Source organism: Corticium candelabrum, chromosome 10 (assembly GCF_963422355.1).
Source record: "Corticium candelabrum chromosome 10, ooCorCand1.1, whole genome shotgun sequence".
Taxonomy (NCBI): Eukaryota; Metazoa; Porifera; class Homoscleromorpha; order Homosclerophorida; family Plakinidae; genus Corticium; species Corticium candelabrum.
In genome coordinates this window covers 3,595,606-3,717,501 of record NC_085094.1, presented here as the reverse complement: position 1 = coordinate 3,717,501, position 121,896 = coordinate 3,595,606, and the positions used below count along the sequence as shown (strand labels likewise).

The window sequence follows — 121,896 nt, the reverse complement described above, 5'->3', positions numbered from 1 at the left end:
CGACCGTGCAACAGTAAGAAATTGATAATTTCAAAGCCAGTTAAATCATTAACCTAATAGCCTCTAGCTACTACACTTAATAAAATCAATTTTTTGTTATTTTTAAATTAGACTGTCTATATGTGTATTATGCGCGTGCGCGTGCATTTCTGTGAAATATGCAGAATATGCGACGTAGTTAGCGCTTACTCTATTCTCTAGTTGATTGTCGAGTGAGTGGGTGGTCGTCATGGACCTGCACTGCTCCCTGTTGTGTTGCGCTGCGCGAAAGAAGAACTCGTACCTTGCAAGTTCCTCAGTCTGGATCGGGAAGAAGTTGCCCTAGTCTCGAAGAAAGGCGAACTCGATACGATGATAACAAAGCGTGTTACATCGATGGAAAATGCTACAAGCAACTCGAAAAAAGCCCCAACGGCTGCAATGTGAGCTTCACGTGATGAGAACTTATTGAAAGTTATAATTAAACTTTTTTATGTTATTTTTGATTTTGATTTTGATTTTAATATTATTTTTCTTTTCTTACTGTTTTGCTTAATTTACATTTTATTCTTTTATGTTAGTGTTTAGTTATTTTTACTTTTGTTTTAATTTTTTAATTTTTATATACTTCTGTATTTTTTCATTCTGTATTTTTCATTCTGTATTTTTTCCTTTCCTTTCTACTGTTTTACTTAATTTTATTTTATTATTTTTTATGTTGTTGTTTAGTTACTTATTTTATTTATATTATTTTTTATTTTTTGTTATTTTTTAATTTTTTGTTCCTTTTTTAAATGTTTTACTTAAAAAAATTAATTTATTTAATGTTTAGCCATTTTTATTTTTATTGTAATTGCTAATTCTTATTTTTATTCTTATTTTCAATTTTTATTTTTTATTTTTAATTTTATATTAAATTTTTGTTTATTTATGTATTTTATTTGTATTAACTAATTAATTTATTTATATTTATATTAACTAATTAATTTTACTGGTTAGCAATGCCAAAAGAGCTATTCAAGATATTGGTGGAAAAGGCTTTCCGTGGGAACATGCGACGACAGTAACAATTGCACGTCTAATGATACCTGTCAGTACGGATGTTGCGTCGGTAAACCATACAGATGCCTCTACTGCCAGAGGTGCAATGGCGACGGCACTTGCGGTCTTGCGTTTGGTTGCGTCACGTCGCCGTCTACGTGCGGTTGCCGCATCGGCAGTGACTGTTACCGCGACGGACAATTCAATCCGAACAACGGAGGGCAAATGTGCGATTTCAATAAGAGTGCCCAGCAATGGTCGAATGTGTCGGCAGAATATGACTATGACACTATCGTGTCGCCTACTTCTTATGATTGAGACGACTGCCGCGCTGTTGTCGTATGCCTATACATACCTAAAGTTTGATCGCGTTTGTTGTTTTTTGACTGTTCAGCACTATAATCAATCCTTCAGATATGACGTTTGAATTGGATTGTATATATGATGTTTGCTCTCTAGTGTACATGTGCTAGTGTGACCTTAGCTTATTGTTTGACATTGTTGACTGATTGTGGTAATTACAAATTGTGCTTTTGACTTTGTTTGCTGCAGTATAATATAAAATTTGTGTGTTTGGGCTTCCTGGACTCGATGGTTTACAAGCTTGCGTTCATCTCAACTATACAGGTTTCATAGCGACGGAACCGGAAGGGGGCCATGGGGCACAGTGCCCCACAAATTCTCGCCGGCAGCTATCTATCCATGTTGTATAGATAGCTATACATACATACATACATACATACATACATACATACATACATACATATATACATACATACATACATATACATATATACACATTGTATAGATAGCTATATATATATATATATATATATATATATATATATATATATATATATGTATGTATGTATGTATGTATGTATGTATGTATGTATGTATGTATGTATGTATGTATGTGTAGCTATCTATACAAGTGTGTGTGTGTGTGTGTGTGTGTGTGTGTGTGTGTGTGTGTGTGTGTGTGTGTGTGTGTGTGTGTGTGTGTGTGTGTGTGTGTGTGTGTGTGTGTGTGTGTGTGTGTGTGTGTGTGTGTGTGTGTGTGTGTGTGTGTGTGTGTGTGTGTGTGTGTGTGTGTGTGTGTGTGTGTGTGTGTGTGTGTTAAATATATACATATACACATATACATGATTAATTAATAATACATTTAGCCTTGTTGTGCAGAGCCTCTTAGTGTGCCCCTCAACCAAATCTAAGTCGCAACGCCAGTGGGTTTAGATAATGAGAAATTTTAATTTTAGAAGATTTTATATTTCCAGACATCTACAATGGAAATTTGCGTTGTTCTTGCATACCGACTACTATAGTTCGTAGCAATTAACGTGTATTGAGATGTTTCATAGCAAAGCTGTGTTGTAAGCCATTGCGTGCAGTCGTTGTTGCAGGTGACTATTTAATTACTTAATTAATAACCACGTAGACGAATTCAAATGTGTGTTTTCGGTTGTGTCAAAATTCATTTGTCACACACACACACACACACACACACACACACACACACACACCACGCACGCACGCACGCACGCACACACACCACACGCACGCACGCACACACACACACCACACGCACGCACGCACGCACGCACGCACACACACACACACACACACACACACACACACACACACACACCACACCACACCACGTGCACACAATGCACACTTGAGAACGGGTGTACACACAAGTAGACATAGCTAACTAAAGTGTACACTACATTAGCGCTGGGTCTGCATAAGTTTAGCCTAAAATTCTAGTCTACTGCAATATCTCGGAATGTCTCGATCCTGACCTGCCAACGGACAACCACGCATGCGTATTTGTACTGAATGACGCGAACACTTCACATTCGTGCGTGGCTTTCATTGACCTGCTCAAGTCAGTGGTACGCACTTTTGTTTTCTCAACCCTAAGAAAAACTGATCGAGTTCTGTTTTCAGGCGTCTGATGACGAAAATCTAGGTTGTTTCTTGCAATTGCCGACCAGCAACGTCTGTCGAGATCTTTCATAGCAGAGTGGTTCCTAAGACAGTGCGTGCAGCCACCGCAGCTGTGGCCGCAGGGCCACTCTAGCCAGGTGAAGCAATGAGATTGTTTCTACTGACGTTGTATAATAGGTAATTAAATAATCGAAGTGGCTAGAGAGCCGGTACCGGTCCCGCATGCGGAGGACTTGGAGTGTCGGTAATTTGCACGTGACCGATGATGTCATGCTAATTAGAAGCGACGAATGGCGGGAAGTCCGACTGATTCCGCATTCTTTTCTGTTGGGAAAAGATTGAACTTATTCGCCGACCTACAAGAGCGATTGTCGGTGTATGAGTCATAAACATATACAAAATTATGGAGAAGAGACTCGAGAAGTGTTGAGGCTGCCCGGAAGCGAATCAATCGTCCCCTTTCTGACGCAATTACATACTATGAGATGACGTATAGCTGCATTCACGGAGGCAAAAAATTCGCTGCCCGTGGAGAAGGAAAGCGGTCTACATCGTAAGTGCAGCTTGTGCGTTAGCAATTGTTTAGGAATCCAAGGACCTACACCTTTTCCATGGTGATGGGTCAAATTGTGGCCCCAGGCTAAAATACTGTACATACAGTAGTCTCAGATAAAAAGAACAAACGTAAAAAGAAACAGTAATTAACTACGCTCGGCAAATACTGTTATTATATATATAAATAGTTGATCAGTGAAATCTCTGATGTAGTGTTATATCTGCACAGTACTGTACTACACTATTGAAAATACATAAATATACCCAGTATACATCATTGCTGCTTTATCGTCTTCATTCTTTCTTCACACTTTCTAAAGACAAAAATGTCTTTCAATGAAGCATGTTCAAAATACAGCAAGGCACGGGCTGGGTAAAAATGCTAAGATTCTCTCATCTATTAGTTTGTATCAGGGTGGCAGCATAGATGCATTTGGATATTCTATATTCTACAATTCTTAAGCAAATTTGAAAATTACTACATTTAATATCAACTAGTCCACAGTAAAATTAATATCAACAATTGTTGGGGTACAATTTCAGACCATTGGTTGATTTGTTTTGTAAAATTCAACGGGTAACCTGAAACATATTTCTATATCATATTACATATTATTTTTGTAATTTTATACAACCACAATTCCTACATTTCAAAACATACCAAAAATTTCGTCATGCTGTTACTTCTGTGCTGAAGTGCAAAGAAACGTTACTTGTGAGTGTTGCCTGACTTGAGTTCAGTATGCAAGCCATAAAAGAGCAACAGGATTTCCCTAAGATGTAGGCTTTACAATCAATTCCATAACAAACCATAATGAAATATTCCTTGTACATACAGTACTAAAAATAACTTCAAAGGATAAGCAAACACACCAAACTGCACATAAGCTTAATTAATTGATACCAGAATTTTTTGCTAATGCAAATTTCTCAAATGTTATAACTTTAGTATTTGCACTCAAAACAGTTTTTCATTTAATTTTCCAATTACATTTTCATTGTGTTTTGTATTTTTTTCTTTGTGCTTTCCGTCAACAGGACTTTTAGGAAAGACTGCCCACCCTAAGAGCATCTGAAGATGGTCAATCACTAGTTGTGTGAAGATTTAAAGAGAGCCATAATCATGAAATATCAAGAGTAATAATAATTAATTCCTTGTACATGTACATGTACTGTACCAACACATACCGTATTATCTCTAACATAAACACGTCCTTAATTTTTCAAAGGGCCTGACAGATGTGACTTTATTAGAGACCAGACTGTGTCTTATGTAATTTCAATGTTGTTTAAAATCAGTAATTTCCCGGTACTCATCACTAGAAACATTTGTTGACAAGTACTTTCTTATTTTACGAGTGCTTCGATCAGAACGAGACTATCAAGCAAGCCTGTCTACTCTCAAAGTCCCTGTAACATACCATTCTATCACTTATGCAGCACCGATTAACTATATGAAGTATCTTACACCTTATGCCTACAGATTTGTTGCCTAACACATGGATATGAAGACAAAGGTACAGCTCGCAAATGATGGCAACCAACATTACCATGTTGCATACAACGATAGTTCAATAGTAGTCACCCCGCAACATGCCAGTGCATGACTTGGCAGTCAATGAGGTTGCCTTGTCTTCACATACTGGCAGCTCGATCTGATCTCGGATTGAACATGTTCACTGAAGAACTTTGTGACAGAAGATGGTCTTTAGATTACTACAAATCTAACCACAGAGCATTTTCACCTATTGCTCATCAAACCCCGTCTACAGCAACCATCGTTAGCTTTGAAACACCATCAAGAAAAGTACACTCTCAGGTGCGTTGTCAAAGTGATTCTCAACTGTTACATAAATTAGCACGTGTCCATGTTGTAGTTTGAAAAATTCCATCAGGCTTCAAAGATTGCTACCAAACTTGCTAGTTTAGCTTCAGAAGCATCAGGAGTCAATTTCACCAGCAGATTGAATGTGATGAAAGAGTTGGTTTCTGCTTGGGAAATGGACAAGAAGTGGAACTGATCAGTGGTAAGATTCTGCTAGCGTCCATGCATATATGCAAACACATCTTTAACATCATACAGCCATATTAATTCTTTTGTGCCAATAGATTCAACTGAAGGAGAGAAACATGATGAGGTCTTACAACTACTGCTTAATCTTGACAAACCTTTGACAGGTAATTGTCTGTCAGCATCTACGGATACCTGTGTATCTACATACTTACATACCTACCTACCTACCTACATACTCTTGTTGAAGATACATGTATGCGTTAGGGACACCAGCCCCTCAAAATCACCAGGGGATCAAACCCGAGTACTTCCGCTGACCTCTGCCTGAGTTGTTTCTAGGCAGACCTCCATGTATATTCCTAGGTGTGCACGCTGACTAACTGAAGTATTACTACATGTAGGAAAGATGCACTTACGGTTCCTCAATATGACCCAAGTCAATCCGCATGATGTCCATGCAAAGTCAATCATCGACCTTCATAATAGACGATATTCGGGGGCGGAGCTTCTAGAGCATGCGCAATCTCGAGGGTAACACGCACCTTTCGCCGATCTTGCTGTACACGAAGTCCACGTTTCTGGGTCTGCTTCTGAACCGTAGATCATCTTGCCGTTGACTAGGCTTTGTAAGTAAGTTCACTACTTACTATTTCGTGCATCTTGTGAGAGACTTTGCCTGCGTAGAGACGCGTACGAAGCCATTTCTTGAGTACGGCTTCTCGAGGGTAAGAGACTGCTGTTCAAGCTGAAGTCGTCTGATTCACATTCTGAACAGATGCACGTGGAGTGGAAAGACAGACTACTCATTGCTTAGTGATGGAAGTTTTGTCAGATGAAGATTTCGTGGTAGGGCAAAGATTTTGTAGTAGGGGAACCCATTCGGGGTAACCAAACGTGCTGCACTGTCACTGTCTGTGCGGCCGAAACTAGGACTACTTTTCCCCCATCTAGCAGACTACTTGAACTGTGGAACTGTGAAACTATGTATCTTGTCGAACTAGAGTCAGCAAAAGTTTGTCTAGCCTATGCAACTCTTCATGGAAGGCGGTGAGCTCATGAGCTTACACATCACTTGATGTGCCTTGGCCTGATTCTTTGTTTGCTATACAGAAAAATTGTCTTGGCTGCTTTCAGTCGAACTCCACACTGTATCAAGTACATTTCTCTACACAAAACTTGTGTAAGACTTGATTTTATCATGAGAATGCCTTTCCTTGCAACCCAGACTCTGCAGATGCAAGGTCTTGCTCGAGAACTCTAATCTTGTTTTGAAGTTCCACTATTTCATTTGCTTGCTGTTCAATTATTGGTCGTAAACCATCAGCTTCAGTGCCTCAGTGACATTTTTGACAACTAACATCTTCAATTTTGACATCACTACTATACACGTCTTGATCAACTGCAGATGAGGTAGAACAGCCTCTGCTTTCTGATTTAGACATTACAGCTATGGAATAGTGCGTATGTGTTGTGTTACTTTAGACATAACTGTTGCTGGGACTTGTAGACTGCAGACCTAATTGTAAACAGACTACAGAGTACGTGTACCGTACTCTGATCCGCGTCAGGGTACCTATCGAGTGCAGGTTATCACAGTAAGAACTTCGACTTGGCCAATCACATATATACAGAAGCAAGCTAGACTGCCCAGAAACAACGGGGAACGCCTACATGTCTGGTTACCCAAAATGGGTTCCCAGGTGGCATGATTTCACTCGCCAAAACTAATTCATCTCTAGGCAATGAGTAGTCTGTGCTTCCACTCCACGTGTATCTGTTCAGAATGTGAATCAGGCGCCTTCAGCTTGAACAGCAGTCTCTTACCCTCAAGAAGCCGTTTTCAAGAAATGGCTTCCTGCGCGTCTCTACGCAGGCAAAGTCTCTCACAAGATGCACGAAATGGTAAGTAGTGAACTTACTTACAAAGCCTAGTCAACGGCAAGATGATCTACGGTTCAGAAGCAGACCCGGAAACGTGGACTTCGTGTACAGCAAGATCGGCGAAAGGTGCGTGTTACCCTCGAGATTGCGCATGCTCTAGAAGCTCACCCCCCTGACTGACTGACTGACTGACAAAACTAATCATTACACACAAGCTTTTGTTACATACGAAACACTAAAGTTAAAAATATTATCCATGACAGTTCAAGTCCGTACAATCACAGCAAACTGACTGACTGACTGACAATAACTTGTTAGCCACAAACTTCTACGCACAGAACACTAAAAGTTCAAGTCAGTAGAAGCACGGTCTCAGCGCTGATGGACTCACTGATCGAATTGATGAGAGACTACTAGTACATTTTATTAATTCTTTTGTGCCAATAGATTCAACTGAAGGAGAGAAACATGACTACTGCTTAATCTTGATAAACCCTTGACATGTAATTGTCTAACAGATTTTACGCATACCTGTGTATCTACCTACCTACCTACCTACCTACCTACATCTACCTACCTACCTACCTACCTACCTACACCTACCTGCCTACCTACATCATAGTGGTTCACTGGTTTCAGTGGAGACACTTTTATGTAGCGGCTGCTTGCTCTCTATGGGAAGCAAGGCCTGAATTAGAGATGTGTGTAGTACAATGAAGCCTGAGAATATTACCAACAGACAATATTGTAAATATTGTACAACACTGATACATACATTTTTTCTTTGTATTATAGGAGTCTGTGCTACTCCACCAAAAACGTACAAAATTTACAACAAATCACTCTACTCACAAAACACTATGAAATCTAATCATGGTGTTACAGACTCCACCAATGGTACCCAAAACTTATAAACCAACAGTGTCTTATACACGCAGACATACATACATTTATACATACATGCATGCATGCATACGTATACACTTAGACCATGGTCACAAGACGTGCGACCAGTCACAAGTGCTTATTTAGATGGAGTATATGAAATATTGTACGGCAGGTGTGCAAGAAGTTCCGGTTAATATTGCACTCTCACTTATCATATACACATCACATAACCATTGTATAAATTACTTATTATATGATTAGCATGCTATATGGCTTTTAGTAGCAGCAGGGTTTTAGACCTTGATAACCATGCCCCTCAGGCTTTAAAAACCATATAGCATGCTAATTACACAATAACCTATACATACACACCATATTTCCTTGAATAATAGACTGTACTCGAATATAACTGAAGGATCAGATCAGTTTGAAATGATAGTAACCCATGTTTGAACAGTAACCCATGCCTTGGAGCCAAAGACTGGTATCCGACATTGTTCACACTCATTGTTTAGTTTGCCATTTGCCAAGAACTGTCTACGAAGAGAAAAAGAGATCTGAAAAATTGAATATTGTGAAGGAAGGTAGAGCATCATCTCTGAACAATGCGTGGCAACAAAATACAAAGTCGACAAACAGAACCTTCATCAGTGGATAAAAAGAAATTCAAATAAATCTACATAAAAATGAAAACAAATGAGTGGAAAAGGCATAATACCAGATGTTGAAAAATAGTAAAAAAAAGTGCTTGAATAGTCACCCATGGAGCTAATTAGGTTGAAATAATAGTAACCCACGTGTTAATATTTGAGGAAATATGGCACATACATGCATGAACACACACACACACACACACACACACACACACACACACACACACACACACACACACACACACACACACACACACACACACACACACACACACACACACACACACACACACACACACACACACACACACACACCACACACACACGCATGCACGCACGCACACACACACACACACACACACACACAACATATATACCCTTTAAACGTGTGCATACTTGTATACTGTACAGACAGACATACTGCACACATACCTACATGTATGCATTAACATATTACCTCTCTTGACACAGACAACAAACCACATTATTGTAAGAAAAACTAGGCTAATATGTTCCATACAATTATGTGTGTTGCAGCAGATGATCATTCACTAAAATCAGACAAAACAAACTTTGCAAAGAATAAAGCAGTATGTGCGTCTACTGAAAATATCATTGTTCAGGGTAAGTTCTCAAAACACTTCCCTTATTGTTGAATGCTAAGTAAAATTCATGCTGTTTAATACATTGTGTCCGCTGATGAATAGTTTTCTGTATTGACAGAGCCAAGAAGTGTTACAGTTAGTGAATCACAACCACTCTCTCATCCATCAGAAACTCTCTCATCCGAAGCAACTACCTCTAACTATGACAAACGAAATTTACAAAATCTCCAAAGTGAGTTTTAATCAGAGGCATTAATTGCATTGATTAGAATACTCTACTTACTTACAACCTCATTCAATTTAAGTGATCAGCATATCTGATAGTAGACTCTGTACCTAACAGTTTCACAAGCAACTAAATGCAAGCACCATGCCAGCTAGTTCTACACTAATTTTTAGGCACAACAATCAGCATATCAACAGACTGTATATGGAACTACCTACAGAGTAACTATTTAATCAAAAAATAGAATTAAATGACATGTTAGAAAAGATGATTAATTTTGGTGGTGTATGTGCAATGCCAACTTGACTTGTTAATTAAGCATTGCTAGCGTGGAGTTTTCAGTATCAGTGAAACTTGCATGCACGCGTTGTGAAAAAAGGGCTCAAAACCTGGGATACCTGCTAGCTTTGCCTGCATAATTAGATGTCCAAGGAGAATATTATATTCCTAGTTGCCTTCACACTACTGTTGAATTTGGCAATGCAATGAATTTGATCATACTGTTTCTTAAACAATGTACAGTACTCACAGAACAAATACCCTTACTCACTGTAACAATGTTACTGAATGACTCTTCTGCACATACCCCTGATGCACATAATCACTGAAATACTGTAATATCACTGCTAAGGATGAAAGGAAATCAAATAATACTGTTTCTACGTATTTTAATGCCTCCTATTCTTCAAAAACGTGGCCGTCCAAAAGGCCATGAATTGACTGTGATTAGTTTACCGGCTAAGAAGAAAGCAAAGTCAGGAAAAGTACAACCATTCATTAAGTTACACACATCATTGAAAGAAAGAGGTATTCACATGTCTATTTACTTGCTTATAATTAAGGCCTTGTTCACGAGGTGCTTTTGCATACTTTGCAGTCATGTTAGCATGGTTTGTTGATGACAATATAGCAGCTGCTGCACTACAAAATCGCAAGACGCTGATCGATGAATCAGACATCAAAGTTCAGCAAGAAAACATCTCTAATGCAGTCCTCGATGACAATGTTGACTTGCACATAATTCGAAACTTTTTCACCTATGATGCCTGGCTACTACTTACAGATGTTGTCAAGCAGAAACATAAACATTGCAGTTATGTTTGCCAAGTTTGCTTTCACAACTTGGATGAGGAAGCATCAATTTTGTGTGACTATTGCCTCTTGTGGTCCCACATGAGTTGTGTTGGTCTTAAAGAAAGACCCAAATCAAAGTGGTGGTTTTGCCAAAGCTGTCACAAGACTAGCAAATAAGATAAACTGGCTGTAGAGGCAACTGTTGCTATGTAAAATTAGAAACGTGTGTGTATTATGTGCAAGCTATGCAGTGTTGTTTGACTATATATTAAGAGCAAGATCTGGCAGAGCAGATGACAGAATCATGTAATGCTATTTTACCAGTATCTTTTTACTCTCTTCAAACCACAGTGACATAAGAACTAAAATGATAATCTACCTACCTATGTATGCACCTGCCTGCCTACCTAACTATATACCATATAGTTACGTATATAACCGGTTATTACTGCAATTTGAGAATCTAGACAAAAGTTTTAGCTGCGAATTAAATTTCTGCATTTCAACCAGGAAGACAGTTACTGGTACACACATGTACACATGCATGTACATGTGTCGCAACATGACTCCTGGGACTCGAAGATAAGCATAAATATTTGCAAATTCTATTTGTGCACTCCATAAATCTGATTTCTTCGCAGAATACGCAAGAATATCATGATCGCAGAAATAACCAGTTATACAGCACATGCATATAGGATACCTAACTAACTACAAATCTCTAAAGTAAAGTTCAACAACTACATAGCAATCAATTATTAACTAGCTAATAAAGCCAATATATTTAGCTTAGACAGTCAACACAGTCACTGATTAATTAATTAATTAATTAATTAGTACATTTATTACTACAATCACAGTCATACAACACAGCTTCCAACTCTGTCGCACCATGTGAAATACATTCCGAAACTTGTTCTTTGTATCCAAATTACGTGACACTCGGCTTCCGTAGTGACGCAATGAACACTTCAAAACTAGGTGCTCCTTCTATTGAAAACGACTAGACTAGCTATGCATGTTCAAGAACGCGTGCACGTACACTCCATCACCGCATCCATAACATAATACGAACGATAATGTCACAATGAACCCAGTACGCACGTTAGCAGGAATCCGGGAGTATGGGTCACGTGCAAATTACCGGCACTCCACCTCCGCATCCGGGGCCGGTACCGCCTCACTAGCCACTTCGTTAAATAATTGTAATATTAATTAGCTAATTTAGGGGCCGGTCATTATTAAGTGTCCGGGGGCTGGCAAATTTACTGTGGGGGCCACAAGTTTGAAATTCAGTGATTTGCAGAGGTCACTAAGCATTTGGGTCATCTTACGTTGGGAGGTCATAATTTTTAGGATTTTATTATTCACAACTGTCTGCCTGTTAATATTAATCAACTAATGATTTTTAGATATCTTCTGTGCCAATATCTATTTGGAACTTGGCTTGCCATGGTGTGCTACAGTTTATTGTATAGAGGTACTGTGTATGTATTGTTAGCATATTATGGTACGTAGACCTTGGGGTATCATTCCTCCTCTAGACTTGGGGTATCATCCCTCCTGTGTCTAAAGGTTTTATCGTAAAATAAACGGCATGAAGCATATACTTTTCACCAGTGATGCCCGCTGCTGTCTGACTATGGGCATAGGAACCATTGGCAAGGTAAATAATGTTTACATGATAGCTACTTGTTCATGAGAAGTCATAATTAGTTTCTATACTATTTGCTTCCAATCATGTATTTTTATTGTCCTCAATGGACAGTGGTAATTTTTGTGTCATCTATTGTTGCTGTGATTGTGCATGTCACATACCAGGTAGAAGTCAAGATCCTGGTTTACTAATTTTATGCAATTTTGCATCGGTTGTATTACTGAAATAGGTTTTATACAACACTGTAGCAATAAATAACAACAGCTGCAGCCCAGTTAAAACTTGACCATTTGATCATAGTTGTCTGTCTAATATCTAACACAGAAGAATGTGTGTGTGTGTGTGTGTGTGTGTGTGTGTGTGTGTGTGTGTGTGTGTGTTGTGTGTGTGTGTGCGTGTGCGTGTGTGTGTGTGTGTGTGTGTGTGTGTGTGTGTGTGTGTGTGTGTGTGTGTGTGTGTACATCATGCCCTCACAAGCGTCCTTTCAAACAAACTTCTTTTGTGCTGTTGCAGGACAGTGTACAAGCAGGAGACTGTCAATAGAGACGTCACAATATACAAGATTCAATGCAGAGACTGCAACAGTAAGGACGGTCAAGACAGCGAGACTGTGCGGTTCACCCCCAACTGTCGTGTATTCTAGTTGACTGTCGAGTCAGCCTGTGGACGGCTTGGAAATGCACAACCTGTTGCGCTAATATTAAAGTGGAAAGAACACACACCGTGACTGTTGCCAAGAACGGCAACGGTGCGAACCTGAAAGAGGCGTAGACAGTGTAGCATCTCAGTATAAATTGGATTTAATGTCAGGTTAATACTTTCTAAAAATGCGTCTCTAGGCGTGAACAGACATGCGCGTGGGTTCTACTTTCGACTACTAGTAATTGGAAAGAACGACCAGTGCATTAATTAACTAACGGTGAATGCAAAGAAACGGCGTAGACGTGCGAGACGTGCCAGTACTGCGACGGTTTCGGTTGTCCGACACACACAACACACATACACACACACACACACACACACACACACACACACACACACACACACACACACACACACACACACACACACACACACATACACGCACACACACGCATCCGCATCCAAGGAAAGTGCTACGTATACTGTACACGAACGACCCGAATCCGAACTCGCCGCAAAGCCAGGTAAGACGTCACAGCAATTAGTTAAAGCTCGACGTGGTGACGTTTGTGGTGCAAGTTGCGTGGGCACGCTCTAGACACGCGCGTGCCTAGCCGACTGCCAAGTATACTAGAAGCTTGCGACAGTAACAACGGTTGTAAGACGACCAAGGGCTGCGATTACCCGCGTGTGTACTGTACGCGCGTCGAATAGCTGCCACGTTTGCTACACCCGTTCCCTGCGAAGGCAGCAACATGGCGACGCGACCAACGCGAATGTCGAAACAGCCGCGACTTCAGAGGCAATTTGCAATTGGTCACGTGGGAATCTGTTACCACTTTATATATTTAGTATGGCTGGACTTTGTGCTAATTAGTTAGCTCGGGCAGAGAACGGGAAAAGACAGTCTAACCGGGGTTTGTGTTGTTTCCGCCCAATAATAATAGGGGTATACGCGGGAATTTGTGTAATTACGTCAATCTAACTCGAGCAAAGAACGGGCTAATTAGTTGGTGTATGTATATATGCATGCAGTCAACAGACCATAACTAGACATTCTTCACATAGTCTCGTGTAGCTATGCAGTGGATGGCACACATTCGTCTCGTTCATTGGATGCTGTTAGCGTCGACGTTGCTCGTTCTCATTCATTGCTCTCGTGCAGACGAGTACGGACAAGGAGGTTGTGGCGGGTGAGCTAGTGTAATACAGACTGACTGCTGAATTTGTCTCGATTTGTTGTACTGTACGTGTTAGGAGTCGCTATCGGTGCAGTGAACGTGTATCGACTTCTGTCCAAGCTTCCCGATACAAGCAAACGGCTTCTCGAGAGCACTACCGTTACAAGTGTGGATGGAATGGATGGGGTCGCTGCTCAGGCAGTAGGTAGGTTAACTGTATAATCAGAATCTCGTGCAGTACAAGCATTTACGCGCTTCAAAACCTCGTATCTTCTGGTGAGAAACTTAGGGAATCATGCATGAAGGAGCATGCAATTGCATGTTCGACCTTTCCTAGACTCTGTTGGTCGGAGACGGACACCGCATGTCTCTTGATTGTTGAACTTGAAGCATGACAAGTAAGACTTGGCACTTTGAGTTACGTAAAACTAACGGCAATTGGATTCTGTGCTTGTGGTCTTGGGAGCCGGGTGTCTATATATTGTCATGCCATGGGGCTCCACATAATTTTATTGGATCATGCCCTTTCCTTACTTTGTCGACGCGTGGTGTCCATAGATTCTTATCAGTGCAGGAAACTAAAATCCACTCAACTGCATAACATGGTGCTTCTGTAAACATTGTCACAATCCAAGTGCTAACAGGAGTTGTGTTACGGGTACCGTGAGTGGGAGGAGCAACGCCGGCTTTTGCGACGATTGACTCAATTCGTAATGACTGCATGGGTGGGGTGTGGTTTACCGGTAGTCTACGACAGAACGTTGCACCAGTCCGTGTGAGGTGATTAGAGATGGACAGATGTGTCGAGGTTACTAGTTATTCTTTCTACTGAGTTCTCGGTACCTCTCGAGTGTCAGGTCGCGTCACGACGTAGCTAAACGCAGTCAGAAATCGACTCGCTATGTGCTAGTGCTAACTTTCCATTCGCGCGCGACAAACATCAACACGCTGTAGCCTTCTCCTGAATCTCCATCTCTTGCGGTATTGATTGTATGCAACTGCACGCATCAGCTCGAACCCTTGCAGTCCTTTAATACTTACACGTACAGATACTCTAATAAAAGCGCGGGTGCCGGTGCACGTGCCCTATTTTGTATTCAACCTGATGATCTCTGTTCAGACATACTCTAGACAGCAATACAGTAACTTATCCGTTGTGACAAGATCGGTAATTCTGTTATCTCTATACTCTCTGTTCGCGTTGATTTTGCGCTTTGAAAATCTGTACTAACTTCTGCGCAATAGGGCGCTCAGTGACGATCTTGGTATCGTTAGAAACCGCAAGTTCCCGGATTTTCTGTAGTTAGAGTAACGACGGCGTATGTATTACACAGGCGGTATGATAAGGCTTTTGCGTATCAAGAGCCGTTAGGGTTCTTAACTCATTAAGTAGGTATGGTCTTACAACAAGAATGCTGCTAATAGAGGAAGTAGCCAATTAGCAAGGTCCGCTGCCTTGACACCAACTCACAGTTGCTGTTGTTTCACAACTAGTTGCTTGATATTTCTGACTCCTCTTCTCGTTCTGCTTTGTCTTGATAGCCTGCGACTTTCTCTACTGTTACCTAACATCTTTGTATTGTAATTTGACCTCTAGAATGTACAGTTAATGGGATATCACTTAACATCTGAGTGTGGTAAACAAATACAGCTGCATTATTAGTCAGTTTCGAGCGCAAAAGTCAACGCGAACAGAGAGTAGAGTTACTGTTTGGGCAGAAGTTGTACATTATACTAGTAATATACGTATACCTGTAACGTATTTCTGTTGCTATAGGACGAAATACGGAAGCAGCATTGAGTACTACACGAAACCGACGTACCGATACCGATGCCGACCGTGCAACAGTAAGAAATTGATAAATCAAGTTTGTATGTACAATATCTTCTCTCGCAATGGCCTAATTGCTTTACACAAATATCAATGCCAGTTAATTGAATTAATAGCCTATAGCTATCGCAATTGCTTTATAATAAAATCTATATTTTTGATATTAATGAACGGGTTTTATTCTCTAGTCGATTGTCGAGTAAACTCGTGGTCGTCGTGGACATGCGCTGCTCCCTGTTGCGCTGTGCTGAACGAAAGAAGAACTCGTAACGTGCAAGTTCCTCGATCTGGCTCGGGAAGAAGTTGCCCTAGCATCGCTGAAAGTCGAACTCGATACGACAACAACAGGGCGTGTTACATCGATGGGAGATGCTATAGGCAACTCGAAAAAAGCCGAAACGGCTGCAATGTGAGCTTCATGTGATCCAACCCTATTATGAGTTAAAACCCTAATTTTTAATTTCCTTTTTGTATTTTTTATATCTATTTATTAATTTTTTACTTTTATTTTATTATTTAAATTTCTTATTATTTATTTATTTTTATTTCTATTTGTCTATATTTCAATTTTTAATTTTTTTTATATTAACTAACTATTCAACGGCTGCAAAGTAAGCTTTAAAGCATCCATAAAATTTAAAAATTATTAATTAATTCTTTTTAGAAATGTAATAAAGGCGTAAACAGATACGCTTGGGAACGACTGTCCACTATCAATTGCAATGACAACACTCAGTGTACAAAGAACGACCAGTGCATTAACGGTAAATGCAAAGGAACGGCATATACGTGCGAGACGTGCCAGTACTGCGACGGTTCCGGTTGTCCGACACGCGTTGGTATGTGCTACATCCAAGGAAAGTGCTACAACCTTAACGAACCAAATCCGGACTCGCCGCAATGCCAGGTAAGACATCACAGCAAAGCTCGACGTGCGCCGTCGACAACGTCTTCTAATCCTAGATCTGCGAGCCCAATAAAGGCGAAAACCGGAGGTTCTACTCGTTGACCGGAAATGCGTGCGATGACAAGGACATCTGCACTAGAAGTGACAGTTGTAGTGCTGATGGTCTCTGCGTCGGCACGCCCTACACGTGCTTAACCGACTGCCAAGCTTGCGACGGCAACTATGGTTGTAAGACGACCAAGGGCTGCGTGACGGCAGGGAAGTGCGGTTGCAGCATCAACGGGCAATGCTACGTACATGGCGCGCCTAATCCAAACAACATGTGCCAGAAATGCAACATCTACAGCAATGCGAATGGATGGACCAACCTGGCCGACGGAGCGATTTGCGACGACGGCAACGCATGCACTCGTAAGGACAAATGTACGACCGGTGCATGTGGTGGGGACCCGTTCACGTGTCCTACAGATCCAACCTGCATAGAATCCAATGTCTGCAACGGAGATAGTTGCGATCTCGTGTATAGACCGGCAACGTATCTCTGCTATAAGAACAAGGATGCCTGCGACTGGCCGGATCAATATTGCACGGGCAGCACCGCGACGTGCCCACAGAACAATCTCAAAGGAGTAGACATAGCTAAGGGTACCGTGTCGATTCTGAGGTACAGCATCCCGACTGCAACAAAGTTAGTTTACAAAGCTGCCGAATCTGGAACATTTTACCTAATGATGACACAAAACAAGGGGGTAAGAGCCAAGTTGAGTGGCTTTACAGTGCCTTGCGGAGGTGTTTCCTTCTCTTGGGAGCTGGTGAAAGCAACAGATACCCAACCATCCGTCACAGGGGTGCTGAAGGCAAACTCGGAAAACAACGGGACGACAGAGATAGCGGTTGATAACCTAAACTTGGACAATGGTGGCGTATACAAAATTTTAGTGACCGCTCAGAATGTCCGTTCGGATACTCAACAGGTCGAGTCCCAACTTATTCTCGTCGATACAACGCCTCCGACGTTCTCCACGACAATTAACGACGGCAATGCCAAAGTAGATATACAATATCAGGCGGCTACGACGATACTGTCGGCCTATTGGAATCCCAACGGCTTTGCAGACCCGGAAAGCGGTAGAGACATGACCTCGTTCCAAATCGGAGCCGGTTTGAAAGCGTATGAGACGACTGTCGTCGGGTTCACGGCAAGCAAGGCCAACGAAGGTGTCCTCAACAATTTAAAGTTGCAACATAACACGCGATATTACATAACGGTGTCTATAGCAAATCGAGCCGGGCTAAGAGGTCAAGCCGCCTCAAATGGGGTCCTTGTCGATACCTCTCTTCCCATTGCAGGCACGGTCACAGTGTTGGATGACAAAAAAAGAGGGAAACTCGAATACCTGGCAGCTTGTGGTCGTCAGATTGAAGCTACTATTGTCAATTTTAAGGACGACGAGAGTGGCCTCGACTCTTTCCAATGGCTGCTCTGTAAGCACCCACTGACAAACCCACTTCAGCTGTCCTGTTCGCAACAAGGGTATGTCGAATTTGCCTGCTTTCCAGACAACAACTGCAATTTGAATGTGACTCATCCAGAAGACAGAATGATAGAAAACGGCTGTTTCATCAACGAATATTCATATCAACTCTATATCAGGGCAAGAAACCGAGCAGGATCCCTTATAGAAGAGCTCTCGAACAGATTTATTGTTGATAGAAAACCACCCATTGCAGGAGTAGTCAACGATGGGCTAACAGTGGACATTGATGATCAGTCGGATGATCAGACTTTAAGTGCCAATTGGCACGGATTTCGGGACGAGATTAGTAGCATTGACTCCTGCGAACTAGCAGCATTTGAAGAGTATGGAACGACAGATGAGAAGAAAGTTGTGGACTATGTCAAAGTCCAGGCATCTGGTCAATGGACATCAGATAAACTAAACTTGATCAACGGGAAGACATACTATATTAATGTCAAATGCCAAAACAAAGCGGGCCTAAGTAACGAAGTGACAACAGACGGCGTAGTTATTGAAGCTGTAACTTTGGGTAGACTCGTTGATTAGTAACAGGCTATACATCTACGCCCTCTATCTAGACAATATATACCTGTACGCTATAGTTACATATTTCAAAGTGATGAGTAAACTTTTATACGACAGCTGACACCACAGATGCACTCCAGTGATACACATATGCTTTATGACATTTGGGAGCTGTGGTAAAGTAGTGAGGCGGAAAAATTATTTGAAGGAACCATGGCCCAATTGGCCTCTGCAGTTCCTATGAATTAATATTGCTTCGTACTGGATGTAGCATGAGCGGGTATATCTAGAACAACAGCAAATTTTGCGTTTACTATAAAAGCTTGGTCTCGCTCTTGCATTGCCATGGTGGTCTAGTGCATTTGTCTCATGTTTCACCCTGGGGCTTTTAACTTTGTTGTCTCTCCTCCTCCCAGACAATCTTGGCGTGTATACGCATAAATGTAGTCAACAGATCATATGAAAAGGTGTGTATAAGGAGTCACCAGAACATAATGATAGCGAGGGTACCATGTGAAATGCTTGAGACCGCAAAGCTGCGACATGTTTTCGGTCACTCTTCTTGATTTGCAAGTGTTGATCGACTCTCACGTACGACGCGTGATCACTACCCACACACGCACGATCGAGCACGCAATCGCAACTCCATACTTTACCTAGTCTCCCAGCTATGCAGTCAACGGCACACACTCGTCTCGTTCATTGCTTGCTGTAACCTCGATGCTGCTCGTTCTGCATTGCTCTCATGCAGACGAGTACGGACAAGGAGGTCGTGGCGAGTAAGCTAGCGTAATACCAATCTGCCAGTGGAATGTGTTCAATTCCTTTTTTCTGTACTTTGATGTTGTGGTGTTAGGAGTCGTTATCGGTGTAGGGAACGCGTAGCCTGTTACGTCAAAGCTTCTCGATACAAGCAAACGTCCTATTGAGAGCATTACCGTTACAGTTGTGGACCATTCGAATGGGTCGCTGCACAGGCTACAGGTAGGCCATCACAACAGTAACTGCAACATCTTGCAAACTCTCTACCTTCTTGCGTATAGGAGTTCATGAAAGAAATACAGTTTCATATACATGTTTGCATATACATACATATCTATATCTAAAGGGTCAATCTGTTTGGACAAAAGTTGTACAGTCTAGGTATGCACCTGCAGCGTATTTCTGTTGCTATAGGACGAAATACAGAAGCACATCGAGTACTACACGAGAACTGCGTACTGATACCAATGCCGACCCTGCAACAGTAAGAAATTGATAATTTCAAAGCCAGTTAATTCATTAACCTAATAGCCTCTAGCTACTACAATTAATAAAATCAATTTTTTGTTATTTTTAAATTAGACTATCTATATATGTATTATGCGCGTGCGCGTGCATTTCTGTGAAATATGCAGAATATGCGACGTAGTTAGCGCTTACTCTATTCTCTAGTTGATTGTCGAGTGAGTGGGTGGTCGTCATGGACCTGCACTGCTCCCTGTTGTGTTGTGCTGCGCGAAAGAAGAACTCGTACCGTGCAAGTTCCTTAGTCTGGATCGGGAAGAAGTTGCCCTAGTCTCGAAGAAAGGCGAACTCGATGTGATGATAACAAAGCGTGTTACATCGATGGAAAATGCTACAAGCAACTCGAAAAAAGCCGCAACGGCTGCAATGTGAGCTTCATGTGATGAGAACTTATTGAAAGTTATAATTAAACTTTTTTATGTTATTTTTGATTTTGATTTTGATTTTAATATTATTTTTCTTTTGTTACTGTTTTGCTTAATTTATATTTTATTCTTTTATGTTAGTGTTTAGTTATTTTTACTTTTGTTTTAATTTTTTATTTTTTCATTCTGTATTTTTTCCTTTCTACTGTTTTACTTAATTTTATTTTATTATTTTTTATGTTATTGTTAAGTCACTTATTTTATTTATATATTTTTTTATTTTTTGTTATTTTTTAATTTTTTGTTTCTTTTTTAATGTTTTACTAATAAAATTAATTTTATTTAATGTTTAGCCATTTTTATTTTTATTGTAATTGCTAATTCTTATTTCTATTTTTATTTTTAATTTTTATTTTTAATTTTATATTATTTTATATTAAATTTTTGTTTATTTATGTATTTTATTTTGTATTAACTAATTAATTTATTTATATTTATATTAACTAATTAATTTTACTGGTTAGCAATGCCAAAAGAGCTATTCAAGATATTGGTGGAAAAGGCTTTCCGTGGGAACATGCGACGACAGTAACAATTGCACGTCTAATGATACCTGTCAGTACGGATGTTGCGTCGGTAAACCATACAGATGCCTCTACTGCCAGAGGTGCAATGGCGACGGCACTTGCGGTCTTGCGTTTGGTTGCGTCACGTCGCCGTCTACGTGCGGTTGCCGCATCGGCAGTGACTGTTACCGCGACGGACAATTCAATCCGAACAACGGAGGGCAAATGTGCGATTTCAATAAGAGTGCCCAGCAATGGTCGAATGTGTCGGCAGAATATGACTATGACACTATCGTGTCGCCTACTTCTTATGATTGAGACGACTGCCGCGCTGTTGTCGTATGCCTATACATACCTAAAGTTTGATCGCGTTTGTTGTTTTTTGACTGTTCAGCACTATAATCAATCCTTCAGATATGACGTTTGAATTGGATTGCATATATGATGTTTGCTCTCTAGTGTACATGTGCTAGTGTGACCTTAGCTTATTGTTTGACGTTGTTGACTTATTGTGGTAATTACAAATTGTGCTTTTGACTTTGTTTGCTGCAGTATAATATAAAATTTGTGTGTTTGGGCTTCCTGGACTCGATGGTTTACAAGCTTGCGTTCATCTCAACTATACAGGTTTCATAGCGACGGAACCGGAAGGGGGCCATGGGGCACAGTGCCCCACAAATTCTCGCCGGCAGCTATCTATCCATGTTGTATAGATAGCTATACATACATACATACATACATACATACATACATACATACATATATACATACATACATACATATACATATATACACATTGTATAGATAGCTATATATATATATATATATATATATATATATATATATATATATATATATATATATATATATATATATATGTATGTATGTATGTATGTATGTAAGTATGTATGTATGTATGTATGTATGTATGTATGTATGTGTAGCTATCTATACAAGTGTGTGTGTGTGTGTGTGTGTGTGTGTGTGTGTGTTTGTGTGTGTGTGTGTGTGTGTGTGTGTGTGTGTGTGTGTGTGTGTGTGTGTGTGTGTGTGTGTGTGTGTGTGTGTGTGTGTTAAATATATACATATACACATATACATGATTAATTAATAATACATTTAGCCTTGTTGTGCAGAGCCTCTTAGTGTGCCCCTCAACCAAATCTAAGTCGCAACGCCAGTGGGTTTAGATAATGAGAAATTTTAATTTTAGAAGATTTTATATTTCCAGACATCTACAATCGAAATTTGCGTTGTTCTTGCATACCGACTACTATAGTTCGTAGCAATTAACGTGTATTGAGATGTTTCATAGCAAAGCTGTGTTGTAAGCCATTGCGTGCAGTCGTTGTTGCAGGTGACTATTTAATTACTTAATTAATAACCACGTAGACGAATTCAAATGTGTGTTTTCGGTTGTGTCAAAATTCATTTGTCACACACACACACACACACACACACCACGCACGCACGCACGCACGCACACACACCACACGCACGCACGCACACACACACCACACGCACGCACGCACGCACGCACACACACACACACACACACACACACACACACACACACACACCACACCACACCACACCACGTGCACACAATGCACACTTGAGAACGGGTGTACACACAAGTAGACATAGCTAACTAAAGTGTACACTACATTAGCGCTGGGTCTGCATAAGTTTAGCCTAAAATTCTAGTCTACTGCAATATCTCGGAATGTCTCGATCCTGACCTGCCAACGGACAACCACGCATGCGTATTTGTACTGAATGACGCGAACACTTCACATTCGTGCGTGGCTTTCATTGACCTGCTCAAGTCAGTGGTACGCACTTTTGTTTTCTCAACCCTAAGAAAAACTGATCGAGTTCTGTTTTCAGGCGTCTGATGACGAAAATCTAGGTTGTTTCTTGCAATTGCCGACCAGCAACGTCTGTCGAGATCTTTCATAGCAGAGTGGTTCATAGGACAGTGCGTGCAGCCACCGCAGCTGTGGCCGCAGGGCCACTCTAGCCAGGTGAAGCAATGAGATTGTTTCTACTGACGTTGTATAATAGGTAATTAAATAATCGAAGTGGCTAGAGAGCCGGTACCGGTCCCGCATGCGGAGGACTTGGAGTGTCGGTAATTTGCACGTGACCGATGATGTCATGCTAATTAGAAGCGACGAATGGCGGGAAGTCCGACTGATTCCGCATTCTTTTCTGTTGGGAAAAGATTGAACTTATTCGCCGACCTACAAGAGCGATTGTCGGTGTATGAGTCATAAACATATACAAAATTATGGAGAAGAGACTCGAGAAGTGTTGAGGCTGCCCGGAAGCGAATCAATCGTCCCCTTTCTGACGCAATTACATACTACGAGATGACGTATAGCTGCATTCACGGAGGCAAAAAATTCGCTGCCCGTGGAGAAGGAAAGCGGTCTACATCGTAAGTGCAGCTTGTGCGTTAGCAATTGTTTAGGAATCCAAGGACCTACACCTTCCATGGTGATGGGTCAAATTGTGGCCCCAGGCTAAAATACTGTACATACAGTAGTCTCAGATAAAAAGAACAAACGTAAAAAGAAACAGTAATTAACTACGCTCGGCAAATACTGTTATTATATATATATAAATAGTTGATCAGTGAAACCTCTGATGTAGTGTTATATCTGCACAGTACTGTACTACACTATTGAAAATACATAAATAAACCCAGTATACATCATTGCTGCTTTATCGTCTTCATTCTTTCTTCACACTTTCTAAAGACAAAAATGTCTTTCAATGAAGCATGTTCAAAATACAGCAAGGCACGGGCTGGGTAAAAATGCTAAGATTCTCTCATCTATTAGTTTGTATCAGGGTGGCAGCATAGATGCATTTGGATATTCTATATTCTACAATTCTTAAGCAAATTTGAAAATTACTACATTTAATATCAACTAGTCCACAGTAAAATTAATATCAACAATTGTTGGGGTACAATTTCAGACCATTGGTTGATTTGTTTTGTAAAATTCAACGGGTAACCTGAAACATATTTCTATATCATATTACATATTATTTTTGTAATTTTATACAACCACAATTCCTACATTTCAAAACATACCAAAAATTTCGTCATGCTGTTACTTCTGTGCTGAAGTGCAAAGAAACGTTACTTGTGAGTGTTGCCTGACTTGAGTTCAGTATGCAAGCCATAAAAGAGCAACAGGATTTCCCTAAGATGTAGGCTTTACAATCAATTCCATAACAAACCATAATGAAATATTCCTTGTACATACAGTACTAAAAATAACTTCAAAGGATAAGCAAACACACCAAACTGCACATAAACTTAATTAATTGATACCAGAATTTTTTGCTAATGCAAATTTCTCAAATGTTATAACTTTAGTATTTGCACTCAACACAGTTTTTCATTTAATTTTCCAATTACATTTTCATTGTGTTTTGTATTTTTTTCTTTGTGCTTTCCGTCAACAGGACTTTTAGGAAAGACTGCTCACCCTAAGAGCATCTGAAGATGGTCAATCACTAGTTGTGTGAAGATTTAAAGAGAGCCATAATCATGAAATATCAAGAGTAATAATAATTAATTCCTTGTACATGTACATGTACTGTACCAACACATACCGTATTATCTCTAACATAAACACGTCCTTAATTTTTCAAAGGGCCTGACAGATGTGACTTTATTAGAGACCAGACTGTGTCTTATGTAATTTCAATGTTGTTTAAAATCAGTAATTTCCCGGTACTCATCACTAGAAACATTTGTTGACAAGTACTTTCTTATTTTACGAGTGCTTCGATCAGAACGAGACTATATCAAGCAAGCCTGTCTACTCTCAAAGTCCCTGTAACATACCATTCTATCACTTATGCAGCACCGATTAACTATATGAAGTATCTTACACCTTATGCCTACAGATTTGTTGCCTAACAGATGGATATGAAGACAAAGGTACAGCTCGCAAATGATGGCAACCAACATTACCATGTTGCATACAACGATAGTTCAATAGTAGTCACCCCGCAACATGCCAGTGCATGACTTGGCAGTCAATGAGGTTGCCTTGTCTTCACATACTGGCAGCTCGATCTGATCTCGGATTGAACATGTTCACTGAAGAACTTTGTGACAGAAGATGGTCTTTAGATTACTACAAATCTAACCACAGAGCATTTTCACCTATTGCTCATCAAAGCCCGTCTACAGCAACCATCGTTAGCTTTGAAACACCACCAAGAAAAGTACACTCTCAGGTGCGTTGTCAAAGTGATTCTCAACTGTTACATAAATTAGCACGTGTCCATGTTGTAGTTTGAAAAATTCCATCAGGCTTCAAAGATTGCTACCAAACTTGCTAGTTTAGCTTCAGAAGCATCAGGAGTCAATTTCACCAGCAGATTGAATGTGATGAAAGAGTTGGTTTCTGCTTGGGAAATGGACAAGAAGTGGAACTGATCAGTGGTAAGATTCTGCTAGCGTCCATGCATATATGCAAACATATCTTTAACATCATACAGCCATATTAATTCTTTTGTGCCAATAGATTCAACTGAAGGAGAGAAACATGATGAGGTCTTACAACTACTGCTTAATCTTGACAAACCTTTGACAGGTAATTGTCTGTCAGCATCTACGGATACCTGTGTATCTACATACTTACATACCTACCTACCTACCTACATACTCTTGTTGAAGATACATGTATGCGTTAGGGACACCAGCCCCTCAAAATCACCAGGGGATCAAACCCGAGTACTTCCGCTGACCTCTGCCTGAGTTGTTTTTAGGCAGACCTCCATGTATATTCCTAGGTGTGCACGCTGACTAACTGAAGTATTACTACATGTAGGAAAGATGCACTTACGGTTCCTCAATATGACCCAAGTCAATCCGCATGATGTCCATGCAAAGTCAATCATCGACCTTCATAATAGACGATATTCGGGGGCGGAGCTTCTAAGGAAGCGCAATCTCAAGGGTAACACGCACCTTTCGCCGATCTTGCTGTACACGAAGTCCACGTTTCTGGGTCTGCTTCTGAACCGTAGATCATCTTGCCGTTGACTAGGCTTTGTAAGTAAGTTCACTACTTACTATTTCGTGCATCTTGTGAGAGACTTTGCCAGCGTAGAGACGCGTACGAAGCCATTTCTTGAGTATGGCTTCTCGAGGGTAAGAGACTGCAGTTCAAGCTGAAGTCGTCTGATTCACATTCTGAACAGATGCACGTGGAGTGGAAAGACAGACTACTCATTGCTTAGTGATGGAAGTTTTGTCAGATGAAGATTTCGTGGTAGGGCAAAGATTTTGTAGTAGGGTAACCCATTCGGGGTAACCAAACGTGCTGCACTGTCACTGTCTGTGCGGCTGAAATTAGGACTACTTTTCCCCCATCTAGCAGACTACTTGAACTGTGGAACTGTGAAACTATGTATCTTGTCGAACTAGAGTCAGCAAAAGTTTGTCTAGCCTATGCAACTCTTCATGGAAGGCGGTGAGCTCATGAGCTTACACATCACTTGATGTGCCTTGGCCTGATTCTTTGTTTGCTATACAGAAAAATTGTCTTGGCTGCTTTCAGTCGAACTCCACACTGTATCAAGTACATTTCTCTACACAAAACCTGTGTAAGACTTGATTTTATCATGAGAATGCCTTTCCTTGCAACCCAGACTCTGCAGATGCAAGGTCTTGCTCAAGAACTCTAATCTTGTTTTGAAGTTCCACTATTTCATTTGCTTGCTGTTCAATTATTGGTCGTAAACCATCAGCTTCAGTGCCTCAGTGACATTTTTGACAAGTAACATCTTCAATTTTGACATCACTACTATACACGTCTTGATCAACTGCAGATGAGGTAGAACAGCCTCTGCTTTCTGATTTAGACATTACAGCTATGGAATAGTGCGTATGTGTTGTGTTACTTTAGACATAACTGTTGCTGGGACTTGTAGACTGCAGACCTAATTGTAAACAGACTACAGAGTACGTGTACCGTACTCTGATCCGCGTCAGGGTACCTATCGAGTGCAAGTTATCACAGTAAGAACTTCGACTTGGCCAATCACATATATACAGAAGCAAGCTAGACTGCCCAGAAACAACGGGGAACGCCTACATGTCTGGTTACCCAAAATGGGTTCCCAGGTGGCATGATTTCACTCGCCAAAACTAATTCATCTCTAGGCAATGAGTAATCTGTGCTTCCACTCCACGTGTATCTGTTCAGAATGTGAATCAGGCGCCTTCAGCTTGAACAGCAGTCTCTTACCCTCAAGAAGCCGTTTTCAAGAAATGGCTTCCTACGCGTCTCTACGCAGGCAAAGTCTCTCACAAGATGCACGAAATGGTAAGTAGTGAACTTACAAAGCCTAGTCAACGGCAAGATGATCTACGGTTCAGAAGCAGACCCGGAAACGTGGACTTCGTGTACAGCAAGATCGGCGAAAGGTGCGTGTTACCCTCGAGATTGCGCATGCTCTAGAAGCTCACCCCCCTGACTGACTGACTGACTGACAAAACTAATCATTACACACAAGCTTTTGTTACATACAAAACACTAAAGTTAAAAATATTATCCATGACAGTTCAAGTCCGTACAATCACAGCAAACTGACTGACTGACTGACAATAACTTGTTAGACACAAACTTCTACGCACAGAACACTAAAAGTTCAAGTCAGTAGAAGCACGGTCTCAGCGCTGATGGACTCACTGATCGAATTGATGAGAGACTACTAGTACATTTTATTAATTCTTTTGTGCCAATAGATTCAACTGAAGGAGAGAAACATGACTACTGCTTAATCTTGATAAACCCTTGACATGTAATTGTCTAACAGATTTTACGCATACCTGTGTATCTACCTACCTACCTACCTATCTACACCTACCTACCTACCTACCTACCTACCTACCTACCTACCTACCTACACCTACCTGCCTACCTACATCATAGTGGTTCAATGGTTTCAGTGGAGACACTTTTATGTAGTGGCTGCTTGCTCTCTATGGGAAGCAAGGCCTGAATTAGAGATAAGTGTAGTACAATGAAGCCTGAGAATATTACCAACAGACAATATTGTAAATATTGTACAACACTGATACATACATTTTTTCTTTGTATTATAGGAGTCTGTACGACTCCACCAAAAACGTACAAAATTTACAACAAATCACTCTACTCACAAAACACTATGAAATCTAATCATGGTGTTACAGACTCCACCAATGGTACCCAAAACTTATAAACCAACAGTGTCTTCACACGCAGACATACATACATTTATACATACATGCATGCATGCATACGTATACACTTATACCATGGTCACAAGACGTGCGACCAGTCACAAGTGCTTATTTAGATGGAGTATATGAAATATTGTACGGCAGGTGTGCAAGAAGTTCCGGTTAATATTGGACTCTCACTTATCATATACACATCACATAACCATTGTATAAATTACTTATTATATGATTAGCATGCTATATGGCTTTTAGTAGCAGCAGGGTTTTAGACCTTGATAACCATGCCCCTCAGGCTTTAAAAACCATATAGCATGCTAATTACACAATAACCTATACATACATACCATATTTCCTTGAATAATAAACTGTACTCGAATATAACTGAAGGATCAGATCAGTTTGAAATGATAGTAACCCATGTTTGAACAGTAACCCATGCCTTGGAGCCGAAGACTGGTATCCGACATTGTTCACACTCATTGTTTAGTTTGCCATTTGCCAAGAACTGTCTACGAAGAGAAAAAGAGATCTGAAAAATTGAATATTGTGAAGGAAGGTAGAGCATCATCTCTGAACAATGCGTGGCAACAAAATACAAAGTCGACAAACAGAACCTTCGTCAGTGGATAAAAAGAAATTCAAATAAATCTACATAAAAATGAAAACAAATGAGTGGAAAAGGCATAATACCAGATGTTGAAAAATAGTAAAAAAAGTGCTTGAATAGTCACCCATGGAGCTAATTAGGTTGAAATAATAGTAACCCACGTGTTAATATTTGAGGAAATATGGCACATACATGCATGAACACACACACACACACACACACACACACACACACACACACACACACACACACACACACACACACACACACACACACACACACACCACACACACACGCATGCACGCACGCACACACACACACACACACACACACACACACACACACACACACACAACATATATACCCTTTAAACGTGTGCATACTTGTATACTGTACAGACAGACATACTGCACACATACCTACATGTATGCATTAACATATTACCTCTCTTGACACAGACAACAAACCACATTATTGTAAGAAAAACTAGGCTAATATGTTCCATACAATTATGTGTGTTGCAGCAGATGATCATTCACTAAAATCAGACAAAACAAACTTTGCAAAGAATAAAGCAGTATGTGCGCCTACTGAAAATATCATTGTTCAGGGTAAGTTCTCAAAACACTTCCCTTATTGTTGAATGCTAAGTAAAATTCATGCTGTTTAATACATTGTGTCCGCTGATGAATAGTTTTCTGTATTGACAGAGCCAAGAAGTGTTACAGTTAGTGAATCACAACCACTCTCTCATCCATCAGAAACTCTCTCATCCGAAGCAACTACCTCTAACTATGACAAACGAAATTTACAAAATCTCCAAAGTGAGTTTTAATCAGAGGCATTAATTGCATTGATTAGAATACTCTACTTACTTACAACCTCATTCAATTTAAGTGATCAGCATATCTGATAGTAGACTCTGTACCTAACAGTTTCACAAGCAACTAAATGCAAGCACCATGCCAGCTAGTTCTACACTAAATTTTTAGGCACAACAATCAGCATATCAACAGACTGTATATGGAACTACCTACAGAGTAACTATTTAATCAAAAAATAGAATTAAATGACATGTTAGAAAAGATGATTAATTTTGGTGGTGTATGTGCAATGCCAACTTGACTTGTTAATTAAGCATTGCTAGCGTGGAGTTTTCAGTATCAGTGAAACTTGCATGCATGCGTTGTGAAAAAAGGGCTCAAAACCTGGGATACCTGCTAGCTTTGCCTGCATAATTAGATGTCCAAGGAGAATATTATATTCCTAGTTGCCTTCACGCTACTGTTGAATTTGTCAATGCAATGAATTTGATCATACTGTTCCTTAAACAATGTACAGTACTCACAGAACAAATACCCTTACTCACTGTAACAATGTTACTGAGTGACTCTTCTGCACATACCCCTGATGCACATAATCACTGAAATACTGTAATATCACTGCTAAGGATGAAAGGAAATCAAATAATACTGTTTCTACGTATTTTAATGCCTCCTATTCTTCAAAAACGTGGCCGTCCAAAAGGCCATGAATTGACTGTGATTAGTTTACCGGCTAAGAAGAAAGCAAAGTCAGGAAAAGTACAACCATTCATTAAGTTACACACATCATTGAAAGAAAGAGGTATTCACATGTCTATTTACTTGCTTATAATTAAGGCCTTGTTCACGAGGTGCTTTTGCATACTTTGCAGTCATGTTAGCATGGTTTGTTGATGACAATATAGCAGCTGCTGCACTACAAAATCGCAAGACGCTGATCGATGAATCAGACATCAAAGTTCAGCAAGGAAACATCTCTAATGCAGTCCTTGATGACAATGTTGACTTGCACATAATTCGAAACTTTTTCACCTATGATGCCTGGCTACTACTTACAGATGTTGTCAAGCAGAAACGTAAACATTGCAGTTATGTTTGCCAAGTTTGCTTTCACAACTTGGATGAGGAAGCATCAATTTTGTGTGACTATTGCCTCTTGTGGTCCCACATGAGTTGTGTTGGTCTTAAAGAAAGACCCAAATCAAAGTGGTGGTTTTGCCAAAGCTGTCACAAGACTAGCAAATAAGATAAACTGGCTGTAGAGGCAACTGTTGCTATGTAAAATTAGAAACGTGTGTGTATTATGTGCAAGCTATGCAGTGTTGTTTGACTATATATTAAGAGCAAGATCTGGCAGAGCAGATGACAGAATCATGTAATGCTATTTTACCAGTATCTTTTTACTCTCTTCAAACCACAGTGACATAAGAACTAAAATGATAATCTACCTACCTATGTATGCACCTGCCTACCTACCTAACTATATACCATATAGTTACGTATATAACCGGTTATTACTGCAATTTGAGAATCTAGACAAAAGTTTTAGCTGCGAATTAAATTTCTGCATTTCAACAAGGAAGACAGTTACTGGTACACACATGTACACATGCATGTACATGTGTCGCAACATGACTCCTGGGACTCGAAGATAAGCATAAATATTTGCAAATTCTATTTGTGCACTCCATAAATCTGATTTCTTCGCAGAATACGCAAGAATATCATGATCGCAGAAATAACCAGTTATACAGCACATGCATTTAGGATACCTAACTAACTACAAATCTCTAAAGTAAAGTTCAACAACTACATAGCAATCAATTATTAACTAGCTAATAAAACCAATATATTTAGCTTAGACAGTCAACACAGTCACTGATTAATTAATTAATTAATTAATTAGTACATTTATTACTACAATCACAGTCATACAACACAGCTTCCAACTCTGTCGCACCATGTGAAATACATTCCGAAACTTGTTCTTTGTATCCAAATTACGTGACACTCGGCTTCCGTAGTGACGCAATGAACACTTCAAAACTAGGTGCTCCTTCTATTGAAAACGACTAGACTAGCTATGCATGTTCAAGAACGCGTGCACGTACACTCCATCACCGCATCCATAACATAATACGAACGATAATGTCACAATGAACCCAGTACGCACGTTAGCAGGAATCCGGGAGTATGGGTCACGTGCAAATTACCGGCACTCCACCTCCGCATCCGGGGCCGGTACCGCCTCACTAGCCACTTCGTTAAATAATTGTAATATTAATTAGCTAATTTAGGGGCCGGTCATTATTAAGTGTCCGGGGGCTGGCAAATTTGCTGTGGGGGCCACAAGTTTGTAATTCAGTGATTTGCAGAGGTCACTAAGCATTTGGGTCATCTTACGTTGGGAGGTCATAATTTTTAGGATTTTGTTGTTCAGAACTGTCTGCCTGTTAATATTAATTAAATACTGATTTTTAGATATCTTCTGTGCCAATATCTATTTTGGAACTTGACTTGCCATGGTATGCTACAGTTTATTGTGTAGAGGTACTGTGTGTGTATTGTTAGTATATTATGGTACGTAGACCTGGGGTATCACCCCTCCTGTAGACTTGGGGTATCATCGCTTCTATGTCTAAAGGTTTTATTGTAAAAATAAACGGCATGAAGCATATACTTTTCACCAGTGATGCCCGCTGCTGTCTGACTATGGGCATTATAGGAACCATTGGCAAGGTAAATAATGTTTACATGATAGCTACTTGTTCATGAGAAGTCATAATTAGTTTCTATACTATTTGCTTCCAATCATGTATTTTTATTGTTCTCAATGGACAGTGGTAATTTTTGTGTCATCTATTGTTGCTGTGATTGTGCATGTCACATACCAGGTAGAAGTCAAGATCCTGGTTTACTAATTTTATGCAATTTTGCATCGGTTGTATTACTGAAATAGGTTTTATACAACACTGTAGCAATAAATAACAACAGCTGCAGCCCAGTTAAAACTTGACCATTTGATCATAGCGTGTCTGTCTAATATCTAACACAGAAGAATGTGTGTGTGTGTGTGTGTGTGTGTGTGTGTGTGTGTGTGTGTGTGTGTGTGTGTGTGTGTGTGTGTGTGTGTGTGTGTGTGTGTGTGTGTGTGTGTGTGTGTGTACATCATGCCCTCACAAGCGTCCTTTCAAACAAACTTCTTTTGCGCTGTTGCAGGACAGTGTACAAGCACGAGACTGTCAATAGAGACGTCACAATATACAAGATTCAATGCAGAGACTGCAACAGTAAGGACGGTCAAGACAACGAGACTGTGCGGTTCACCCCCAACTGTCGTGTATTCTAGTTGACTGTCGAGTCAGCCTGTGGACGGCTTGGAAATGCACAACCTGTTGCGCTAATATTAAAGTGGAAAGAACACACACCGTGACTGTTGCCAAGAACGGCAACGGTGCCAACCTGAAAGAGGCGTAGACAGTGTAGCATCTCAATATAAATTGGATTTAATGTCAGGTTAATACTTTCTAAAAATGCGTCTCTAGGCGTGAACAGACATGCGCGTGGGTTCTACTTTCGACTACTAGTAATTGGAAAGAACGACCAGTGCATTAATTAACTAACGGTGAATGCAAAGAAACGGCGTAGACGTGCGAGACGTGCCAGTACTGCGACGGTTTCGGTTGTCCGACACACACACACACACACACACACACACACACACACACACACACACACACACACACACACACACACACACACACACACACACACACATACACGCACACACACGCATCCGCATCCAAGGAAAGTGCTACGTATACTGTACACGAACGACCCGAATCCGAACTCGCCGCAAAGCCAGGTAAGACGTCACAGCAATTAGTTAAAGCTCGACGTGGTGACGTTTGTGGTGCAAGTTGCGTGGGCACGCTCTAGACACGCGCGTGCCTAGCCGACTGCCAAGTATACTAGAAGCTTGCGACAGTAACAACGGTTGTAAGACGACTAAGGGCTGCGATTACCCGCGTGTGTTCTGTACGCGCGTCGAATAGCTGCCACGTTCGCTACACCCGTTCCCTGCGAAGGCAGCAACATGGCGACGCGACCAACGCGAATGTCGAAACAGCCGCGACTTCAGAGGCAATTTGCAATTGGTCACGTGGGAATCTGTTATCACTTTATATATTTAGTATGGCTGGACTTTGTGCTAATTAGTTAGCTCGGGCAGAGAACGGGAAAAGACAGTCTAACTAACCGGGGTTTTGTGTTGTTTCCGCCCAATAATAATAGGGGTATACGCGGGAATTTGTGAAATTACGTCAATCTAACTCGAGCAAAGAACGGGCTAATTAGATGGTGTATGTATATATGCATGCAGTCAACAGACCATAACTAGACATTCTTCACTTATTCTCGTGTAGCTATGCAGTGGATGGCACACATTCGTTTCGTTCATTGGATGCTGTTAGCGTCGACGTTGCTCGTTCTCATGCATTGCTCTCGTGCAGACGAGTACGGACAAGGAGGTTGTGGCGGGTGAGCTAGTGTAATACAGACTGACTGCTGAATTTGTCTCGATTTGTTGTACTGTACGTGTTAGGAGTCGCTATCGGTGCAGAGAATGTGTGTCGACTTCTGTCCAAGATTCCCGATACAAGCAAACGGCTTATCGAGAGCACTACTATTACAAGTGTGGAGTGTTTGGATGGGGTCGCTGCACAGGCCGTAGGTAGGTTAACTGTATAATCAGAATCTCGTGCAGCACAAGCATTTACGCGCTTCAAAACCTCGTATCTTCTGGTGAGAAACTTAGGGAATCATGCATGAAGGAGCATGCAATTGCATGTTCGACCTTTCCTAGACTCTGTTGGTCGGAGACGGACACCGCATGTCTCTTGATTGTTGAACTTGAAGCATGACAAGTAAGACTTGGCACTTTGAGTTACGTAAAACTAACGGCAATTGGATTCTGTGCTTGTGGTCTTGGGAGCCGGGTGTCTATATATTGTCATGCCATGGGGCTCCACATAATTTTATTGGATCATGCCCTTTCCTTACTTTGTCGACGCGTGGTGTCCATAGATTCTTATCAGTGCAGGAAACTAAAATCCACTCAACTGCATAACATGGTGCTTCTGTAAACATTGTCACAATCCACGTGCTAACAGGAGTTGTGTTACGGGTACCGTGAGTGGGAGGAGCAACGCCGGCTTTTGCGACGATTGACTCAATTCGTAATGACTGCATGGGTGGGGTGTGGTTTACCGGTAGTCTACGACAGAACGTTGCACCAGTCCGTGTGAGGTGATTAGAGATGGACAGATGTGTCGAGGTTACTAGTTATTCTTTCTACTGAGTTCTCGGTACCTCTCGAGTGTCAGTTCGCGTCACGACGTAGCTAAACGCAGTCAGAAATCGACTCGCTATGTGCTAGTGCTAACTTTCCATTCGCGCGCGACAAACATCAACACGCGGTAGCCTTCTCCTGAATCTCCATCTCTTGCGGTATTGATTGTATGCAACTGCACGCATCAGCTCGAACCCTTCCAGTCCTTTAATACTTACACGTACAGATACTCTAATAAAAGCGCGGGTGCCGGTGCACGTGCCCTATTTTGTATTCAACCTGATGATCTCTGTTCAGACATACTCTAGACAGCAATACAGTAACTTATCCGTTGTGACAAGATCGGTAATTCTGTATCTATTACTGTTTGGGCAGAAGTTGTACATTATACTGGTAGTATACGTATACCTGTAACGTATTTCTGTTGCTATAGGACGAAATACAGAAGCAGCATTGAGTACTACACGAGAACGACGTACCGAAACCAATGCCGACCGTGCAACAGTAAGAAATTGATAATTAAGGTTGCATGTACAATATCTTCTCTCGCAATGGTCTAATTGCTTTACACAACTATCAGTGCCGGTTAATTAAATTAATAGCCGATACCTATTGCAATTGCTTCACAATAAAATCTATATTTTTGATATTAATGAACACGTTCTATTCTCTAGTCGATTGTCGAGTAAACTCGTGGTCGTCGTGGACATGCGCTGCTCCCTGTTGCGGTAAACTGCAAGAAAGAAGAACTCGTTACGTGCGAGTTCCTCGATCCGGCTCGGGAAGAAGTTGCCCTGGCTGCGATGATAGTCGAACTCGAGACGACGACAACAGGGCGTGTTACATCGAAGGGAGATGCTACAGGCAACTCGAAAAAAGCCCAAATGGCTGCAATGTGAGCTTCACGTGATCCAAACCTATTATGAGTTAAAATCCTAATTTTTTATTTTCCTTTTTGTATTTTTATATTAATTTTTAATTTTTTACTTTTATTTTATTATGTTAATTTTTTATTATTTCTTTATTTTTATTATATTTATATTTATATTAACTAATTAATTTTACTGGTTAGCAATGCCAAAAGGACTATTCAAGAAATTATTGGAAAAGGCTTTCCCAAGGAACATGCGACGACGGCAACAATTGCACGGCCAGTGATACCTGTCAGAACGGAATTTGCATCGGCAAACCGTACAGATGCCTCCACTGCCAGAGGTGCAATGGCGATGGCACTTGCGGTCTTGCGTTTGGTTGCCTCGCGTCACCATCTACGTGCGGTTGCCGCATTGGCAGTGACTGTTACCGCGACGGACAATTGAATCCGAACAACGGAGCGCAAATATGCAATTATACTGAGACTGCCCAGACATGGTCGAATGTGTCGGGAGGATATGACACTGTCGTGTTGCCTACTCTAATTTATTCTGATGATTGAGACGACTGCCGTTGTTGTCGTAAAAATAGCTCGATTTGTCTGTATAGTTCAAATTTGTTGTTTGACTGTTCAGCGCTGCATGATATAAAATCAATCATTTGACATTAGCTAATTCAATTCTTTTTTTATTAGATTGCACATATGATGTTTGCTCTAGTGTATAAATGATTAGTGTGACCTGATGTCATTTGTTTTGACGTTGCTGGCTGATTGTGAATTGTTGTGGCAATTACACTAGGGCAGGCGCGGATCCAGAATTTCTAAGCATTTGGTCACCACGAAAGGCTGAAGGGCTGGCTGCCTGGCTAACGGACCCACGCCCATTGGCCTACCCTATCCTCACCTAGCTGGGCCTTTATGAATTGTGTGTATTTGACTTTGTGTACTGCAGTAGTAATAGGGTCAGTACTCCATTTGTATAATTGGTAAGTTTGGGCTTGGTGATTGTGCATGTCCTGTAGGAGTCAAGATTTTCGTTTCCTAATTGGAATTTTTTTATGCAATTTTGCATCAGTTGCATTACTGAAATAGGTTTTATAGAACACTGTAGCAGTAAACCTATAATACATTTATATATATATATATATATATAGCTTGGTGATTATGTATAAAGTTAGCTCAATTTTGAAACTTTTGTCTAGCAAGAAAGTCTAGAAGCAACATTCATGAAAAAATGTATACATATAATAGCAACAGCTGCTAGCTCAGTTCAAAACTTTAGCGTTTGATCGTAGCATGTTTGCCCATTTTGTAGCACAGAAGAACGTGTGTGTGTGTGTGTGTGTGTGTGTGTGTGTGTGTGTGTGTGTGTGTGTGTGTGTGTGTGTGTGTGTGTGTGTGTGTGTGTCTGTGTGTGTGTGTGTGTGTGTGTGTGTGTGTGTGTGTGTGTGTGTGTGTGTGTGTGTGTGTGTGTGTGTGTGTGTGTGTGTGTGTGTGCAAATTGCTATCGTTGTTACAGGCAGCACCGAGATTCTTAAGATAGGCAGCTTAACATTGCATATGGCATTGCTCGTCCACACCATTCGTTGCATGAGACAGAACTGAGACAACGCACATCAGCATGCAGCTATACGCCTCATGCAATCTCGCGTGCACTCCTAGCAAGCTTAGCATCACGTGCGACGTCAAAGTGCTAGCTTAATCGGGCGAACATGAAACTTTGTTGTCTTCAAACTCTTTAATTGATCAGAATATTGCATGCATGCCCCTAGCACTCGAAAACGTAACAAAATGGCAACCTCTACAGCCTACGGACAGTTGTAGAAGAAAAAGTAATAGCAACTGATAATTCATTGCATCTCAATGATTTGTTTTTGACTGCATCGAGTCCGATAAACTATCTGTAATTCGGATAAATTTGCAAACTTCGTAGTTGACCTATAGGGCTTGCTAGAAATTTATGCGCAAGCGCAATAGAATACAGAATACTTTCAGAGGGCACGTGCACGCAGATCGTCACCATGTTTTCGACCTTGCCTAAGCAATACACAACTTTTGGGCTGATCCTCCTGGCGTCGGTGCTCATTTCTTTACGATCTGACGAATACGGGCAGGGAGGATGCGGCGGATGAGTACACTGATTGCGTCCAACACTGCAGCGCTTCATCCACCCTAAAACGTCTCTTTGCGTACATTACAGCAATCTTTCCAAGTGCAACTAAATCGTATCGTACACGGCGACAACTACAACGCAGAAAAAGAATGTACAGTACTCGACTATGCTGTTTAGGTGCGGGGACATCTGGAAATGGTTTTCTTGTGAAACGGAAAGGCATATAGGACAACGTCCTAGGTATCATGCATATGCATGCCCTCACACGCGTCCTTTCAAACAAACGTTCTTTGCGCTTTTGCAGGACAGTTTACAAGTACGAGACTGAGGTCACAAGGTACAGGATTTAATGCAGAGACTGCAACAGTAAGGACGGTCAGAACAACCGAGACCGTGCGGTTCACTCTCAATTGTCGTGTATTATAAGTTGACTGCCGATCGAGTCAGCCTGTGGACGGCTTGGAAATGCACAACCTGTTGCGCTGATATCAAAAAGGAAAGAAGATGAAAGTGTGACCGTTGCCAAGAACGGCAGTCGTGCGAACCTGAAAGAGACGATGGCAGTGTATGAAGACGACAGAGCAGTTTGATACCTGCCACTCGATATCTGCTCTCTCTGCACTAACGGTTGCAAAGTAGGCTTTGAAGTACAAACATAGGCATAATTATGGAGCCACCCTGAGCACGTGACTTAGATTAAAAAATTATTGGACTTTGTCAGACACTGCAATGCAAGTATATGCATCTACAGTGACAGCTGCACTTTTTAGTAAATTAAAACAAGTCATAATGGTAAGGTAAATTACTAATGTCTCTGATTATGCCATCCTCATATCTGAGATTGGAGGTGATGTGTGACCTGTTGAGATACACGACTACTCCTTGCATGCTGTCAGTTCAACCAGTAAATTTGAAAGTTAATAATCAAAATCGTTTTCAAAACTTCTAAAAAATAAAAGTACTTTGTTTATGTCAGAAGACATACTCAAATATTAAATAGAGGCTATACGTTTCAGTTTACTTGCATATTGTGAGTCTGCTCTTGTGACGTCACAATATAGACGCGGGTTGGACATGGTAATGCATGGCGGCAGTGTTTAGTCTGGTCATTTTCTTGATCTTTTTGTTGCTACGGGTTGTCAAAACGTCCAATCAGAACAATATAAATACCCAAATAGCATGATTTGATGTAGAATCAGCGGGTAGGCAGGTGTATTCACAAATCTTCAGTGTTCTGTTGATTTCCATGCCTCAGCTGATATGGGAGGTGGCTCCATAATTATGCCCATGTCTGTATCTAGTATAGAAGACGTCACAGAAAAGCTCGACGTGCATACGCCATCAACACAACAGCGTCTTCTCGTGATAGATATGCGAGCCCAATAAAACCAAAATTGTATCGATGTTCTACAAGTATGTTGACAACTGACGAGAAATGCTTGAGATGACAATGACATCTGCATTATTAGAGGCGACATTTGTGATGGTCTCTGCGCGTGGGCACGCTTTACACGCCTGCCTAGTAGCCGACTGCCAAGTATATAAGCTTGCGACAGCAACAACTGAGTAGACCGAGGACTGCGATTGCCCGCATGTGAACTGTACGCGCGTCGAATAGCTGCGCTACACTCGTTCCCTGCGACGGCAGCAACATGGCGACGCGGCCAACGCGAATGTCGAAACAGCTGCAACTCCAGACGCAATTTGCAATTGGTCACGTGGGCATCTGTGTTAATTACCGCTATATATGTATACCTTGTGTTAATTAATTAGCTTCGGCAAAGAACGGGGAAAACAGTCTAACCGTGGTTTAATTACGTCAATCTAACTCGAGCCAAAGAACGGGCTAATTAGATGGTGTATGTATATAAGCATGCAGTCAACAGACCATAACCATTCTTCACATAGACTCTTAGCTATAGCTAGGCAGTGAATGGCGCACACTCGTCTCGTTCATTGGATGCTGTTAGCATCGATGCTGCTCGTTCTCATGCATTGCTCTCGTGCAGACGAGTACGGACAAGGAGGTTGTGGCGGGTGAGCTAGTGTAATACCAGACTGCCTGCTGAATTTGTCTTGATTTGTTGTACTGTACGTGCTAGGAATCGCTATCGGTGCAGAGAACGTGTGTCCTACTCTGTCAAAGCTTCCCGATACAAGCAAACGGCCTATCGAGAGCAATACCATTACAAGTGCGGACTGTTTGGATGGGGTCGCTGCCCAGGCCGCACGTAGGTTAACTATATATTCACAATCTCGTGCAGCACAAGCATTTACGCGCTTCAAAATCTCGTATGTTCTGGTGAGAAACCTAGGGAATCATGCATGAAAGAGCATGCAGTTGCATGTTTGACCTTTCCTATACTCTGTTGGTCGGAGACAGACATCGTATGTCTCTTGATTGTTGAACTTGAAGAATGGCAAGTAAGACTTGGCACTTTGAGTTACGTAAAACTAACGACAATCGGATTCCGTGCTTGTGGTCTTGGGGGCTGGGTGTCTGTCATGCCATGGGCCTCCACATAATTTTATTGGATCATGTCCTTTCCTTACTCCGTCGACGCGTGGTGTCTATAGACTTCTATCAGTGCAGGGAACTAAAATCCTCTCAACTGCACAAACACGTCATAATCCACGTGCTAACAGGACTGTGTTACGGGTACCGTGAGTGGAAGGAGCTACGCCGGCTTTTGCGACGATTGACTCAAATCGTAATGACTGCATGGTGGGGTGTGGTTTACCGGTAGTCTACGACAGAATGTTGCACCAGTCTGCGTAAGCTGATTAGAGATGGATAGATGCGTTAAGGTTGCTAGTTATTCTTTCTACTGAGTTCTCAGTACCTCTTGAGTGTCAAGTCGCGTCACGACGTAGCTAGAGCGCAATCAGAAACCGATTTGCTCTGTGCTAGTGCTAAATTTCCATTCGCACGCGACAAACATCAACAAGCTGCAGCCTTCTCCTGAATCTCCATCTCTTGCGGTATTGATTATATGAAACTGCACGCATCAGCTCGAACCCTTCTAGTCCTTTAATTAATACTTACACATACAGATACTCTAGTAAAAGCGCGGTTGCCGGTGCACGTGCGCTATTTTGTATTCAACCTGATGATCTCTGTTATCTAAATACATACTATGTATAGCAATACAGTAACTTATCCATTGTGACAAGATCGGTAATTCTGTTATCTCTATACTCTCTGTTCGCGTTGACTTTGCGCTTTGAAAATCTGTACTAACTTTTGCGCAATAGGGCGCTCAGTGACGATCTTGGTATCGTTAGAAACCGCAAGTTCCCGGATTTTCTGTAGTTAGAGTAACGACGGCGTATGTATTACACAGGCGGTTTGATAAGGCTTTTGCGTATCAAGAGCCGTTAGGGTTCTTAACTCATTAAGTAGGTATGGTCTTACAACAAGAATGCTGCTAATAGAGGAAGTAGCCAATTAGCAAGGTCCGCTGCCTTGACACCAACTTACAGTTGCTGTTGTTTCACAACTAGTTGCTTGATATTTCTGACTCCTCTTCTCGTTCTGCTTTGTCTTGATAGCCTGCGACTTTCTCTACTGTTACCTAACATCTTTGTATTGTAATTTGACCTCTAGAATGTACAGTTAATGGGATATCACTTAACATCTGAGTGTGGTAAACAAATACAGCTGCATTATTAGTCAGTTTCGAGCGCAAAAGTTAACGCGAACAGAGAGTAGAGTTACTGTTTGGGCAGAAGTTGTACATTATACTAGTAGTATACGTATACCTGTAACGTATTTCTGTTGCTATAGGACGAAATACAGAAGCAGCATTGAGTACTACACGAAAACGACGTACCGATACCAATGCCGACCATGCAACAGTAAGAAATTGATAATTAAAGTTGCATGTACAATATCTTCTCTCGCAATGGTCTAATTGCTTTACACAAATATCAATGCCAGTTAATTGAATTAATAGCCTATAGCTATCGCAATCGCTTTCTAATAAAATCTATATTTTTGATATTAATGAACGGGTTTTATTCTCTAGTCGATTGTCGAGTAAACTCGTGGTCGTCGTGGACATGCGCTGCTCCCTGTTGCGCTGTGCTGAACGAAAGAAGAACTCGTAACGTGCAAGTTTCTCGATCTGGCTCGGGAAGAAGTTGCCCTAGCATCGCTGAAAGTCGAACTCGAGACGACGACAACAAGGCGTGTTACATTGATGGGAGATGCTACAGGCATCTCGAAAAAAGCCCAAACGGCTGCAATGTGAGCTTCACGTGATCCAAGCCTATTAAGAGTTAAAATCCTAATTTTTATTTTCCTTTTGTATTTTTTATATCAATTTTTTAATTTTGTACTTTTTATTATTTAATTTAAATTATTATTATTTATTTTTTTTGTTTGTCTATATTTCAGTTTTCAATTTTATTTTTATTTTTATATTAACTAACTAATTAATTTATATTTATATTATATTAACTAATTAATTTTACGGTTAGCAATGCCAAAAGGACTATTCAAGAAATTATTGGAAAAGACTTTCCGAAGGAACATGCGACGACGGCAACAATTGCACGGCTAATGATAAGTGTCAGTCCGGATGTTGTATCGGCAAACCATACAGATGCCTCCACTGCCAGAGGTGCAATGGCGATGGCACTTGCGGTCTTGCGTTTGGTTGCGTCACGTCACCGTCTACGTGCGGTTGCAGCATCGGCAACGACTGTTACCGTGACGGACAACTGAATCCGGACAACAGAGCTCAAATGTGCGATTATAATGAGAGTGCCCAGAAATGGTCGAATGTGTCAGCAGGATATGACACTGTCATTTTGCCTAATTTGTATTCTGAAGATTGAGACGACTGCCGTAGTTGTCGTGTATAGCTCGATCTGTCTGTATAGTTCAAATTTGTTGTTTGACTGTTCAGCACTGCATGATATAAAATCAATCATTTGACATTAGCTAATTCAATTCGTTCTGATTAGATTACACATACATGATATTTGCTCTAGTGTATACATGATTAGTGTAAACTGATGTTATTCGTTTTGACGTTGCTGGCTGATTGTGAAGTGTTGTGGCAATTACACTAGGGCAAGCGCGGATCCAGAATTTCTAAGCATCTGGTCAGTAAAGGCTGAAGGGCTGGCTGTCTGGCTAACGGACCCGCGCCCATTGGGCTACCCTATCCGCACCTAGCTGGGTCTTTAGGAATTGTGTGTATTTAACATTGTGCACTGCAGTAGTAATAGGGTCAGTACTCCATTTGTATAAATGGTAGGTTTGGGCTTGGTGATTACGCATGTCCTGTAGGAGTCAAAATCTTCGTTTCCTAATTGGAGAATTTTTTATACAAGTTTGCAACAGGTGCATTACTGAAATAGGTTTTATAGAACTCTGTAGCAGTAAACCTATAATACATTATATATATATATATATATATATATATATATATATATATATATATATATATATAGCTTGATGATTATGTATGAAGTTAGCTCAATTTCAATACTTCTGTTTAGCAAGAAAGTCTAAAGGCAACATTCATGAAAAGAATTGTGTACGTATAATAGCAACAGCTGCTAGCTCAGTTCAAAACTTTAGCATTTGATTGTAGCGTGTTTGCCCATTTTGTACAACAGAAGAACATTGTGTGTGTGTGTGTGTGTGTGTGTGTGTGTGTGTGTGTGTGTGTGTGTGTGTGTGTGTGTGTGTGTGTCTGTGTTTGTGTGTCTGTGTCTGTGTCTGTGTGTCTGTGTCTGTGTCTGTGTCTGTGTCTTTGTCTGTGTCTGTGTCTGTGTCTGTGTCTGTGTCTGTGTCTGTGTCTGTGTGTCTGTGTGGACCAAACAGCAGCTACTCTTACTACAGGCAGCACCGAGATCCTTGGAACAGTCTGACTGGCCAGCTTAACATTTCATGGCATCGCTCGTCCATGCCAAAGACAAAACTGAGACAACCCACATCACTATCACTATCTACGCCTCATGCAGTCTCGCTTGCACTCACAGCAAGCATCACGTGCGACTTCAAATTGATAGCTCGATCACGCAAACATGAGACTTTGTTGTCTTCAAACTCTTTCATTGATTGGAAAATTGCATTCACCTAGCCCTTGAAAACGCAACAAAATGACAACCTCTACACCCTACAGACAATTGTAAAAGAAAAAGGAATAGTGACTAATAAATTATTGCATCTCAATGATTTGTGTTTGACTGCATCGAGTCCAATAAGCTATGTGTAATTCGGATAACTTTGCAAACTTCGTCGTTGGCATAGTCCTTGCTAGAAATTTATGCGCAAGCGTAATAGAATACAGAGTACTTTCAGAGGGCATGCAGCTCGTCAGCACGTTTTCGACCTTGCTTACGCAATACACACCGTTTTGGCTGATTCTCGTGGCGTCGGTGCTCGTTTCTTCTCGAGCTGACGAATACGGACAGGGAGGATGCGGCGGGTGAGTACTCATTGCGTCCAAAACTGCAGCGGTTCATCCACCCCAAAACGTCTTTGCATAAATTACAGCAATTCCTTAAAGTGCAACCAAGTTGTATCGTACACGGCGACAACTACAACGCAGAAAAAGGTGTCTTACACAGAAAAGTACACGGATCGGTGCGGGGACATTTGGAAATGGTTTTCTTGTGAAAAAGAAAGGTATATGACTACGCCCTAAATACATCATGCCCTCACAAGCGTCCTTTCATACAAACGTTCTTTGCGCTCTTGCAGGATAAAGTACAAGTACGAGACTGTAAATAAAGACGTCACAAGGTACAGGATTCAATGCAGAGACTGCAACAGTAAGGACGGTCAGAACAACGAGACTGTGCGGTTCACTCAATTGTCGTGTATTTTAGTTGACTGCCGAGTCAGCCTGTGGACGGCTTGGAAATGCACAACCTGTTGCGCTGATATCAAAGAAGAAAGAACACGCACCGTGACCGTTGCTAAGAACGGCAACGGTGCGAACTGTCCGAGCCTAAAAGAGACGAGGACGGTCTATGACGACAACAGAGCTTGCTATATTTCGGGTACATGCTACAAAAATCTTGCCTTCTCTACCAACGGCTGCAAAGTAAGCTTTAAAGCATCCATAAAATTTAAAAATTGTTAATTAATTAATACTTTTTAGAAATGTAATAAAGGCGTAAACAGATACGCTTGGGAACTACTGTCCACTATCAATTGCAATGACAACACTCAGTGTACAAAGAACGACCGATGCATTAACGGTTTATGCAAAGGAACGACATATACGTGCGAGACATGCCATTACTGCGACGGTTCCGGTTGTCCAACACGCGTTGGTATGTGCTACATCCAAGGAACGTGCTACAACCTGAAGGACCCGAATCCGGCCTCGCCGCAATGCCAGGTAAGACGTCACAGCTAAGTTCGCCGTGCGCCCGTCGACATTGTCTTTTATTCTAGATCTGCGAGCCCAATAAAGGCCAAAACTGGAGGTTTTACTCGTTGACCGGAAATGCGTGCGATGACAAGGACATCTGGACTAGAGGTGACAGTTGTAGTGCTGATGGCCTCTGCGTCGGCACGCCCTACACGTGCTTACCCGACTGCCAAGCTTGCGACGGCAACAATGGTTGTAAGACGACCAGGGGTTGCGTGACGGCAGGGAAGTGCGGTTGCAGCATCAACGGACAATGCTACGTAGACGGCGCGCCTACTCCAAACATGTGCCAGAAATGCGACATCTACAGCAATGCAAATGGATGGACCAACCTGGCCGACGGAGCGATTTGCGACGACGGCAACGCATGCACTCGTAAAGACAAATGTACGACCGGTGCATGTGGCGGGGACCCGTTTACTTGTCCTGCAGATACTCCCTGCATAAAATCCAATGCCTGCAATGGAGATAGCTGCACCATCGTGTCTAGACCAAACACGTATCGCTGCTACAAGCAGCAAGATGCTTGCGACTGGCAGGATCAATATTGCACGGGCATGGCGACGTGCCCACAGAACAATCTCAAAGGAGTAGATATAGCTAAGGGTACCGTGTCGATTCTAAGGTACAGCATCCCGACTGCAACAAAGTTAGTTTACAAAGCTGCCGAATCTGGAACATTTTACCTAATGATGACACAAAACAAGGGGGTAAGAGCCAAGTTGAGTGGCTTTACAGTGCCTTGCGGAGGTGTTTCCTTCTCTTGGGAGCTGGTGAAAGCAACAGATACCCAACCATCCGTCACGGGAGTGCTGAAGGCAAACTCGGAAGACACCGGGACGACAGACATAACTGTTGCTAACCTAAACTTGGACAATGGTGGCGTATACAAAATTTTAGTGACTGCTCAGAATGTCCGTTCGGATACTCAACAGGTCGAGTCCCAACTTATTCTCGTCGATACGACACCTCCGACGTTCTCCGCGACAGTTAACGACGGCAATGCCAAAGTAAACATACAATATCAGGCGGTTACGACGACACTGTCGGCCTATTGGGATCCCAACGGCTTTGCAGACCCGGAAAGTGGTAGAGACATGACCTCGTTCCAAATCGGAGCTGGTTTGAAAGCGTATGAGACGACTGTCGCCGGGTTCACTGCAAGCAAGGCCAACGAAGGTGTCCTCAACAATTTAAAGTTGCAACACAACACGCGGTACTACATAACAGTGTCTATAGCGAATCGAGCTGGGCTAAGAGGTCAAGCGGCTTCAAATGGGGTCCTTGTTGATACCACTTCCCCAGTTTCAGGCACGGTCACAGTGTTGGATGACAAAAAAGGAGGGAAACTCGTATACCTAGCAGCTTGTAGTCGCCAGATTGAAGCTACTATAGTCAATTTTAAGGACGACGAGAGTGGCCTCGACTCTTTTCAATGGCAGCTCTGTAAGCACCCACTGACAAGCCCACTTCAGCTGTCCTGTTCGCAACAGGATTATGTCGAATTTGCCTGCTTTCCAGACAACAGCTGCAAGTTGAATGTGACTCATCCAGAAGACGGAATGGTAAAAAACGGCTGTTTCATCAACGAATATTCATATCAACTCTACATCAGAGCAAGAAACCGAGCAGGATCCCTTATAGAAGAGCTCTCGAACAGATTTATCGTGGATAGGAAACCACCCATTGCAGGAGTAGTCAACGACGGGTTAGCAGTGGACATTGATGATCAGTCGGATGTTCAGACTTTAACTGCCAATTGGCAAGGATTTCGGGACGAGATTAGTGGCATTGATACCTGCGAACTAGCAGCATTTGAAGAGTATGGAACGACAGATGTGAAGAAAATTGTGGACTATGTCAAAGTCCAGGCATCTGGTCAATGGACATCGGACAAACTAAACTTGATCAACGGCAAGACATACTATATTAATGTCAAATGCCAAGACAAAGCGGGCCTAAGTAAGGAAATGACAACAGACGGCGTAGTTATCGAAGCCGTAACTTTGAGTGGACTCTTTGACTATTAACAGGCTATACATCTACGCCCTTTATCTAGACAATATATACATGTACGCTATAGTTACATATTCCAAAGTGATGAGTGAACTTCTATACGACAGCTGACACTACAGATGCACTCCAGTGATACATAGGCTTTATGACATTTGGGAGCTATAGTAATGTAGTAAGGCGAAAAAATTATTTGAAGGGCCATGGCCCCGTTGGCCTCTGCAGTTCCTATGAATAAATATTGCTTCGTACTGGATGTAGCATGAACGGGTAAATCTATAATAACAGCAAATTTTGCGTTTGCTATAAAAGCTTGGTCTCGCTCTTGCGTTGCCATGGTGGTCTAATGCATTTGTCTCATGTTTCACCCTGATGCTTTTGTTGTCTCTCCTCCTCCCAGACAATCTTGGCGTGTATACGTATAAATGCAGTCAACAGATCATATGGAAAGGTGTATAAGGAGTCACCAGAACATAATATGATAGAGAGGGTACCGTGTGAAATGCTTGAGACTGCAAAGCTGCGACATGTTTTCGGTCACTCTCCTTGATTTGCAAGTGTTGATCGACTCTCACGCACGTGATCACTACCCACACACGCTCGATCGAGGCACGCAATCGCAACTCCATACTTTACCTAGTATCCCAGCTATGCAGTCGATGGCACACACTCGTCTCGTTCATTGCTTGCTGTTAACATCGACGCTGCTCGTTCTGCATTGCTCTCATGCAGGCGAGCCTATACGGACAAGGAGGTTGTGACGGGTGAGCTAGCGTATACAGTTGGGGACTGTTTGGATGGATTCACTGCACAGGCTACAGTAGGCCATCACACGCGCAATCTCATGCAGAACCGTACACAGTAACTGCAAAATCTCGCAAAATCTCTACCTCCTTGCGTATAGGAGTTCATGAAGGAAAATCCAGTTGCATGTCTAGGTTCTAGACGTATTCTAGGCTTGACACGGTCTCTTGACGGTTGATCTCGAAGCATACCATGCCTACGACTTCTTTGCAGTGGCACTATAATTGCAAACATATTTTAAAAGGTAGCTACGTAAAACTAACGACAAACGGATTCTGTGATTGCGGCCTATTTTGGGAGGTGGCTGTCAACCATGAGGCTCTAGATATTTACCTTGAAGTAACCTGCACTGCATGCCTTTTGATCTAGGCAAGCGTTGTTGTCAAGACTTTGCTGTTTTCACACAACAGCGAGTCATATTTTTGATACTTCAACAAATTTGGCCTATTGTCTCTACACAAAATTTCTTTGGATCACGCCCTTTTCCGTACTTTATCGATGCGTAGTGTCTAGATTTCTATCAGTTGAGAACATGCAGCCAGGGAACGTGCAACCAACTGCTAACATGGTGGGGCGCTTCTAGCAGCCTTCTCCATCTCTTGCGATAGTGCATCATGGTCGAACCCTCTGTAGTAATAGCACGGAGGTGCACGTCCAGAAGGTGCACTTGCGTTATTTTGAATTCATTTTGTTTTTCCTGCATATGCTTAGCCATTTTGGCAAGATCGGTAAATAATTCTGTTTGCTAGGGATACTGTTTGGGAAGTGTACCTATCTGTAGCGTATTTCTGTTGCTCTAGGACGAAATCTAGAATCAGCATGGAGTACTACTCGAAACTTTCATACCAATATCAATGCCGACCGTGCAACAGTAAGAAATTGATATTTGAGCTTGTCCAGAATCTTCTCTCTATAATTTCGCAAGTTTGTTTTACACAAACATTCTTTGGTTGATTTTCGAGTGAATTCGTGGTCGTCGTGGACCTGCACTGCTCCCTGTTGCGTTGCGCTGCGCGAAGAAGAACTCGCGTACCGTGCGAGTTCCTCAGTCTGGCTCGTTCTGGCTCGGGAAGAAGTTGCCCTATTCTCGAAAAAAGGCGAACTCGATACGACGACAACAAAGCGTGTTACATTAATGGAAGATGCTACAGGCAACTCGAAAAAAGCCCAAACGGCTGCAATGTAAGGTTCACGTGATCAAAATTTATGAACTTATTGACAGTTAAAATTAATTAATTAATTTTAATTTTGTTTTATAATTTTATTTATTTGATTTATACTTTTTAAGTTTTCAGTATTTTATAATTTTTATTTTATTTTAGTGTTTATTTATATTATATTATAATATTATATACATTTGCTTATTTTACTTTAAGTTTTTATTTCTATTTACATTTAATTTTAATTTGGTTTTTGTAATTTATATTTTTAGTTTAATTTTCTTATATCTATTTTTCTATTGCAATTTTTATTAGTATTTTTATTTTTATTTCAATTTTTTATTTTTCTAAAATTTTTAATTTTATTTATTTATTTTATATTAATTAATTTTTCTGGTTAGCAATGCCAAATGAGCTATTCAAGATATTGGTTGGAAAGGCTATCCGTAGAAACATGCGACGACGGCAACAGTTGCACATCTAATGAGCGCTGTCAGTACGGATGTTGCTTCGGCAAACCAGACAGATGCCTCTTATCTACCTAGTGCCAGAGGTGCAATGGCGACGGCAGTTGCGGTGTTGCGTTTGGTTGCGTCACATCGCAGACTACGTGCGGTTGCCGCATCAGCAGTGGCTGTTACCGTGACGGACAATTCAATCCGAACGACGGAGCGCAAATGTGCGATACTATTACGAGTGCCTAGAAATGGTCGACTGTGTCTTGAGACGACTGCCCCGGTTGTCCTAGACTAGATATTAGCTAGGTAGCTCGTTTAGCTAACTAGCTAAGCTTGACCCAATGCTACTTCTGTAAGCCTCGACCTCCCAGACTCGTGTGTGGTGCTGATTCACCTTCCTCTAATACCAGTCTACCTGTTCCATACATGGGGTTGCTTTCAGAGCCCCTACTTATACTTTCACAGCCGTCTCTTTATATATAATACGCTCTGGTTACTGCTGTCTAGATATCTTGGCTGCCCCGCTGACATGTTAGACAACCACGCATGCGTAGTTTACTGAATGGTGTACGCGCACAAGAGCCTAGCACTTCACATCCGTGGCTGTCTTTGGGCTTACTCGAGTCAATGGTACGCCCGCACACTTGTTCTCTCAATCATAAGACAAACGGCGAATTCTGTTGTCTGGATCACTGCCATCACCATGTTTATCTTTAATGACTGGAACAACATAAGACTCCAAAAATTGAGTTGGGACTACAGAATGTCTTAAGCAAGCAGTAAAGGCTGTACTCATGTGGATAGCTAATTCAAAGCCACCATACCTAAGGTGTTCGGACTCTACTTCATCAGGTCCAGCAGATTTTCTTACTTTCAGTTGATGAAATACTTTTTCGACCTCTTTGGGATGTATCTCAACACACCACCATGGTAGTTTTGATGTTTGTATTCGATGTTTCAGATTTGTCTCAAATATTTGACGCTCTCTATCTATAGAATCGTGTGATTGACTGTTGATAATTTGGCTAAATTGCGTCCTCAAGCACTCCATCATTTCACTGTCAGACATACCATTTTGTATACAAGGCTGCGTTTCGTACTTTCTTCCTCGTACTTTCTTCCAAAACGTATCAGTATCACTATCTAAGTCTGTGGCCAAACTTTCCCACCAACATTCTTGTTCCTTCCGTTTTCTATTCTTTAAATTACCTTTCATGATCATTCTAGAATTCTGCATTGCTTTGTATAATTCACCATCTCTAGGCTTACCAGCACATTTCCATTTAGAAAGTCATTTCTAGCTTGCCGCTTTGATTTCTTGGGATCATCATTCCAACCCAATTTACTCGTTCCTCTACTTGAGCCTTTCCGTAAACATAATTTACCAGATCTCAGCAAAGCTCCACATATGGCATCAAGATATTCTTGAATATCGTGATGATGACCACAAGACTCAGGCTCATTACACACAGCAGCTTCTACTGGCATAGATATTTTACTTAGTTCCAGTTCTACACAGTGTTTATACCTCTCCAAACTGTCCATTGCGGTTTGTTTCCACAACAATTTTTACCAACAGACTTGTTCTTTGGTATTGAAATCTCACCATCTACTTCCACACTCGTTGACATGACAATAGGCCAATGATCAGATAAATAGCCACCGTCCTCCCTTATCTCAAAATCTATAATCATTTTTGTCAAACCAGCAGAAACTATGATGTAGTCAATCCATGATTGAGTCTGGAAATCTGAACTATGCCATGTATTCTTAGTATTCGCTTTAATATCATCCATGCCAATAGCTGTCAGGTTGAACTCCGACATAAATGTAGCCAGTCGTCTTGAAAAACGACTCGTGTCTTTTTTATGTATTCTTTAACTCGTGTCTTAGACTCATTCAAGTCTCCCAATATCATAACATTATCATACTCATTTGACTCTAAAAAAGAAAGACCTCCCAAAAAAGCCAATTTCAGTGATGTAATCCTCTACTGATTGCTCGTTACCATAGTCAACTGGCATGTACACAGAATAATAAGTATAGTTCCTAGATCTGTAGTAATCCGGATTGCAGACATTCTGTCCGAAGCAGTTTGAATAGTAGAAACAGACAGATAAAAACGTTTATGCCACAATATTGCAACCCCGCCAAATGGCCTTCCCAATACAATTTTATCCATCTCCATAGGACACAGCAGAATAAAGAGCATCTTCATTAGTAGAAGCTAAATTACCCAGCTCTGTAGGTAGAAGCCAATGTTCTTGCACAGAAAGTATGTCTGCTTCTTTGAACAAATCTGAAATACTGTCAGCTGCCGACTTGAACCCTCTACAGTTGAGACCGGCTACCTTTAGTTTAGTTGACATCTTTATACTGATTGCTTTCATTTTCAGGAACAGACATTTTTGGTCGAAATACCCATGATCTGACTCTTATGTGCTCTGGCCAGAAATTAGACTCCTATACTATATTCTTGAACTCCAATGGGACTCTCACTCTTGCACTCCTTGTACCTCGTATTCTTGATGGTAACAAAAACACATTTTCCTTCCACACCCTTATCCTTCAGGTATTCTACAATTCATAATTCAGTAACATCTTCCTTCAAATTTCCAACATAAATGTTCCATGTGTCCCGCCCCTCCTTCTTTCCACACCCACCAGAGATGACACCTCCTTGTTGGAACCCACTACAGCTTTAATGTTTCTTTCTCGAAGACGCTCTACTAATCTCCATTCTTGATCATTATCCGTATTGTTACTATTTCTTTTCGCTACATCATCACCCTTCTCATCAATAACACCTGCAGACTGTTGTTGTACCGAATTTGGATTCTGTACGAAAGAAACCTTTAGAACTTCTGAATAGCTTCTACTAACTTGTGATTTCTTACCATCTGTAATTACTTCTCCCACTTCTTTTATTCTCTTCTCACAAAGGCTCACTTGCTCGGACATCCTAACAACCACACCTTCCATGTCGTTATTAAGATTGGCCGACACCTTAGACAATAAATTCCTGCAGTCAATCTCTTCTAGTGGGATGACTGGAAACGAATTGATATCTACAGCACCAAACTTAGGCACGTCTGCTTGGAGTCTATCCGCCTCGTAACATAAATGTAATACGTCTTCAACGTCACCTTCCGCTTTCTTCTTGTAAGATGTGTTTTTCCTATTCTTCTTTTTGATATTCTTTAGTGCCGCTATCCCAGAGGATACTTCAAACAGCAACTCTTTCGCGGAATTTATGTCTTGCTCACTAAATCCACGTACGACCACATCTCGAAGTGTATCACGCGAAACGTACCTCATTTTATTCTGAATGTAGCACAACACACCGCATATTGTCACTGAGCGCGATTCAGATGACTCCGCCATCACACATCCGGGATCTTTAAACGAACCAAATGTCTTATTGATCTAGAGATAAAAATTATACTTTTCATGATTGATTGTAAATTTATATAATATGCAGGATGTGTTATCTGTCATATCATCTATTATATAATCACCCACGTGGCAAGCTTGACCTGTTGGATATCCGACATGTCGGATAAGTGAACGTTAGATAAGTGACACACGACTGTACTTTTCACTAATGATGCCTGGTGCTGTCTGATTATGGGCATAGGATCAGTTGGCAACTTGCCAAGGGTAAACAATGTTAACATGATAGCTATGTGTTCATGAGAAGTCATAATCAGTTTCTAGATTACTGTATTCGTTCTAATCATGTATTTCTATGAAGCCAAGTAAATGTGATATCGTCCAGTGCACAAAGTGACAGCGGTTCATATCCAGTTGTTTCCGCATCGTCTCCTGTCTACTTCTTACCCAGTAGCCATGCATTTACGCATGGATCTTTACTCCTATTGTGACATGCTCAATCACAGCAACAACACAGAGAACAGAAACATTACCACTGTCCGTTGAAAACAACTCAGATGAAGAAGAAAAACATTCTTCTAATCATGTATTTATTGTTCTCAACGGACAGTGGTAATTTTTGTGTCCTTTGTATTGTTTCTGTGATTGTGCATGTCACATACCAGGTAGAAGTCAAGATCCTGGTTTACTAATTTTATGCAATTTGTATCAGTTGTATTACTGAAATAGGTTTTATACAACACTATAGCGATAAACAACAGCTGCGGCTCAGTTCAAAACTTGAGCATTTGATCATCGTATGTTTATCTAATTTCTAACTCAGAACAACATCGTGTGTGTGTGTGTGTGTGTGTGTGTGTGTGTGTGTGTGTGTGTGTGTGTGTGTGTGTGTGTCTGTCTGTCTGTCTGTCTGTCTGTCTGTCATGATCATATATTTTTTAGATCAAACTAATGCACATTTCTCAATAAAATTAAAAGGCTACAACTAAAATGAAATGTCTATAGATCACTAGTGCAAGAAAGCTAATGTGGGAAGACCTGAGTGCTGAGAGTCATGGGCTTTTCGGGTCCATCACATAGTCCGGACGGTTTTGTTAAAATCACTTGTGCATTGCACCTATATAACTGGATGGAAAATGGTTTTCTTCAATAGTCCAAAAATTCGGGAGCATTTTTCGGTCTTCTGGTTTCGTGATGACTGGTTGAATATCTTTTCAAGAGCGTCCTTCCTTGCTCTCCCCATGTACCGAAGTGCTCGAGAACTAATGGGATGACGTTGGACTTTGAGCCTCCAGGCAGCTTGAGCCAGTCATATTTAGCCTTCTTTCTGGCTTCCCTTAGAGGTGCCACAGCTTCAATGTGTTCAGCAGAGCTAGGATAAGTTTCCAAGCTCCATGGGCGCGCCAAAGAGGTGTCAAGGTCAATGCTAGATCCTAGGTCGACATCAAACATAACAATGTCAGGCCTGCATGCGGAATCAACATATCTGTTGCGAAGTTTACAGCGGTGGTGAATGCTAAGGCTCCTTAGGCAATCAGACCAAACACCTGCTGTAGACTCATGTGACCATCCAGGCCCTTCTCCTGTCTTGCAGGTGAGGAGATGGTATCCACTTTCATGATCTAATGTTGCAGCACAGTTGCAGGCTTCTAACCAGCCTGACAGATGAATAGGAAAGCCAAGCCTCACAAGGCACGCCAAGCAAAATCACAGGGTTGGAGTGCGAAACCTTGTGATGTTGGAGATGCATTTACCCAAGCACCGGCTCCTTTCTCGTGAAGGGAAAACAGCCTCGAGGTATCGCTAGTAGTAGGTGAGTATTCAATCAACTCATGTGACAGGAAGGTGTACAGTTCATGTGACAGCTGTGCTGAAGTTTCTTGGGCCTTGTTGGGTAGTCAGATACGACTTTGTCAGGGGGGCAAGGACTTTACAAGGGACTCGCCAATCAAGCCAGAGAGTCGTTGAATTAGGTTGTCGACAATGGAAATCAGCATCTGTCTGTCTGTCTGTCTGTCTGTTTGTCTGTCTGTCTGTCTGTCTGTTTGTCTGTCTGTCTGTCTGATTTTGACATTCAAGGTTAAGTCCATTAGTTAATGACTTTGTTGTTTGCAGGGACTGATTTGTATTTAAAAAATCCTAGCATAGGTACAATTAGAATCTGTACGAGAATACATTATCTGTCCGTCTGTCTGTCTGTCTGTGTGTCTGTCTGTCTGTCTGTCTGTTTGTCTGTCTGTCTGTCTGTCAATACATATATCTTCAAAGAACAACACTATTACATTCTAGTCTGGCCCAAACACTGTCTGTCTGTCTGTCTGTCTGTTTATTTGTCTGTCTGTAAGCCTCAATCACTGTCGACCCTTTCAGCTACAAAGGGTAAGCTTTAGCACAATCTAAGCTCGGAAATTGTCTGTCTTCTGTACCTCTCAGAAGGGATGCTGCAAGATTACGTTCTGCTCCAGGTAGGGGGTCTGGGGCTTGGTTAGAGGCCTTATCATCCTCAGATAGGTATGCACTTATTGCAAAGGATTTCCGTCTAGCGTCCTTTCTGAGGCTTGGTCTACCGATGCCTTTAAAGTCATGCATAAATGAATGTGAATGTGGAGTGGAACTTGATGGAACTGGGTATTATCTTCTCACCTGCAAGTTTGGCGGAGGGCCAGTCTGGCAACTCGATTCTATAGTGTCAGGATGGTGCAGTTGTTTGAACGAGCTCCAACTGCATCATTGCAACGAGCCAAGTGAACAATATACAGAATCTGAGAATTGCCCCAATATTTTGATATACGATGAATCAAGCATAGAGTTGGACGTGACCATGGCTCACCCTTGGAGCAAAGACTTTCTAAATAGAGCATCTGAAGAGGCAGGCTATGCACTGAGAGACGTGAGATGAGAAAGAAAAGCAAATTCGAAGATCTGTCAGTTCAGGATGGCACAACACCTATAACTTAGTTCCTCTGGTCTTTGAACACTTTGGGTTCTGGGGTCAGAAGTTGATAACTTCCTAAACTCACGCTCGAAAAATCAAAGATTTGTAGGGCAGGAGTACTGAAGTCGACTTCAGGACGAGATGGCATAGGCAGATTTCTATAATTATCCAGAGATGTAATGCTAGAGTTATATTAATTAAAGAAAATAAGTAGATTGCACGTAGGTAAGATAGATGATTTTTCTTTGATGTAGATGAGCAGCACTATGTTCATTAGGATAATAGTTATGACTTCAGACATTTCAGTAGTTTTTGTTAATGCTTAGGATGCTTTCATTTTTGTGATTGTTACATTGACAGTTTGGGAGAGAATAAAACTATCTGTCTGTCTGTCTACTGAGGGTGTGTGTGTGTGCGTGCGTGTTTCTTGTGTGTATGTTGTGTGTGTGTGTGTGTGTGTGTGTGCATGTGTGTGGCCACCGACGTCATTAAATGCTGTGTGCCACATGCTGCACTCGCCCTTGCAGTTGTTGCAAAGGCGTGGCGCACAAACACTTCACAAATCGCTTAAAGGGAAGTCCAACAAAAATGAACTTAAGTTGTATAAGTAGATCTTACCAAGACAAATCGATCGGTATAAGTTACTCCGTTATCTTCGTTTTTGTATACGAGAACGAGTGATGTTACTGTGATGTGCAACGCCCACGCGCCTGCTCCGCTCTTCCTGGTCGATTAAGCTCCGCCCACTGTAAACGAATAATTGTGCTTACGGATGACTGCTACAGATATATCGAGAATGCCGAATGTGAATGCGAAGATATTATAAAGATCTGCCTTCTTGCCGTCAGTGGTTCCTCTCTAAAATAAAATGGTGTCCGTAGAGCTGTTTTCTCGCCAGACTTTGAAGCAGAATTCCTCAATACCACGGCTTACCTAGAGAACGCGCGTGAGCTTGAAAATTTGTTTATCTTTGTTCTTTTAATATACAAAGAGGAACGTTCAGCGCGCCATCTGGCGTGTGCTACAGAGGACGTTCCTATTTTCACATCCGGTCTGTTCACTTTCTTTTGCCGCTGATTGGTAGAACGTTACAATCCCGGATGTAAAATAGGCTCATTTTCTGTTGCACACGCCAGACGGCGCGCTGAACGTTTCTCTTCGTATATTAAAAGAACAAGGATAAACAAATACTCAAGCACAAGCGCGTTCTCTAGGTAAGCCATGGTATTGAGGAGTTCCGCTTCAAAGTCTGGCGGGAAAACAGCTCTACCGACACCATTTACTTTAGAGAGGAACCATTGACGGCAGAAGGCAGATCTTCATAATATCTTAGCAGTCATCCGTAAACGCATTGATTCATTCTCAGTGGGCGGAGCTTAATCGACCAGGAAGCGCGGATCAGGCGCGTGGGCGTTGCACATCGGAGTAACCTAGACGGATCGATTTGTCTTAGTAAGATATACTCATACAAGTTAAGTTCATTTTTGTTGGACTTCCCCTTTATCGCTTTGATCTACGAGTTAGCGCGGCTATTGAACGTGAGTTTTGTCTTTTGTCAGACGATCTGGGCGTCTACGCGTTGTTTGCGTTATGAGATTAGCTCCAAGAGCTTCCGAATCTGATGCATATGGTCTAGACAAGAAACGCCTGAGACGCAGTTCATGTGTTGAAGGGTAATGCGTGCTTGTCTTTGACAAGGTACGGGATCGTTGGCTGCTTGGTTTACATCTTGCAATAATTAGGGGCTCTCAGGAGACGTCTTATAACTTCCCTTGTCTGATACAGATCGGTAACGAGGTGCAGTAATGGCGAACACTTAGTGCATTCTGTGATGTCCATGGACCAGCGAGGATAATTTGACAATCCGGAGAATGAAAAGGGGGTAGAGAGACTGGGTCGAGTCTACTAATAGTGCGAGACGTGCCAGTGTACTGTGATGGTTCTGGTTGTCCGACACGCGTGGGAAAGTGTTACATCCGAGGAAAGTGATACGTACAACTCGCCAGACGTCTCAGCAACTAAAGCTCGACGTGCATACGCCATCAAGACATGCAATGGCGTCTTCTCGTCCTAGATATAGGAACCAAAAATGGAGTACGTCGAGAAATGCTGCGTTGACAATGACATCTGCACTAGAGGTGAGTGACATTTGTGGTCACAGTGGTGCATGCTGCGTGGGCTCAGAAGGGTTTGACTGATGCATTATTGCAATACACAGTTGATAATACTAATTACACGTAGGTAACATAATACTAACTTACCACATGTCATATCCCAACTCTTGAAAACAAACCATCTAGCTCAAACTTGTGTAACTCTAACAGCACTCAGCACTCTATAGTCAAACTTTGATCAAACTATAAGTCTTGTTTCTGTGGTGGCTTCACAACTCGACCACTTCTCGTTGTTATTCCTGGTTGGATTGATGGTGGATGTTGCACTGGACTTTCTGTTGGTGTTGGTTCTTCTTCTCGGTATTCTGTTCTTCTGGTACTGGTTCTTTTTGTTGATGGTGATCTTTTACTATGTGTCATCTGTTTCTACGGAATTCTCCTGATGGTGTTGCTACTGTATTACACTATGTACGATCTCGGTTTTGTATAGACTTGTAGAAATGACCCTCTCTCTGATCTATCAGGAAGCCAAACTTTTTCTCCTTGAGATAATGGTGGTAATTCTTTGGCTCGATGGTGTTTGTCAAATCTCTCCTTTGTCTTCTCTCTGAACTTGTTCTTTTACTTGTACTTCTCTGTACGGGACTTGTTTAGGTAGAAGAGTAGCTGGTATAGTTGGAACTAGACTTTTCAGTTGTCTACCCATTAGAAGTTCCGCTGGAGAGTATCCATTTGATAATGGGGCTGAACGATAAGACAATCCCTGGTAAGTATCTTCACTCTTTGTTTGAAGTTTCTTCACAGTCTGTACCATGTTACCATTTGCTCGGCTTCTCCATTCGATTGAGGGTATCACGGACTACTCATTGTATGCAAAAAGTCTTAGTCTTTTGCAAACTGTGCGAATATCTCTGAGGTGTACTGAGGAGCACTATCTGATCTGACCTCCTCTAGTATTGCTGAGCAAACATAGCTTTCATCTTGTCTATCACCTCTTTTGATGTGCTTGACAAGGAAACAACTTCAGGATATCTGGAGTAGTAATCTACGACTAGTAGAAAAGACTTCCCTCTCCATTTGAACAAATCAGCACGCAAAGTTTATTATGGTCGACTAGGAAAAACAGTTGGCAACAAAAGTTCGACCAGTATCGGACGTTGTTTGCTGCATATTGAACATTGCTCAATCTTATCCTGTAATTGTGACATAATTCCCGGCCACTAAACTACTGATCCTGCTCTCTCTCTACACTTGGTAATGCCAAGGTGTCCCAAATGAAGCTTATGCAAAATCTCTGCTTGCATCGAGGTAGGGATAACCAGTCAGCTACCACATAGTAATGGGCCATCTTCCATAGACAATTCTGATGCAACTGCCCACAATTTCTTGATATCTCCTTTGACCTTGTGTTTAGGCGGCCATCCATTCCTACAGAATTGCATCTGCTAGTAGCACATTTCAGCTGCATCTTGTTGCTCTCTTAGTTTGGCCAAAGTTTTGTTTGCACTGGTAGAGAATCAAGTATTTTGATCGACGTGCTCATTGGGTGGTGTTGCTAAATCCTGGCTTTGCAAATTTGCTCGATTTTCACAGATTGTACTCCTTGATAATGTATCTGGAGTATGAAGGTTACGACCTGGTACATGAGAAATAGTGAATTGCATCAGTTGTAATCTGAATCGTTGAACTTGTAAAGGTAGTTCTTCAAAACGCCTGTTTGTACTCACAATGATACTAACGGCTTATGATTCATTTCCACGTGAAATGACATTCCCAGTAAATAGTTACGGAATCGATTGCATGCCCATGTGAGAGAGAGTGCCTCCTTCTCTATCTGCGCATACCTAGCTTCTGCACTGGTAAGTGATCTTGATGCGCATGCAATTGGTTTCCATTGTTTGTTGTCTTGCTTCTGTCGAATAGCGGCTCCTAGACCATATGCTGATGTATCTGATGACACAGCTGTTGGTCTGGTTGGAGAATATAGAGCTAAAACCGGTGGTTGAGACATATCTTCTTTGATTGTTTCAAAAGCAGGCTGTTGACTGTCTCCCCATATCAACTCCGACTTGAGGTAATCAAGGCTCTCAATGGCTTTGTTTTCTCGGCTAATCTTGGGAGAAACTTCCCCAATTGGTTTACAATGCCTAGGAATCTCCTGACTTCTGTTGGAGTTGACAGCTCTGGCATCTCCTTAACTGCATTAATTTTGTCAGGATCACTTCTAATCCCTGAAGGATCAACAACATGACCAAGGAATTTCACTGTGTTAGTTGAAAATATGCACTTCTCTTGGTTAAGTGTAAGACCGACTTGTTGTATCTTCTCTAGGGCTTTCCGATGACGATCATGTTCTGCTTGTGTTTTCCCAAAGACAAGAATATCATCCCCAAGCAGAGTTCCTTGTAAACCGTTGAGTGTCTCTGACATTCTTTTCTGGAATAACTCTGGTGCCGAAGTTATACCTAATGGCAATCTGTTGTAGCAAAATCTCCCAAATGGCGTTATAAACGTCGTGAGTAAAGTCAATGACAGTGGTGCCTGCCAAAAACCACTATCTGCGTCGAGCTTGCTGAAAACACTAGCTCCTTGCAACTGAGCTAGAGTGTGTTCCACTGAAGGTAATACTCGTTTCACACTCTCGTTGAGTTTAGACAGATCAACACAGATTCTCACACGACCCTTTGACTTAGAAACTATAACCATTCCTGAACACCAGTCAGTAGGTTGGTTCTTCATCAAGGGGATAGGTATTGGTATTAGCAAATGGCTGTGCATCTGATTTCAGACAGATAGTGTACTCTTCACTCATCTTTCCAAGGCCTTTAAATAAATTAGGAAATTCAGCTTGAACATCAGCCACCTCATTCAGATTATTTTCAGCTTTGTGTACTGGCTTGATTACTTGGAGAGCTTCTATGACTGGTCTGCCAAGTAAACATCTCATTTCTCTCACCACAAATGTCTTGCTGTGTGGTCAACACTTTGACGTGGAGTAATGCATGTCCTCCTGAACCACGTAGTGAATGTGTGGTAGCAGTTTGCAGTTTAGCGTTACTGAAGGTTGCTCTGTACACTCTCTCTCTCTGGTATCACCGTAAATTCTGCACCAGTGTCAATCTGAACCTCAACTCTCTCCCATTCACTTTCACATTGGTCATCCACGCACCCGTTACAGTTCTAGTTGATTGAACTCCCAAGCATAGATAACTGCGAGAATCAACGAGTGCTACACTACTATCAGAAACGATCTCTATCTCCCGTTTGGTTTTACGCATACGACCTTGATGTCCTACTCGTTCACACTTATGGCATTTCGCCGTTGTTGCTGGGCACACAGCTCTACCATGCGACGGTTTCTGTCCGCATCTGGAACAGCTGTCTCCTGTCTGTTTAGTAGCTGGAATGAAGGATTTGCCTTTCACGCCTTCGTAGGTAGTAGCCTTCTGGAACTTTTGGAACAAGTTCTGTTTGGAATGTGGCAGTCATCGCGTGCGTATTGTTTTCAACGCCAGTCGTATCAGGTGTTATGGGTATGGGCGGTTCCACGGAGAGACGTCGCGAACAGTCTGTTGCATCTTCACCGACTCACTTTGTCGAGCACTCGTGATGGCTTTATCGAGGGTGAGGTCTGCGTCCATTTGGAGCTTCTCCGATAGCTTTGCATTGCGTGGTCCCACAAGATTAGCTCCTCACGTAATGCCCCAAATTGACAGTGCTCTGACAAGGTGTCTAGGGCAGTTACAAAACTCTCTACTGACTCATCGTCCCCTTGACGGCGGTAGTTGAACTTTGCACGTTCAAAAATTACATTCCTTCTCTTCACGAAGTGAGAATCAAACTTTCGCTTGACAGAGTCGTACGCCTTGCGCTCGTCTTCCGTCAACGTGAAGGAAGCTAAGACAGTCTCTGCTTTCGAGCTCATCGAATATACTAATGCCGCTATCTCCGTGGATTCATCCTTTTCTGAAAGACCAGAAGCCAATCGAAATCGTTCAAAGCGCTTGATCCAGACGTGCCAACTATCCGGCTGAGAGAATTCGAACTGCTTGGGCGGCGCTATCTGAAACTTTGCCATAAATTCTAACACCATGTCGTCTGCAGGCTCAGTAGGGTTTGACTGATTTTAGCACCCTAGCTTCGTCTGCGCCAATCAGTGTCCAGTGTTCGCTTACTTTCGCTACATATTGACTGACCGGTCAATAAATCGGGCCGTCTAACTGGGCCTACTGGTTTCTCAAGATGTCAATTGTCTGTGCAAGGATATCAACGCCTCAGCTGGGTGTTCAAACCAGTTATAGACCTTCTGGCAAGTGTATAAACGAATGCACTCCGCTGCGCCCAGCTCGTTAGCACTCGTGGGCGGAGCGGGGTGTATTTCGTTTAGACACTCTCAAGCGGTCTATAACTAGCGTATACTTTTGCGCACTACACTGTTGATAATACTAATTACGCGTAGGTAACATAATACTAACTTACCACAAGCCACGGGCACCTCGTGCGCGTGCCTAGCCGACTGCCAAGTGTAGATACTAAAAACGGTTGTAAGACGACCCGATTGCCTGCGTGTGTACTGTACGCGCGTCGAGTAGCTGCCACGTTTGCTACATCTGTTCCCTGCGATGGCAGGAATATGACAACGCGCCCGACGCGAATGTCGCGACTTCAGAGGCAATTGCAGTTGGTCACGTGGGAAGGTGTGTAACTTACCGCTATCTATGTATATTAGTAAGGCTGTATTTTGTGTTAATTAATTAGCTCGGGAAAAGAACGGGGAACAGTCTTAGAACCGGGGTTTTGTGTTGTTTCCGCCTAATAACAAGAGTGTAATTAGAGTATACGCGGGAATTTGTGTAATTACGTCAATCTAACTCGAGCAAAGAACGGACTAATTAGCTGGTGTATGTATATATGCATGCAGTCAGCAGACCATTCTTCACAGTCTCGTATAGCTATGCGGTCGATGACACACACTCGTCTCGTTCATTGGATGCTGCTAGCATCGATGCTGCTCGTTCTCATGCATTGCTCTCGTGCAGACGAGTACTGGCAAGGAGGTTGTGGCGGGTGAGCTAATGTAATACCAGACCTCCTGCTGCTGAATTTGTCTTGATTTGTTGTACTGTACGTGCTAGGAGTCGCTATCGGTGCAGAGAACGTGTGTCCTACTCTGTCAAAGCTTCCCGATACAAGCAAACGGCCTATCGAGAGCACTACCGTTACAAGTGCGGACTTTTTGGATGGGGTCGCTGCTCAGGCCGCAGGTAGGTTAGCTATATATTCAGAATCTCGTGCAGCACAAGCATTTACGCGCTTCGAAACCTCGTATCTTCTGGTGAGAAATTTAGGGAATCGTGAAGGAGCATGCAGTTGCATTTCCTCAGACTCGGCCTCCTGATTGTTGAACTCGAAGCATGCCAAGTAACACTTTTGAGTTACGAAAAACTAACGACAATCGGATTCTGCCTTGGGAGCTGGGTGTCTGGCATGATGCCATGGGGCTCCACATAATCCTTTCTTTACTTTGTCAACGCGCGGTGTCTAGATTTGTAGCCAGGGAACGTGCTACCAACTGCATACACGGTAGCCTCGTACCAGACCCTCTCGCGCCGTCGTTCCCGTATGTTATACGGGAACCGGGCACGACGGCGCGAGAGGATCTGGTACGAGGCTAATACACGGGTCTTCCGTAAACATCGTCACAACCACGCGCTAACAGGAGTTGTGTTTTACGGGTGCCGTCAGTGGGAGGTGCCACACCGGCGTTTGCAACGATCGACTCAATTCGTAATGACAGGGTGGGGTAATCTGCGACAGAACGTTTCACCAGTCTGCATGTGTGCGGTGATTAGCTACAGACGCGGATAGATGCGTTGTAGCTAGTCTTTGTAAACACAGAGTACAGTAATTTTTAGTAACGAGTAGATTGATTGCTCGGTCGCGTCACGACGTAGCTAGAGGGTACACGTGCATGTTTATCTAGGGTTACTGTTTGGGCATGAGTTGTACAGTAGAGTTACGTACCTGTAGCGTATTTCTGTTGTTATAGGACGAAGTACAGAAGCAGCATCGAGTACTACACGAAAATTTCCTACCGATACCAATGCCGACCTTGCAACAGTAAGAAATTGATACTCTTAAGTTTGCATGTACAATATTTTCTCTCGCAAAGGTCTAATTGTTAATTAAATTAATAGCCTCTATCTATCGCAATTGCTTTATAATAAAATCTATTCTTGATATTAAATAGCTCGTTCTATTCTCTAGTTGATTGTCAAGTACACTCGTGGTCGTCGTGGACATGCACTGCTCCCTGTTGCGTTGTGCTGCGTGAAAGAAGAACTCGTACCGTACGAGTTCCTCAGTGTGGCTCGGGGAGAAGTTGCCCTAGTCTCGAAGAAAGACGAACTCGATCTGACGACGACAACAAAGCGTGTTACATTGGTGGGAGATGCTACAGGCAACTCGAAAAAAGCCCAAACGGCTGCAATGTGAGCTTCACGTGATCAGAACTATTGACAGTTAATTTTTTTTAATTTATAATTTTTGCTTTGCTCTTAATTTTTATTGTATTTCATATCTTTAATATTTAGTGTTTATAGTTATTTGCTTATTTTAATTTAACTTTTTATTTATATTTATATGTATTTAATTTTAATTTGGCAATTTTTTAATTTTAATTTTTTAGTTTAATTTTATATTTTTATTTCTGTAATTTTTGTTTTTATTTTATTATTATTTTGTTTATTTTTTATATTAAGTAATTTTTTTGTTAGCAATGCCAAAAGAGCTATTCAAGATATTGGTGGACAAGGCTTTCCGTAGGAACATGCGACGACGGCAACAGTTGCACGTCTCACGATAAGTGTCAGAACGGATGTTGCGTCGGCAAACCATACAGATGCCTCTACTGCCAGAGGTGCAATGGCGACGGCACTTGCGGTCTTGCGTTTGGTTGCGTCACGCCCTGGAGTACGTGCGGTTGCAGCATCGGCAGTGGCTGTTACCGCGACGGACAATTCAATCCGTACCACAAAGCGCAAATGTGCGATACTAGTAAAAGTTGCGGGAAATGGTCGCCTGTGTCTTGAGATGACTGCAGACGAGGCAGCTCGTTTAGTTCACGTTTGTTGTTTGACTGTTCAACACTCTATTACTGTATAGATTGATCCTAGATGACATTCAATTCGTTCCGACTAGCATTAGATTGCACGCACGCATTTACACGATGCCCGCGTTTAGTGTGACACTGTTTTGACGTTGCTTTTGTGCAATCACTGATTTTGAATTGTTGTGGCAATTTACTAGCTAGCTGTAGCGCTTGAGGAATTAGTTATTAATTTATTATACGAGTTTTTGACTTTGTGTACTGCAGTAGTGATATGACCACTGCTTCGTATGCGTAGCTACTGGAAGTCTAGGCTTGATCCGATACCCGATGCTGCTCTAAGCCTCGGTCCCCAGACCCGTGTAGCGCCGATTACCTCCCTAGAATACCAGTCTACCTGTTTCATGCATGGGGATTGCTTTCAGAGCCTCTTCATATACTTGCACAGCCGTCTCTTTATATAACACGCTCTGGTTACTGCTGTCTAGATGTCTTGGCTGCCCCTGCTGACTTGCCAGACAACCACGCATGCGCAGTTTACTGAATAGTGTACGCGCACAAGAGCCTAGAACTTCACATTCGTGGCTGTCTTTGGGCTTACTCGAGTCGATGGTACGCTCGCACACTTGTTCTCTCAATCATAGGACAAACGGCGAATTCTGTTTTCAGGCGTCTGCTGACGATATTTACGTTGTTCTTGCCGACCAGCAACGTCTGTCGAGATATTTCATAGCAGAGTGGTTCATAAGGCAGTGCGTGCAGACACCACAGCTGCGGCCGCAGAGCCACTCTAGCCAGGTGAAGCAATGCGCTTTTTCTTGTTAATTAATTAATTAAATAAATAATGTAGGCAATATTATCGTTTCAAAATTTAATTGGTAGTTTTTGTTTGTATTATTTGTTGGGTATTTGCTTTCATCCATCCATGGAGGCAATCACTTTACAAGACGTTCATGACAATTTGGTATTATAATTGGCTTTAACCCAGCCAGTAGTAACACCTAGGAATTCATCATTTTTTAGATACCAGAACTCTTTTTGTTAATATTAATCAACTACTGATTTTAGAGATGTTTTGTGCCGTAAAGTATCATGGTACCTGGTATATCAGCCCTCCTGTGGCTGAGGGTTTGGTTGTAAAATAAACAGCATTAGCATCACCATTAAAATAAAACTGATAAATGGCATAAAACATACTTTTCACCAATGATGCCTGGTGCTGTCTGACTATGGGCATAAGATCAGTTGGCAACTTGCCAAAGGTAATGATGTTGACATGATAGTTATGTGTTCATGAGAAGTCATAATCAGTTTCTGTACTACTGTATTTGCTTCTAATCATGTATTTTTAGATCTGGAGTCAAGTAAAAGTGATATCGTCCAGTGCACAAAGTGACAGCGGTTCACATCCAGTTGTTTCCGCGTCGTCTCCTGTCTACTTCTTGCCCAGTAGCCATGCGTTTGTTTTTCTTCTCGATCTGAGTTGTTCTCAACGGACAGTGGTAATGTTTCTGTTCTCTGTGTTGGTTCTGTGATTGAGCATGTCACATAGGAGTGAAGATCCTGGTGTACTTACTAATTGGAGAAAAAAAGTTATGCAATTTTGCATCAGTTGCATTACTGAAGTAGGTTTTATAGAATACTGTAGCAGTGAACCTACTCTTCGTTCACATTGACCTTTTACACAGGTAGTGCTTATGAGACTGTAGTTTCACCAGGTGTTTCACATAGTGACCCTCTTAAGATCTTTAGTAATTGCCTTTGTGTACTCGTAACAGATCTTCTTACACGCAAGTATGCCTCAAGTAGATTGTGCATTCTAGCCTTTTGACCTTCTAGTCTGAAATTATTAGTAACAGTGTCCAAAAGGTCCCAATATTTGACCATTGCTTACATCATTTTAGCTCGCAGATCTAGAATGTTTCAGCATAGACGACAAAGAGGACGACGTGAACGTTGTAATGGTAAGTGCAGATAGCTACAATTCGGAACAAGAAGACGAAAACACACCAGAAATGGACCTGGAAGATCCAAGGCTCATGCAGTGAACAAGATTCCCATTAGCATATCAAATCTCACAACGAATGTGTATATATTTGAATAAAGATATATGAAATTATACTAACACAATAATAGGGCATTATTCACTGTACTCAGTTTGATATGCATAAGTCCTATTGCTCTTGCCTGTTTAGCGCACTTTATTGAAATGCCGCAAAAATGAAATGCCACTTCTGTGGTTTCAAACGGTGCCAAAATTGTCACTAAATTCCTACAAACAGCGGAGTTACGATTTTCCAATGTAAAATGTCAACGTGCACAGAGAGTAAACACAGTATGGCTTGGTAATTGTGCATAAATTTTACCTCAATTATAACACTTCTGTAGCAAAAAAGTCTAGAGGCAACATTCATGAAAGAAATGTATGCATTTAAATAGCACAGTTGCTGCTCAGTTTAATATTTGTGAACACTAGATGCCTGGTCTTTATCAAGAGAGATTATGTGGAATATAGAAAACACTATAGACAGATATGACTATTGTTTATGCCAGCAATGGGTATATCCGGTTATTAGTCGGATATGTCAACTTTTTGTTTGACAACTATGTGATGCTGAATAATTGGCTTTATCAGTTTTATGGTTGTTGTTTATAGGACACTGTGACATCAAGTGTGTTGTTGGATGACGTATTTTTTGCTTTCGGCTCGTGTCTTCGAGCTCTTGTCCAACCGGTTTGCTCTTATTGCTGTCGTTTACCATCATGTGTTGCGTCTCTAGTACAAGTATGTTGTCGGTAGTTTTGCGTGCCTGGTTGTGACGTTGTCTACACACCGAAACTCCAAGTCACAGTTTTAGCTCACATACCATCTCGCAATTTAAACACTAGGAAGGTGTGTTTTGATGTACGTGTAGCTTGTGTTTGTGTGGAAATATTAAGTTGTTTGGTATTTAGCCTCTGCAAGTTTTAGTTCAGGGCAAGACGTTTTCTTCAAACATGGTTGAGTCTTTTCTTCTGGACATTCAAAGTCAATTGTTTCGACTAGAGACTGAGATGTATCACGGTAAGGTTGGTTGTATGTACTGTAAATCCAGAAATGTTCATACTCATGAAAAGTTGTACAAAATAACATGAATACTAAAATTTGTAGATAGATGATGCACTTGAATTAGTACCAATGTCCCATACTAACATGTGTATGAACTACTTCATGGGCAGAAGTACTAGAATTTATGAGTATGAAAATTTCTGGATTTACAATATACTGGGACTTTTACAAAATAGAGAGTTACAGTACCGTATTTCTTCAAGTAGTGGCCGCGGCCTCTATTTTAGCAAGGTTACAGAACTGCGGCCTCTAAACGAGGGCGGCTTGTATTTGAGGGCAGCATCTATTTTGATTCTCTACTTCACACCGTGACACGTTTGTACTTGAACATCACATTTTTCTGTTGACATAATTGGACACTTTGGAAGGTGCCAACCACAGCAGATGTAGCTGTAAATGCCACGGCTATCATGTTATCTACATTCTAGACATACATGCGCTGAGAACCACGTGGAAAGTACCAGTAGGTTGTGTTGACAAAATGTAATTGATAGATTGAGTGCGCATAATAGGATGGGAATCAAAAGCATGTGATATGGGCGTGGCCAGTAACTGCAGACTAGTGCGGCCTCTATTTTCAACAAGTCTCTTCAGCTGTGGCTTCTAAACGAGGGCGGCCACTATTTGAAGAAATATGGTATATTGAATTGCATCAGACTCTTGTTTGCTTGAAGTTAATTATTTGAAAGGAAGAGCTTGCATGCCTTGAGAGTTTAATTAACTAAACTCTGACTAACGTTTTGGGGTGTATCATTTACTTAATTAATTAATGATAATACAGTTATGTCATGTATGTATGCCATATGATATGTATGTGCCGTATAACCAGTTATTTCTGTAATCATGATATTTCTACAAATTCTGTGAAGAAGTCACGTAACACACAACTAGAATTTGCAGATATTTAGGCTTATCCTTGGAGTCACAGGAAGTCACTGTTCGGACGTGTACATGTGTGTACCATTAACTATCTTCTTGGTTAGAACGCAGAAATTTAAGACCGCAGAAATAATCGGTTATACGGCGTTTTGCTGCAGTGTAGGTACAGCTTGTAGTTTGAATACATACCAGCAGTAACCAAATATAGATAGTTGAGCGGATGTAGTCTGTGATTTTACCACACTTGAAGTGTAGTAAACAGTCAGAATTTACTGCAGTGGTAGGTAGCTCTTTGTCTAAATGTTGTATGATGAGTATTGCTAGGCTATATTTATCCAAGTCTCGTAGTACGCTGACATACATCAAATGATTACTGTCTGGAAGACCAAACACTACTCAACAGATGTAATGTTAATATCATTTGTTTGTAGATGAGGTGACTGTCACATCAGATCAGACAGCATCAATTGATTTTGGTCTTCTTGATATGATTCACAGTTGTACACTGGCCCTTCAGTTGCTCTCAAGTGCTGCTTCAGGTTGAGTATTGTGATATCATTCAGATTTATGGGGTAGTTTACACATTAGTTTTGTGTTATAGGAGTGGTAATTGTGTCTGATGGCGTTTGTGAATTTCTGGATGTTAACACTGCAGACACATTGCTTTATCAGCTGAGGTCATTCGACATCGCCTGCTCATTTCTTAAAGTTGGTGATGAGTTCCATCCTCAAGCAAGGTATAATGATTTTGGGCACTTCTTATAGGCTTATGTTGGCCAGGCTGATTCTTGATTTACCATAATATGAATAAGACACATAATCCAATTGATTATGAGCATTAGGTAGAAGTAGAATTAGAGCGTGTCCACACTTGGCCTAATCATTATTAGTTTGACGTTAGTGCACAAACGCCACTCGTTCATACCGGTCCTAATAATGATTAGTGTAATGCTATTCTAACAGCGGCGTATAGAGTAGTATTACTACTACATTAGTGGTGTGAGTGGTACGTTGCATGTGACTTTGGCACATGAGGTAGTATACAAGAAGATCATGCTGCTGATGTTTCTGATGTGGTGTTGTATGTTTAAACATACACGTGCAGCAACAACGTGGCAACGTATACGGAAGCGCAGGCAGATGTATACTACGTACGTGCCTGTACATGTGACAACCGTCCCATCCTTGAAGGAGCTGCCAGAGAGCAAACTGAATGTCTCCCTCTTTAAAACCTAAAGCAATGGATTTGTCAAGACAATTCATGCAAATTCTTCCCGGATGTGACAGATGAAAACTGTCAAGGCTAATTGTACTCACATGCCCATGTGACTTACTAATCCTAGTTAGTGGCGTGAACGCGCTTGCACTAATGTTGGCGTAATCATAGTTAGCCTAATCATAGTTAGTCCAGATGTCGGTGTGAACACGCTCTTAGTCTGGCTTGTTCTTCAGTTAGTGTGTACTATTAACAATGTGTGTTATGTGTAGCTATGGTTTTGTTTCAAATACTCACTTACTAAGATTCATTGCAGAAGCAAGTGGTGGAGCTCATTTGACAGTCAACTGCTTGGTAAGTGAAGTTGTGGATGGCATAGAAAGAGGCTTATGACTGAATCGGTTGTTGATCTAGAATTTTGAAGATGTTTTCTATGACCCTGATGAAGGAGGTTTGTTGCTAAATTACTACATTATTTATTGAATTTATGTTTGACTTACCAGATGAAATATTGGCTGGAATTAATTTTGGTGTTTTCCTTGAAAGAGTATATTGACGGATTCTACCTTGTCAATTTTATATCTCCAACTGTCGATATTTACCAGGTATTTTCTAGCCATTGTTTCAGGCAAGTTCTTGGTGAGAACTGAAAAGTGGCAAGAAGCACACACAGACCTACTTCAGCAGTGTAAATTATTCTCATCTTTGCTTCCCAATAGGCCCGGCTGTTTTACGTCATCCGTTTTTCATGTGTACTCTTTTAGCTTTCTACTGCATGGCCATCTTTATTGTTTATTTATGTCTTGTAAGGTAGGGAACAACTGAAGGCAAGTCTGAACGAGTTTTTGTTTAGTCTTCGGTTGTTTGTTTAGTACTGGCGGGTACATTCTCAATTTAGGGCAAATGTTTGATGAGTTTGATGTTGTCTTAATATGGCAAGAATGTTTGCATATTTTATCTTTCCAGTGACTCAAACTGTATTCCGTGCCAATATTTTATCTTATACGGTAATTCTTTTGTTAAACAAAAATTTAGATGTCGTGAATTTGTATCAGAAACTTATGCTTTGTCGTACTATACAAGCTGTGTCTCCAAATTGGACAGCAAGACAGCGATCGTATGCTCAAATATTTTATTTGTATTTCGTTGCTTATAATTTATTTCATTATTTGTAGTCGTTGGTCATTGTTTGAGGGACAGTTGTGTCTTCCTACTCTCATGAGGAAAAGATACTCTGAAGAAAAGATACAAAGTGACATTATGAGGTGATTGTGAATCACGACGCACATTCCAACATTATTACTGTCTTCAAAAACAGTTATGTGTACAATTGCTGTAGATATTTGGGTTCTCGTGTTCGAGAGGGATTTCAAATACGAGATGTCTTTCTTAGCAAAAGTGTGTAGGGTTGGCTGTAGATTTCAGAGCATGACATGATTAATTAAGAGCGTTTGATCATGTCTGTTTGTCTATTTTCTAACACAGAAGACACTCAGCTGGAAGTGAAGATTGTGATGCCGTGGAAAGAGGAAGTAAAGCTCGAGTATCATGTTGTTGGCGTATGTAGTAACATTTGTGTACATCATATATGATAATTATTTCTCGACTTGTTTTAGCCCTGGCCATTAAACCAAGTTGAGTAAGTTATGTTTGATTTTGGTGTGGTTGAAAGTTGGACTTTCTTACTTGTGGTCATTGAGCTGTGTGTGTGTGGGGGGGGCATGCGCACGTGTGTGCATGTGTGTGTGTGTGTGTGTGTGTGTGTGTGTGTGTGTGTGTGTGTGTGTGTGTGTGTGTGTGTGTGTGTGTGTGTGTGTATCTGTGTGTGTGCACGTGCTTGTGTGTGTGTGTGTGTGTGTGTGTGTGTGTGTGTGTGTGTGTGTGTGTGTGTGTGTGTGTACGCGCTCGTGCATGCGTGTGTACATGCGGCGTGCATACGTGTGTACACACATGTACTATAGTTACTTTACTTTTTCAAATATGTATTAATTAAGTATGATTAATTTTGAAGTTTGGCGACAGATTTAAGTGGTCAGCGTCTATTTCATTCTAGGAATACTATTCAGGTGTCTTTGGTTGTTGAAGCAGGCTATGATTTCTTGGTAGATATATCTGCTAAGAAAGCAGCAGGAAGCAGTCCATTTCGGTTTAACAATTACTTTTCTGTTATTTTTTTCATGAAACGATGTTAGAAATGTGGTTGTGCTTCTAGCTCTGCTGTTGTGAAGTGTTTTCTCCAAACAGTGAGGAAGTGAGTGTGACACCAATAGCTGTGGATTCCATGACAAAATTGTATTTATTTAGTTTTCAACGTTCTGATCAGTTGATGATACACCTTAGTTCGTTCTCAACCGTTTCTGCACACCATTCTGTTCCACAGAGTGCACAAGATGGCCTGCCATTGTTCTATGTCCAACCTGGTTCATCTACTCCAGTATGAGTTTTAGTATTTGTTTATGAAAGCATTGACAGATTGGCAGTCATTTATTTATGTTTTCTGGTGTACTCTTTGTAATCTTTTCACAGGGTATATTGTATACTGGTAGGTTTGAAATGTTTTGCAGTATTTTTAGTTTTATGATTTGCGATTTTTGAAAAGAAATCGCAAAACTAAAATTGCAAACATATAGGGCGGCGTTTCCACTAGCTCCTAAACTGGTTTAACAAGTGGTTGAAGCTAAACTGGTTTAAGAATTGACCTGTTTCCACCTGCGCTGAACCAGTTATATTGTAAATCTAAACCGCTTTCTTAGACCTACTTCAAAGTACGTTTGAAGTAGGTTTAGCAAAGTGGTTTAGGTTTAACGATCATGTGATAGTAGCACCAGCAGCACGCTTGTTTAAATGACTTCTGACAATGCTGTTTTGATGATATTGGCTATTTTGCTGGGATAGGATTACATTGAAAAAGATGTCAGTGTCGTTAACTAAGGGAAACAAATCAGCAGCTACGGAGAGAGAGAAGACGGTGTCATTGGTCATTGTCATGCAAATTCCTACTAGCAGATGTTGAATCATTTACAACCAACAGTTGCCCTGACTTGGCGACAGAGCAGCTCAATACTTCAAAATAAGGCATTCCTAGACGGTTTGTTTTGCACAGTCCGGATGTGCAAGTTCCCAGTGAAAACAGTCACTTTCTTGAACTGTTTTAGTTTTAAACACGTTTAAGCTAAACTAGTTTAAGGTGCAGCTAGTGGAAACACGGCCCTACTGCTGTACTAATGAAATAGTAACATTCTTAGAAATTACAAAAATTTAATCACATAATAGCTGCAGGTGGGAAATTGTAGAAAGTTCTGGTTATCTATTCATCTCAATGTCTATAGTTTAGATTCATCTGCTTGGCTGTTTGACTGATTGGCAGTTTGAGTAGTTGTCTCTTCTATGTTTGTCTGCTTGCATGTGGTGAGGTGAACCACTGAAGCCACTATAAGGTTAGGATTTGCCATTATTTACGACTTGCTATTTCTGGTTTTACATGCATTTTCTATCTTGTTCATGCACATGTTTGGGTTCTGTTTGTTTGTATTTATTCTGAATTATGTAAACAGGTGAACAGGTTGCTGTAGCATTGAACCGTTTATAAATAATACTGTGACCTTGCTTAGGTTTTGTCACAAGACGTTGCATCTCCTAGCAAGGAAAAAGGGAGGTGAGTTGGTACACTTGACATATGTTTACACATTGATTCATGAATAGTGCAATGTTTACAGAAAACCGAAGATGAGAGACCCGGTTTCTCAGTTTGCAACATTCTGGAGACCAGTCATTTCATTGGACACAAGCATCTGGTATGTGTTAGCATGTGATAACATGCAGCAAAATGGTTGTAATAGAAACTGACAGATTATGAGACGAAATATAATAAAATTTAATTGTTTCTGTTTGTTGGTTTGACTGCAGGATTAGAATCTTAGGAGTCAGATAGCTTCAAAATTTTGCTTTTGGTTGTCTTTTGTCTGTTGCTGGTCTGCATCCAACCAGTGCATTATCCATATTGTTGTACTCCTTTATTTATTTACTTGTCAGTTAAGCATCTGGTAGTAATACATATGCTGCATTTTTGTTTTGAATGTTTTCTTGTTATGGAAGACTTTATTCTAAATTAAATGAGGTGGACGTATTCTGCAATTGGTACATGTTTGTCCTTGAAATTAATTGGGTTTTGAAAAGACATATTTAATATAATTTTTAAACAATTAGAAGAGATGCAGATTTGTGGTGTTACAGAGGAAGAGTAACTAATGATCTCATTTGTGCAGGTATAAATGGTTTCACATTCATCGTATTGCCGTCCAACTGGACTATGATGCGTATGATGAGAAATCTGCTCGTGACGTTTGTGTTTGCTTGCTATGGTTTTACGTAGACCTCTACCGAAGCATCTACATGTGCCGAATGCTAGTGGTCGCTTCTCAACTGCTCAGTGCCGTAAGGCAGCGGGGAGTCTGTACTCTGCTCTTACTGATTGGTCAACGTTTGTTTTACTCGAGAACCATTCTTACATTCGTTTCATTACCAGGTATTGTGCATTGGTGGCTCTCTTTTATGGTATTTGCTCTATATTAGTTTTGATTGACTAGCAATTCAGAGTCAGAGTCATCACCTCCTTCTCATTTCTGTCTTGCTCGATTGACCCAAAAGAGCCCTCACATGGTGGTTCGAATAGCATTTGTGGCAGGTACGCCGCCTGACATTCAGTTTGAGGTGATATTAACACTCTTTAGACCATAACCAGCTTGTCATCTAATGACATGTTTTGTTAGATGGTTGAAGGACTGCGTGGAATGTTGAATACGTTGGTCGTGGAGCGTCAAACTCCTAGGATGCCTAAGATGTCGGTTACCACGAAGGGAAGACAGAAGAAGCTTGTATCGCAGGAGACGATCATTCAAACACCTGCATTTGTGATGACTAAAGTTCCGGAGAGAATTTTTGTCAGGTTAGTCACAAGTAATGGAATAAATCAATTCTTATACTTATGTACAGCACTTTTGCACATAAAATACAGTCGATGCTTGAGTAGTAACGCACTATAGTTGTGGTGGTTGGTGGTCTGATTGGTATAGTTGCAACCACGTTTTGGATTTGGATTGCTATCATGTTTAGTGATTATACTAAGCAAATATACCATTTGGTATTACTAGTTTCTCTTGCAATGATTGTATTAGATGGAACATTGCACCTCTTTCCAGAAGTGTTTACTGCTTGATGACTTCATGCGGTTCTAGACATGCAATGTTACTATGTGAATATTTGTTATCAACTTGGGGTTTAAAACAGCTTGAGTGTTGTAGATTACTGTCTACACATTTCGAAAAACCATTATCTGTGGCGTCTGCATCTGAAATTTTTGTAGTTAGCATCTGTGTGCTCATAGATACGAAAAACTTCCTGCCGAGTTGACTCATTCACAAGAGCAAGCAGCAGTTAGAGGAACTTTTGGAAATGAAGATGCTTTAGTTGGAATTGGAGAGAAGACATCAGTAGGATCAGGTAGCACATTGGTGATGCGCTCGTTGGAAAATTACCTTTATCACATACGGTGGGTGTGGAGACTTCATCCGGATGAGACAGACCAAGAATCCAGCTTTCTGAGTGTTACTACCGTTGGTCTTATCTTGTCAGCCTTGCTGAGGTGGATAACGTCACTTGCCTTGTTTGGTAACATATGTATTTATTTGGTTGCTTACCAGGTTGCGCCTTCGAGAGGGATTCCACATTGCCAGCAGTGCTCTCGGCCTTGTTTACCTAGTTAAAGAACTGCAAATGAAAGTAAATACTGTTATAGGGCATGCGCGTGCACACACACACACACACACACACACACACACACACACGCATTCACACATACACACACCACAGCTTTTTATGTCTGTTTTTGCATAGGAAACCGATGATTTGACTCAGCCGTGCCTTTTACAATACGTTTTGTTTCCACCACTGGCATGTGGTTCCAGTGGTACATCCGAACAGTCACACTCTGGTGCAGCTGTCTTGAAAGCTAAGAAGTTGCACATCGTTACTGAAGCATGGATTGAACCACAATGCGGGAGTATCACTAACTGCTCGCCATCAATGAGAGGCTGGGAGGGATTGGACTACCAGCAAATTCTAGACGAGGTTCTCGTAGGTGTTACCGTTTGCATCCAAACCATAGCATATTTCATTGTAGGTTCATCGGTCAAGTACCTCACTTGTTTCTACGCTCTGTTCGTATGAGCAGCTGTTTTTGATGTGTTGCCATCCAGGGTTGTGTCCGCCACCAACGAGACAGTGTTCGGATGGAAGACCAAACGGCAATGTCTCTCTTCAACACGTTCCATTTCTATTTGACGTCTGCTTGTTACTTCGTCAAACTAGACAACTGCAGCTTCTTTTTTCAGGGTTTGGCAAGGGTCAGAGCAGTCAAGCGAATGCGAGACTGCTCTCATTGATTTGTGAGAAGCTTGTTGGTGTTTGCGAGACTAAATTTCTGATTCAAGATGCCGACGCTGTTCGATTGACTGAACAAATTTGGCTTCGTTGTCCGGAAGAAGATCGGCAGCATGATCGACTAAAATGGCTGTTAGGGGTTTGCAGGTGGAATTGCTTTTTAAAACCTGCTGGCGAAAGCCGATTGTTTGTAGTCTTGGTGCCAGACAGTAGCACTTACTGTAAATCTGTTAGCTCTGAATCTGATGATGAAACCGACAGTGCTATACCTGTTTACATCTATGAATGTCACCAGTGGATGGAATCAGAGAAGAAGGATAAGGAAGTGACCGGTGCAACTGAAGTGACAGCTCTTGATGCTGATGTAGTCGAAGACTTGACGTTTTTGAGGCAGAACCACGAGGTGAGATTTGATGCAAGTGAAACTGATCAAGACTCTTGTGTGAGATATCATGGTGCTAGTCGAAGAGTGACTCGAACGTCGAGAAACTCATCTACTGCAGTGTTTGTTAACACTGTTTCAACTCAACTCGCAACGTTTCGTGAGCGTGTCAAAGACGTTTATTATCAGTGTTTTGTTGAGGCGACATTTGTTGCATTACGGAACAGAGAGTACGTTGATACTGCTAGTGTCACCGATGCTGTTGAGTTGTGTGAGGAAGGACGAATAGGAATCGACCTTACTGACTTTCTGAGTACCATTTGTGTTCATTTCAGCGGCATCGATGGGCAACTGAAACGGAGTGGTAGTGATCTTGCTACTCCTGTTTTGGAAAAGGCGGCATCAGTTGAAAATGATGGCGACTTGCTGGCTGGTAGAAGTTCTATATGTGGACACCCTTTGCCGATATGTCGTGTCTTTGGCAACATGATTGAAGCTCAATTTAGCTCCATTCTTGCTTCTTCATTTCAGGCTGTACCAGCAAGTAGAGAGGTCTTCTTTTTTTCACCATACGGGACTTCTTGGGAGTCTTTGTCACAGTCTTCAGACAGCCCACAGGACACACTGGGACAGAGTTTGACGGACTGCTCGGATAATGGTGACGTAGATTTTACTGACATGGGACAGCGTTCGGAGAGTCGGGCTGACAGTGAAGGCTTTGAAGAAGTTTTCACTCAGGAAGCGGCGGAGGAGGATGTGGAAGTGGCTTTTTTAGGTTATTCGTCTGGTTCTAAGGCAGATAAAGATGAAGAAGGTGAAGAAGAGGACAGTGAATCAAATGATTTGCCGCTATTCATTAGCTTTATCTGCTCTGTCAAAGACAAGAAAACAGGGCATATTCATGTGACAGCACCGTTAACGAGCATTCCCACCTGTTTGGGTAATGTTGTTTTGAGTGTTTCAAATAGTTAAGTTATGCTGTATGTATGCAGGAAGAATTGTGGAGCAGCTGGATAATGATGATGCTAACACCAGAAGCATGCCACTTGACCACAGCAACTTGGATGTGAGTGTTACACTCGATATTACACTGTTCACATTACCCCAGCAGGTACTTACGGTGTTGCTGTCATTGAAGCAAATATATTTTTTCTTGTATCAGCTATGCATTCTTTCACAGGATACGTATGCACTTGACATTCCACATTTGGATCTGGAAAGCACAGATGAAGTTTTACCTTCTTCACCAAGAGAGAGAAGATATGAACGCAGGCTGGCGTTTCGTCCTTTTTCTCCTACGTTGTCCGATCACAGGTTGATGATGATCTTCCACATCATTGTGTGATTCAATAAGTTGACATTATGCTATTTAGTGACGAGGATGAAGTGGTTTTGAATCCTCTTGGCCACTTGTCTATATCCCATCACAGGGCAGTGGAAAATTTACGCAAACAAGTAATTGTTTATTGATAACAGCAATGTTGTCAAGTTACATTAGGTTTGTGTTAGATTGTCTGGTTGATGAGCGATGAGATAATAGCAGCAGCACGGACGACTGTACCCATAACGTCAGCAACGTTGGAGAAAGTAGTTTGTCACATTCAATCTAGTCAGGTGAAGTCGTGTCAATCTGTTCGGGTTCCACTTCTGTTTGTTTACGGTGTGGAACAGAGCATGCGTCGTTTCATCCAGGTTAGATCTGTAACAGTATTGCCATCTTGTGTTTACATGTTGGCATACTTCTGTAGGAATTTGAGTCAATGTTTATTACTAGCTACAATCTCAACAAAGTAGAGAACTATTATTATCTCAGCGAAGATCGACCTCTATTACGGCATTCACACATGAAAACTGGTTCTCTGTACTCGAGCTTGGAAGGTCTTGATCATCAAACAAGAGGCAGTAGACGAGGATCAGTAGATCTATCTCACAAGGTTCACATGGATTCATTGCAATTACCATCTACATACGCAAGCCAAGCAAGTTTAGGCGGCATAAGCTTAGACTCTGTGACAACATATGATGCTGCTACGGGTGAAGGAAGTGAAGATGACAGCAGCATGCCATATCTGACTCGGATGTTACAAGAAGCCGAAGGTCACGCTATTGCCGCCTGTTCTGATTTGTGGCTCATTTTGAAGGTCTCACCTCAACATGTGGATCTTTATTTTCATTCGAGGTTGATTTCCAATTTTCTTGGAAAATTATTTGGAGCATAATGTTTGTATCCATTTAGGTATTCAGAGACGTCATCTGCAAATGAGGATAGACAGCGATGTCTTCTTGAACAAGTAGAAACTGAGGTGAAGTCGAAGTGTCGTCTGGTCAATCAGGCAATGTTACTGACTAGTTTACTGGAGAAACGTGTTTGTCACCACTTGCTGCTTTCCGAGTCGAAAGAGGACACGTGGGCTCAAGGCAGCTTAGTGTTTTCGTCATCACCCCTTTCTTTCAACTACACATCCTTATCATGTAAATATATGTTAATTTTATTTAATTAAGTTAAATTAGTAATTTATGAGTTTGTTGTTAGTTGAGCAGAATGCCATTAATTCTCTACCTCCTGGTCACTTTGAGTGCAGTCTGCAGCACACATGCCACATCCCTTTGCACTGGAGGGTTGCAGCTACAGCTGCTGGTTTGTGCTCAATTATTGTCACAAGTCTCACAAGTCTAATTAATGTTTAGTAAATATTTTTGTGTGTAGGCCTTCAAGCTGCTCATGCGGCACTTGTGCCATTTATGGTCATAAACAGGAAGAACATGTATGTCTACCAGGAACAGGGTGGTTCTGAGAATATTTTCTACATCCGGTAATGCAAACGGCTCAAGTTAGTGAAAACGGTGTAGCATGATCTTGCACATTGTTTTGTAGTTTGTCAGAGTCTATGTGTGTGACTGAGTATTTGGGACCGTCAAATCGAAAATTGTTGAGATCTCAGAGTTCAATGGAAGTGCGCAGTGCTTCATCCATGTCTGTCAGAGGAGCGAGTGAATATGGAGATGACTGGAGCACAGCGGGTGCATTTAACAATCGCACTTTGACAGAGCCAAACAATGAGAGTAAACTCGATAAAAGTGTAGCTGTTGAAGTATTTGGTATTACAAAGCCAGGTATGTAGTCTGCCGGTATTTCCACATCACTTATCGTAGAAACTTATTTTTTATGCTTTTGATTTACTTTTTGTTGACTTTTAGGCCCGGACATTACTGTGGAGTTGGTAGGCATTTTGCAGAAAAAGATTGAGAACACTTTGTTGAGTTGCTTGACGAATGTTATTTCAAGAAATCCAAATAGTAAATTGGATACTGCTGACATACAGGTTAATTAAACAACAATTCACTGTGAACGTCTTTTTTTATGAGTTCTTTGTTGTAGTTTATACAGCCACTGGGAATGGCACCGACCACCGAGTTTTCTTACGTTGTTTCAAACTTGATTCCTCTTGATCAGCGAGCGTTATTGTATTATCTTCAGCAGCATCTGTTGCAGTTTCTTGTGGCACCAAACTATCAGACTTTGTCCTCAGAAAGCCAATTCAGACATTCACAAACTCTTGGAGAAGAGCCAGAAACACTTTTGCCATACGATTGTGTGTTTCTGTACTGTCGGTCTCCAATAGAATCTGCTGCAGGTGAGTTGCAAAATGGCATATTACATGGTGAGGGCCAAGAAAATGTTGTGTTTTAGGTCTAGCTTGTGTGTATGCTCAGTGCACTGGATTTGTATTTAGTGGACTTGATGAAGCAGAAAGCACTTTTGACATAAGAGATCACTCCATTGCTGTTCTTACTGCTGTTTTTGAGTCAGAGTTGGATGCATCAAGAGGTAAGCTATTGTACAATGTGTCTTTGTTGATAGTAATATCTCATCTTTTCTCATGCAGTGTGTGATCCCGCGGTGCAATTTCAGCTGTGGGTGCGAGGTGATGTCGGTCTCAGCAACTTGAAGAAAAAACTCATGAAGAGTGTAGAACACGCTTTGTGTGACTATCTCCTGGAGTATTTTGTGTTAGTGATGCCGTTGACACCAATTCCGTGTGTGGATCTTGACCCAGACAAAACAGTTGATGCTGAAGAAGTAGATACAGACAAGTACCATGAATGGGCTATCGTGACAGTATCACACCCCACACCTGGTGAGTATCTTCTCGTTTCTCTTAATCTCACTATGCTTATTTTTGTATCGGTATCCAGAGCGCAGCCAAAGCCTCACACTGACATGCAATAGAGGGGCTGAAATAGTGTACGTTCAACCTGGTGAGTCACCTTGTTTGGCATTTGATTTGGGTGGGAAGAGCGATCTGGATGCCAAGGCAGAGGTGTTTAGGACGCAATCATGTGGTTCTGATAAAGACGACTGCCGAGTTGACGACAGACCTGAAACGCCAGAACCTCATGCTCCTCCCCAAAGTCAAGCTATTGACACTCCAACAAAGAAAAGACACCAACACACTCTGCCTAGTGCTAGGCGACTCAAAAGAATGATCAGTGGTCAGAACTCGGGTCAGGCACCTGTTGTCTCCCCGGGTGTGTCCAGTTGTTTCTCATTACCTAAAGATGTCAAGTTTGCTTTACACAGTGCATTTGTCGAGTATAGCAGGACGTCATCACTGGAAGAATCTCCACAAAAGTCTAAAATTTCCAAAGAAGTTCCCGGTTGGCTTGCAAAAGAGATTCAACGAAGAGAAAGTGAGCGACTGCGTGAGTTGTTGGAAAAGGCTGCTGTGGGTGACACGGGTAGTCTGATGAGTGCATTTCACAAGAAGGGCATTTGTTTGATGGATCACGCTTGCGAGATTCAAAGTCCAACTACTCATTGTTACAAGTTGTCACTATTGTCACGATATGCTGTCGACTACCTGCTGAAAGAAATTGAACGGGCAATTCCAACTTTCTTTCCTGAGATATCACCATTTACATTTTGTTTGGAAAACTGTGATCAAACTTATCGTCCTTACAAAACGAGAAGGAAAAGTCTGGAGGTAGACGTTTTGTTGTATTTTATTATGAGTGATTTATTAAGTTGGGTATCTAGAGTACAAGGGATGGCGAGACGTCATGCGATGGTTTACATGTAACGAAAATGCCATTGGGTGATCAATCATTTATCATTACGGGAAGAAAATTAGATGACTGGCAATACACAGTAGGTAAGAGAGGAGTGTGATAATGCGTTGGGTAACTTTTGTTTTCTTGTTCCTGTGTCATGCATATGCCTGTTGACATGTTGTTCTTTAGACTTTTCAAGTTTGTATGTGCTTTTCCTTCTGTCTGTCTTTGTGGCAGACAGTCTGTCAGAGTGTCCGTTTGTTTTTGTCTTTCTGTGTGCATGTGAGTTTGTTTTTCTCTGTCATTAGCAAGAGTGTATCTGTTCTCTACTCTTTGTCTCCAAGTTTGTCTGGTCTCTTTGTTTTTGTGGTGCCTGTAAGACTAGAACTGTTAAGCCAACAATTGTTTTATTACTAACAAATGACAATTACTGACTACCCTGCCGTTCAGTCTTTGTCAATGAATCTGTTTGTCAATTCTCTCTTTATGCAAGTTGAAGGTCTAATTGTACATACATTGTTGATTGTCACATCTGCTACTTGTCACTCGTTCTACATTAACATGCTGACTCCCTTTAGAGTGTTGTAAAACCGTAAGTTACAGAGTAGGAGTGTGCTAGTATGGAAGTGCCACAGCTACACAAGGATTGTGACGAGTTATCATTTGATATTCCAGGAGTAATTCTTAATAATCATTGTGTAGGTGTGGCACTTTGAAATGTTGATTGGCAGTGTCTTGGCACTTTATGAAGAGGGGTGTTGTTGAGTGTCTTTACATACTTGTAGTGTGTCAACTTTAATTTAGTATAGGAGCACAACACTCATTTACTGTGTTTTGGTTAGACCATATCCCTGCATGTATAGGAGATATTAGTTAGATATACTGATTGGTCTTGCAGAATCTATGGCTGGTGGCATTCATTCAAACAAGAAAGCTGGACAAGGTTATCTGTAGCTTTTTGTGAGACTGCATCTACAGCTCTTGTGACTGTGGTTGTCTGTTTGCCAGGTGCAAGCAAGCAGAGCATAAAGTTCATGCCATTCGATGGCCACACTGCGACTGGAAAACCACCGGGACAGCACACGTTTCTTGAACAGGATCAATTTATTCCAAGACAAAAGTTCTTTCTGTTTCATATTAGAGACAAGCAGGCAAGACGTTTGTTGTGGTAGTTGTTGCTTGTTGCTGATCATTAGGTATTATGTATCTTCACGTTTCTTTGTCTTTACGCTCATTGGCTGACCTACTCGTCTACAACGTTGGTTTAGCTTTGTATCCAGGGCTGTTGTAACCATGGCATTGGAGTGAAAGTTGGCTTCAGAGAACTGTCGTTTGGTTTCAGGGGACTCTATGACATTAATTTCCTGTACACTGTGCGATTTTCTTCCTGTTCTCCTTGCTTTGCCAGACAAATAGTATCCTTGAGGGCTCAGTGGTACCAGTGCCTCAGAGGCCAACGTAATGTAGACTCCAGGTTTCTTGAAATTGTATACAACATCAAGGAATCTGGAGTCTTTATTCACGTTGGTTCCAGGCACTGAATGGCTTTCAGTACCACACCCATATGTGGCAGTCTTGACAAGTTGTATCGTATGATACTTCTATGATCAATTTGATGCATTGATGTTGTTGTTCTGTTTGTGCCATCTTTGTATAATACTAGTAAATTATACCTTAAAAGTTATTGTATATATAGATCATATTCTACACGTACAACTACCCACCTGAGCTCAACAATCGGATTGACCGCTTTCTGAGTAGACTGTCTGAATGGCAGAATGCACGCAGTCGTTTCCTCGACTTTGTTTTAGGGCAGAAAATGGGTCTATTTCACCATTTTCGAACGGTTATTTCTAGAGGCTCAAGAGAAGTAAAGGATTTTTATCATCCGGTTGTCTGTTCGTAACACGTTTGTGTGTTTAGAATGCAGCAGCTGTTTTGAAAAGGAATTCTAGCGACTTGGATCAGCTAGTCCAAGAGACCGTACCTCCAACGAAAGAAGTAGTAGCTTTCAGCAAGTGAAATATGGCTTGTTTCTAAATGATCTTTATTTTGTGCAGTCTCTTCAACGGGAAAGAGGCTCGCTTTATAGTGTAGTCAGCAAGAGTACAACACCACAGAGCAGTCGGGCAGCAAGCAGCTCTCGAGGGGCAACGTCGCCAAGTGGCCGAGGACAAAGCGCTAGTTCAGGATCCACGAGTAACCGCACCAATTCAAGCACACTGGACGACTTTGATGGCCTCTATCGAGAGACGTTTCCAAGAATACCGATGCACTACAGTCTTTACTCTTCTCACAGCGATCCGGTCCGCCGCCACTGCAAGCAAGCATTGGTATGATCTTCAACTTCTCTCTCTGTTTCTGTAAAATATTTGATATAGTTGCATTTAGGACTTAAAGGCATATCAAAGAAAAAGTGAAGCAGCACAATTGCTGGCAAGCCACTCTGAGGATTTGCTTAATTCCTGTTTAATTTCTAGTGGACAACCGGGCTATTCAGTTGGCAGATATTCTTGACACTTGGCAGGGTCGATCTAAACAGAAGACTGCAATATCAGTATGAGTTGTGTAATTGCATGATTGCCATTACATGATTGCCATTACATGTTTTGCTGATGAAATGAGTGTTTCAGATGGAGCTTTTGGTGGTATTGAAACAGACAGCTCGCCTTATACACTACTGTAATTCACCATTGCTGCTCAGTCGGAAGTGGCGCAAGACTCTTATTGAAACGAGCTACCAACGAGAAGCGATCAACATTGATCTGTCCGTAGACGTAAGCGCTATCCAACATTGTGCCTATTAATATATTGTTTTGCTATTGATTTGTTTGAATGGGGATAATGCAGGACTTCACGGCGGCTGCTCAAGCTGGTGGTAGTAGAGATGTCAAGTCTGTGGACAGCGAAGCAGGAAGTGGGTTTGATGGTGAAGAAGAAGACTATTGGCACCAATGTGTACGCTTCGCGTTCTTGAATGACTATGTGACGTACCTCGAACAGCAGCTTGGCTTTTTGGTCATTGACGTGAAACAGGGTGGCTCTTTGTTCAGGTAACCTTCTTAGATTATTAGTGTGGTATAGAGCTGAGACTTGATAGAGAGACTTTGCATCTAAAGGGTAGCATAGGGTGCTAGTACTCTTGTACATGCCCTTTTGTGGTAATTGAATTCTTGATTTACAGATCTAGCTCTGTTGACAGCGGGAAGGAGACCAGCCCATCGCCGTTTGTTGTTTCTGCAGTTAGTTTTCTTTAGGTGTTTTGAAGGTTACAGGTAATTTCCTCTGGTGTTTGTTATACAGAACAGCAACTCTACACATACTGGACTGCTAGGTTCAAAGTGTCTTCAGAAAACTTTGGCAGGCGGTTTGATTTTGATGGAATTGTCCTTCCAGGTATAACAATGCTTGTGCTGGTTGTTTTGTCTTCTGCACACTCTATGTAGTGCTATGTGTCGATAGTATATAGAGTGCCGGTTCTGAACTACTTTCCAGAAGAGGCAACCGACTGGCTCAGAAATAGTCCAGAACCGGCAGACTGTAGACAGGGTTTTATGAACCCTTTCCCTTTTCTGGGTCTCAATTACTTTCTATAAGAGGCACTAGCTGGCATGCCAGTTCTGGAAAGTTGTCTAAGACCAGCACTTATATACTACTTGTGTTTCGCTTATTGTAGGATTCATACTTCTCGGTGAGACTGTACGCTCTGGAAGCGTCTCGAATTCGTCGGGATGTTGTACTGAATACACAGGTACCATAGTGTGACCACAGCAAAATTGTGTTCTTGTACTCGACAACTAGTTGTCTTTTAGATGAGCAAGCTATTTACGGACGAGTGCAGTCACTTGAAAGATCTGACACATGTGCATTCGTTTGCTTATGATTTTCATCTTCGCCAGATTCACAATTTGCTATCGACTCAACCAGGGGTGCAGTCTTTGCTTCCGAGCGGATATCCTCTGATGGATTTCCTCGACGACTTCAACACACTCTGTGTGAACCCGCCAACCTACATCAGGAATCGTCTCTTGACCGATGACATTGCTATGTCTATTCCGGTAACAGCAAGTCCTGATGACTTGTTTCGGTACCTTCTTGTCAATTCGACTGCTTATGGTTTGAAGACTCTGGAGACAAGTATCAATCAGTTTTCTGCGGCAGCGTCTCCATGCGAGCCTGTGTGGACAATGGCTGCTGGGGATAAACTTGTCTTGATGAAAGCAAGTGATGATGTTTCGCTCAGTAAGAAGAAAGGAGTGCAATCTAGATTTTTTCCGTCAGACATGGAGTTTCATTCGTATTTGCTGATTTGCCAGAAGAGCAAAGGTCTCGAAATGGTGAGTCTTGACTCGACTGAATTGCAAGGCAGCAGCTACGAGATGCATTTACGTTTCTACCTGGTGTTAATCAGTCGGCATCACATATTCCCCAGACTTACTTTGACATCTCCTCGAGGATGGAGACAGTCTATTGTCAAGTTCATTCGAAGCAGTTCACTCAGTCGAAAGGAAGAGACAGGACCAACAAGCAGTTCCCCTGCTGGCAGGTCTCCTAAGACAGCGAATAATCTTGTTGATGGTGCTGACAATGAGGATGATGAGGAGGATGACGAGGATGAGGATTCGTTTACCAGAGATTTAACCATTTCTCCTGCTCCAGTTTTGGATCCTGCTGCTATCAAAGAGCAAGTGAATGCAGCAAAGCAGCTACTTGGGGATGCAATTCGTTCAGCTACCAGGCATTTTCGTCGCGATTCATTGTGGAAACGTTTGTTGTTTGGTTACGCTGATCCAGGATCGGTCAAGAAGGACCAAACTTCTTCACGCGGGAGTTCTCAAGACAAAAGCAGTAGCCAGATAGATGAGGTATGGCTGTTTTTGGTACATATTGAACAGTGGTTCATACAGTGTTTATGCACAGACTGTGATCACTCGATTAACTTTTGAAGAGTTTGATGAGCTGCTGTGCCTGGTCTCTCCCGTCAGTTTAGACTCCATGGATAAGAGGCTTGCTCCATTTCTTCAGATGAACAGAGAATGGTATCACGGTTTAGTGAGGTGAGCAGACTTTTTCCTGCAGTTTTCTGACATTTGCTAAACACGGTTGTTTGATAGCGGCTTAACTGTTCGGTTTGGTGAACAAGTGCGTACTTTCAAAAAACCAGATGGCACAATGTTTCATTTGGTATGTCTTCCTTTTATGTGTTGTTTGTAAGAGAGGAAATAAACTGCAGAACATGTGCTTTCCGCAGTTTTTGCAAACTTTCTGCCTGTGCAGTTTTGTCTGTTGAGAGTTTTTGTTACAAACTATTTTATATGCCAGAATCATTTATCACGCTAATTTTGCATTATTTGTCATAGATTGTATTTAGTCCAGAATTTCATGATGCTTTTGTTTTACTAACTCTACATGCTACCGGATCTCGAAACAAGGCAGTAAGATCGGTTATCAAGTTTTAGCGGCTTGAGCATGTAGAGATCGACGTAACTGTTTGACAGGAGTTCACTGTTGTGTACAAGAAGACATCAGATCAGTCTTCTCAGTCGGCACAAGATGTCGAGACAGTTTCTGACCAAGAACTGGCATGTCGGGCGTTGATCGAGAATGTTGTCAACTTTACATGTTATTACGTGTGGACTCTACTGACTAAGTGACAGTGACATATTTGGTTGTAAATTGAATGATCTTGAGCAAGTTGCAGCAGCTCTCTCTAGGACTCTCTGCTACATTTTCTGTCGAATGACAAAAGGACATTTTTGTTTTGTACATAGATTACACCAGGCTGTTGGTGTTGGTAAGCAATTTTGTATACAAGCAAATGGAGATGACATTGTGTTTGAGACCGTCAGTAGAGAACATCAGCTGTCACTGGTGGCTGCATGCTGTATCTCAAAGTCTGTGACAAACAGGTGGTCAGGTGGTAATTTCTCTTATTGTTGTTTTCTTTCGTTGGTATAATTGTTTGTCTGTTTGGTTCTATTTCCTTGCATTAATTGGTTCGTCATGTGTGTCTGTTCTCTGTCAGTTGTTTCCTGTGTATTCTTCCATTTATGTGCATACCGTATTTCTTTGTATAGTAACCCGTGCGTTACTATTTTTCAAACTGATTAGGACCAAGGGTTACTATTTAAGCAGATTTACTAATCGAGCACGGGTTAGCTTTCATGGTTGAAGTTGAAGGAAAGACCTAGCTGTGTAAGTATTAGAGGAACACACTCTTGACGCGTGCAAAACTGTCAAGTTACGGTAACCCCTATGCAGTTACCAGTTGTTGCTCAGTGTTCTCATCATAAAAAACTTAATCTCCTCATTGTCATGATCATTGTCTTCACCTTCTTCTGACAGTGTCTCTTCTGCCAGACTATTGTTCCTTCAATGTTTTGTGTTACCTTTAGTCTCTGACACCCAAGGCATGGGTTATTAATCAAGCGCGGGTTATTATTTTTCACTGGTTACTATTTGAGCAGGGATACTAATTGAACACAGGTTACTATTTGAAGAAATTCGGTAGTTGTCATGTCCAGTGTTCATTTGTTGTTTGTTTGTCTGAATGGTTGCGCTTTGTTGACTTGGTCTTCTTATCATATCTTGTATGGGCAGCGTCCGGCTTGTTCTATCTTATATCATTCGACCGTCTCACTTGTGGTATTGCACGTCTAGAGTACCGTTTGTGTGGCCAACCTAGTCTCGCGTAGCCAGACTCTTTCCGCCGCTTCATACCAATCCTGGAAGTATGACGTGGCGGAAAGAGTCTGGCTACGCGATACTATGTCCAACCCTAGCGTCTGTTCCTGTTTATTTATTCTTCATGTGCCTTTTCTTTATTCGTTGGCACAGCAAGAATTGGTAGGTGGGTTATGATCCCATCGGTTATACGCATTGTAATAGAAGAAATTTATTGTCACCAATACAATTGTGTATACACCATAGAACAATTCGAAATTGCTCAGGTTAGAATGACCAACAGACCAAAAGCTGCCCCTTAATTAAATAGTTGATGCGTACACCAACGTACACATATGCATAAAGGTTTGTGTTATGATCTAAAATACTTCTAAACACGGACGGCAATACCGTTCAAGTTTTACTACAGTACCCATCTCTATTTAAGGTTTAAATTGTTTTCTTGGGTGGGCCGACGTAGTGTGGATTCACACCACGTATCCGAATGACACGCATTCTTCGGGCTGTATGGATCCTGGGTGTGGTGAGAGAACAGTTACTCCGTCGGACCATGCGGTCGAACGCCCTCCCGCCTCGTTGTAGGCCGTCACGGTCGCGTAGACCGTTTGGAACGTTGACCAATCGAGATTGCAGGTAGCGGTCTTATTGAGTCCGACCGACGTAAAGACTACGGCGTTGTCGAAACCCGGTGCGCTCCCGACGCCGAACTCGTATCGGACGACGTCCGTTTCGTCGTCGTAGAATTCGTCCCAATTGAGTTGTAACGTCTCGTTGATCCAAATGCAGTCGACGTCGCGTTGTTCGCCCTCTCTCACTCTTCCCGCCGTCGGCGGCGTCGCGTCGATTACGACGCCGTCCGATCTTGCGGAGAACTCCAAGCCGGCGCCATTGGTGGCGGTGACGATGGCATAATAGGTGGATAGATGTTTGAGCGAAAATCCGTGTGCTGTTGATCGGAAAGCAAGCAGATCGACGTTTTTTGTAGAGCCTAAGTCACACGTTTCGACGTTTGAGCTGAAACAATATTCGTACATGATGATCGGACTCTCTTCGTCTCTGAAGCGCTCCCAGCTGCAACTTAGTGACGTCGTATTGGCCTGATAATCTATATCCTTGCCAGACAAACTGCCGTCGAATACGATTCCCGGCAGTGGAGGAGTGTCGTCGATGAGAATTCCATCGGAAGAGACGGTCGCCTTCAGTCCGGCGGCGTTGACGGCCATGACGGTGACAAAGTAGGTGACCCCTGATGATAGTATGCAGGTTGGGCAGCTACCTTCTCTTGTGAGACCCGTGTTTTCGTACGGTCTTGTCTGCTCTCCACCTCTTTGTGTGCCGATTGCCCATTCGTACCGAACAATGGCGGTCTGTTGGTCGTCCATCGATCCCCAGTATGCCTTTATTCCAGTGGTTGCTGACTGATAGTCCACGTCTTGTGTCTTCGAGCCGTCGTACACGTATGACGGTATAGGTGGAGTAATGTCGTAGAGAACTATAGACGATTTACCCACCGACTCGAGTCCAGCTTTGTTGCGCGCTTTCACGCGGAGTTCGTACTCGTCGCCGTGGGTTAGAGTCAACAGCTTACTAATCGTGTTGTTGCCGCCGACGTTTTTGAAATCCGTGACATTGTTTTGGCCTGTTATGTTGTAGAGCGACCACTCGTAATAATCGATTTCGCTCTCTTGGTCGATATAGTCTGTCCACGAACCGGTTGTCAGCGTCTGTCCACTCTGTGTGCACCGTAGGTGCAGATTGACGACGCCGACGACGGGTGGGGTTCCGTCGACGCAAAATCCGTCGGACTCTGCCTGACAACTTAGTCCCACGCCGTTGATGCACGTCACCACTGATTTATAGCAGTGTCCTGCTATCCATGGTAGATCGATATCTTTCAGAGTTCCGTTTTTCGTCGCCGGTTGGATGGTCATATTCCAAATTGCGAGGTCATCTGTTGATCTCTTTTTTCCACCTTTCTTGTTATCTATGACTTCAGCTATCATCGTCCTTACTCCCGATTCTTCATCTGTAAATTCGTTCCAAACTATTGATGTCTTTGTGTTACGTGGGTCTCTCTTTGTTATATGTTTCCAATGGTCACACCAACCGTAACCCCAGCCCTCACCCCAATGGAGAGCGTATAGATCGTCGAGTTGATAATACTTTATATCACTTTCTTCGCTGCCTTCTTGAACTATGCCGCACTCGGGCTCGGTGAAGTCTATGATTATTTTATCTGATTGACTGCTAATGAATGTTTCGAAGTTGTCAACAGATGCTTGAACGGTAATGACGTAAGTTGCCCCTTGTACTATAGAACAACTGGAGCAGAAGCCCGTCTGGTTAGTTCCTGTTGTTGTGTAACTCAGGACAAGCGATCGTCCAACTTCGGTCCCTACCGCCCAGCGGTAGGTGGCCTTGCTTGCAAACCGTTCGAAGCCTGGCTTCCAATCCCATGTGGCTACGATTTCATTTTTTGTGTATCGAACGTTGATGTCGCAACACGAGCCTTCTGACGGTTTGTCCACCGACGTCAGCTGCACCTTTATGCTAGCGACGTTTGATGGGAGTCCGAAAGAGTTTGTTGCTCTCATATAAACAGTGAAACATTTCTCGTCCGAGTCTTCTGGAACGGAATAGGAAACTTGGAAGTCATCACTCTGTGTAACACGCGAGAACGTGTAGGTGTTGTTGAGACACGGTACAACATCCCATTCGTAGTAAGCAATGTAACTCTCTTGTTCTTCAAATCCTGTCCATTCGACTATGAAACTGTATTCCGTCTGATCGAATATCGTCAGTGTACCTTTAGACGGTTGAGATGCATCCACGAGAACTGGAGAGACCGTGCTACTCAAACCGGCCTCGTTGACACATTCGACAGAGCAGTTTATTTGATTTCCCAATTGTAGTCGTGCTGTGTCGACGAGAACGGTTTGGCTGTCTGCCGTTGAGATCACGTGTTCTCGCTTATCATCGATAGTCACCCAACACGACAGCTGGCCGCTTTCAGCATCTCTGGCTCCCAACCATTCTACAGCCAGAAAGTCCACACTTTGCCACTTGACGACCTTGACAGGACTCACATCGGGAGGGGTCAGATCGACTACAAATCCATCAGACGAGACGGTTGTCGTGAGTCCGGCTTCATTCACCGCCTCTACCGTGACAAAATAGCTGCTGCCGGAAGTGAATTCACAACCCTGACACGTGTCTTGTATTGCGTTTACTTTCTTGTAATCTTGCAGTTGTCGTCCTCCTGCGTTTGTTCCCACTGCCCAGCGGTAGTAGTCGATCTGGCTGTGGGGATCATTGAATCCCGACCATTTTGCACCGATTCCTTTCCTAACTGTGAGCCAGTCGATGTCCTGATTGCCTAGCCCGTCTTGAACGTTTCCTGCTATTGGCGGTGAATTATCTACCGTCAGTCCTTCAGAATGGCGTCTAGTATAGAGACCCGCTTTGTTGTAGGCTCTAACGGAAACGTAGTAGGTTAGATGCGCTGTTAGATTTAGGTTAGTAAGACGTTTGGACTGTCGGGGCCCGACATCGACGAGTCCCTGAATGTCGACCGAATCGGGTGTGCGGCTACCAATGGCCCACCAGTACGATTCGATGCCAGAATCCGGGTCGACAAATCCACCCCAGGTCGCCGCAACGTAAGTCGTCGACGACTGATATTTGACCGTTTTTACCGAGCCGTTAACAGGTGCCGTTACGTCGACCAGTACACCATTGGACGTCTTTGTTGTATTATGCATACCAACGCCGTTCGTGCATCTGACATGAACATAATACTTGACTCCTTGCACCAGCGAAAGACCTTTCAGTGTATATGATGTGACCGTCTTGATATCAACGAATCCCTGTGTGTCGGTTTTAGACGTCGAGGTACCGACACCAAAGTAGCAGGTCGAAATCCCGCTGTCCGGGTCCACAAAATCGTTCCAGTTGGCAGCAATAGAGTCATCGTCAGATGTATACTCGATATCGTCGCTCGAACCGTCTCGTACTTCACCGGCTTTGGGCGGTGTGTCGTCAAAGAGAAGTCCGTCGGAACAAATGTGGTCGGTGAGATCTGCTCGATTTCTCGCGATGACGGAGATATAGTAGGTCGTTCCTGCGATAAAGCTTGCGCCGGTTAGTTTGCCGTTTGCTACCGGGCCGACGTTTGTGTGCGCTTGAATCTGTGTTCCGCATTTTGTCGTACCGACGGCCCACTTGTAGAACCAGATGGAACTCTCGGAGTCGGTGAAGTTCTTCCACGAGGCGGTGAGCACCGAATTTCCTGTTATTTTAAACGTCGGCTTTCCCTGGTGCGACGGTGCGGTGGTGTCTACGACTACTCCGTCCGACTCTTTGGTCACTTTGTGACCGCCGGGATTATAGGCATTGACGGTGACGTAGTACTTCTTCCCGTTGACGAGACTTAGTCCGGTCTCTGTGGCGGTGACATTCGTTCCGATTTCGGTGAAGCCGATAACGTCAGTACCGTTTGGCGTCGTTCCAATGGCCCACTCGAACTTGTGGATGTTGCTTTCGACGTCCTTAAATCCATACCAGTGGGCCTTGATTGTGTGATCATTGGACTGATAATCTATGTCCGGCTGCAAGACCCCGTCGACGACCACGCCTACATCCGGTGGCGAGGCATCGATGAGAACGCCATCGGCGCGAACACACGTTTCAACTCGCGCTTTATTTGTCGCACAGACCGTTCCGTAGTAAACACGGTTGTGTTTCAGCAGCAAGGCTCCGATAGAGTAGGAAACGGCTGTGGTGGAAATCGACTGAGTCGGACTGACGTCTTCGAGACCTGGTAACGACCCCACTTTGATTGTCAAATCTTCGATCATCGATTCCGGGTCCACGATCAGATCCCATGTGTACCATAGCTCTCTGTTGTTAGATTGGAAATCTATGTCTTTACCAGCACTGGAACCGTCGTGATTTATGCCTCCTTTTGGGGCAGTCGTATCGATCAAAACTCCGCTTCCGACGGAAATGGTTTCTCCGCCTGCCTCGTTGATTGCGCGGACTGTTACGCAGTAGCGTTCGTTGTGGTTGAGAACGAGTCCGGTCTTGAGAACGGTGGTGTTTAGCCCCGCGGAGAGAAATTGCTGCATTATGTAGAAATTGGTGCCGCACGTCGCGTAGTTCCATTCGTACTCGACGACGCCGCTGTGAGGATCACTAAAGCCAGTCCAGCGGAATCGAAGCGCCGTGTTGTCGGCAGAATAGACGACGTCGTCTTGTGATCCGCAGCCGTCGTTACACAAGTCGAGGACTGTACCGGCTACCGGGTTGGTGTTGTCAGCCGTGATTCCATCGGAAAAGGCGACGTCTGACGTCAATCCGGCGTTACTGGTGCATTGTATGCTCGCGAAGTACTTGACGTAGGGCGTCAGTTGGACTTTCCTGTCGAAATTGCGTCCGGTTAGTTGTACAGGCTGGTCGCCTACCACGTCTCCGACCTTGTTCGGATCGGACGTCGAAGACAGTGCCCACGTGCACGATTTGAGACCGCTTGCGGTCGTGAACGCATCCCACTTTGTCTGGACTTCTGTGGTCGACGTCTGGTAGTCGACGTCGCCGTCCAGATTTCTGTCGTCCGTGTCGAGTATGAGACCTGGCTGCGGCGCTACGGCATCGACCAGAACACCGTCTGTTGTCACTTCTCTAATAAGACCAGCCTTGTCTTGGCATTTGACGTTAATATAGTATGTCTTGCCGGTGATCAAACTTAGTTTATCCGATGTCCATTGACCAGATGCCTGGACTTTGAGGTAGTCGACGATTTTCTTCTCATCTGCCGTTCCATACTCTTCGAACGCTGCCAGTTCGCAGGTGTCTATGCCACTAACCTCGTCCCGGAATCCTTGCCAATTGGCACTTAAAGTCTGATCGTTCGATTGATAATTAATGTCTGCTGCTAAGCCGTCGTTGACTACTCCAGCAATGGGTGGTTCCAGATCTACGGTAAATTTGTCCGAGAGCTCTTCCGTGAACGGTCCTGCTCGGTTTATTGCTTTAATGTAGAGTTGATAGAAATAGGCGTTGACGAAACAGCCGTTTTCCACCATTCTGTCTTGCGGATGAGAGACGCTTAACTTGCAGTTGTTGTCTGGAGAGCAGGCAAATTCGACATACCCCTGTTGCGAACAGGACAGCTGCAGTGGGCTTGTCAGTGGGTGCTTACAGATCTGCCATTGGAAAGAGTCGAGGCCACTCTCGTCGTCCTTAAAGTTGACAATAGTAGCTTCAATCTGACGACTACAAGCTGCCAAGTATACGAGTTTTCCTCCTTCGTCATTCAACACTGTGACCGTGCCTGCAACGGGGGGAGTGGTATCAACAAGGACGCCATTTGAGGCTGCTTGACCTCGTAGCCCGGCTCGATTCGCTATAGACACTGTTATGTAGTACCGCGTGTTGTGTTGCAACTTTAAATTGTTGAGGACGCCTTCATCGGCCTTGCTTGCCGTGAAACCGGCGACAGTCGTCTCATACGCTTTCAAACCGGCTCCTATTTGGAACGAGTTCGTGTCTCTACCGCTTTCCGGGTCTACAAAGTCGTTGGGATCCCAGTAGGCCGACAGTGTCGTCGTCGCCGCCTGATATTGTATGTCTACTTTGGCATCGCCGTCGTTAATGGTTCCGGAGAACGTCGGAGGCGTCGTATCAACGAGAATAAGTTGGGACTCGACTTGTTGGGAGTCGGAACGGACATTCTTAGCAGTCAGCAAGATCTTATAAACCCTACCGTTGTCCAAGTTTAGGTTAGAAGCAGATACCTCTGTCGTTCCGATCTTTCCCGAGGTTGCCGTCAGTACTCCAGTAACGGACGGTTGAGTATCCGTAGCTTCCACGAGCTGCCACGAGAAGGAGACGCCGTCGCAAGGCACCGTGAATCCAATAAACTTGGCTTTTATTCCCTTGTTTTGTGTCATCATACGGTAAAACGTTCCAGACTCGACAGCAGTGTAGAGCAACTCGGTTGCCGTTTGGATGTCGAAATTCAGAACCGACACGGTCCCCTTATCTATATTCTTTCCGTTAATCGGTTTGAGAATGTCCTGTGGGCACGTCGCGGTGCTGCCCGTGCAATATTGATCTGGCCAGTCGCAGGCATCCTGGTTCTCATAGCACAGATACGTTGCCTTTCTATACACAATGTCGCAACCATCTCCGTTGCAGACATTGGATTCTGTGCAGTTTGGATGTTTAGGACACTTGAACGGATCCCCGCCACATGTACCGGCCGTACATTTGTCCTTACGAGTGCATGCGTTGCCGTCATCGCAAATCGCTCCGTCGGCCAGGTCGGTCCATTCATTCGCATTGCTGTAGATGTCGCATTTCTGACACATGTTGTTTGTATTAGGCGCGCCATGTACGTAGCATTGTCCGTTGATGCTGCAACTGCAATTCCCTGCCGTCACGCAGCCCTTGGTCGTCTTACAACCATTGTTGCCGTCGCAAGCTTGGCAGTCGGGTAAGCACTCGTAGAGCGTGCCGACGCAGAGACCATCAGCACTACAACTATCACCTCTAGTGCACATGTCCTTGTCATCGCACGCATTTCCCGTCAACGAGTAGAACTTCAAGTTTTCGCCTTTATTGGGCTCGCATATCTAGGATTAGAAGACAATGTCGATGGCGCACGCGTCGAGCTTTGGTGTGACGTCTTACCTGGCATTGCGGCGAGGCCGGATTTGGGTCTTTCAGGTTGTAGCACGTTTGTTGGATGTAGCACATACCAACGCGTGTCGGACAACCGGAACCGTCGCAGTACTGGCACGTCTCGCACGTATATGCCGTTCCTTTGCATTCACCGTTAATGCACTGGTCGTTCTTTGTACACTGAGTGTTGTCATTGCAATTGATAGTGGACAGTAGTTCCCAATCGTGTCTGTTTGCGCTTTTATTACATTTCTAAAGAGTATTAATTAATTAACAATTTTTAAATTTTATGGATGCTTTAAAGCTTACTTTGCAGCCGTTGGTAGAGAAGGCAAGATTTTTGTAGCATGTACCCAAAATATCGCACGCTCTGTTGTCGTCATCGACCGTCCTCGTCTCTTTTAGGCTCGGACAGTTCGCACCGTTGCCGTTCTTAGCAACGGTCACGGTGCGTGTTCTTTCTTCTTTGATATCAGCGCAACAGGTTGTGCATTTCCAAGCCGTCCACAGGCTGACTCGGCAGTCAACTAAAATACACGACAATTGAATGAACCGCACAGTCTCGTTGTCCTGACCGTCCTTACTGTTGCAGTCTCTGCATTGAATCCTGTACCTTGTGACGTCTTTATTTACAGTCTCGTACTTGTACTTTGTCCTGCAAGAGCGCAAAGAACGTTTGTATAAAAGGACGCTTGTGAGGGCATGATGTATTTAGGGCGTAGTCATATACCTTTCTTTTTCACAAGAAAACCATTTCCAAATGTCCCCGCACTGATCCGTGTACTTTTCTGTGTAAGACACCTTTTTCTGCGTTGTAGTTGTCGCCGTGTACGATACGACTTGATTGCACTTTAAGGAATTGCTGTAATTTATGCAAAGACGTTTGGGGTGGATGAACCGCTTCAGTGTTGGACGCAATCAGTATACTCACCCGCCGCATCCTCCCTGTCCGTATTCGTCAGCTCGAGAAGAAACGAGCACCGACGCCACGAGAATCAGGCAAAAAGCGAGTGCGTTGTGCTTGGTAAAGGTCCACATCATGACGAGAAGCTACCCTACCAGGACACAATTAGCATTCGTTGACGCTTGCGCGTAAATTTCACATGCCAACTGCATCTATACATAGAGACGTAGAAGCCTGAATTACGGTTTGTCGATGAGTTCAAAAACTAATAATCGAGATTCAAGTCTGGGGTGCGTGTCGCTAGATGCTGGGGCTATTAAATCAAGTTTGAGTGCAACACAAGTTTCATGCTCGCGTGATCAAGCTGTCGCGGATGTCTAGCTAATGAGGTCGCGGATGTCTAGCTAATGAGGTCACACGTGACTCTTACTAACCACGCCCGATTGACATGAAAGACATGAGTCTTTCTGCTGCGTATCGGTTGGGTCTGTGGCTGCTTGTGTGGGTCAGCTACTTTGTAATTCTGTAAACTTTGCACAACAAGAAATAATCTCATACTCTAAACTCTGCGCGCGACAATCTGCATATTATCCCGGACAAGAGCGTAATGTTTCATAAAGTAGACGTGTACAGGATATATTGTATATCACTTTTGTTTTTTGCTGGTATGTAAATAGTAGGGTGCGCGTTGTATCATAGAGGCTAGAAGAATACGCACCCCATTTAGCTTGTGCTGGTGGTTTTGCCTTCTTTACACTCTATGTAGTGCTGTGTGTGGATAGTATATAGAGTGCCGATTCTGAACTAGTTTCCAGAAGAGGCAACCGACTGGCTCAGAAGTAGTCCAGAACCGGCAGACTGTAGACAGGGTTTTATGAACCCTTTCCCTTTTCTGGGTCTGATTACTTTCCATAAGAGGCACTAGCTGGCATGCCAGTTCTGAAAAGTTGTCTAAGACCAAACTTATGTACTACTTGTGTGTTGCTTATTGTAGGATTCGTACTTCTCGGTGAGACTGTACGCTCTGGAAGCATCTCGAATTCGTCGGGATGTTGTACTGAATACACAGGTACCATAGTGTGACCACAGCAAAATTGTGTTCATGTACTCGACAACTAGTTGTCTTTTTGATGAGCAAGCTATTTACGGACGAGTGCAGTCATTTGAAAGATCTGACGCATGTGCATTCGTTTGCTTATGATTTCATCTTTGCCAGATTCACAATTTGCTATCGACTCAACCAGGGGTGCAGTCTTTGCTTCCGAGCGGATATTCTCTGATGGATTTCCTCGACGACTTCAATACACTCTGTGTGAACTCGCCGAGCTGCATCAGGAATTGTCTCTTGACCGATGACATTGCCATGTCTATTCCGGTAACAGCAAGTCCTGATGACTTGTTTCGGTATCTTCTTGTCAATTCGACTGCTTATGGTTTGAAGACTCTGGAGACAAATATCAATCTGTTTTCTGTGGCAGCGTCTCCATGCGAGCCTGTGTGGACAATGGCTGCTGGAGATAAACTTGTCTTGATGAAAGCAAGTGATGAGGTTTCGCTCAGTAAGAAGAAAGGAGTGCAATCTAGATTTTTTCCGTCAGACATGGAGTTTCATTCATATTTGCTGATTTGCCAGAAGAGCAAAGGTCTCGAAATGGTGAGTCTTGACTCGACCGAATTGCAAGGCAGCAGCTACGAGATGCATTTACGTTTCTACCTGGTGTTAATCAGTCGGCATCACATATTCCCCAGACTTACTTTGACATCTCCTCGAGGATGGAGACAGTCTATTGTCAAGTTCATTCGAAGCAGTTCACTCAGTCGAAAGGAAGAGACAAGATCAACGAGCAGTTTCCCTTCTGGCAGGTCTCCTAAGACTGCGAATAATCTTGTTGATGGTGCTGACAATGAGGATGAAGAGGAGAATGACGAGGATGAGGATTTGTTTACCAGACATTTAACTATTTCTCCTGCTCCAGTTTTGGATCCTGCTGCTATTAAAGAGCAAGTGAATGCAGCAAAGCAGCTACTTGGGGATGCAATTCGTTCAGCTACCAGGCAGTTTCGTCGTGATTCATTGTGAAAACATTTGTTGTTTGGTTACGCTGATCCGGGATCGGTCAAGAAGGACCAAACTTCTTCGCGCGGGAGTTCCCAAGACAAAGCAGTAGCCAGATAGATGAAGTATGGCTGCTTTTTGGTACATATTGAACAGTGGTTCATACAGTGTTTATGCGCAGACTGTGATCACTCGATTAACTTTTGAAGAGTTTGATGAGCTGCTGTGCCTGGTCTCTCCCGTCTGTTTAGACTCCATGGATAAGAGGCTTGCTCCATTTCTTCAGATGAACAGAGAATGATATCACGGTTTAGTGAGGTGAGCAGACTTTTTCCTGCAGTTTTCTGACATTTGCTAAACACGGTTGTTTGATAGCGGCTTAACTGTTCGGTTTGGTGAACAAGTGCGTACTTTCAAAAAACCAGATGGCACAATATTTCATTTGGTATGTCTTCCTTGTATGTGTTGTTTGTAAGAGAGGAAATAAACTGCAGAACATGTGCTTTCCGCAGTTTTTGCAAACTTTCTGCCTGTGCAGTTTTGTCTGTTGAGAGTCTTTGTTACAAACTATTTTATATGCCAGAATCATTTATCACGCTAATTTTGCATTATTTGTCATAGATTGTATTTAGTCCAGAATTTCATGATGCTTTTGTTTTACTAACTCTACATGCTACCGGATCTCGAAACAAGGCAGTAAGATCGGTTATCAAGTTTTAGCGGCTTGAGCATGTAGAGATCGACGTAACTGTTTGACAGGAGTTCACTGTTGTGTACAAGAAGACATCAGATCAGTCTTCTCAGTCGGCACAAGATGTCGAGACAGTTTCTGATCAAGAACTGGCATGTCGGGCGTTGATCGAGAATGTTGTCAACTTTACGTGTTATTACGTGTGGACTCTACTGACTAAGTGACAGTGACATATTTGGTTGTAAATTGAATGATCTTGAGCAAGTTGCAGCAGCTCTCTCTAGGACTCTCTGCTACATTTTCTGTCGAATGACAAAAGGATATTTTTGTTTTGTACATAGATTACACCAGGCTGTTGGTGTTGGTAAGCAATTTTGTATACAAGCAAATGGAGATGACATTGTGTTTGAGACCGTCAGTAGAGAACATCAGCTGTCACTGGTGGCTGCATGCTGTATCTCAAAGTCTGTGACAATCAGGTGGTCATTTCTGTTATTGTTGTGTTTCTTTCGTTGGTATAATTGTTTGTCTGTTTGGTTCTATTTCCTTGCATTAATTTGTTCGTTGGGTGTCTGTTCTCTGTCAGTTGTTTCCTGTGTATTCTTCCATTTATGTGCATACCATATTTCTTTGAATAGTGACCCGTGCGTTACTATTTTTCAAACTGATTAGAACCATGGGTTACTATTTAAGCAGGGTTACTAATCGAGCACGGGTTAGCTTTCATGGTTGAAGTTAAAGGAAAGACATAGCTATGTAAGTATTAGAGGAACACAGTCTTGACTCATGCAAAACTGTCAAGTTACGGTAACCCCTATGCAGTTACCAGTGGTTACTCAGTGTCCTCATCATCAAAAAACCATAATCTCCTCATCGTCATGATCATTGTCTTCACCTTCTTCTGACAGTGTCTCTTCTGCCAGACTTGTTTTGTTCCTTCAATGTTTTGTGTTACCTTTGATCTCTTACACCCAAGGCATGGGTTATTAATCAAGCACGGGTTACTATTTTTCCACTGGTTACTATTTGAGCAGGGATACTAATCGAACACAGGTTACTATTTGAGGAAATTCGGTAGTTGTCATGTTCAGTGTTCATTTGTTGTCTTTCTTTGTCTGAATGTTTGGGCTTTGGTTGACTTGGTCTTCCTATTATATCTTGTATGGGCAGCGTCCGGCTTGTTCTATCTCCTAGCATTCATCCGTCTCGCTTGTAGTATTGCACGTCTAGAGTACCCTTTGTGTGGCCAACCTAGTCTCGCGTAGCCAGACTCTTTCTTCCGCGTCATACCAATGCTGGAAGTACAGTATGACGTGGCGGAAATGGTCTGGCTACGCCATACTATGTCCAACCCTAGCGTCTGTTCCTGTTTATTTATTCTTCATGTGCCTTTTCTTTATTCCTTTGGCACAGCAAGGGTAGGTGGGTTATGATCCCATCAGTTATACGCATTGCAATAGAAGAAATTTATTTTACTAATACAATTGTGTATACACCATAGAACAATTCGAAATTGCTCAGGTTAGAATGACCAACAGACCAAAAGCTGCCCTTAATTAAATAGTTGATGCGTACACCAACGTACACATATGCATAAAGGTTTGTGTTATGATCTAAAATACTTCTAAACACGGACGGCAATACAGTTCAAGTTTTACTACAGTACCCATCTCTATTTAAGGTTTAAATTGTTTTCTTGGGTGGGCCGACGTAGTGTGGATTCACACCACGTATCCGAATGACACGCATTCTTCGGGCTGTATGGATCCTGGGTGTGGTGAGAGAACAGTTACTCCGTCGGACCATGCGGTCGAACGCCCTCCCGCCTCGTTGTAGGCCGTCACGGTCGCATAGACCGTTTGGAACGTTGACCAATCGAGATTGCAGGTAGCGGTCTTATTGAGTCCGACCGACGTAAAGACTACGGCGTTGTCGAAACCCGGTGCGCTCCCGACGCCAAACTCGTATCGGACGACGTCCGTTTCGTCGTCGTAGAATTCGTCCCAATTGAGTTGTAACGTCTCGTTGATCCAAATGCAGTCGACGTCGCGTTGTTCGCCCTCTCTCACTCTTCCCGCCGTCGGCGGCGTCGCGTCGATTACGACGCCGTCCGATCTTGCGGAGAACTCCAAGCCGGCGCCATTGGTGGCGGTGACGATGGCATAATAGGTGGATAGATGTTTGAGCGACACTCCGTGTGCTGTTGATCGGAAAGCAAGCAGATCGACGTTTTTTGTAGAGCCTAAGTCACACGTTTCGACGTTTGAGCTGAAACAATATTCGTACATGATGATTGGACTCTCTTCGTCTCTGAAGCGCTCCCAGCTGCAACTTAGTGACGTCGTATTGGTCTGATAATCTATATCCTTGCCAGACAAACTGCCGTCGAATACGATTCCCGGCAGTGGAGGAGTGTCGTCGATGAGAATTCCATCGGAAGAGACGGTCGCCTTCAGTCCGGCGGCGTTGACGGCCATGACGGTGACAAAGTAGGTGACCCCTGATGACAGTATGCAGGTTGGGCAACTACCTTCTCTTGTGAGACCCGTGTTTTCGTACGGTCTTGTCTGCTCTCCACCTCTTTGTGTGCCGATTGCCCATTCGTACCGAACAATGGCGGTCTGTTGGTCGTCCATCGATCCCCAGTATGCCTTTATTCCAGTGGTTGCTGACTGATAGTCCACGTCTTGTGTCTTCGAGCCGTCGTACACGTATGACGGTATAGGTGGAGTAATGTCGTAGAGAACTATAGACGATTTACCCACCGACTCGAGTCCAGCTTTGTTGCGCGCTTTCACGCGGAGTTCGTACTCGTCGCCGTGGGTTAGAGTCAACAGCTTACTAATCGTGTTGTTGCCGCCGACGTTTTTGAAATCCGTGACATTGTTTTGGCCTGTTATGTTGTAGAGCGACCACTCGTAATAATCGATTTCGCTCTCTTGGTCGATATAGTCTGTCCACGAACCGGTTGTCAGCGTCTGTCCACTCTGTGTGCACCGTAGGTGCAGATTGACGACGCCGACGACGGGTGGGGTTCCGTCGACGCAAAATCCGTCGGACTCTGCCTGACAACTTAGTCCCACGCCGTTGATGCACGTCACCACTGATTTATAGCAGTGTCCTGCTATCCATGGTAGATCGATATCTTTCAGAGTTCCGTTTTTCGTCGCCGGTTGGATGGTCATATTCCAAATTGCGAGGTCATCTGTTGATCTCTTTTTTCCACCTTTCTTGTTATCCATGACTTCAGCTATCATCGTCCTTACTCCCGATTCTTCATCTGTAAATTCTTTCCAAACTATTGATGTCTTTGTGTTACTCGGGTCTCTCTTTGTTATATGTTTCCAATGGTCACACCAACCGTAACCCCAGCCCTCACCCCAATGGAGAGCGTATAGATCGTCGAGTTGATAATACTTTATATCACTTTCTTCGCTGCCTTCTTGAACTATGCCGCACTCGGGCTCGGTGAAGTCTATGATTATTTTATCTGATTGACTGCTAATGAATGTTTCGAAGTTGTCAACAGATGCTTGAACGGTAATGACGTAAGTTGCTCCTTGTACTATAGAACAACTGGAGCAGAAGCCCGTCTGGTTAGTTCCTGCTGTTGTGTAACTCAGGACAAGCGATCGTCCAACTTCGGTCCCTACCGCCCAGCGGTAGGTGGCCTTGCTTGCAAACCGTTCGAAGCCTGGCTTCCAATCCCATGTGGCTACGATTTCATTTTTTGTGTATCGAACGTTGATGTCGCAACACGAGCCTTCTGACGGTTTGTCCACCGACGTCAGCTGCACCTTTATGCTAGCGACGTTTGATGGGAGTCCGAAAGAGTTTGTTGCTCTCATATAAACAGTGAAACATTTCTCGTCCGAGTCTTCTGGAACGGAATAGGAAACTTGGAAGTCATCACTCTGTGTAACACGCGAGAACGTGTAGGTGTTGTTGAGACACGGTACAACATCCCATTCGTAGTAAGCAATGTAACTCTCTTGTTCTTCAAATCCTGTCCATTCGACTATGAAACTGTATTCCGTCTGATCGAATATCGTCAGTGTACCTTTAGACGGTTGAGATGCATCCACGAGAACTGGAGAGACCGTGCTACTCAAACCGGCCTCGTTGACACATTCGACAGAGCAGTTTATTTGATTTCCCAATTGTAGTCGTGCTGTGTCGACGAGAACGGTTTGGCTGTCTGCCGTTGAGATCACGTGTTCTCGCTTATCATCGATAGTCACCCAACACGACAGCTGGCCGCTTTCAGCATCTCTGGCTCCCAACCATTCTACAGCCAGAAAGTCCACACTTTGCCACTTGACGACCTTGACAGGACTCACATCGGGAGGGGTCAGATCGACTACAAATCCATCAGACGAGACGGTTGTCGTCAGTCCGGCTCCATTCACCGCTTCTACCGTGACAAAATAGCTGCTGCCGGAAGTGAATTCACAACCCTGACAGGTGTCTTGTATTGCGTTTACTTTCTTGTAATCTTGCAGTTGTCGTCCTCCTGCGTTTGTTCCCACTGCCCAGCGGTAGTAGTCGATCTGGCTGTGGGGATCATTGAATCCCGACCATTTTGCACCGATTCCTTTCCTAACTGTGAGCCAGTCGATGTCCTGATTGCCTAGCCCGTCTTGAACGTTTCCTGCTATTGGTGGTGAATTATCTACCGTCAGTCCTTCAGAATGGCGTCTAGTATAGAGACCCGCTTTGTTGTAGGCTCTAACGAAAACGTAGTAGGTTAGATGCGCTGTTAGATTTAGGTTAGTAAGACGTTTGGACTGTCGGGGCCCGACATCGACGAGTCCCTGAATGTCGACCGAATCGGGTGTGCGGCTACCAATGGCCCACCAGTACGACTCGATACCAGAATCCGGGTCGACAAATCCACCCCAGGTCGCCGCAACGTAAGTCGTCGACGACTGATATTTGACCGTTTTTACCGAGCCGTTAACAGGTGCCGTTACGTCGACCAGTACACCATTGGACGTCTTTGTTGTATTATGCATACCAACGCCGTTCGTGCATCTGACATGAACATAATACTTGACTCCTTGCACCAGCGAAAGACCTTTCAGTGTATATGATGTGACCGTCTTGATATCAACGAATCCCTGTGTGTCGGTTTTAGACGTCGAAGTACCGACACCAAAGTAGCAGGTCGAAATCCCGCTGTCCGGGTCGACAAAATCGTCCCAGTTGGCAGCAATAGAGTCATCGTCAGATGTATACTCGATATCGTCGCTCGAACCGTCTCGTACTTCACCGGCTTTGGGCGGTGTGTCGTCAAAGAGAAGTCCGTCGGAACAAATGTGGTCGGTGAGATCTGCTCGATTTCTCGCGATGACGGAGATATAGTAGGTCGTTCCTGCGATAAAGCTTGCGCCGGTTAGTTTGCCGTTTGCTACCGGGCCGACGTTTGTGTGCGCTTGAATCTGTGTTCCGCATTTTGTCGTACCGACGGCCCACTTGTAGAACCAGATGGAACTCTCGGAGTCGGTGAAGTTCTTCCACGAGGCGGTGAGCACCGAATTTCCTGTTATTTTAAACGTCGGCTTTCCCTGGTGCGACGGTGCGGTGGTGTCTACGACTACTCCGTCCGACTCTTTGGTCACTTTGTGACCGCCGGGATTATAGGCATTGACGGTGACGTAGTACTTCTTCCCGTTGACGAGACTTAGTCCGGTCTCTGTGGCGGTGACATTCGTTCCGATTTCGGTGAAGCCGGTAACGTCAGTACCGTTTGGCGTCGTTCCAATGGCCCACTCGAACTTGTGGATGTTGCTTTCGACGTCCTTAAATCCATACCAGTGGGCCTTGATTGTGTGATCATTGGACTGATAGTCTATGTCCGGCTGCAAGACCCCGTCGACGACCACGCCTACATCCGGTGGCGAGGCATCGATGAGAACGCCATCGGCGCGAACACACGTTTCAACTCGCGCTTTATTTGTCGCACAGACCGTTCCGTAGTAAACACGGTTGTGTTTCAGCAGCAAGGCTCCGATAGAGTAGGAAACGGCTGTGATGGAAATCGACTGAGTCGGACTGACGTCTTCGAGACCTGGTAACGACCCCACTTTGATTGTCAAATCTTCGATCATCGATTCCGGGTCCACGATCAGATCCCATGTGTACCATAGCTCTCTGTTGTTAGATTGGAAATCTATGTCTTTACCAGCACTGGAACCGTCGTGAATTATGCCTCCTTTTGGGGCAGTCGTATCGATCAAAACTCCGCTTCCGACGGAAATGGTTTCTCCGCCTGCCTCGTTGATTGCGCGGACTGTTACGCAGTAGCGTTCGTTGTGGTTGAGAACGAGTCCGGTCTTGAGAACGGTGGTGTTTAGCCCCGCGGAGAGAAATTGCTGCATTATGTAGAAATTGGTGCCGCACGTCGCGTAGTTCCATTCGTACTCGACGACGCCGCTGTGAGGATCACTAAAGCCAGTCCAGCGGAATCGAAGCGCCGTGTTGTCCGCAGAATAGACGACGTCGTCTTGTGATCCGCAGCCGTCGTTACACAAGTCGATGACTGTACCGGCTACCGGGTTGGTGTTGTCAGCCGTGATTCCGTCGGAAAAGGCGACGTCTGACGTCAATCCGGCGTTACTTTTGCATTGTATGCTCGCGAAGTACTTGACGTAGGGCGTCAGTTGGACTTTCCTGTCGAAATTGCGTCCGGTTAGTTGTACAGGCTGGTCGCCTACCACGTCTCCGACCTTGTTCGGATCGGACGTCGAAGACAGTGCCCACGTGCACGATTTGAGACCGCTTGCGGTCGTGAACGCATCCCACTTTGTCTGGACTTCTGTGGTCGACGTCTGGTAGTCGACGTCGCCGTCCAGATTTCTGTCGTCCGTGTCGAGTATGAGACCTGGCTGCGGCGCTACGGCATCGACCATAACACCGTCTGTTGTCACTTCTCTAATAAGACCAGCCTTGTCTTGGCATTTGACGTTAATATAGTATGTCTTGCCGGTGATCAAACTTAGTTTATCCGATGTCCATTGACCAGATGCCTGGACTTTGAGGTAGTCAACGATTTTCTTCTCATCTGCCGTTCCATACTCTTCGAACGCTGCCAGTTCGCAGGTGTCTATGCCACTAACCTCGTCCCGGAATCCTTGCCAATTGGCACTTAAAGTCTGATCGTTCGATTGATAATTAATGTCTGCTGCTAACCCGTCGTTGACTACTCCAGCAATGGGTGGTTCCAGATCTACGGTAAATTTGTCCGAGAGCTCTTCCGTGAACGGTCCTGCTCGGTTTATTGCTTTGATGTAGAGTTGATAGAAATAGGCGTTGACGAAACAGCCGTTTTCCACCATTCTGTCTTGCGGATGAGAGACGCTTAACTTGCAGTTGTTGTCTGGAGAGCAGGCAAATTCGACATACCCCTGTTGCGAACAGGACAGCTGCAGTGGGCTTGTCAGTGGGTGCTTACAGATCTGCCATTGGAAAGAGTCGAGGCCACTCTCGTCGTCCTTAAAGTTGACAATAGTAGCTTCAATCTGACGACTACAAGCTGCCAAGTATACGAGTTTTCCTCCTTCGTCATTCAACACTGTGACCGTGCCTGCAACGGGGGGAGTGGTATCAACAAGGACGCCATTTGAGGCTGCTTGACCTCGTAGCCCGGCTCGATTCGCTATAGACACTGTTATGTAGTACCGCGTGTTGTGTTGCAACTTTAAATTGTTGAGGACGCCTTCATTGGCCTTGCTTGCCGTGAACCCGGCGACAGTCGTCTCATACGCTTTCAAACCGGCTCCTATTTGGAACGAGTTCGTGTCTCTGCCGCTTTCCGGGTCTGCAAAGTCGTTGGGATCCCAATAGGCCGACAGTGTCGTCGTCGCCGCCTGATATTGTATGTCTACTTTGGCATCGCCGTCGTTAATGGTTCCGGAGAATGTCGGAGGCGTCGTATCAACGAGAATAAGTTGGGACTCGACTTGTTGGGAGTCGGAACGGACATTCTTAGCAGTCAGCAAGATCTTATAAACCCCACCGTTGTCCAAGTTTAGGTTAGAAGCAGATACCTCTGTCGTTCCGATCTTTCCCGAGGTTGCCGTCAGTACTCCAGTAACGGACGGTTGAGTACCCGTAGCTTTCACGAGCTGCCACGAGAAGGAGACGCCGTCGCAAGGCACCGTGAATCCAATGAACTTGGCTTTTATTCCCTTGTTTTGTGTCATCATACGGTAAAACGTTCCAGACTCGGCAGCAGTGTAGAGCAACTCGGTCGCCGTCGGGATGGCGAAATTCAGAACCGACACGGTCCCCTTATCTATATTCTTGCCGTTAATCGGTTTGAGACTGTCCTGTGGGCACGTCGCGGTGCTGCCCGTGCAGTATTGATCTGGCCAGTCGCAGGCATCCTTGTTCTTATAGCAAAGATACGTTGCCTTTCTATACACGATGTCGCAACCATCTCCGTTGCAGACATTGGATTCTATGCAGGTTGGATCTGTAGGACACGTGAACGGATCCCCGCCACATGCACCGGTCGTACATTTGTCCTTACGAGTGCATGCGTTGCCGTCGTCGCAAATCGCTCCGTCGGCCAGGTTGGTCCATCCATCCGCATTGCTGTAGATGTCGCATTTCTGGCACATGTTGTTTGGATTAGGCGCGCCATGTACGTAGCATTGTCCGTTAATGCTGCAACCGCACTTCCCTGCCGTCACGCAGCCCTTGGTCGTCTTACAACCATTGTTGCCGTCGCAAGCTTGGCAGTCGGTTAAGCACGTGTAGGGCCTGCCGACGCAGAGACCATCAGCACTACAACTATCACCTCTAGTGCAGATGTCCTTGTCATCGCACGCATTTCCCGTCAACGAGTAGAACTTCCAGTTTTCGCCTTTATTGGGCTCGCATATCTAGGATTAGAAGACAATGTCGATGGCGCACACGTCGAGCTTTGGTGTGTCGTCTTACCTGGCATTGCGGCGAGGCCGGATTTGGGTCTTTCAGGTTGTAGCACGTTTGTTGGATGTAGCACATACCAACGCGTGTCGGACAACCGGAACCGTCGCAGTACTGGCACGTCTCGCACGTATATGCCGTTCCTTTGCATTCACCGTTAATGCACTGGTCGTTCTTTGTACACTGAGTGTTGTCATTGCAATTGATAGTGGACAGTAGTTCCCAATCGTATCTGTTTATGCCTTTATTACATTTCTAAAAAGTATTAATTAATTAACAATTTTTAAATTTTATGGATGCTTTAAAGCTTACTTTGCAGCCGTTGGTAGAGAAGGCAAGATTTTTGTAGCATGTACCCGAAATATAGCAAGCTCTGTTGTCGTCATAGACCGTCCTCGTCTCTTTTAGGCTCGGACAGTTCGCACCGTTGCCGTTCTTAGCAACGGTCACGGTGCGTGTTCTTTCTTCTTTGATATCAGCGCAACAGGTTGTGCATTTCCAAGCCGTCCACAGGCTGACTCGGCAGTCAACTAAAATACACGACAATTGAATGAACCGCACAGTCTCGTTGTCCTGACCGTCCTTACTGTTGCAGTCTCTGCATTGAATCCTGTACCTTGTGACGTCTTTATTTACAGTCTCGTACTTGTACTTTGTCCTGCAAGAGCGCAAAGAACGTTTGTATAAAAGGACACTTGTGAGGGCATGATGTATTTAGGGCGTAGTCATATACCTTTCTTTTTCACAAGAAAACCATTTCCAAATGTCCCCGCACTGATCCGTGTACTTTTCTGTGTAAGACACCTTTTTCTGCGTTGTAGTTGTCGCCGTGTACGATACGACTTGGTTGCACTTTAAGGAATTGCTGTAATTTATGCAAAGACGTTTGGGGTGGATGAACCGCTTCAGTGTTGGACGCAATCAGTATACTCACCCGCCGCATCCTCCCTGTCCGTATTCGTCAGCTCGAGAAGAAACGAGCACCGACGCCACGAGAATCAGGCAAAAAGCGAGTGCGTCGTGCTTGGTAAAGGTCCACACCATGGTGAGAAGCTACCCTACCACGACGCAATTAGCACTCGTTGACGCTTGCGCATAAATTTCTGACCCTCCCCACGCATATCACATGCTAACTACATCTTTACGTAGAGACGTAGAAGCCTGAATTACGGTTTGTCGATGAGTTACTTAATGCAATCAAAAAGTAATAATCGAGATTCAAGTCTGGGGTGCATGTCGCTAGATGCTGGGGCTATTAAATCAAGTTTGAGTGCAACACAAGTTTCGTGCTCGCGTGATCAAGCTGTCGCGAATGTCTAGCTAATGGGCGTCGCACGTGACGCTTACTAACCACGCCCGATTGGCATGGAAGACATGAGTCTTTCTGCTGCGTATCGGTTGGGTCTGTGGCTGCTTGTGTGGGTCATCTCAGTGCCTCTCGCAGACGGGGCGACCGACGAGCGAAGCGGGCCGATTACGGTCAGCTATGGCGACGCGCAATGTCTCAAGTACAGTTACAGGATGACGATGAATCTCGGATCGACATCCAAAACTCGAAGCTTTGGACTTAAATCGGAGGTGAGTCGTTCTCTTTCTAGGCGGCGTGGTAGTTTTTCGACAGTTCCCGTATTTGGTTGACCGTTATTTTGCCGGCTTTGGTATTTCCAGCGGTTTCTTTGGAATTCGCTCGGGTTCAACGTTTCTGCGCAAACAAGAGCTCTTTGCAGATTGCCTAGAGGCCCAAATTGAGCGACAAGACGGCGTCAATGACGAACGCTTTGCTTGCAGTTACATTTGCATACTGGCTTTCACCAGCTTACCGTGTTTCGTTGAGCAAACACGAAACGTCGAGTTGTTTCGTCCAGGGTGTTTTATTCGTTTGTCCAAGAGTGCCAGACATGTCAACTCGAGTGAAACTAAGTATACGCCCCTTTGCCGGACTCTAGCCAAATTACGAGTAGCCGACAAGTCGTGGGAAACTTTCGTTGTTAGATATCAGCGAAGGCTGCTATTGCAGCAAACGTTGAACCAATTGACTGTGTGCGCATGGTATAAGCATGCAGGTCTCTCAGAAAGGCGCTGTCTGTGGTAAAGTTCAAACATCGAGAAGACCGCTTATGCTGCACGCCAATTTTTTTATTTGTCTGAAACTGAAGCGAGTATGTACATGTGACAGTACAGCTAGGACTAAGTCTAGTGTGCTACAATTTGCACTCTGTGACCTCACGTCAGATTGAGACCAAGATAACAAGACCAAGGATACTAGGTATATATATAGCTCTCTTTCCTAGGAAGCTACTAAATATGTATTATGGCTATAAGATACTTTGGTTTTATTAATTAGGCAATGATTTGTTTGGTGCCATTTGAAGTGTAGAGAAACCATTGACGTAACTAGTGAGGTACAAGAGGTGGTTCCAGCAAAAAGAAGGCATGATTTTCGTAAAACGCAAATCGACATCAACCTGATAAGAAAATGTTGCACATATGCAACTCTAGCGTTTATAATTTAGCTAAGCATGAGTACAAACCTAACTTTATTCATAGATCATAGCTGACAACAAGCTGGATGACTTCCCCGTAGTCTACAGGTCAGAGAACCTTTCCTGACCCATCATGGACCGTAATTCTGACTATCGATCCTGCCCTTAGCACTAATTGGACGCTTATAGGCTCACAACTTTAGTTACTGGCCATGTGGAAACAATCATAGCAATGCTGCAATTGTGGGACAGAGACATGGTTCAGCCAGCTTTAGAGCAGCATTGGGGAGATGACAGGCTGAGCTTCACCTATTATATGACGTTTTGCTCAAGTCAATCCAGCGACCAACCTCGGGTTTGAATGTGTCATCACCGGTTTCTGCTGGCAATTGAGGGATCCTTTTCACTAGCGAAGAACTGTAGTATGGACTCCTGAGATTTGAGAGTATATATATCACCGTTTTTACCACTCCTAGTCCTTCTCCACATTGTCACACGTCTGCTTGCATTGAGATGGTGCATCACATTAATAATTTGCTCATGCATGGTATGGACACGTTGGGGTGGTTTCCGTGCGACAGGAACTAATGCTAGTTGCACCACTGTTAGAACAACAAGGTGGCACTAAAGTGATAGCAATTTAAGTGATATACTTTGTATTTCTGTGCAGGTTCTTGTTCACGTCAAGCAGCAGAATCCTGATGGGTCTTGGCTGTTGGAGCTTCAGCTATCAGAACCACGAAGACTTTACGAGACAAGTTCAGGGTACCTGGCTGCCATGCCAGCTGAGAAATCTCTACGTCACAAGCTGGGAAAGGAGTTCTTCATCGTTCACAGCAAAGCTGGAGTTATTGATACAGTTTATTATCCTGCCAGTGACGATCAGGAGGCAGTAGCTATCAAGAAAGGTACGATCTTCACTTTGATGAAACAAAAGCAGGCCGTAGACATGCATATACGCACGATTACATGCTAGATAGCGGGGGAGGGGGGGAGTAGAGAGATGATACTCTCTTAAACCGTAATTTCCTTTTGGGCAAATTGGAGTTACTAAAGAGGTATGAAGAAGCACTGAAGTACTAATCCATTGGTTGCTATCCACCTTGAAGCTAATGACAGGTGTACAGTTTCCTACTAATTAACATGTAGAGCGTGAGAAGGAGGCGGGACCCGTGGGCTTGCACGTGGGATTGTCGAAATCTGATGTATCTTTGATACCGCATACAGAGCCTGGTACGCTAATTAATATCAGCGGTAACAATGAGCGCATGCGGTGCATTTCAATTGGGCTTTGTTGGTCGCTTGGTTATGCCGGCCGGCCGTCCACAGCAGTATTACACTAACTCTAGCGTCTCGGGTTAATGAAGAAGCACTAAAGTGCTAAACCCTAGACTGGTAACTTAGGTCACAAGTATATGCATATAAGATAAGTATCTCTAGGGCAGGAACTAGCACCGCCCTGACATAAAATTATTTGACCAAGAGGCCCAAAAATAGAAATATATCATTCATTCATTCATATATATATATATATATATATATATATATATATATAGATATATATATATATATATATATATATATATATAGATATAGATACGTTGATTTGAACAGTTGCGTGCAATGATGTCTAGTGACGTTATAGTCTTAGTTTTGTTTATCCCAACTTCTCGTTTGTTTTGGGCCTCTTGGTCAAATTCTACCGGCAACCACCTTGTTAAATATCCTAGTGTACTCAACAATGTATCTGGGAGGATAAAACACAATAGGATAGTTCGTCTGGGTAGGATGAAATGGTATCACGCGGGATAACATGCTACTCCGGACGATAGTATCAGAGAATCAAATCTGGGGATGAAAATCTGGGTGTTGAACTATACTGGTACACCTGCATGGGGTCAGATCATGCAATGGCTTAGAAACAACCAAGGAGGTGAGATTACTTGTATCGACAATTATCTGAGCATTTGGAAGTTTGAAGGTCTCTGTCTCTGTTTGGTCAAGTTGGGAAAGAAGTGAAGCTCATTGGCTCTAGTTATTCGTATAGTCATTATAATGCCTGCATGAGACTCTGAGTCAAGTGTGCTTACAGCCTCATACTACACTAACCTATTAACGCGTGACCTCAAACTCTGTTGTACACTACAGGAATACATGTGTACCTGGAACACTCGATCTATATTTGTGCTTTGCAATCAAGAGCAAAGGCATAGTTTTGTCATAGACAGTCAAATGTATACTTGTAATGCAATTGCATATAAACATTAAACAGATATTGGCAAGCTGCAATGTTTGGTAAATCGAATATTGCAGCGCTTTACCTGTCATGCATAGCTGGTATCTACGGATATTGGGTAATCAGTATGTATGTATGTACACACACACACACACACACACACACACACACACACACACACACACACACACACACACACACACACACACACACACACACACACACACACACACGCACGCATTAACTTTTATTATATTCTCAAACCACATCTGATAAGTCTCGCAAGTTGGTTTTGTATTTTATCAATGACCGTTTGAATTTTAAATTCAGGTGTTGCTTCCTGTCTGAATCTCAACTTGTCACTCAGTCACCAACCAAGTTATCATACACACGACATCGACGACGTCGGTTGGCATACCGGATTCGTAACGGTTTCCGACGGTCGCACACCCGGTACCTTTGTGGTATCGAAACAACACGGCCACGAGCACTACCATCGCTTCTCGCACGAAAACACTCTTCCGGGATCAAGAAAGGAAAACAGGCGGCACGTCATTACTCTCGCCAACAACAGCATGATCGAATCGTCTAGTAAAGACTATGCAGGTCGGCTGCCAGAAGACAAGAATTTTAAATCTAACCTCCCGGACGGTCTCAAATTTAGAGGAGAGGGTTCTCTTCGTCTTGAGGGTCACTGCAGTAGTGAGTCAGTCAGAACGAGACGATCAGATACGGATGTAGGAACTCTCGTGAAAGATAGTCTACCTACAAGTATTAAGCATGAGTATGTTCAATGGTCTAAGGTAGAGAATCTGGGTCGAGATCGAGAGACTTATGATTCCCGGAGCGTCGAGTACTTGATGGATTGTATCAACGAGGAACAATCGGAGAAGGTAGTAGAGCAGTGTGTCCACGCACTGATCCGGCGTTTCAAAGACGACGGCGCTGATGCTAGGAGAGCGATTAGTTTCATTTGTCAACATGAGAATCCGCGGTCTTTCAGATGGCCGTATTTGGTACAAAGTTTGGGCGTGTCGAAAACCGGTCAGCACTGTCTTGCAGATCTTCTTCGTAATTCGACGCTCACTCATGATGATCAACTACGTGTTATTAAAGGAACGCATTTGGTTACAGAAGTGGATGAGAGTTTAGTTGATTCTCTGATCTCGTTTACTCGACCGGGACCGTCACACTCGAACTTTACATCGCGACTTTCCGCAATCGTATCTCTAGGTCTCGTCACAGGCGCTGGCAGGCCTAGTGCACAGATAACCGATCGAGTTCTAAATCATCTCCACTCTTCTTTATATCAATGCCCAGAACGAGACTACGACGCGCGTGCAAGTCAATTCATAGACTACGTGGTAGCCTATACGTCCGCTGTTGGAAATTTAGGACACGATAGGAGCTATGGAACTCTGATGCAGCTAATGGATCACGAATGGCCGTCGGTACGGAAGGCTAGTATATATTCTCTGCGATCGTTGAAGTTGGACATGATCGAGCCAGTTCTTCTCCGAGTTCTCACGTCCGTGAGGACCAACGCGGAAGAGAAGCTGGCAGCTGTGTCCGCAATTCTAGACCGAGCTAGCTCTGAAAACTGGTCACCAGAAACCCTAAATGCATTGGAACAGCTACTGTACGAGTCTGCGGGTAAAAGCAGAGACTTAGATGATGTTCTGACGAGGTTTTTCAAACGCTATAAAAGCACTTTTGCCGAAAGAGTTTTGACAAGAGCTCAGAGTATTAGAGAGAAACAAGAGCAGAAGAAAGAGCTGATTGCAAAAGTGCGCGTAACCCGAGGAATTGCCGATCTTCTCAAGCCACTCGTTGACAAAGAGTTTGGATTAAATGAAAGGCACGAGAAAATATTTGGAGGTGACATGGTCGGAGCAAACTTTGAAGCTATTTTCCGCAATCTGGCGGTCATCTATCTTTCCATCTTTGATGGAAAGGTAGAATTTGATATTTTAAACAGAGTTGCTGCAGAAATGAAAATGTTTGGTGTGAGGATTTCATTGGTTGAAGGGCAGGCCGCGTTCTTCGCAGGACTGAGTTTCAAAAACGAGTTTTTATCTGCCATAGTTGATGCCGGACACCAGGCGGCCCAACGCGTTGTTCAGACTATTCGTAGCGCTATTGCCGTTTTGTTACAGTTTGTGGCCAAAGCTTTAACTTACCTGGAAGAAATCCATAGCCACGCTGATGAAATCCTTAAACCCATCGAGCCGATTCTCAATTTGACAAGGAGAGGACTTGAGGCACTCGACAGAGTAGTGAAATTTGGAGAAGATGTTCAGACATTTTTGGGCCAGGTTGAAGACTTCGTGCTTCGTATGACAGACGTGAACAGGCTAATTGATTACATCGAATCTCTAAAAAAGAAGTTGACCGATTTCGTCGCCAAGAAGTTGGGTGAACTAAAGACGTTTGCGAATCGAACGGTGAGCGATGCAGTCGAACCAGTTCGCAAAGTCAAGAAACTGATAGACAAAGGTGTGGGATACGTCAACCAAATATCTACAACGTTAGACAAACTGGAGGCGGGTGATGCCTCCGAATACAATCGCATTGCGGAGCTGCTGGCGGATATGGTGTTGAACGGAAACGACGAATTTATTTCGTCGGGTGGAAACGTATTCAATATTGTTCAGATTGCCTACGCCCAGCTGTCATCTTTACTAGATGGAGGAAGTTCTGTTGGTGGAGTTTCTGCTCCGTCTAATGGTAAGAGCTGGTGGCCTTCTCTTTCTTTTGGGGGATCGTCCAGCAGCACCTCGTCCAGCAGCACCTCGTCCAGCAGCGCCCCGTCAGGGTCTTTGTTGAACTGGAAGTCTAGTAGCACAAAGAAATCGACTGGCAGCTCCTGGTGGTTCAGTAGCATTGACTCGTCTTCCGCGTCGAAGCCTTCACCTACTGCTCCTCCTTCAACACCGTCGACTTCTTCTCTTTTTCGTGAAATAAAAAGTCTGAAGACTCTTTTCAGCGACTTTAAACAGATAGCAAATAGTGTGCTTGCAAGTAAAAAGAAAGGATCTGTATCGGTGACGCAAATCACCAACATGGAAAAAACTGTTGCTAACTTGGACAGTGCTCTTGCTCGCAGTAAGAGCACGATCGATTCGTTTATTGTCATGGTGCGGAGCTACTCGGACCTGGGAAAAATGCTGAGACACTTGAAATCTTTGGCTAGTAGCAAACTTTTGAATTCCAAATTTGTTTCCGTAGACTTGTCGTGGGCTCGAGGCAAAGTAGTCGCTTTGACTAAAGTATGCGACAAAGTTCATGAAGTCGTTGACGCCGCCAACGGCCACATAACAGCTTTTATCCACGAAGGTGTGGAGGCATATGATGGACTAAGATCAAAAGTGGAGGCTTATCTCGGTGACACCGTAAAGCAAATATTTGGGAGCTTTGAGTTAGACGGATCGTCTTTCAGCGTCATGTCTGTGAAAGACTTGTTCAAGCAAGTGATGGAGAAAGCTGAAGCACTCTTGGACGCTTTCATTGAGAACGCATTGTTTGTGCGCTTCAACAAAGTCGCTGACGCATTTGTTGGCAACGTTAGCGTTTTCATAGATTCTAAAATTGAAATTGTTGCTGATTGGTACGAGAGAAAAGTGACTCCAGTTGTAACTAAGTGGGTGAATGGTAGCAAGCAGTTTATCGATTTGGTCAAACTTGCTAGAAACATCACAGACTTTGCCATTATTGTCGGTGAAGCCGTTCCTGAGGTGAAGAATACCGCCGAGAGTGTACAAGACATGATCGACAAAGTTTTGGACGCGTCCTTGTGGGCACAGGATATACTCATTAGACTGTCTTCTTCAAAAACCATTGTTGGTTATGGTGAGCAAGCCAAACAGTTCATTATTAATACCATTGAATCATCGTTGGACGATTTGGAGTCTATTCTCCGTGGAATAGTGGCGGATTTTAAAAATTGGATTAAATCCGTAACTGCTGAACCAATCCGGTTTTTGGAACAAGGAGCGGACTTTATCGACAACGTGGCAGCTCAGGTGTTTGACGTCGGCAAGGAGGTAAAGGGATACATCGATTTTGTGGATGATCTTCGAACAGCCGCTCTCAGTGTAAAGAAGACCTTCAACGTCACTTGTAGTTTGAGCTCGAGCGTCGATAAGGTGGTTAGATATGGTGATACGTTTAAGGCAATGTGGGTCAATCTGACGGAATTGGTGAATGCAACAGCGGACGGCGTTATCGACGCTGTGGCGGACGCTGCCGACGAAGTGGCCGAACCAGTCGTTAACTTAGGACTATCAATTTCGACGTTTTTAGAGCACCTGAGAGCCTTCGCATCGATTCACAAAAACTCCATGCGCGAGGTTCTTACTCTCGAATGTGTGGAAAAGTTTTGCGTCGCGGATCTCTTCGAAGACAACGTGACTCAGCTTGTTGCGGATGCGGAACAAATTATCGAGGATTTTAATGCAGTAACGGACTTTGAGGGTATAGTTGAGCGGACGAAGGGCAAGCTGCTCGTTGTCAGAGACATCGCGAAAGACGCCTGGAACCAGCTGCTGCTAATGATCGAACGAGCAAAAACTGATCTTGATATTTTCCGCCTAGTCAAGGATATCATCAATGAGCTGACGTCTGACCGTACTTTTAGTGTTAGTGTTGGAGGGCAAAAGTTGATTAGGAGAAAACGGCAAAGTGTTGAGGACCAGTTGCTTGACGCAGCAAAAAGCACAGCAATTGACTTCATTTCTTCTCAAATACCTAAAGTTAACGCACTTTGGAGTCACGTGGAACGCTTCCTAGAGTCATCTTTTGTCCAAGGCGCTATGAAGTTGGTTGATCAAGTGGCTAATGCTAACGTGTACGTTTGCAATTTCTTTGAGTCTTTGGCTTTACCGCAGGAGATTTTCAAGCCAGTCGATACGGTCATGGCGACAATTCGTAAAGTGGGCGAAAAGCTCAATCAATTTATCGAACAAAACTTTTTGAGGCATTTGCGTAGCGTGTCGAATACAGTCGCATCTTACACGGGAATCGTATCTGATATGAGAAAGGTGATCAATAATGCTGTTTTTGGAACGATTGAATGGGCTTTGGATGAGTTTCGTAAATTTGGGACTAACGTTCTTACAAAAGTCAAAGTTTACTTGAGTAATCTGTTATTGTTGGACCGTGGTCTCGACGCAGGTGAACTAAAAATCGCAGATGAACTTCCCTACTGCTCTGACGAGGTGTGCATTAGAGTGAAGCCCAGGTCGACACCGAGATATCGTGATTGGTTTTTTCCGATCAAGTACACGCATCTTAGGATTTTACGGAGAGGACGCCAAGTTGTACCAGGCCTTTTTGAGGATTATCAAGTTCAAGGAATGACGTCGCTTGACTGGGACGGTACTCATATTGCTTTGTCTATGTTTGGCACAGGCATCAACGAAGAATTGCCAAACCTCTTAGTTGTCATTCACAAAGACTCGGGAAAGATAAAGAGACTCTATCGCCTCTTCAGGGCTAATGGCGAACCTCTATCACTACCATTAGGATTGACAATAGCTAACAGTTACCTCTGGTTTGCAGGAATAGAAATGGTGACAGATACCACTGCGAAAGATAGCGCTGCGAAAGGCGTTTTGTTCGGTATCAAGACGTCTGAATTGGGTAGTTATTCAAACACTGAACCCCCCGTGGACTTGACAGTGAATGCAGAGTATGATACAGACTCATACGGTACTGGGATATCATATTACGACAATTATCTGTGGATCGCGGATTTCGTCGACAGAATGAAAACTGCGTTAGGAACAAAACTAGTTGCAGGACACATAAGCAGCAGAACTCAGTACGGATGGGCTGCAGCTTATAATCTCAATTCAGACGGAGAAATGGTCGCAGGAAAAGTCAAAGTCGGAAAGCTGCAAGTACTTAAACCTGCTCGCGCTGTCACCATAGGAGAACACGTTGTTGGTTTCTTACCTTTTGATCAGGCATGGACACCGTATTTTGGTATTCTTAGATGTGTTCCCAAGCCCGGGTATATTTGTAAGGTCGAATTTATACAGCAGCCCAACAAAACTAGCAAGATGAGTAGCGGAGTCATCAACGTACCAATTCGGTATGGAGTGAAAGTACCATTGTCAAGGGGATTTCCGGTTCCTTCCGGAGCGATATCACTAGCGTACATAGAAAAATCGAGAGAGCTGACGCTGGCCTTTAAAAGTGGAGCTCAAGCAGAGCAAGCATTGAGATGGGTTGTTGGAGGAGATTTGGAAGACAGCTTTTTCTGGTTGGCAGTTCCCGTCTTGGAGAACTCTCTCTCACTCAAAGACGCCGTGAAGAAAAACGAGGTGTTTTTAAATGTTCTTGGGAGGACTGTAGTTGCTCCGCGACCGTTGATACCTTTAGACAAGAATAGACGAAAACGAGACGACGACTATACTGATTGCATCACGGGCGAAGACGAACTCTACAAGATTACCAAAACATTTGTTGAAACGTGTTTTACGTGCTTGTATAGGCCAATTCTGTTGGGACCATTTGGGGGAATCATTATTAAATTGGATTACGCGGCAAGAGGTACTTTGACAGTGAACTACATAATGGGATTGTGTCCAGCAAAACTAGAAGCAAAGGCTTCACTTACAGGAAGAGCTTCTCTTGATGTTGAGGCCACAGTTGCTCTGAGTGCTCTTTTTTTCGAAGCGGGTGCTGGAATAGAAGCAACCGTCTTGGACACTAGCCTTGTGCCCACACTCACCCTTCGTTTGAAAGGTGCGTCACTCCAGGTGTGCGCTGATCTGAATCTTGTCACAAGGCCATTGGCTATTCGCGTATTCGCTTTTGTTCGTTTGCTTGGTCCAAAGATCAGCTGCAAGGCATGGGCACCAAGTTGCAGAATTTATCTCGGTGTATACGTTGAGCTTCAAGTGACAATATTTACCTGGTCTGGTGGAGAGTATGCAGTGCCACTACTACCAGAATCGTGCCTTAGCACTCCCGATCCGTCCCCTCCGATAAAAGGTACAGTTGAGGCAGTGCAAGCAGACTGGCAGTCACTCAGTGCCAACTGGGTTGGGTTCAAGGACGACGAGGCGGAATACATAGAATACAGTGTCTTTGCCGGTACGGCACCAGGACGAGACAACGTGATGAAAGCACAAAATGTCCAGAAGAAAAGTCTCTACGCCGGAGGAGGTTTGAAATTCAGCCACGGGGAAAATGTGTTTGTGACGGTAGTCTGTACTAACTCTGCTGGTCTTAAGACTGCGGCGACAGCAGAGCCATTTGTCGCCGATACTACTCCGCCGGTAGTGGACGGACTCCAGGACGGTCCCGGTCCGGACGACGCAAAATACAGTTCCAGTGAGAGCTCGCTTCAGGCTCACTACAACGAAATCAGGGAC

At 43.1% G+C, this 121,896-nt stretch overlaps 13 protein-coding genes and 4 long non-coding RNA genes across 27 annotated transcripts in view; 12 read left to right on the top strand and 5 right to left on the bottom strand.

Annotated features, from left to right (window-relative positions):
- Positions 1-2,864: 2,864 nt before the first annotated feature.
- LOC134185890 (uncharacterized) lies at positions 2,865-13,359 on the top strand. 5 transcript variants are annotated; one of them, XR_009970866.1, is made up of 5 exons: positions 5,477-5,555; positions 5,638-5,706; positions 9,502-9,588; positions 9,688-9,801; positions 13,040-13,359. XR_009970866.1 is itself a non-coding variant. In XM_062653774.1 (5 exons), the coding sequence occupies exons 1-5, from the start codon at positions 7,486-7,488 to the stop codon at positions 13,251-13,253; spliced, it is 417 nt and encodes a 138-aa protein (XP_062509758.1). In that variant the 5' UTR covers positions 7,379-7,485; the 3' UTR covers positions 13,254-13,359. The 5 variants fall into 5 exon arrangements, 2 of the variants coding, with proteins under 2 accessions (XP_062509758.1, XP_062509757.1); XM_062653774.1 differs by lacking the exons at positions 5,477-5,555; positions 5,638-5,706 and adding an exon at positions 7,379-7,549 and having other exon boundaries at positions 9,505-9,588; positions 13,040-13,110; positions 13,170-13,359; XM_062653773.1 differs by lacking the exons at positions 5,477-5,555; positions 5,638-5,706 and adding an exon at positions 7,379-7,549 and having other exon boundaries at positions 13,040-13,110; positions 13,170-13,359.
- Positions 13,360-23,131: 9,772 nt separating this feature from the next.
- Positions 23,132-33,668, top strand: LOC134185813 (uncharacterized). Of its 3 annotated transcripts, XR_009970835.1 has the most exons (7): positions 25,387-25,616; positions 25,675-25,824; positions 25,907-25,975; positions 29,749-29,832; positions 29,932-30,045; positions 30,771-30,847; positions 30,918-31,573. XR_009970835.1 is itself a non-coding variant. In XM_062653693.1 (5 exons), the coding sequence occupies exons 1-5, from the start codon at positions 27,750-27,752 to the stop codon at positions 33,476-33,478; spliced, it is 417 nt and encodes a 138-aa protein (XP_062509677.1). In that variant the 5' UTR covers positions 27,717-27,749; the 3' UTR covers positions 33,479-33,668. The 3 variants fall into 3 exon arrangements, 1 of the variants encoding a protein (XP_062509677.1); XM_062653693.1 differs by lacking the exons at positions 25,387-25,616; positions 25,675-25,824; positions 25,907-25,975; positions 30,771-30,847; positions 30,918-31,573 and adding exons at positions 27,717-27,813; positions 33,265-33,335; positions 33,395-33,668; XR_009970836.1 differs by lacking the exons at positions 25,387-25,616; positions 25,675-25,824; positions 25,907-25,975; ... (2 more) ...; positions 30,771-30,847; positions 30,918-31,573 and adding exons at positions 23,132-23,185; positions 23,241-23,377; positions 33,265-33,668.
- On the bottom strand, positions 23,514-32,227 carry LOC134185815 (uncharacterized). Its single transcript, XR_009970837.1, has 3 exons — positions 32,006-32,227; positions 28,959-29,262; positions 23,514-24,109 (listed from the first exon to the last, which is right to left on the bottom strand). It is a non-coding gene; the product is annotated as an uncharacterized LOC134185815 (long non-coding RNA).
- Positions 33,669-34,524: 856 nt separating the features above from the next.
- On the top strand, positions 34,525-37,029 carry LOC134186189 (multiple epidermal growth factor-like domains protein 10). The gene is made up of 5 exons (XM_062654107.1): positions 34,525-34,584; positions 34,649-34,777; positions 35,829-35,899; positions 36,070-36,290; positions 36,468-37,029. Exons 1-5 carry the CDS (start codon positions 34,538-34,540, stop codon positions 36,828-36,830), a joined length of 831 nt encoding a protein of 276 aa, XP_062510091.1. The 5' UTR covers positions 34,525-34,537; the 3' UTR covers positions 36,831-37,029.
- A 1,241-nt stretch (positions 37,030-38,270) lies between these two features.
- Positions 38,271-39,887, top strand: LOC134185908 (uncharacterized). Its single transcript, XR_009970874.1, has 3 exons — positions 38,271-38,622; positions 38,687-39,017; positions 39,684-39,887. It is a non-coding gene; the product is annotated as an uncharacterized LOC134185908 (long non-coding RNA).
- A 427-nt stretch (positions 39,888-40,314) lies between these two features.
- LOC134186182 (uncharacterized) lies at positions 40,315-43,420 on the top strand. The gene is made up of 5 exons (XM_062654100.1): positions 40,315-40,419; positions 40,485-40,613; positions 42,170-42,240; positions 42,411-42,631; positions 42,865-43,420. Exons 1-5 carry the CDS (start codon positions 40,316-40,318, stop codon positions 43,222-43,224), a joined length of 885 nt encoding a protein of 294 aa, XP_062510084.1. The 5' UTR covers position 40,315; the 3' UTR covers positions 43,225-43,420.
- A 1,738-nt stretch (positions 43,421-45,158) lies between these two features.
- Positions 45,159-48,060, top strand: LOC134185704 (uncharacterized). The gene is made up of 4 exons (XM_062653565.1): positions 45,159-45,174; positions 45,232-45,449; positions 45,507-45,749; positions 45,806-48,060. The coding sequence occupies exons 3-4, from the start codon at positions 45,684-45,686 to the stop codon at positions 47,810-47,812; spliced, it is 2,073 nt and encodes a 690-aa protein (XP_062509549.1). The 5' UTR covers positions 45,159-45,174; positions 45,232-45,449; positions 45,507-45,683; the 3' UTR covers positions 47,813-48,060.
- A 1,823-nt stretch (positions 48,061-49,883) lies between these two features.
- Positions 49,884-52,562, bottom strand: LOC134186186 (uncharacterized). The gene has a single exon (XM_062654104.1). The coding sequence runs from the start codon at positions 51,452-51,454 to the stop codon at positions 50,870-50,872; it is 585 nt and encodes a 194-aa protein (XP_062510088.1). The 5' UTR covers positions 51,455-52,562; the 3' UTR covers positions 49,884-50,869.
- LOC134186185 (uncharacterized) lies at positions 52,555-53,961 on the bottom strand. Of its 2 annotated transcripts, XM_062654103.1 has the most exons (2): positions 53,115-53,961; positions 52,555-53,055 (listed from the first exon to the last, which is right to left on the bottom strand). In XM_062654103.1, the coding sequence occupies exons 1-2, from the start codon at positions 53,599-53,601 to the stop codon at positions 53,015-53,017; spliced, it is 528 nt and encodes a 175-aa protein (XP_062510087.1). In that variant the 5' UTR covers positions 53,602-53,961; the 3' UTR covers positions 52,555-53,014. The 2 variants fall into 2 exon arrangements, with proteins under 2 accessions (XP_062510087.1, XP_062510086.1); XM_062654102.1 differs by having other exon boundaries at positions 52,555-53,961.
- Positions 53,962-57,676: 3,715 nt separating this feature from the next.
- LOC134185782 (uncharacterized) lies at positions 57,677-66,027 on the top strand. Of its 4 annotated transcripts, none has more exons than XM_062653655.1 (8): positions 57,677-57,759; positions 57,834-58,243; positions 58,331-58,683; positions 63,612-63,726; positions 63,795-63,923; positions 64,709-64,779; positions 64,927-65,150; positions 65,436-66,027. In XM_062653655.1, the coding sequence occupies exons 3-8, from the start codon at positions 58,635-58,637 to the stop codon at positions 65,748-65,750; spliced, it is 903 nt and encodes a 300-aa protein (XP_062509639.1). In that variant the 5' UTR covers positions 57,677-57,759; positions 57,834-58,243; positions 58,331-58,634; the 3' UTR covers positions 65,751-66,027. The 4 variants fall into 4 exon arrangements, with proteins under 4 accessions (XP_062509639.1, XP_062509640.1, XP_062509642.1 ...); XM_062653656.1 differs by having other exon boundaries at positions 57,705-57,997; positions 58,105-58,243; XM_062653658.1 differs by having other exon boundaries at positions 57,705-58,016; positions 58,105-58,243.
- Positions 66,028-68,795: 2,768 nt separating this feature from the next.
- LOC134186212 (KICSTOR complex protein SZT2-like) lies at positions 68,796-72,680 on the top strand. The gene is made up of 10 exons (XM_062654128.1): positions 68,796-68,831; positions 70,187-70,294; positions 70,357-70,492; positions 71,244-71,325; positions 71,386-71,422; positions 72,007-72,088; positions 72,147-72,236; positions 72,311-72,369; positions 72,457-72,530; positions 72,588-72,680. Exons 1-10 carry the CDS (start codon positions 68,822-68,824, stop codon positions 72,612-72,614), a joined length of 705 nt encoding a protein of 234 aa, XP_062510112.1. The 5' UTR covers positions 68,796-68,821; the 3' UTR covers positions 72,615-72,680.
- On the top strand, positions 72,618-88,670 carry LOC134185239 (KICSTOR complex protein SZT2-like). The gene is made up of 46 exons (XM_062653019.1): positions 72,618-72,642; positions 72,994-73,117; positions 73,184-73,222; positions 73,276-73,405; positions 74,583-74,626; positions 74,688-74,765; positions 75,237-75,312; positions 75,357-75,496; positions 75,558-75,681; positions 75,741-75,916; positions 76,355-76,612; positions 76,671-76,749; positions 76,864-77,097; positions 77,150-78,731; positions 78,784-78,902; positions 78,972-79,105; positions 79,165-79,246; positions 79,301-79,483; positions 79,540-79,970; positions 80,028-80,263; positions 80,325-80,429; positions 80,499-80,604; positions 80,667-80,905; positions 80,990-81,114; positions 81,171-81,426; positions 81,483-81,620; positions 81,679-81,930; positions 81,989-82,776; positions 82,830-82,944; positions 83,742-83,786; positions 83,852-83,994; positions 84,540-84,713; positions 84,767-84,844; positions 84,904-85,176; positions 85,235-85,259; positions 85,324-85,400; positions 85,477-85,620; positions 85,694-85,896; positions 86,028-86,085; positions 86,147-86,239; positions 86,520-86,594; positions 86,656-87,708; positions 87,764-87,900; positions 87,958-88,027; positions 88,204-88,278; positions 88,342-88,670. Exons 1-46 carry the CDS (start codon positions 72,618-72,620, stop codon positions 88,495-88,497), a joined length of 9,297 nt encoding a protein of 3,098 aa, XP_062509003.1. The 3' UTR covers positions 88,498-88,670.
- Positions 88,671-89,722: 1,052 nt separating this feature from the next.
- Positions 89,723-111,060, bottom strand: LOC134185238 (uncharacterized). The gene is made up of 11 exons (XM_062653018.1): positions 110,730-111,060; positions 110,529-110,660; positions 110,383-110,453; positions 110,108-110,325; positions 109,808-110,050; positions 102,589-109,749; positions 97,941-98,059; positions 97,786-97,865; positions 97,520-97,737; positions 97,220-97,462; positions 89,723-97,161 (listed from the first exon to the last, which is right to left on the bottom strand). The coding sequence occupies exons 1-11, from the start codon at positions 110,837-110,839 to the stop codon at positions 89,995-89,997; spliced, it is 15,762 nt and encodes a 5,253-aa protein (XP_062509002.1). The 5' UTR covers positions 110,840-111,060; the 3' UTR covers positions 89,723-89,994.
- Positions 97,604-98,126, bottom strand: LOC134186134 (uncharacterized). Its single transcript, XR_009970906.1, has 3 exons — positions 97,941-98,126; positions 97,795-97,865; positions 97,604-97,737 (listed from the first exon to the last, which is right to left on the bottom strand). It is a non-coding gene; the product is annotated as an uncharacterized LOC134186134 (long non-coding RNA).
- Positions 98,187-101,287, top strand: LOC134186133 (uncharacterized). Its single transcript, XR_009970905.1, has 5 exons — positions 98,187-100,295; positions 100,352-100,488; positions 100,546-100,615; positions 100,792-100,866; positions 100,930-101,287. It is a non-coding gene; the product is annotated as an uncharacterized LOC134186133 (long non-coding RNA).
- Positions 111,061-111,160: 100 nt separating the features above from the next.
- Positions 111,161-115,979, top strand: LOC134185237 (uncharacterized). Its single transcript, XM_062653017.1, has 4 exons — positions 111,161-111,373; positions 112,949-113,186; positions 114,845-115,878; positions 115,920-115,979. Exons 1-4 carry the CDS (start codon positions 111,161-111,163, stop codon positions 115,977-115,979), a joined length of 1,545 nt encoding a protein of 514 aa, XP_062509001.1.
- Positions 115,980-115,995: 16 nt separating this feature from the next.
- LOC134185236 (uncharacterized) overlaps positions 115,996-121,896 on the top strand; it is a 30,741-nt gene continuing 24,840 nt past the window's right edge. Inside the window, exon 1 of the mRNA XM_062653015.1 lies at positions 115,996-121,896. This exon is cut by the window's right edge and continues 11,178 nt beyond it. Coding sequence (XP_062508999.1) covers positions 116,011-121,896 — 5,886 coding nt within the window. The 5' untranslated portion in view covers positions 115,996-116,010.

What these genes read in the sequence shown, in the direction of transcription:
- LOC134185890 (XM_062653773.1), top strand. Translation starts at nt 7,486, where the DNA reads ATGATCTACGGTTCAGAAGCAGACCCGGAAACGTGGACTTCGTGTACA. An exon ending in AAATTTACAAAATCTCCAAA is followed by an intron (nt 9,802 to 13,039) that starts GTGAGTTTTAAT and finishes GTGCTGTTGCAG; the next exon opens with GACAGTGTACAAGCAGGAGA. An exon ending in TCAATGCAGAGACTGCAACA is followed by an intron (nt 13,111 to 13,169) that starts GTAAGGACGGTC and finishes CGTGTATTCTAG; the next exon opens with TTGACTGTCGAGTCAGCCTG.
- LOC134185813 (XM_062653693.1), top strand. Translation starts at nt 27,750, where the DNA reads ATGATCTACGGTTCAGAAGCAGACCCGGAAACGTGGACTTCGTGTACA. An exon ending in TACAGCAAGATCGGCGAAAG is followed by an intron (nt 27,814 to 29,748) that starts GTGCGTGTTACC and finishes GTGTTGCAGCAG; the next exon opens with ATGATCATTCACTAAAATCA. An exon ending in TCAATGCAGAGACTGCAACA is followed by an intron (nt 33,336 to 33,394) that starts GTAAGGACGGTC and finishes CGTGTATTCTAG; the next exon opens with TTGACTGTCGAGTCAGCCTG.
- LOC134186189 (XM_062654107.1), top strand. Translation starts at nt 34,538, where the DNA reads ATGCATTGCTCTCGTGCAGACGAGTACGGACAAGGAGGTTGTGGCGG. An exon ending in GGTCGCTGCACAGGCCGTAG is followed by an intron (nt 34,778 to 35,828) that starts GTAGGTTAACTG and finishes CTGTTGCTATAG; the next exon opens with GACGAAATACAGAAGCAGCA. An exon ending in AAAGCCCAAATGGCTGCAAT is followed by an intron (nt 36,291 to 36,467) that starts GTGAGCTTCACG and finishes TTTACTGGTTAG; the next exon opens with CAATGCCAAAAGGACTATTC.
- LOC134186182 (XM_062654100.1), top strand. Translation starts at nt 40,316, where the DNA reads ATGGCGCACACTCGTCTCGTTCATTGGATGCTGTTAGCATCGATGCTG. An exon ending in CCAATGCCGACCATGCAACA is followed by an intron (nt 42,241 to 42,410) that starts GTAAGAAATTGA and finishes TTTATTCTCTAG; the next exon opens with TCGATTGTCGAGTAAACTCG. An exon ending in AAAGCCCAAACGGCTGCAAT is followed by an intron (nt 42,632 to 42,864) that starts GTGAGCTTCACG and finishes TTTTACGGTTAG; the next exon opens with CAATGCCAAAAGGACTATTC.
- LOC134185704 (XM_062653565.1), top strand. Translation starts at nt 45,684, where the DNA reads ATGTGCTACATCCAAGGAACGTGCTACAACCTGAAGGACCCGAATCCG. An exon ending in CGGCCTCGCCGCAATGCCAG is followed by an intron (nt 45,750 to 45,805) that starts GTAAGACGTCAC and finishes CTTTTATTCTAG; the next exon opens with ATCTGCGAGCCCAATAAAGG.
- LOC134186186 (XM_062654104.1), bottom strand. Translation starts at nt 51,454, where the DNA reads ATGCAGAATTCTAGAATGATCATGAAAGGTAATTTAAAGAATAGAAAA.
- LOC134186185 (XM_062654102.1), bottom strand. Translation starts at nt 53,601, where the DNA reads ATGGCGGAGTCATCTGAATCGCGCTCAGTGACAATATGCGGTGTGTTG.
- LOC134185782 (XM_062653655.1), top strand. Translation starts at nt 58,635, where the DNA reads ATGGAGTACGTCGAGAAATGCTGCGTTGACAATGACATCTGCACTAGA. An exon ending in CAATGACATCTGCACTAGAG is followed by an intron (nt 58,684 to 63,611) that starts GTGAGTGACATT and finishes AGTCTCGTATAG; the next exon opens with CTATGCGGTCGATGACACAC. An exon ending in AAAGCCCAAACGGCTGCAAT is followed by an intron (nt 65,151 to 65,435) that starts GTGAGCTTCACG and finishes TTTTTTTGTTAG; the next exon opens with CAATGCCAAAAGAGCTATTC.
- LOC134186212 (XM_062654128.1), top strand. An exon ending in GAGTTCCATCCTCAAGCAAG is followed by an intron (nt 70,493 to 71,243) that starts GTATAATGATTT and finishes TGTTATGTGTAG; the next exon opens with CTATGGTTTTGTTTCAAATA. An exon ending in ATTTGACAGTCAACTGCTTG is followed by an intron (nt 71,326 to 71,385) that starts GTAAGTGAAGTT and finishes TTGTTGATCTAG; the next exon opens with AATTTTGAAGATGTTTTCTA.
- LOC134185239 (XM_062653019.1), top strand. Translation starts at nt 72,618, where the DNA reads ATGTTTGATTTTGGTGTGGTTGAAA. An exon ending in GAGCATTCCCACCTGTTTGG is followed by an intron (nt 78,732 to 78,783) that starts GTAATGTTGTTT and finishes GTATGTATGCAG; the next exon opens with GAAGAATTGTGGAGCAGCTG. An exon ending in GCAGTAGCCAGATAGATGAG is followed by an intron (nt 87,709 to 87,763) that starts GTATGGCTGTTT and finishes GTTTATGCACAG; the next exon opens with ACTGTGATCACTCGATTAAC.
- LOC134185238 (XM_062653018.1), bottom strand. Translation starts at nt 110,839, where the DNA reads ATGGTGTGGACCTTTACCAAGCACGACGCACTCGCTTTTTGCCTGATT. An exon ending in CGGCCTCGCCGCAATGCCAG is followed by an intron (nt 109,750 to 109,807) that starts GTAAGACGACAC and finishes TTCTAATCCTAG; the next exon opens with ATATGCGAGCCCAATAAAGG. An exon ending in AGACTGCAACAGTAAGGACG is followed by an intron (nt 97,738 to 97,785) that starts GTCAGGACAACG and finishes CGTGTATTTTAG; the next exon opens with TTGACTGCCGAGTCAGCCTG.
- LOC134185237 (XM_062653017.1), top strand. Translation starts at nt 111,161, where the DNA reads ATGGAAGACATGAGTCTTTCTGCTGCGTATCGGTTGGGTCTGTGGCTG. An exon ending in GGCAGTAGCTATCAAGAAAG is followed by an intron (nt 113,187 to 114,844) that starts GTACGATCTTCA and finishes TTTTAAATTCAG; the next exon opens with GTGTTGCTTCCTGTCTGAAT. An exon ending in GTCAATTCATAGACTACGTG is followed by an intron (nt 115,879 to 115,919) that starts GTAGCCTATACG and finishes AGGACACGATAG; the next exon opens with GAGCTATGGAACTCTGATGC.